This window comes from Hydra vulgaris, chromosome 02 (assembly GCF_038396675.1).
Source record: "Hydra vulgaris chromosome 02, alternate assembly HydraT2T_AEP".
In the NCBI taxonomy this organism is placed as follows: Eukaryota; Metazoa; Cnidaria; class Hydrozoa; order Anthoathecata; family Hydridae; genus Hydra; species Hydra vulgaris.
This window is the reverse complement of record NC_088921.1, coordinates 49,807,646-49,951,824: the sequence shown is the minus strand read 5'-3', so window position 1 is coordinate 49,951,824 and position 144,179 is coordinate 49,807,646. Positions and strand designations below refer to the sequence as shown.

General features: G+C 28.4%; 2 protein-coding genes and 1 long non-coding RNA gene across 6 annotated transcripts in view; 2 read left to right on the top strand and 1 right to left on the bottom strand.

The window, feature by feature from the left end:
* LOC100212983 (SUN domain-containing ossification factor) overlaps window positions 1-37,789 on the top strand; it is a 65,210-nt gene extending 27,421 nt beyond the window's left edge. The window contains exons 3-10 of one of the 3 annotated variants that reach the window (XR_010636771.1): window positions 8,497-8,786; window positions 8,877-9,780; window positions 18,073-19,487; window positions 27,702-27,789; window positions 27,897-27,998; window positions 29,373-29,474; window positions 30,181-30,366; window positions 37,129-37,789. Coding sequence is in view for 1 of the 3 variants with exons in the window: in XM_065791248.1 (XP_065647320.1) it covers window positions 8,497-8,786; window positions 8,877-9,780; window positions 18,073-19,487; window positions 27,702-27,789; window positions 27,897-27,998; window positions 29,309-29,474; window positions 30,181-30,366; window positions 37,129-37,319 (3,342 nt within the window). In the remaining 2 variants the exon portion in view is untranslated. Of the gene's footprint in view, window positions 1-8,496; window positions 8,787-8,876; window positions 9,781-18,072; window positions 19,488-27,701; window positions 27,790-27,896; window positions 27,999-28,070; window positions 29,475-30,180; window positions 30,367-37,128 lie in introns of all 3 variants that reach the window. The other 2 variants (XR_010636772.1, XM_065791248.1) reach the window with 2 other exon arrangements.
* Window positions 37,790-47,222: 9,433 nt separating this feature from the next.
* Window positions 47,223-116,988, bottom strand: LOC100209536 (solute carrier family 53 member 1). Of its 2 annotated transcripts, none has more exons than XM_065791246.1 (16): window positions 116,908-116,988; window positions 116,312-116,390; window positions 89,513-89,564; window positions 89,312-89,413; window positions 88,958-89,202; window positions 67,040-67,087; window positions 66,866-66,967; window positions 66,711-66,791; window positions 57,095-57,173; window positions 56,825-57,012; window positions 56,565-56,744; window positions 56,352-56,493; window positions 56,041-56,241; window positions 54,887-55,053; window positions 54,375-54,508; window positions 47,223-47,513 (listed from the first exon to the last, which is right to left on the bottom strand). In XM_065791246.1, the coding sequence occupies exons 1-16, from the start codon at window positions 116,913-116,915 to the stop codon at window positions 47,342-47,344; spliced, it is 1,980 nt and encodes a 659-aa protein (XP_065647318.1). In that variant the 5' UTR covers window positions 116,916-116,988; the 3' UTR covers window positions 47,223-47,341. The 2 variants fall into 2 exon arrangements, with proteins under 2 accessions (XP_065647318.1, XP_065647319.1); XM_065791247.1 differs by having other exon boundaries at window positions 89,003-89,202; window positions 116,908-116,931.
* Window positions 73,880-76,329, top strand: LOC136077014 (uncharacterized). The gene is made up of 2 exons (XR_010636770.1): window positions 73,880-74,326; window positions 74,862-76,329. It is a non-coding gene; the product is annotated as an uncharacterized LOC136077014 (long non-coding RNA).
* Window positions 116,989-144,179: the final 27,191 nt, after the last annotated feature.

Below are 144,179 nucleotides of genomic sequence, written 5' to 3'. Positions count from 1 at the left end.
GTTTTATAAGTAACAAATATAAGTAAATTTGACCATGTTTTTTTTCCTGTTTAAGTAAAGACCACTCTTCATTCTTTTGTAACAACTCTAACTAAACTAGGTTTAGTCAAAATTACAGGTGTTATTTATTTTTAAATATTTTAAGTTGTTTTATTGTCTCAAAATATGTAGTTGTACCTATTTTCAGTTTTCCATTGCACATAGAACTGAAACAAAGACCAAAACCATTTTTTAAAATTAGAGGTTTTTGTTGGTTCATGGCAAAGTTTGATTAGTTTTTTTCTTTGAAACTGTTTAAAATTAGATAATAACATTTTTGGGATGTTTATAACTTATTAAAATCTTTGAACATTGTAAAGATCATCAAATTCTAAGACTAAAGGTCTCATGCCCTGTATGTTTTCATATGGAAATGCCCATTACTAAGTTCATTTAAATTCCTCTATTTGAAAGTTTTGTAACTATTCTTCACAACTTGTTGGAGGTACTGCTTTTGTGTCTCATCAATAGTAGTTTAATTAAACTCTTGATTAAGTTTCACACCACACTCAGCAACATCATTGGCACACCAGCTTGTTGACTGGCCATAGCATCAATAAATGATCATGTTGCTGGCCAATCAGCCAGCAGATTATATAAAAATCATCTATTTGAGTGGTCTCAAAAAATGTTTGTGGTATGTGAAGATCTGAGATACTCGTTGGAAGTTCTGTTAGCAAATATGAGCCATGGCCGGAATAATATTTTTTACCAGTTGGATTTTCTCATCATTTGTCAGCCGTAATGAAAGCAGAGCAAGTGTAGCAACTTCAGGGCTGAGATATCATGACAGGGCAAGATAAATTGTTTTTTTATTATGAATTTTTACATTTGAATCTTTATTTATTGATGAACACCTAATTTAAGAGAAACATGTCAAATAAGAGTGTTTTATTTTTAAATAATTTTTATTCTAGTTAATAAGTTATTAGATACGTCAAAGATTCTGGTTGAATTTGATAGATTTATATTTTTTCAAAACAACTTTTCAGGCATTTGCAAAGTGTGCACAAATTAATGATAATATGCAATGACCTAATGGTTGTAAACTGTTTATCCATTGATACAAAATAGTAAATTTTTCTCAATTTAGTTCGTTAAATTTATTTACTAATAAAAAAAATGTATAAACTTGAAGAAATTAAAATAAAAAGAACTAAAGAAATATAAATTGCACAATGACGTCTCAATAATATTTATATATTAATTTCTATGTTTATATAAATGTATTTAAGATATGCCAGAACATTTTGATTTATGGCCTTCCAAATGTCTATTGCTGCATCAATTCTATTTTTAACATGTTTAGGGGGCAAAAAGTCTTTAATTAACTGACTATCAAGCTTAATACACATAATATCTTCCAATGTGTCGTCGTTTAATGTAGTTTGCAAAACATTTTTTTGTAAGTTCATACAAGAAAAACTGCAGTCACTACTTTCTGTTGAAGCGCTGAAAGCTAGCATAATCTCTAGCAAAACATTTATGCTTTTTTCATTTTCAGATTCATTTTCTGGTAGGATATGGTCAACGGTGAATTTGTCCTGGGCTTAGAAACTTTCTACCTGAATTAAGGCAATACACATAATTTAGAAGTTTCAGAAGCTTGTCATATTATTATTCTCATAAAAGTTGCAAACACTTTTTATTTCATTAAATCCCCATTTTTCTTATCTCTAGCGAACATGCAAACGATTTTGTATAGTATTGACCATCAAAGATTGTGGTTAAGGACTTGAATGGCTCTAGATCGAAATTGCAAAACAAATTATTGGTGTTTTCATCAAACTTCTTTAAATAAATATCAAACTTAATTGAGTCTAACACAGAAAGTTCTAATCTATGCATTCTACACAAAGTATATACTATACTGGGGTTTTTATTATGTATTTTAGTTTGAACACTGGCTTTATTGCCAGCCATTTCAGACGCACCATCAAAGTAAACATTTATTAGTTTTGCGTAGATATTTTTTAAATTTAAATCTTGATCCTTTTTTTCTGTTGTTAAATTTTTCAAAACAAGTTCTATTGCGTTTAATATACCATCAGCATCAACTGTCAGGGATGAGTTAATACCAGCAAATATAGTTATTGGATTATCATTTTTAACAAATCTTAAAAAAACCATTTCTTGTTCATTATTACTCTTATCAGTAGAACTGTTATATAAAATTGCACCAAAACGAGCATTTAATACATCTAAACTTAAGTTGGATGTTATGTTAGACAAAATTGACGAAAGCAGTGGAATTTTCTCCATTTTGATGTCAAAGTTTCACATTACAGAAAACAGCAGCAGAATCTGCTTTCTTTTTTTGAGAAGAAAAATAATCTTGTTTGCATTGATATTTTTGGATTAATGTATTGTCTTAATTTGAACTATGATCCAACTGAATGGAGATTATTCATAGACTCATCTAAGCTAAGCTTGAAAGCTGTATTACTGCACAATGGAAACTGTCTTCCTTCTATTCCTATTAGCTATGCAGTTCACATGAAAAAGACTTATATAATGAAAGTTCTCCTCAATTCAATTAATTACAATGAATACAAATGAAAAATATGTGGTGATCTTAAAGTCCTTGCTATACTTTTAGGAATGCAATTAGGGTATACTAAATAATGCTGCTTTTTGTGTATGTGGGACAGTAGAGACAGAAGTTCACATTATATAAAAAAAGACTGTCCCGCAAGAAATCTCAACACAAATAAAAAAAACTGTTATTGCTGAACCACTCATGGATCCAAAATATGTTCTTCTTCAACCATTACATATTAAGTTGGGTTTAATGAAAAATTTTGTCAAAGGTATGTACAAAGAAGGACAGGCTTTTAGGTATTTAAAAAAAATTTCCATATATAAGTGATGCAAAAGTTAAAGAGGGTATTTTTGTTGGGTCACAAATACATCAACTTATGAAGAATCCTACATTTGACAAAGTTTTGAAGGGAAACAAGAAGTGAAAACTTGGGAACAAATCACTCCTAAGGGAGTGATTTGTTTATTTTTAGGCATCAAAAGAGATAGTAACTACATTCAATTGGTAACAGTACTACTGTAAAAATAAAATCAACTTGGATGTAACATGTCCCTCAAGATTCATTTCCTCCTCTCACACCTAGATCCCCTCCTTCCCTAGTTGTGGAGCTGTTAGTGATGAACATGGGGAAAGGTTTCACCAAGTTATTTCTGTAATGGAACAAAGATATCAGGGTTGTTGGAATGAGTCTATGCTTGCAGATTACTGTTGGTTTGCGTGTATGGATGCTCCAGAACTAGTCTACAAAAGGAAAGCAAAAAGATCACAATCTTGTGACAATACCCAATAATCATCTTTATACCTATTAGCTTGATGATCATGATTTCTTTGTTTAAAACTGTTAGAATATATCTGTAATAAAAAAAACCAAATGTACTTTAAATATTATTAGAATATGTAAATTATATTTCATATTGCTCTGTTGCAAATTAACTGAAATAAAAATTTATTTCTATTGTATATCTCAGAAACTATAGCTATTAAAAAATTTTCGTTGTCATTTTCTTTTTTCTCAGCCCAAAATTAGTTTAATTTAAATTAAATTGCTAAAGATACAAAAAAAATATTTTTTTGTTGCCTTGTGTCATCAGTGGTTCTTAGAATTGATGTTGAAAAACAGTTTTCTCAAGACTTAGAGCTATATTGTAAAGGTACTCTCAATATTTAGAAATACAGGCTTTATGCCCATCATCTTCGTTGTGGCGTAACAAGTATGTTCTTTTCCAAAATTTACATCCCATTGTTACTGAATTGGTTGCATTGCTAATATTTGGATACTTTTAACAAACCCAACAAGAGAAACACTCATTTGATTTTTTAATATGTATCCAGCTTAGATGTTGTCCATGTTTTTTATTGCTTGGCAGCAATCCATTCATGGTGTTCCAAAACATAAACTCAATATCCTTCAGCCTATATCCAATTTTCCCAAAGTAATGGCACAACCCATGTCATTGCACTTTTTTTCGCCTGCTTAGTTTCTCTATCTCCTTTGTCCTTTGCGTTTAATGATACGCTCCACTGTACCGTATTTCTTTAACATCAAAAAGATGCTTAGTTGTTTTGACATTTATTTATTAAAAAAATTTAAAATAGTATTTAATAAGTATTTAATAATAAGTTAAAAATTTCATATTATTGGTGTTGTTAAATGCACAACAAAAATGAAAACTATAATAGACATAATAATTCTATATATTTTAAGATTGTAGCAAAACTTAAAAATTAATTTCAAAACTTTTTTAAGTATTTTTAATACGCAAATAAACATTACTTCACTTTAAGGAAAATAAGAAAATTTAAAAAAAAAAGCATGCTATTGAAAAAAGCAATCAATGTTTAAAGCATGGTTTCTTTTAAAATAATTGCAAATGCATTAATTTTAAGTAAAATTTTGCATACTTTTGTAAATGCATGCAAAAAATAAGCTAGTCCTGTTTTAGCATGGTTTCTTTAAAGTCTTTGAAAATTCATTTTAAATTTTAGTAACTAATTGTTTTTTATTATAAATGTGTTTTTTTTAATAAATAAAAAATAACATAATTATTTTGAAAAAAAGTTGCTTAAGTAATTTTTTTAACCAATGTTTGCATGATTGTTGATTTCTTGTGCCCTGCATGAGGGTCATATCATTTTTAGACCAGCCTTTTTAATTGCTCCATTGTAAAATGTCTGATGCCTGCTTATTAATTGCATATCATTCGCAGTTGCATCCATGGCACATGTGCTTGTAAACTATGGTTGACCATATACAAGCTCAACAAATTGATTAAATGTCCTTTCAGTTCATCAACAGTCAACTTAAAGTCTGTTTCATTGTCTCCAAGCTTCAGCTCCATCTTGAGGCTATTAATTGCCTTTATCTTTCATCAGGGTTGATATATTCTAGTGGTTTTTGAATATTGCATTCAATGTTCAAACCTATATGCTCCTTATAGTCCTCATCCTGGTGTGCTTCACTTAACTGATAGTGGATAAATGACTTCAATTCATCTGGTGCTGTTACCAATGGAGTTGCTTTGGCTTATGGGTTGGTTCATGGTGATTAAGTTGGCTTCATTTTTCTCTAAATCTTTTTGAATATATCTCCGCATCTGACGATGATCCAGACTGTAAATACATCGAAAAAGAATACCTTAAGTAAATGTCTACAAGCAAGCCACAGTAAATTTTGTCTAAATTATTCTTTCAGCAATCAAGTAGCAGCACTCTGTACATGTTTTACAGTAAAAAAGAACACTCCTCACATGTTTTACCTATTTTTTCAGTCAATGTAGCAACACTTCTCACATGTTTTAAAAATATTATAAACTAATAAAAAAACAAAAACACTATTAATCAAAAAAACTTTCTAGTCATTATTATTGCGGTTTTTAAAAAAATGAAAAAACCTAATGTACTTCAGTATTATTTTAATTGTTTTAACTTTTAAACAACATTAAAATGTCGCCTAATTGTTGATGTAGCTTAACCCCTTAAGGATGGATATTTTTTCAAATAAATGCACCAAAAAAATCAATTTTTTTTTTTATGCTTAGAACTTAGATATTGACATATTAAGAATAAAAAAAAAGTCTGTTATAAATCTAAATATTATTAATTTGATTGATTCTTAGTTGATTTAATATAATAATATTGTTATAAGATTATTTTCACGAGTTATTTCGGGCTAATACATAATGAAACGTATAATACATAATGAAACGCATAATACATAATGAAACGTAAAATATGTGACCGCCCGAGTTATCTCGGGTTCGGTCTTTTTGGATCATATAGCATGACCCGAGATTTCTCGGGCCTGGTCCTTAAGGGGTTAAATGTTAAAAAAAAGCGTTAAAAGAGACTTTTTTTTTTTACCATTAACTACTAAAATACTAAAAAATACTAAAAGAATACGAAGGAATACAAAGAATACTGAAAATACACTATATATTGAAAGAAAATACCATACAGGTAATTTTTTTTAATTATACTTTTTTATGGGAACTTTTTCTGCACCCTGTACTTGTAATGTTAATTGTTACAAGAGTATATACAGTATATACGTGAAAAACGTTTTTTGCAATAACCGTGTCTTTAAAGAATAATTGCAGTTAATTATGCAATTATTGGATTATTTCAAAAATGACTTTTTCATTTTTCATCTTAACTACAACAATAATGGTTTTCTTTGATAAACAAGTTTGCGAACTTGACCAGATTGTCAGATTGTTATATTGACTTTTACGCAAAAATAAAACAAACAAAAAAACAAACACATTTTTTAAGCAAAAAAGTCTTTTTTATTCGATGTAGTTTGCAGAAGAATTTTTTAATTTTTTCATTATCAAAAAATATTAATAACAAGAAAAAAAAAGTAAGGCTTCCCACTGAGGCCTATATATATGTATATATATATATATATATATATATATATATATATATATATATATATATATATATATATATATATATATATATATATATATATATATATATATATATATATATCAAATAATGGGTTCAGCTATCTCACATATTTCCTCCATATAAAATATAAAGCACAGCCCTACTGCTTACACTGCTTTCCTGGAAGCAGGCAGAGCGCCATCTTCTTCAACAAGCACAACTGCAAATTCATTATTTTCAGATTATGATGACATCTGTCTTGCCCTTCCAGTAAAGACATTTTTACAACTGAAACTGAGCAACTTTCTATAGCTTCTACTTCAGCCATGTTTCTAAATGCAAGAGCAAATGAGTTCTCTTCACTTTCTGTAGTTTGCAAATAATGAAAATTAAATCATGTAAGCAAAGATCATTGACACATTGTTGCATTATAAAATTCCGCTGCAAATGGGTCATATATATTCAGTTGACAGGAAGATATTCATGTTGGGGATTACCTTGATCTGGCCTACATGATAAAAATCTTGACCACATATTCTAAAACATGGCAGCCCATAATTCATTGTTGAACTAAATTATCTGTAAATGAAGCAAAAGAAAGACACACATAATTTCTATTTTTTTAAAAATTCATACTGGAATTATGATCTATATTTAACTTTCTGTAAATAAATCTTGTAATGCTTTTAGAAATGGTGAAAGCGAAGGCTGGAAACTACCTTCCCATTATGGCAACTTAAAAAATGTGTTAATCAGTAAATCTTTTAGCACCACAATGCTGACAGATCTGGTTCATATCCTTTAAAAATTATAATCTGGAATAGTATTACTTCTGTATACAATGCATTTTTACTTGTCTAGCAGCATATCGAACATTTTAAAGATGATTAATTTCATCTCGCCAAAGCCTATTTCTTTGATATCTATGACAATTTTTTTCTAACCTAACCACATTGTTCTCATTTAGGTTCAAACTCGCCTACCTCTATCACTTTTATTTTGATGACAATTATTTTCATGTTTCCTATTTTTTTAACCTATTTTTTTTAGCATTTACACTAATAACTTCTTTGAGCCTAATATCATCCATTTCAATTTCACTATTATCATTAAATATATCACTAGTAGTGTTACTATTGTAGTAACAAAGAAACATAAAAGAATCTCTAGGATGGAAATTTGACCTTTTAAAATAGGAATTGTGATCTTTTCTGTAAAGTGTACTTTTATAAATCACTGTTATTTTAAAGAAATTAAAAAAAAAGAAACCTAAGTAGGAAATGTCATGGAAAAAGTCATGGAATTCATGAATTTTAATTGAAAGTCATGGAAAATTTATGGAACTTTTTAAAATGATTTTTATTTTTTTCTACTTGTGATATTTTTAGGATGCAAAGAAAGTTACTAGTATGTCTAATCTAAGTCGTTTTTGAAAGTTATATTTTTGCAGTGTAAGTTATCAGAGAAGTAAAAGAAGCTTCAGAACTTTCTACCAATTAGTTTTACACTAGTGATTTATCATAAAATTTTATGAAGAGTAATGGAAAAGTCATCGAAATATCATGGAATTTTATTTTCAAATTTGAGTGGCCGCCCTGTCTTATTTTACTTAGTTTTTTATGTTAAATACATAACAAAAATTCACTCAAATCAGAATCAAATCAACTGTCAATAAATTTATTCTTATTAAAATAAATGTTTATTTATTGAAACTGCTAATTAAACAATTTAAATTAAACAAAGAACAGCATATTGATGACAGAGAAGTAAAAAGCTGATAAATCTTTAATAGCTTTCTCCTTGAAAGCTATTAAAGATTTATCAGCTCTAACTTGCTTGTTAACCTTTTTTCTGAAACTTTTTTTTCTGAATTGTTGACTAATAATTAAAAAAGTGAATTTTAAATATTTAAAGTTTACAAAATTAAAACCGTTTAATGATATTTGTAACTTGTTGACTCCTTCCTACCTTATTACACCCATTGTTAAATATTTTTTATAAAATTTAAATTGTTTTTTTTTTAGAATGAACACAAGACTTTAATTGAAGTGACAAGTATTGTTGATGATGATGATGACATCTTTTTTACTAACATCAAACCATCAGTTGCACCTGCTACGCCTTTGCCATCTTTTGTGTTTGTACCTTTATATTCAGTTGATTCTTCTCATGTATTAAAAGTACCTGTTGTTGCGAGCAATACTTTAGAAAATGGAGTAATTAAAGATGATACATCCCAAATGAAAATTAGCACTATGCTTGATGAAGCTGAGCAAAAAAAAATATTTGACAAAAAAAATCAGAATGAAGAAAGGTAATTAAAAATTTTTGTTTTTGATTATTATTATTTTAATTTCAATTAAAGAAAAAGAAAATGATAAGAAATTGGTTTTGTTATTCCTAGAAAAAATCTGATTGTTGACATCGATGATAAAAAAATTAATCTACCATCTCATTCAAATCCAAACAAAACTAACTTTAATGACAATATTTTATCTATTAATGAAATGCCGGAAGCAGGTCAAAAGTTGAGGTTTCGGGAAAAAATTTCTTTTAATGAACCTGATCCACAGATCCTTAAGGTAGATGGTACAATCAATCAAGTATTTCCAGAAGAAAAATCTAAAGCAGATTTTTATATTCAAAATGATAATGAAATTCTAAATGATTTAAATAAGCCTTTGCGTTTTGGTACAAGCATTGAGACGCATAATACAGATGATATTGTTCATAGCTCTGATGATATCATTCAGTTAGATCAAATTTTAATTGATCAAACGGATAAAGAACTGAAGATGGATATGGAAAAAAATGCAGATGTAGATATTTCAAAGAAAGAAATGCTATCTTTTGCTGAATGGAAAAAGAAGCTAGATACTGAGAAGGAAGAAGATGGAAACGACATTGTGAAAACTAATTACACAAAGAAGAAAAAGCCTCCAACGAATTCTAAAAGAACTATAAAAAAGAATTATGCTTCGATTGAGTGTGGTGCTAAAGTGATAGCAGCTAATGAAGAAGCAACAAATCAAATTGCAATTTTAAAAGAAGACAAAGATATTTACATGTTAAATCCTTGTAATGTAAAGGCTTGGTTTGTTGTAGAGCTTTGTGAACGCATTGAGCTGGATTCTATCGATTTAGCCAACTTTGAAATGTTTTCTTCAAGCCCTGAATCTTTTGATGTTTATATAAGCAGTCGATACCCATCACGTGAATGGGAGAGTGTAGGTACATTTCAAGGGACTCCCCTAAAAGAAGTTAAAACCTACACTTTTAATGAAAAGTATTATGCAAAATATTTAAAGGTATTATACCAATATTATGATGTTAAAAGTATTATTAATTTATTTAACATTTAAAGTCTTTTTAATTTATACAATAAATATTTTAGGAGTAGGTTTTTTTTTATTCTTTTCGTTGTTTCAATATTATACGTTAGGTTGCTTTTTGAACAACTCTTTGAATATTATGAGTTAGACTTTGAACATTTAACAAGTAAGATTTGATATTTTAACAAAAAATAAGACCCAATATGACATTTTTTCAATGTTAGGGACCTGTTAAATAATCAAGGGTCTTGAGCAACCCCTAAATAAATTTTCTAATCAAAACTTTTTAAATTGTTCTATTAAATAAAACACATGTTATGGTTATTTAGATTTAAAGTTTTTATTTTTATTTTGACTCTCTCAATATATAAACTTACATATAATAAACATAAAGTAAAATAATTATCACAGTTTTTATATATTTAATTGAAACTGCAATTTACAGTTGTTTTGTACAATTTAATTATTGCGAATGTTTAATTTCATTTCCCTTAGATTTTATTTACTTTTTTTTTTGAATTATTAAATGCTAATATAAATAATTAGTAAATAAAATAATTAAACAAAAAAAAATAAAAAAATAAGTCAAAATATTGAGAGGTGAAAAAAGTAACTAAATTTTGTGGTCAGGTAAAAGTTACTTGAGTTACTTGTTACTTGAATGAAATTTTACTCAAGTACAAGTAAACGTTACCGGTCGAAAAGTTTACTCAGATAAAAGTAAAAAGTAACTCATTAAAAATGTACTCTGAGATAAAGTTACTGCATTACTTTTTTAACAGCTTTTTAAAATTTTCTTATAAATTGTTTTTTAAAACTCAAATAAGAATGATTACAATTCTAAATGTCAGCAGTGCATGTGTTTGATTTTTTCATAAGGCGTCGTCCATAATTTACATGATGCAATTTTTGACTTTAAATACCATAAAAAAATTACTTTAAATTTTATTATCTGCTTTTAGTTAACTAATTAATACATTTCAATATATGTAAATTTTAATTGCTGTTAATTAATACTACTTTGAAAGTCATTATTTGTACAAATAATTAGCCTTCAGTAAAAATATTGTTTGTACTAAAAGAAATTGTAAGTTTTTAATATTTATGCATTGACGTAGAGCCATGGATGAATAAAGGTTCTAGTTAGGAGGAGTGAGCAGGTTTAACTCTCCTTTTTTTTTTCTTTTTTTTTCTTTTTTTTTTGATTTTGATATTTTATTTTAAAGTATCTTTTTGTGTTTTTCAATTAATATTGTTGTTTATTAACAGTTATATTTGTTTTTTGTTTATATTTTTCAAAGTGTTACAGAATAAGTGCTGAAATGCATACAAATAAGCAGTGACTTGACAGGCAAATAACCTTCAAAAATATTAAATTTTTGATAAAAACATAGCTTAAATGACTTCATTATTAATAAGTTAGTGTAGTGTCATGGATGTCACTATCTATTCTATCACAACTTTATAAAGCCGTTAATGCAGCTGAGTCATACATTAATCTACTAAAAGTCAATTTAAAAAGTCATTTCCAATTTAATTTAAATTGAAATAGCTGTAGTTGAGTGTACATACATCAACTGAAGGTTTATGTTTGACTAGGCACTCTATTAATCAAAAGAAAGGTCTTTCTAGATTTAAAACTTGAAAAAAAAATTTGCATCACGTAGTTTAATACCACTGCCCCTTGTTACAATTCGTTCCAAAAATGCTAACTCCTTCCCTCTCCCTTACTACCATGTGACGTAATTTGTGAACAGCCCCTAACTTCACTTAAAGCAGAGATTCTCAACCTTTACATTGCCGCGACCCTTTTGATACAACCCCTATGATATAGCGACCCCAACTGTAAAATTATTTACGGCCTAAGTAACTGTACTTTTGCTATTGTTATAATATAAAATTATATATCGCAATATAAATTTCCGCATATACAGGAATTATTTTCATTGTGAAAAACTGAAGATAGCTAAAGTTTTATGTTTAATCACAAAACAATATGTAATTACATTTTATTCAAAATAGATTTCTAATTATAATTAAATTACAAGTAAATGAATTTTATCTTTATGACTTGCATTTATATTTAATTTGTAAATAACATCATGTTTTACATATTAGAATAGAGACAAAAATCCCCATATTTTGATAGTCTTAGGCGACCCCTGGCAAATCGCCATACGACCCCTGGCGGGGTCGCGACCCACAGGATGAGAACCACTGATTTAAAGCATTAGCGAAAGAAATTAAAAAGAATTAAATCATATCTTTTGTGAAAATAAATAATACTAATACTTAATAAATTTTTTTTACTCAATAACGCATATGATTTAAAATAAAACAAAGTAAAATACTTTAAAAAATATACAATTAAGTAAAAATAAAAGTACACATTTAAAAAAATATTAAAAAGTTCAAAATTTACAAAAAAACTACTCAATTACTGTAACATGAGTAAATGTAATTCGTTACTTTCCACCTCTGTATATACCAAATAAACTACCAAATTATGTTTGAAAAACTGTTTTACAGTTGCATCAATTGTTTGTATGGACAAGTTTATCTACGTAATAAAAAATTAGATAAAATTAATTTTTTCATTTTATGTCAGGGTATAAAAACATTTTAAAATATGATTTTTTGTATGAATCTGACATAATTATTAGTTTTCTAATCTGAAAAGTATAAGAAAAAAAGCGAAAAATTTTAATAATTCAAATTTTAAAAATTAATTTTTTTTAATTTTAACCTCGTGATTGTCAATTGCCCTACTACTAGTCTATTATTTGGATGGTTTGCTTCTTTAAATACCAATTCAATGCCATCTTGATTATAGCCAAATTAAGCCAAAATATAGTTGGCATAATATGCTTTTTAACGAAATGCTAAAGGGATTTCTTTAAGTATTCTTCTATATACAAATTGAAAATCTTCTATATACAAGATCAAAGTCTTTTGAGTAATAAATGAGAAAATAGATAAATAATTTAGTTTCATTTGCTTTATTGTGTAAAAAAATCACAAAACTCTGTTAAGTAGTTTTGAGTAATTAAAGAATAAACAATGTTTAATTTCATCATGCATGGTGCACTTTTTAAGATTAAACCGTGTTTAATTTCCTCATATCACTCCAACAAATAAAAATTCCACTATTAGATCCAAAATCTTCATCTTCAATCTTCTTTTGTTATTTCAAGCTTAATCTTTTTTTTATTTTTTTAAATTTTTGTTCTTCATTTTGATTATTTGATCTAAAGCTTTGTCTAGATTTCTTTTTGCATCATCCATAACCATGAAATGAATTTCTAATCGATGATCATGAATTGAATTTTTAGCTAAAGTTCTAAAGACAATTTCTTTTATCTTTTTTTATTTTGTAGTTTAGTCAGCTCACTTGTTTTAAAAATCTTTATAATGACCTGATCTTTTTATAGCTAACATTGGAGAATTTATTTGAACTATATACTCATTTATCATATTCAAATCTGTAGACAGGTTTGTCTCTCTATGTTACATATAATGTATATTTATACATAATATTTTTTTTTTTTTTTAAACATCTTCGCTTCCAACAAGGCTGCAAGCAGCCACTAATTAAAGTTGGAAGTTACTGAGAGAGAAAAGATGAAGATTTTAGAGCAAGATAACGATTGACGGACGACTTAAAAGATTGCAAATTAAATGAATCAGGAAAGCAAGATGAAGGAAGCGAATTCCAAAGAGCTGATGTTCGAGAAAAAAAACTAGACGAATAAGTATTTTTGGAACACTTAGGAACAGTCACAGAAAAAGGATGACACTTAATTGAATGACGAGTAACACGAGAATGAATTTTAGTAGATGGCACAAGAGATGCTAGCTCTTTAGAGCAGTGCTCATTATGGTATTTGTAGAAAAGAGAAAGAGAAGCAACATTACAACGATGTGATAATGGTTGCGTTTTTGCACCTTGTCTAAAAGAGAAAGGGGATCATTAGAAGATCTGCCCCAGATATGGCAACAGTATTCCATACAAGGCCGGATTTGAGATTTATAGAGATAGAGAATAGAATGAGATGCAATCTTAGCAGATGCTAATTTTGCAACTGATTTGATATATGGTTTCCAAGAAAGATTGGAAGTAAGAGTTAATCCTAGAAGATGAAGAGTAGGTGGCTCATCGAGTACATCACCGTTCATAAATATAGGAAGATCTAAATTATTGCGATAACGATTGGCTGAAAAAAATTGAGTTTTATCTGTATTGAAGTTCACTAGCCACTGTGAGCCCCATGCTGTAGCAGAAGTGAGATCTTTTTCAAGCTCAAATGCCCCCTCCAAGCAATCAGAGAGTGTTGGTTTCTTATCACGACAAGAATAAATGGTAGTATCATCTGCAAACAATGCCACCTTAGATGTGAGAATATCTGGAAGATCGTTAATGTAAATTAAAAAGAGTATAGGGCCAAGGATAGAACCTTGAGGAACCCCTGAAGTTACAGAATAAGAAGAAGAGTGTTGTCCATCGAGGACAACTTTTATGCTACGATTGCTTATGGAGAAGACCAGCATGCCAAACTTTATCAAAAGCTTTTGAAATGTCAAGAGCAATGGCCTTAACCTCTCCACCTTCATCTAATGCACGATAAAACCTGTCAGTTATTACTGTTAGCAAATCAGCTGTAGAACGAGAAGATCGAAATCCATATTGATGGTCAGAAAGTAAGTTATTAGATTCAAGATGAGAAATTAGGTGTTTGTTAATTAAAGATTCAAAAACCTTGCTAATGATAGGAAGAAGACTTATGGGACGGTAGTTAGACAAATCAGATCGCTCTCCAGAATTTTTGAAAATAGGAATAACAGATGCCGCTTTCCAGCAGGCTGGAAAACAAGACTCTGATAAGCACTTGTTGAATAGTTTTGAGAGTATAGATGACAGCTCCGGAGAACACTTCTGCAAGACAATAACAGGTATGTTGTCCGGGCCACAAGCTGTAGAAGAGTCTAGGCAGGAAATCACTTTAGATACAGATGCTGGAGTGATATGAATGTCAAGCAATGGATCAACCTGTTTGTTGGCAATATCAGGTAGAACGCAACTAGTGGAATCAAGAGATGATATTGATGAAAAGTTTTTAGCAAACAATTCGGCTTTGTCTTTAGGTGAGGTGACAAAGTCTGAACCATACAAGAGAGGTGGAATTATAGATTTGCCCTTTTTATTGATATTATTAAAGATTCTCCAGAAGTCACGAGAGCCTAATTTTTGAGATGAGATACGAGATTTCATGACCTGAGAATAGCGGGTTTTGGCGTTAGACAAAACCTTTTTACAATTGTTTCTAGCAGTAATAAACAGACGTCTGTTTTCTGGAGAATTGTTTTGCTGATAATTATGGAAGTAACGGTTTTGATTGGCAATCGTAGCAGCACAGTGTGAGGAAAACCATGGAGGAGAGTGAGGCTTGACCTGGAATTGTCGAGAGGGAACAAAAGATTCCATGCCAGCCTGAATCCACAAAGTTATGTAAGAAGCACATCAGTCGAAGCACATCAGCCACCACGAAGAAAATCACAGAAAGAATCCCAGTCAGCTTTATTGTAGTTTAAGAGGTTCGATAATAGGGGGATTCAGGTGATGAAGAAGAATGAGGTATTAGTTTTAGAGAGATCAAACTGTGATCAGAAGAACCTAAAGGTGAATGTGGAGAAACTGAGCACTGACGTGGATCAGAAACAAGACATAAGTCGAGTAGAGAAGGTAGATGATTCGGGTTGTCAGGAAAGCGAGTTGTAAAGTTGACTATTTGAGTTAAGGATTGAGAAAGGCAAAAGTTGTGGGCTTGAATGCCTGCAGAGCCACTGACACTAGAGCCAAGCCATTCAGAGTGGTGAGCATTATAGTCACCGACAACAACTATATTAGCTGATGGATAAAGAGAGAGGGCTTGGTCAATATGATCAGAAATAATGTCAAAAAGAGTGCAGTCTTGAGATGAAGGAGAGCGATATAGAACAAAGAGAAAGGCAATAGAGTGAAGTGGTGCTAAACGAAAGCACATGAAAGAATAGTCTGTGGATTCAAACCTAGTTTCACGACAAATGGGTGAATTCTTACAAATGTAAATGCCCAGGCCAAGCATGTGACTATTGTCATATATGTAACATAAGTGTCAACCATCTTGCATCGCTCGCAGGTACAAGTTTTGTTATTGCATATTTGTTTTAAATACTCATATTTATACTCATAGCTTGATCATGTGTACTTTTCATTGATCTTACTTAAATCAGAAACAGCACTTTTATCTACAAATAAATTTTTATAATGAAACAGATGAGCAATCTACACTTTTATGATTTATTTTTTTGCCTTTTTCCATCGAGTAAATTTGGCATCTAAATTTAGTTTTCTATTTATAGCTTTTTTTATTTTGACAAATAGACCATTATCTGCACAAGTATTTAAACTTGTATTGTCAACAACCTAAGCTTTAAGTGTTTCCATGCTGATGAACTTCTTTGATTGACTGTTAAACTCTTTTAGAACTTCGTTGGTTACATTCGCTTTAGAAACCTAAGTTCAAACTTTGTTGGTTATATTTGCTGTAGAAACTTTAGTTTATTATTTAAATTATCTTTTACAAAACAATTTAAATAAATAAGTAAACTTTTAAAGTACTTTTAACAACAATTAATAGAAATAGATAAAAAAATTAGTGTAAAAATAAAAATGAACTAAGCATATCAATTTTTATACATATTATAATAGACATATTACATAGCCTCTAAATCTAATTATTCAAGACTTCCAAAACAAGATTTTCTTCATCATTTAAATGTTTCTTTTTTCTCTTTTTTTTTTTTTTTAATTTTATTATTTCTCTTTGAAATAACCTTTTTCCAACCTTTTTAACTCTTTGGTCTTTTACTATTCACTAATGTGTAATAAAATTAAATTTGTTTTATTTTTACTACTTTAGTAAACACCATAATTGTTTTTCCTTTTTTGTTGTTGTTGCAATAAAAGTCCTTCATATCTAGATATTTTCTGCCTAAACCCAATCCCTCAGTTGATGTATGTACTGGCAGATCTTAATTTAAAAGTTTGTTTTGGCAGATTTTTCAATTAGTAAACAAAAATATTTGTCTCTCTCTCTCTCTCTCTCTCTCTCTGTATATATATATATATATATATATATATATATATATATATATATATATATATATATATATATATATATATATATATATATATATATATATATATATATATATATATACATATATATCTATATATACATATATATGTATATATACATGCATATATATATATACATGCATATATATATATATATATACATGCTTATATATATATATATATGTATATATATATATATATATACATATATATGTATATATACATGCATATATATATATACATGCATATATATATATATATATATATATATATATATATATATATATATATATATATATATATATATATATATATATATATATATATTAGGGTGTCCCAAAAAACAACATTTTTGAAAAATATATAAAGACACCCCCTTAATGTGTTCTATATAATAAAAAATACTGGTTTTAAAAATTTTTTGAATATTCAATATTTTTAGGGGTCCCCCAAGACCCTTAACCATCAGATGGGTCCTTGATATTAATAGAAAAAAGTATGTCTTGTTAGGTCTCAAAAGAAGCGAAAATATATAAAAATTTTAAAAATAATCATCATTTTATAAAAAAATTATTATTTTAGATTTTAGTGAACAGAAAATGAAGTTTTTTAACTGAAAACAAAATATAAAGAATTTAACAAGATTTTTTTAATTATAATATTTTTTAACTATGTTTTTTAATAAAATAATGATTGATTTAAAAATTTAAAAAAAATTCTGCTTCTTTTGAGACCCAACATGATATACTTTTGAAGAACTAACTTTTTAATAATTGTAGGGACCCATCTGATGGTTAAGGGTCTTGGGGGACCCCTAAAAATATTGAATATTCAAAAAAATTTTAAAACCAGTGTTTTTTTATTATATAGAACACATTAAGGGGGTGTCTACATATATTTTTCAAAAATGTTGTTTTTTGGGACACCCTAATATATATATATATATATATAATGTAACTCTTATTTATTTAAAAGCAAATATGTATGCATTTATTTTATATTGGTTATATTAATAGCTGTAAGTTAACTGCAACATATTGCATAACATCAATAGTTTTTAAATAGTTAATTTGTTTTTGTTTTTCTAACAGATTGAAATCAAAAAGTATTATGGTTCTGAGCACTACTGTCCTTTAAGTTTGTTGCGCGTTTTTGGAATAACAGAAGTCGAACAGTTTGATAGTGAAGATGAGGATGACCATGATTCATCCGATGATGAGATTCCTAAGGAAAAAAATACCAATTATGAAACAATCAATATTTTTACTTCTGCAAAAAATGTTGTAACAAAGCTTGTAAACACTGTTGCTGAAAAGATTTCGGGTAAAAAGTTGGAAAATTCTACTGATATAAACAGCAAAGAAATTAAGATAAATGAAGCTATATACGAACCTGTCAACAGCAGAGAAATAAGGACAAGTGAAGTTAAACATGAGCCTGTACAAGAGCATTTTGATGAAGTAAAAAACGAATCTGAAAAACACTCTAACTATATTTATCTGCTTCCTGATGAAATTGATCATGATGCAAGTATTTTTGTGGATTCCTTTGAGTTTATGAGGTCTTCAAATTTTAATGTGTCTATTAATCCTAAAAGCATGATTTGGTTTGATCATGTCTTGCATTTTAAAACTTGTCCTGTAAAAAAGTTTTTAACTCATTTCAAGCATTACTTTAACTATTCCAAGCTTGTTCATTTTAAGATTCGGAAAAAGGCTGTAAAAAAGTTCAAATCAAACTTTTCAAATGTCTTGTTACCATCTTTTAAAACTCCGTTAAAATCTGACAATATAGAATTACAAAGTTCATATTCTTTTCAAAGCTTACCTAATACAGTTTCTATTTTTTCTAGTTTTCTGATAGAAAAATCATTAGCAATTGAACCTGACATAAAAGAAAATAATTTGTCTAATCTATATTTATCAGCTAATTATAATGTGGGTATTACTACAATGACTGACACATTAAATATTACAGAAAATAAGTCAAATGATTTAAATATTTCATTTTTAAAACCTTCAAGACTGAATATTCAAGAAACTTACTCGTCTCTTACATTGACAGATAGTTCAGCCATTGTGATTTTAACTGTTGATGGTAATAAATCCACTGATACAACAAAACCTGTGATATCTGAATACCATGAGAGTGAGCTGCCTTCTAACAGAACAGTTTTTCCTTTAGAAGATGTGAATTTAATTTCCAATCAGACTAGTATAAATGCAACTGTGAGTGTAACAGAAGTATCATTAAACCAATCAATATCTGAAGTTTCAGACAATGCTTCTGTTATTAACCCTGTATCCTTTTCAGATAATATTTCAGTCTCTATGACTTCAGAATTATTAGAACCAACAAATAGTAGCACTGTTCTGGAAACAACAAAAACTATATCAGGTCTATCAGGTAGTAAAGAATCAATTATCATGAAACTAAATGCAAAAGTTAAAGCACTACAAGCCAATTTAACACTAAGTATGATGTATCTTGATGAAATGAGTGAAAGGTATATAATTATGTTATTTATTTTTGTTGCAAAGGATAAAAAGTTTTTTTTTTCAAATAATAATTACCTATAATGTATTATGTTATATTATGTCTAATCTGATAAAAAATATGTTCGCTTTTTTTTTTCCGTTTTAATTAGATAATGAGTACCATGTTATGTATATATCAAACAAGTTTGTTATGTTTGACAAACTTGTATATAAATGTGTCTTCTTGTAAAAATTTAAAAGCTGTCTTAAAAGGTTTTATATATTTTCTGATTGCTAATAAAAAAAAGTTTTAGTATTGCTGCAAATTTGAAATACTTTAAATTTAAGATTAAATTTGCTTCAAAATAAATTACCTAAATGGATGATATTATTTTAGAACATTTCTTTACATATATATATATATATATATATATATATATATATATATATATATATATATATATATATATATATATATATATATATATATATATATATATATATATGTATATATATATATATATATATATATATATATATATATATATATATATATATATATATTTATATATATATATCATATTATAATATAGTAAGGAACTTAATAGTAATACTCATTCGACTGATTTGACACAGTACTCTTGGCAGCCATTGCAACTGAGGTAATAGCGAGAAAGAGTCGCAGCATATTTTTTTTTATAAGCAAAGTCAATGAAAGTGTGTGCAAATATCTAACTTATGTAAACTTCAAATTATGTAATATTAAAACATAGTAAAACATATATCAAGTTTTATAGTTTTACTTTCACTTGAAAATTGCATTGCGGCAACATTTCCTTAAGATTTGATCTGTAGCTCTTATTTCGATTTATAAAGTCTTTTATTTATTATATACTTTTAAAACTTTTATTGGATAATATGCCTATGTAACCGAGTGGTTAGCATGCCGGGTTTCTAATGAGGAAGCCCTGGTTCTACGCTTACCACTGGTATTTTTTTTTAAATTTATCGTGTTTTGATTTTTGAAAATACAAAATAAAACATTTTTGAAGAAAGAAGTTTGTATTGAAAGAAAGAAAATTGTTTTGTTTTGCATTTTAAATAACAAAAATTAAAAAAAAAAGCAAGTTGATGATTTAAACTTGCCACATGGCGACGCTAAAAAACAGTAAGGGGGTATAATAATTACATTTTTAGTAAAAATGTATTGAAATTTCTAATTTTATATTTAAGATAAATTATTTTATTAACTTTATAATTTTTTAAAAATTAAATTAAGGTAAAAATACCTAATATTAAGGTAATAAGAAAATTTAAAGTTTTACAGCTATTTTACCACGCCTCCGTTAAACATTCTAAACCAAGTGCGCGACAATGACAGAATTTCATAACCATTAAAATGGTATTATACTCCATATAATATATGAAGACTCAAATTGGACACTTTTAATTGATAATGCATGAGGCATTTTAGGTAAGTTTTTGGTATTTCCTATTTAACTTTTAGAAAACATCAGCAACATGTAAATTGATATATTTTGTTTTATATATCTTTTGTTTTGTTATTATGTATAAATAAATTGATTTCCAGTTAATAGATGCGGTCTATTTTAATTCTAATAATTATTTTTAGATTATTCAGATAATGTGTTTGTTCAATAGACATACAATCAAAACTATTCAAAACTGTTATGTTTTGTTAATTTGGTAATAAATGTGTAAATAAAAATGTCTTTTTTTTTTACAAAGCTAGAAACCACAATCCATAATAATTTGTATTTTATCTAAGTGGACGAAAGTTTATGCAAATATCTAACATGTAAACTTTAAGTTATCTAAATTATTAAAAATTATATCAAATTTTGCAGGTTTACTTTTACTTGAAAATTTCTATGCGGCAATATCTCCTTAATTTTAATTTATAGCATTTACTGGGTTTTTCATCCATTTAAAACAAACATTGCATCCATTTAAAATAACCATGACATTCATTTAAAACTACCATGACATTCATTTAAAACATCGTGACAATCAATTAAAACAATCGTGATTTTCAATTAAAATATTTAACGCATACGCAATATCAACGTTCTTTATTATTCGAAACAAAAGGTTTTGTTTATATATTTATATATTCAATAATATATACATTTATTTTGTTAATATTATATTAGTTTATTTTGATTTATTGGAATTTATTTTAATTTTAAATGGATATCATATTGGTTTTATATGGATGCAAAACCCGGTAAGTATGGTGTACACACATATATCGGGTTTTCCATCCATTTAAAATTAAAATAAATTCCATTAAATTAAAGTACATTAATATAATATTAAATAAATATATAAATAAAACCTTTTTTTTGAATAATATAGAATGTTTAGATAGCACATGCGTTAAATGTTTTAATAGAAAATCACGATTGTTTTAATTGATTGTCACGATGTTTTAAATGAATATCATGATTGTTTCAAATAAATGTCATGGTTGTTTTAAATGGATGCAAAACCCGGTATATGCTTCATGTTTTATAAAGTTTAATAAATCTTTTGTTTATTAAACTGTTAAAAGATGATATAGCATGCCAAAGTGGTTGAAGTGCTTCGTGTGGGTACAAATCCTTTTGCTTACACACTTAATTTTTATTTTTTTAATCTATTCCAATTTTCTAGAATACAAATTAAAACATTTTTAAAGGCCTATAGATGTTGTATGCATAACATTTATAAAGACATTATATACGACAACAAACGAAACGGAGAGAGTTTTTTAAAAAGCTTTTTAAAATCTCTAAAAACATAAAAAGTTTTTAAAAATTTCTAAAAACATGGAAGCACTATTGGAAATTTGTTGTGCATGTCATGATAGAGATACTTATATTATTAATGTGCTTAACAAATTAGTCTGTGCATTTAACACACATTAAAGAGACAATTTTCTTTCTTATAGATAATAGAATTTACATGCAAATTTTAATTTCCTTCAAAATTAATGGGGCAAGAGTCCTAATAAGCTGCGGATGGTCTAAAAAAAATTAATAGAAACTTATTAGATGAAAAAAATCATAAGGTCTGTCCCCGTTTTGTTTTTATAAATTTTAGTTTTTCATAGCAGTTTACAATAAGTTTACAATAAAGTATTGAACATTAATTGTTAACTCAAAACAAAGATTTTTATATTTTGCTCTTTTTTAAAACTTATTTAAATAAGGTGAAATTATTAAAGTGAAACAATAAGTATAATTTTCCTATATGTATATAGTTATTTTTCTACCGCTTACTAAAAACTATTGAAGTAAGGAATAAGTATAGAAAAGGTTGGCATGGAATAGATTCCTTAAGACCCGGGTCCAGACAGCTAGTGTGTGTATATATATATATATATATATATATATATATATATATATATATATATATATATATATATATATATATATATATATATATATATATATATATATATATATATATATATATATATATGTATATATGTATATATATATATATATATATATATATATATATATATATATATATATATATATATATATATATATATATATATATATATATATATATATATATATATATATATATATATATATATATATGTATACAGTATGTCCAGAGATGTAAGGTGGATTTAAACCTCAAATCTCTTGAGTGCCATCACAGTGTTCTACCACTAATCTACAATCACATTGAGATATCAGATTGATCGATAGAGTTATCAGATTGTTTCAGAGCGTAACCATTTGTATAATGTTGTTTAAAAATTTATGTCTGACTTCGCAGTTCATGACAATCTTGAGATAAAATCTAATTTGATGTTTAACTCTGCGTGCTATGCTGCAAGGTTTTATGTGCCAGTTATTCAAGTTTAAATTGTTGAGAAGCATATATAAGATTGAAAAGCTTACATAAGTTATATAAGATTCCCTCTTTTCTGTCTGTCTTTAAGAGTAGTTATGTTCATCATTTTGCATTGAGTTTTGTAGTTTTTATTTTTTAAAGCTAGAGGAGCTTTAGTGCATTTATTGTCCGATTTTTTTTTTTTTTTTTTACATCACCAACAAAGTAAGAGTTCTAAACTTGTAAGGCAAACTCCAGATGTGGCGTAATATATGCAGTATAAAGTTCTTTTCAAATGTCAGTGTCTCTTGATACAAACGTATGTTTAAGAATTCTAAGCACATTATTTGTTTTGTTTGTAATGTTGCACTGTTGAGCATATTTAATATTCTCAGAGATTAGGATTCCAAGAACTTTTTTGAAATTAGTGACTTTTAAAACTACTCTTTTGGTTGTATTGCTGTCTTCGGTTTTTTCCATAAAGTAATATAATTTTATTGTTTCAGAGTTAACATGCATGGCTTTACATTTTTTGCATTTAACTTGATTAGTCAGGTTTGTTTCCATTTAACAATCTCGTAATATGTATATATATATATAAATATATATATATATATATATATATATATATATATATATATATATATATATATATATATATATATATATATATATATATATATATATATTTATAAATATATATATATATATATATATATATATATATATATATATATATATATATATATATATATATATATATATATATATATATATAAACACACACACACACACACATATATATATATATATATTACGGTTATGGCTGAAAATATTTTTGAAAAGTTTCTCCTGTGGTCACAAAAGTGTTTTGTGACCACAGGTGACCGCCTGATAATTTATAAATTATTATTAGAGCTCTAAAAAAAAGTTCCAGCACCAATGATGCTCAACAACATGGTAGGTGTCTTATTTTACCAAAAATATTTTTATCCCAAAGTATATCATTTTGGGCCTCCAAAGAAGGGAAATTTTATAGAGATTTCATTGCTAACAGTCATTTTTTAATGTAACTTTTTAAAGAAAGATATTGGTAAAAAATGTCTTAAAAAGTGCCTTTTTTTAATTTTTGTTTAAAAATGTTATTTTTTCACAATAAATCGGAAAAATTGATTTTTTTATTTAAAAACTTTAAATTTTCTAAACTTATCTATGAAATGACGCTTCTTATGAGACCCAACTTGATATACTTTTGGAGAGAAATATTTTTAGTAAAATATGGCACCCGCCATATTGTCAGGTGTCTTGGTTCGGGAACTTTTTTATTAATTAAACAAAACAAATGTGATTTTCTTAATCAGTATTTTAATATTCATTTACTCCTACTATAGGCCAGAAAAAAGATTTTTTTTTGTCATAGCCCTAATATATATGTATAAATGTAAGTATATATATATATTTTTTTTACATCTTCACTTCCAACAAGGCTGCAAGCAACCACTATAAGAGTTGGACGTTACTGGAAGAGAAAAGATGAAGTTTTTATAGCAAGATAACGATTGACAGACGACTTGAAAGATTGCAAATTATATGAATCAGGAAAGCAAGATGAAGGAAGCAAAATCCAAAGAACTGATGTTCCAGGAAAAAAACCAGACAAATAAAAGTTTTTGGAGCACTTAGGTCATAGAAAAAAGATGAGACTTGGTTGAATGACAAGTAACATGAGAATGAATTTTAGTAGATGGCACAAGAGACGCTAGCTCTTTAGACCAGCGCCCATATAGTATTTGTAGAAAAAAGAAAGAGAAGCAACGTTGTGATGATGTGATAAGGGTTGGAAGTTGGCTCCAAGAGCAGATCCAACTATGTTCACAATGGATTTTTATACCTTGTCTAAAAGAGAAAGGACATCATTAGAAGATCCGCCCCAGTAATGGCAACAGTATTCCATACAAGGATGGATTTGAAATTTATAGAGATAAAGAATAGAATAAGAAAGTGAGTAAGAAAGTGTCGAGCTCAATAAAGAGATGCAACCTTAGCAGATGCTAATTTTGCAATGGATTTGATATACGGTTTCCAAAAAAGATCAGAAGTAAGAGTAAATCCTAGATGATCATTCATCGAGTAAATTACTGTTCATAAATATAGGAAGATCTAAGATATTGTACTGTGAGCAAGTAGGTCTGGTGAACTTTGCAAGAGGTAAGACTCATGACAAAGACCACGAATATTAGTGAATGATAGGTTTAGAGGACTTAGTGATGATGATGGTTTTTTGTGTTTTATAGTTTTTAGTACTTTAGTCATTTTAAATTTTTTAAAGAACTTGACTCAAAGCATAGATAGTATTCAGTACACTATTTAATAGTCCAAGCAATTGCCTCATTGCTATTAATAAACCCTAAGCCTTAACAAAGGGCTCCAAGTGTGGTCTCAACAATTCACACCATAAGTATGAACAGGGACACCATCCATGCGCCACATGGCACTGTTAGTACTCTGATATTTTTCAGCTGTTGATGGAATCAGCCTCTCTGAGAGCTACCACAGAGTTTGGGAAACCTGACTTCCAGCCGGCCTCAGATCCATAAAACTTAGTTTTAGAGCTGTACCCTCATTAGGAGATAATAGAATGAGTTGCCTAGTCATAAAAACAGAGACGCAAGCAAAACTGATGCATTGAGTCAAGAAGATCTAGCATTCAGTGTCCTAAACTGAAAACAATGTATTAAAAATACATCTGCGCTAGCCTAATAGATGAAGAAGGGGTGCGAGGCTGGTCAACAGATAGAATCTGTTTACCCTTTAAGTCTTTGCCTAGGAGGCTTTTTACAAGACAGTAGCCAGATGCGATTAACATCTGCCCAAGATGAGTATTTTTATCGAGACACCATCTCTAGCCTTTACTCAACCAAGCGCCTCAAATCAGGAGGTGTTTTAAGTAAGAGTTAACTCCTAGCCTTTGCCTAAAAAAGTGTATCCTACAAGGCATCGGGGCATGAAGCAGGTTGTCTTGATTATATGTGCTACCAGTAGCTGGATAACCTGACCTTACATTAGGATATATATATATATATGTATATATATATACATGTATATATATATATACATATATATATATATATACATATATATATATATATATATATATATATGTATATATTTATATATATATATATATATATATATATATATGTATATATATATATATATATATATATATATATATAAATAAATATATATATATATATACATATATATAATTTCAGTTTACATAAAGAAGAACATTAAGTACATTAAGCTTACAGTAGCAAAAGTTTAGAAATATTTAATTTTTGAAACTTTTTACAAATTTTTTCAAATTAGTTGGAGTTTTCTTTAAATCAGTTAAATTCATAATAGTAACCACAAAAATAAAAAAAGATCCTTAAAAGTATGTCTTAGGCAATTGCAATTAAATAAACAAATAAAAAAACAAAAAATTGCCTTTCAAGCAAAGAGAATTTAAATAAAAAAGTATAATTCAAATAAAACAAAATGAACTTTTCAAGAAAGTGTTTAAAAATAACAGTAAAAAAATATAAATTGCACGATAATGTTATCTTATTAGCATTAACTTTTTAAGCTACCACAATTTACTAAATTAGCATAAAGCAAGGTTAATTACAAATTAACTTAAAAATCAATATAGAAATATTATTATCCAAAAATGTTATGGACATTTGCTTTTCTATACTTTGCTTTATCATATATTCAGAATTCAATCATTTCTTTGAGGTTTTTTTTTAATTTAAAAAAGGCTTTATGTGCTAAAGTTTAGAAACAGTATCATACTCTGCAGTTAACTCAAGTTTTTGAAAATAAAACCTTATGTTAAACCAATTTAGTCCTGACAAACAAAGTTTTGGAATAAAAAATTAATTGAAAAAGGTGTTATTTTAACTTTAAAAAAAAAGTTTTCGAATTGCATAGCTCAGATCTTAATTCTGTTTATCATCTTTCAGAGTACATTGACTGGCAATAAATTAGAAAGTAGAAAATCAACTTAAAAAGATTGAATCTTTGTTTTGATTGAAAAATGCTGATATGACATTCTTTAGGGTGTTCTTATCAATTTGGTGGTTACTATTATAAATAGAATAAAATTATTGATCAAAAAACCATTCGGTAAAAATTTCAGCTAATTTTAGAAAAGTAAAAAAGTTGTGCTTTAAAGGCGTGTTTTATATATATATATAAATACAGGAGTTCTTAACCTTTTGCTACAATAAACAAATATTTAAGTAGAAGCTTTAAATTTTTTAAGAAGCATGAACTTTAAACCTACAAGTTTATTATTGCAAAAATAAATTTATTAAAAATTATTCTATTTTACTATATAGATATCGTACTGCAGTAGAAGAAGTCGATAAACGACACACAAGTAAAAATTTAGCACTCAATCTTTCAATTACTTCACAAAAAGAAATAGTAAGTGTAATTAATATTCAAGTGTATTTATTTTGTTCAAGTGATCATATGTTTAATGCAAGTAACCATACGTTGAATTTAATTTATCCATATGTTTAATTTTCCAGTCTATTGCTCAGTCACTGCTCTTGTATAATCTTTCCCAAGAAATTTTTGTCCTTACTGGCCAGATGAAAAACATGGTTCAATCCATTGAAGAACAAAAGAAAGTAAGAAAAGCTTTTCAGAATTAATTTTTGTTTTAAGTTTTTGTTTTAAGTTTGAAAGTTTTAAATTTTTAGTTTGAAATCGAGTCTTATATACAGTGAATCGAGTCTTATATACAGTGAATCGAGTCTTATATACAATCAAGAAAAAGAAAGTTATCATGTTTTTATATTCTTTACCAATTTTTTATTTTTTTTTTATTTTTTAAGAACATTTAAGTACAAGTTTAGTTGTTTTAAAACCTAATAATTTGATTCATTGTGTTAGCCAATAAGCTGTTCTTATCAATTGGCTGCACCTGGTAAATATCCTTTATGCCTGATAAAATATCTCTTATGCCTGATAAAGTATCCCTTATGGCTGATAAGATACCCCTTATTTTATCAGGCATAAGGGATTATAAATTACCCCTTATTTTACTTTTTTTATATTTTTTTTTTTATAATGAATGAATTTTTAATATTTGCTTTAATGAAATTTAAAAAAAATATGTTATCTATTGAATAGTAATATACCAGCGCACAAAATAACAGGCGGTCAATGGTCAACGAAAGCCTGAAATGATCAAAATTGCTGTTTTGGTTTCCCAAAATATGTTCTTGCCAGTTAAAAAAATTTTAGTTTTAAAAAGTTTTCAAAATATTAATATCTAAAATATTTTAAAAAATTGTTAAAAATATTTTTGTTTAGGATTTTTAATTCAATTTTATATGACATAAGCAATATCTTTATTTTTTACACATCTTTAAGTTTCATTTCACAGTAAAATCAATGGTTGCCTTTTATATTATTGATTAAAGTTCTTATTTTATTATTTTCTGCTGTTAATTAAAAAGATTCTCCTTCGAATTGTTTTTTTGTTTTTTTTTCGTTATTCAATTTTTTTGCCAAACTTTTTTTTATTAAATCTTTTTAAAAAGTCTCTTAAAATTTTGTCATCATTTGTGAAGTCATTGCAATGAAGGAAAATTTATGAAGTCATTGCAATGAAGGAACGTTATTAACCGGTTTAGCAATTTAAATAAACTATAGTTATCATTAGCACATTTTTTCTATTTTTTTTATCAAAAAAATGGTTTTTTTTTTTTAAAACATTTTGTCAGCCGAGAACCAAGAGGCTGTATTATCTTTTTTTTGTGTTTCCAAGAAAGTTTAAGTTTTGAATTTTAGCATGTAAAAGCTTTGTGCTAGAAAGTCCCCTACCTTTGATTTTTTATTTTGTACGCTGGCAATATACATACATAAGCAACTTAACCAAGCAAAATAATAATAGATATATATTATGAAACAAATGAAATGTTTCTTGTTTTAGGTTATTGATGTTCAATTTTCTTTAATATTGGTTGAATTTTTTTTGGTTATTGTTCTGATTCTAGTTGTGTGGTGTAAAAAAACACCAGTATTTATTGATCAAACTTCTCAAAAAAATCTCATAATCCAAAAGAACATTAAAGATGAACCTCTTGATTTAGTAGCAGGTAAAACTTTATAATAATTATATTTGCTTTTTTTTGTTTTGTTTTTACTTTTGTATATTATAATTTTTTAAAAAGAAGGGTTTTGCTATGGAAACAGTATGGTAATACTATCTCTATATGTGACATGAATAACTTGAATTAGAAAAATGACTAATGTTTGTTACGATGGGGTAAAAGATTTTGATATTAATTCAAAGGTGTTCTTACAACAACTTTCACTCATAATTAACTTTATTTTATACATAATTTAATTCAATCTTATTGTACATATGTGCTGGCATTTTTTAATAAAGTATTTGCTAATGTTCTAACTGATTAAAGATCTGAAACATCTGCCAGATTTTAATAACAACCTTTTAATAATAACCATCATTTGTTTATTTGCATTCATTTAAAATTCATGATGCAATTATTAAACCTCTTGTAATGTTCATTAATGATTTATTTATGCGTCAGCATAAAAGTTTCATATTAAACTACTTAAATGTTAAAATTAAAAAAGTAGAACAAATTAGTAGAACAGCAATAAAATTTTATTTCTTTAATATAAAGTTGAAAACTTATAGATTTTATTTTTTATTTATTTTATTTCGTCATTAAAAAAAGAATACAATGTCGTTTTAAATAAATAAAAATTACTTTATCACTATGCCCCTATATATATATTATAATTAAGATATAACTGAAAACTATTTAAATTTTTCAGAAAATAGAAAAAGAAGCTTCAATCAACAGTATGGAGAGATTTCACGTTGCTCCAGTGTAGAGGCTGTGAAGAAAAAAAGAAAAAAGAAAAACAGACCTTTAGATGATATTGATATAGACGCAAAGTTTTCTAAGACTGCTGGCTTATTGTTTTCAGCTGGAAAAGGATTAATTAATGGCATAACAGGTTAATGTAGTAAATATTTAAAATTATTAAACTTGTCCAGAGCACAAAGGCAGACTCTGTGGCATAACAAGTTTATGTACATCAAATTGTTTAACTATTATCTTAATATAACTTGGTAATATTAGTCTTGGTAAAAAGTTGTGATGGTAAATCCTACGACATACATAAACTTTTTTTAATAATTGCTACACATACACATATGGTGTATGTGTATGTATACACACACATACATACACATTTATATATATATATATATATATATATATATATATATATATATATATATATATATATATATATATATATGAATGCATACTATGATAAACAATCAGATATCATACTAAAATATGAAGCTACTGGTGGCTTTTTGGTAAATCGTTAAAGCGCAAATTTTTTTGCATAATTGACTTAGTGGCAAAAAACTAGAAAAACAAAGTAGGGAAATAATTTTATTTAAATTTTTCAGGAATATTCTTTGTATTAAAAATATACAGAATGTATTTTTATGGAATATATTAAGACTAAATAAATAACTACTATGCCAATTCTTTAAAACTATTTATTACTATTGTAATAACTTTTTTTCAAAATACTGTTCTGCCATGTAATACCAACAACTTTTTGTTACATGAGTGTTCTGCCATGTAATACCAACAACTTTTTGTTACATGAGTGTTCTGCCATGTAATACCAACAACTTTTTGTTAGAATTATTTTATTGCTATAAGTACCATTGTCATTTTGTAGCAATTAGAATTAAATACCTAAGTATTGATTTGCTATTTAATATGTAGTTTGACTTATGCTTATGCATTGTGTGAGAATATCAGCATTTTCTTAAGGTATAGACTACTGTCAAAATGCATGAAAATGTTTTAAAATGGTTGAAAAGCTTTTATAAAGATACCTACATTACAAAAGTATAAAAATTTAGACAAGATAACTAAAATAATTAACAAATAAAAAATTTGAAAATCAGAAGAAAATCTTATGAACGGGAGAGTAGTCCTCTGAAGAGCAGTAAAAATCTTTTGTAAGAATAAAATCAAATAAAATCATATTTCCTTGAACTTTAAGTAATTATTTCCTTAATTTTAATCGTTTGTAATTAATAATATTTGTAGGTATGTTAACGGATTGTTATTCATTATAAATTCAGGTAAAATTTTTGTAAAAGGGATCGTTTGATAAAGTAAAATTGGATTTAGTGAATTGCTACAATACCAAATTAAGCAAAGGTTCACATTGAAAATCAAAAATTTGTCTATGTCTATAAACTATGTCTTAAAAAATGTTTAAGACAGCTTACTGCTTTCCAAGCAGATCGAATATGCCAACTGTACAATACAAAAATCAATATCAGTGATTCTCGCCCACAACAAGGACTCTGCAAATTGTGTAGAACAATTTTACGCACGAAACAAGAGGGGAAAGAAGTTATACTCTCTCTTTGTTTAATTTCAACACAAGTGAGACCTGAAACAAGAGACACGATGTGTGTGCCTTATCTGCCAAATTGGTATTCAAAGCTGCAATAAAAACATCCTTTTGAAGAGCAAACCACCATCAAGAAAGACCTTGCAGCACATGCCTTTGCCCTTTAGGAAAAGGTTTGCCTCACCAATAATCTCAAATAAAGTTTAGGGAAAACCTTTAATCTTCAAGCAGCTAAAGATGTCAGAGCAGCCGAACAAATTGCATCTCAAGTTATTTCCAATAAAGAATTATACTAATTATTATAATTAAACTATTTGATTTGCTTAAGCATTTGGCAGGCCTCCACTTACAATTACCCCAGGTAAATATATTTATACTTGAATAATTTTGTCATATATATTAAAAAAATATTTTAAAAAAAAGACAAGTTTGGTTTTAGGAAGTATATTTTTAACAAGTTTCTAATCACTTTAAAAACAAATAATTTGAAAGTTTTAAACTTTCTGAACAAAGTTTATTATAAAGATAAAATATGTATGTTTTGGTTTCAGGTCAAAGTAGTGCCCAGCCACTATCAAGCGCTCCAAACTTGACTACTCTAGCTCTTGTAAATGTACAATTAAGTACTGGACTATCAAACAACAGAATAAAGAAACTGGTCAGAACTGTTAACCGAACATCAAGCCCCAAGATGGTAGAGCCAAATTTTTATAAGAATTTTTTAAGAGCAGGTCAACACTTAAGTGATTTCTTCGCCTGCAGTGACATAAAAATTACAGACGAAAAATAAGGTCCAGTACAGTTCGGGTTGTTGTTCACTGCAAAGATTTATCAAGTCTTGTGAATCATGTTATTCAATCTCGCAAAATTTCTGGTGGATATTTTGTTAAGCTCAGAATTAATGGTGTTAAAGTTTTTCTTAAGTTTTATCTAAATATTGTTGATACTGCATTAAGGATTGATATCAGCTTATCACCTCAAAAACAACCTCTCACTCAAAGGACTGGCAAAGATACTGGAGTTAAGAGACAAATTCTTGTTGCAGTATCAGAAGATTTGCCAGAAACTCATTCCAACATTGAACATATCTGGTCACTGATTAATGCAAATGAAATTAAACTAATTTTGACTTGTGATATTAAAGTTGAAAATATAACTTGTGGTCTTTAAACCCATTCAAGTATGCACCAAAATTTTAGTTTGAAAGCAGCGTTCATTTTTTTATTTATTCTTTGTTTTTTTCTTCTTTTTCCAAAAAAACCATGTGGAATTTGAAAATTTTTTCTATTTTTAATCTTGAAAAAACTTCAATGTCATATAAGGTTTTTTTACCGCTGCAATATTGCATTTCTACATTACAGTTAGATTTTCATTAATCTGTTGTACCTCATCAGATAATTAGTTTTATTGTTTATTTTATGATTCAGCAATATGAATCAAAAACTTTGTTTTGCTAAATTGTCAAATATCTTATTTGAAATATTGGTCAAATATCTTATTTGACCAAATTCTAAATCTCTAGTTTTATAAAACTTTAGTTAAGCAATTTTTCATTAATTAAATAACTTATATGCTTCTTAAAATGTAGACACCAATGTCTGCCAACTCCGGATAAATGTTCATAATTTTAGCTGCAAAGGATTCTGTGATGTCTTGTGGGACCAAATGATCATAACAGTACACAACTCTTAATATAAAAACTTTTGCTTTATTCTTACCAGAGGGCTTCCCACAAAAAAAAATTTTCTTCTATTAATTAAAATAATTTTAAAACTATTTCATAACATTGCTTATATAACATTTATATATCATCTAACATTAATATGTTGACGCAGTTAAAATGTGATATAAATTTTACAGGTTTTCCATATAAGTCTTTTTAATCATGTTATCACTGTATTCGTTTCATATCAGTTTAAATATATACCCCTTAATTAGATGCTAAATATTTAGTTAATAATACCAAGAGAAAAAACAACAATTATAAATAAGAAATATCTTGTTTCAAAAATTATCTTTGAAATAAAATCAAGCATGGATAATGCGAGGTAACTTTTTTTTACATGTCTTTTTTTGTGGTGCCAGATCTCGATTATAAAACTTTATGAAGTAGGATATTCTCATATAAACAATGTGTCTGATTAAACTTTCTTTTATATGAAAAGCATGATCAACATGTTCATCATAAACAAATGTAAAATTACAATCGTTTTTTATTACTTTAATAATTTGTTGTATAATATTTTTTTAGTTAATAAAAGTTTCATTTGCATTTGCAAAAACAGTTTTCATTTTGTGAAGTAGATTTTGTAAAAAAGAATCAGTGTTAAATAAGTTACTTTCCCAGGGTGTCACACTTGAAAGAACTTGTACACATTTTTGACAGACTTGAACTTTATTAAATCAGCTGCAATTGATTTCAAAATTTATTTAATTGACTGTGAAACTGAATCAGTTGAAACATTTTGTAATGCATAAGGTTCTAGTTACTTTTTAAATAATGAAGTTGGCTGTTTAAAAATCAATTTTACATTTGTAGAGATTTGATTCTCAAATACTAAGTTGGTAATTGAGCCAATTGTAACTGCAGCAGAGAAATCTGATTCAGGGGGACAATTACTGTTAGAATCATATTTTTCTATTGAAAAGAGTACTAATACATTTTTATATGCTAGTTTAAATTGCATTGCTGTTGGTGTGTCATTCCAGCTTCCTTTGCTTTGCATTAATGTAAAAAAATTTTCTAAACAGTCCTGATATACAAATATTAGAAATAGTGACATCTAAAGCTCAATGACTGGAGTTACTTGTTTGGCTTTGACCACCAGAAAAATACCAACCCTAAATCCAAACTCTTAAATCTGTTGTATAAAACTATTATTTAGAGTTAAAGCAGAGCGTGTTAGTTTATATGCTTTTAGATTACGAGAGTTCAAATAAAATATCCATATTTTTAATGAAAATGGCTGTTGACAAAACATTTTCAGACAATAGTTTTGCAACAGCATGTTCAGTCAAAGCAATAGCAACTTAACTACTAAAAATTTGTGTTGTCAATTTTACTCGCATGGCTAATAGTGATCCTGGATCCTAAATGACAATCCGTCAATTTTGGCACAAAAATTTATTTAATTGTCTCTAACATTTTTTATAAGATGTGGTGTATCAAAAAACAAGAACGCTTACTGGTTTGCCATTAGATTGATTTCCAATGATTTTTCAAGAAACATTAAAATAGTGCTTCTAGCAGGTAATGAAAAAGTCTTCTAAACATTTTGAAAACTTGTAGACTGCGATACATGATTCTTAAAGCTAAAATTTTATCTTTAACAGTCTAATATTTTCCTTGTTTAACACGATTATTTATACGTAATTGACTTTCAAAAAATTAAAGTTGGGTGTTTTTTAGATAAATTAATATTTTATTAATAAAAATTTTTTTTAGATAAATTAATATGTTTTATTGAACCATCGCATTTTTTTAACATCTCGTGCTTTTCCTTTAGTTTCTTGAGTTTTTTTTTAAGTTCTAATTTGCATCCTAATAATAGATTAAACCTAATTAATTTAGTGGAATTATTTACATCGTGTTATGTATAATAAATAAATTTATATTTTATTTCATAAAATTTAAAGTAAAACAGTGTTGTGAAAGCCTCTTTAAATTCTTAATATACTAGTTATTCAATAAATTTGATTTGACTAATAATTACTTACCTATCTTTATCCTTTGAAAATCTAAAAAAAAGATATATTATTTCCAACATTCTTTCAACGCTTGTTTTCAGAACTGATGGCTACACAAAAGGCTGGTATATTTAATATTATGAGTATTTAACAAGAAAAGCAAACTTGGTTCTTGAAAAGCACAGTTCAATAATATTATCGGTTGAACACGATGAAATTCAGCACCGTTTAATCGTTAATTACTCAAAAACAACTTGACAAATTTTTTTAGTTTTTTTGCACACTGAAGCTAATGTGTTGTTGTTTGATTGTAATAGTAATAAATATTGGTTATCATTGCTATCGGATTAAAACAAGTAAACAAATATTAAATCGAAAAAAAGTTTCTTCAAACTTCAAAGAAAATTTTCTTCAAAATCCTTCATTATCACAAGTTGACATTACAAAATTGACCGGTATTTCTCGATCATCAGTTGGATTTATTTTGTGGCGATATAAACAGACTCAATCTATTAAAAGAGAAGCTTGAAGTGGAAAAAAGAAAGGATTTAAAGATAAATATAAAGCAAAATCAGTCATTCGCTCCATAAAGGCAAATTTATGTCAGTCGCAGAGCGATCTTGCGAAAAAATTTAAATGCAGCCCAGCTTTGATAGGAAAAGTACTTAGATCTCAAGAATATTAAGCATATCATAAAAAGAAAGCTCCAAAGCGATCCATTGTTGGAGAAATTAAAGTAATTTGTCGTTCAAAAAAGCTATACAAACTTTTAAACCGAGAAAACTTGTGCATAATTGAAGACGATGAAACCTATTGCAAAAAGGACTTTTCACAATTGTCAGTGCAGCAATATTTTTATCATGCCCACAATATTTTGGCCTGATTTGGCTACAATTCACTACTCCAAGAAGTCTCTAGAATGGTATGAACAAAATGGCGTCGAATTTGTTTCTAAGGAAGCAAATCCTCCAAATTGTCCTGAGCAGCGAGTTATTGAAAGTTATTGGTCAATTATATAAGGAATCTTATTGAAAAGCAAGAAATTAGCTACAAATAAAAAAGGTTTTAAGAAAAAATGGATAGCCGTCTCAAAGAAAGTAATTCAAAGCAAGATCCAGCAGATGATGTCAAGTACTCGCAAAGATATTTGGTTTATATCTAAGGTTAATATATAATTCAATTAGCTTCATTGCGTTAAAAATAAATAATTCAATTAGTTTCATTGTTACAAAAATCTGTTAAGTAGTTTTCGCGTAATTAACAATTAAAGGGTGCTGAATTTCATCGTGTTTTTTTGTACTATTTTGAGAAACGAATTAATCGTTTCTCAAAATAGTAAAAAAAAATCTCATGTTATAAGAATGATTGTAAAAGTATATAACAAATCAGAAATAAAAATGTTAAACATTTTCAATAATAAATTAAAAATATAAGTTATACTTACATTTTTAAATTAAAAATATAAGTTATACTTACATTTTTAATTTATTTCTTTTTTTATATTTAAAATTGTTAAAAAGCAAATTACATTTAATGGCCAAATATAAACGAAAAACGTTTTTAAAGTGAAAAATAATAATTTTTATTTTGTTCAATCTTTTTGTTGCATAATTTTTATTTTGTTCAATCTTCTTGTAGGAGCATTTTGTTGGAAAGCGTTTGCTTACGAGAAACGTTCTAGAAATACTGATGCTTTACTACTCGACGATAATCAAAAAACTGATGTTAAAATTAAAAAAATACAACTGAATCGTGCAAAAAGTTTAGATTTTAAAGCAATCCATGAGAAGGTAATTACAAATCGTCCTCGTAGCGTAGGGGCACTATAAATGAAATGAAACGATAGAGTGCTCTTGTTTCTGTTGCATCGATTAACCAGGTATATTAGATTAGCAGTGGTATGGGTATGAAATTGGTTTCCATCAAATTGAGAATAGTTATTATGGAAACGCTAGCTCATTGTAGGCACAAAACGTTTTTAAAACGTCTAAAACATATCTTGTGCCCACTGGGTTGTGTAAAATCAAATTCCTACGTTTATCAGTGGTTTTGATTGTAGCTTTTGATATTTTAAGTTCTTTTATTGAGTTAAATTTTTTTTTAATTACACATAGCAATTCAAAAAAGATATTTAATGTTGATACTTGGATATTTATAGTAGAAATCTTTTTGTTATTAAATTTTATTATATAGCGCCATTTTATAGTTTTACAAAAACGTTGTTTTTATTATCTTCAGTTTCTAAATTTTAAATGTTTGTACGTAATAAAATTTTTAGAAGAATACATTTCAATTTTAATTTGTTTTCATTTTTTTTCTATTTATTATTAATTTGAAGAATTTAAAACATAATATATGCACAACCTATTAAATTAACTCAATTCGTAAATTCTGAAGCCAAAAAATTTTGCGCACGTGCACAGTAGACCAGATTTCACTTTTACTGGACAAAACTAATAACTCGTCTTATAAATTTTAAGATTTACTTTTGCACTGTTTACTCATTTGAGGATTGCGGTTACAATTTTGGGTTGCTATGGATACCTAAATTGTTTAGCAACCACATTTTATTACCCATAATTTTATCAAATTACTCTCATAATTACCGCATTTTTATACTACAATTACAATTATACTACCGTATTTTTATACTACAAATTTAGTAGTACTATGGATTTTTTTTCGGTTGATAGTGACACCTGAATTGCCTGGAAGCGGTTTATTTTGCATAGTACTAGCTTAAGTTTCATAAAACATCAAAGTTATAAAATAGACTAATACGTGGCAGTCTAATTGAAAATTATTTTATGCATTTAAAAGATAAAAACGCATACCCAATTAATCATTTTAGATGTTTTATGGAGTTCCAAGACTCTATTTTATATTTCGTGAAACTACTACATAATCCATATAAAAAAAAGAACCTAATGCCTATTCTTTTTTGTGTATATAATTATGTAAAAGTTTTGGTTTAAATTATTTTTTAAACCAAAACTCATATATTCTGATAATTATAAAACAGCCTTAGCTTCTTTTTCTTAACCATTTTGGTACAAACTACAACATAATGCAAACAGTAGTTCTGAAGATTAAAAAGATGCAACTAATGGCACCAATCTTTTTTTTTTATTTTTTACTACTTCAAGTATTAAAATTAACCTGCGGTCTGCCAAATACTACAGTTGGATAAGAGCAGAGTTATCTTTATCAATGGAAGCAGTTGGTAAAATATTTTTTATTATCGATTACAAAATGAACCCATATCGGTTCATTTTGTAGCCATGGTTTGTTATTCTCTTCGAAACAAAATTTAGATCTTTTTCATATATACCATTTTTGTCAAAGATGCTTTATGAAGTTATTAATTACAGTTAAGTTCATGCCATTTACAACTGCATCCAAAATATTAGGACTAACTAATTTCAAGTCTTGTATTACATATGAATAAATATCAATATTTTTCATGTTTTTCCTATATAAAAATATGAATTGCATTTACAAAAACTTATAACTAGGTATTTTAAGATTTATTGATATTAAAACAATTTGTAACAGTAATCTAGTCTCACTGAGACCCAATAAAATCATTCAGAATAAAATACATATAATGTTTTTGCCACATATAATCGGAGACAACATTTATCTTGTAAAAGTCATAATTAGAGACCGCAGATTATTTCAAGTCCTAAATTACCAGATCACCTTGGACCCTAAAAGTAATCGACTCATTAAATGAAATTTTAACTGAAAAAAGTACTTAAATAGCTTACGTGCAAAATAGTGTTGCAATAGCTCATTTGAAAGATAATACTTGATTTTATCAAATTATGCAATAAAAAAAAAGAGACAATGTATCTTAAAATTTAAAACTCTTTTATGCTTATTAGTAACACAAAAATATTATCAAATTAAAAAAAAAAAAAAAATAAAAACCTTTTTAATCTGCAGCTTAGAAGCATAAATCATGGTAATTATACAAAAAGATATACATTTTATAAAAGCTAAATTACTTAAGTTTAGATATAATTTTGCTATTTTATAATGCCATAAAACTATTTAACTAAAATTCCGGTCTTTAAATTACCATAGATTAATATATATATTTTGTTTGAATATATATATATTTCTAATTTTTTTTGTAGAAAATATGTATATATATTTTCTTACTCCATCGCAAAAGATATGTTGACTTTTAAACAATATATATAGATATTGTTTAAAACTTAACATATCTTTCAAAACTTAACATATATTGTTTATAAACAAATGTTGCAGACCGGAAAAAAAATATGTTTGTTATCACCGAGAACAAACAAAAAAGACAAAAAAGTTTGAGAACTTGCATTAACGGCGTTGAGTGTGCCAGAAAAAATCTGCGCGTGTTCTGAAAAAAAAAAGTTTTGCATTTTCTCGTTAAAAATCCTGGTATATCAAACAAAACAATTTCTAAAGAGTTGCAGATTGCTTTGAGAACAGTGGAAAGCGTTGTGAAACGATTTAAGGATACTGGTACCCAGTGAAAAGTAAAACCGCGTCCCACATGGGTTCCGCGTGGGTTCCGTGTGGGATTGATGGGATTTACGTGGGACGGATTTTCCCATGTGGTATCCGTATGGAATTTTGTCACCTTAAACTCATGTGGGTAATTCCACATGGTTTACATGTGGGAACCATATGGTATTTACACACATGGGAAATCCCACGTGGGTTTCCTGTGGGATTTGCATGGGAATTAATTTGAATAATATATAACATTAAAACAATAAAATTGATACAAAATTTCACTTTAAAACGAATACCATTAACATTGTGATGATAATAGCATTAGGAAACTAGTATTTATGTATTATTATTATACTATAAATAAATAGTTTTTAATTTATTTTCTAAAATAGAGACTGACAACTGATAATTAATGGAAATAAATACAAATTATAAAAATCATGTAAACTTTATTTATTTTTTCTAAATACTATATTAATGTTAGTCTACAAAATTAAAATCAATTTAGAGCATTGCTATTAGTTCTTTTGCGATTCGCACTTCCACTTCTGTCTCTCCAATTTATAAAATAGGTGGTCAAAGCTTGCTCAATATGTAGGTTCTCAGCATAACAATGCTTTTTTCTTACACTTTCTAAAGAGAAATATGGCAAACTGATTACTTATTTTACCTAAATCATAGGGTCATCTATGCATAATGATGTCAGATGATGACCCGGTTTATTGAACACCTTCACCCTTTATCAAACTCAGTCAATTTTTTGCCATCTCAAATTGAAAATGATGTCAGTTTTTGTTATCATATTATGATGGTATATCTGAATTGTTAATATAATATAAAAAAGACATATACCATCAATTTGTTTCTGGTTCAATTATACATTTATTCTCAACAGTACTAAAAGTAAAAAAAATAAACATAAAATGTTCTTTCAGATAAGCAAGCTAATTTTTGAATTTAAATTGTTTTTCCTATGATCCTCTACAGTTTTAAGCAACAAAAGCAAGACGTTTTTAGACCACATTGTTGGCGTAAATACCTCTAAAACCTGCTCATAGCTAGCATAAATTGTTTTACTTTTTTTTAAATAAAATGTTTTACTTTTTTTTTAATTCAATTTTTTAATTGACATTATTTTGGTCTCAACATCCCTTCTCCTTTGTGCTTTATTCTCAATAACACTGTGGTACTCCAGATTAAAAATTGAAAAGTTTCTGTAAATATCCTGTTTTTGTTCCTCAATGTAGTTCGTAAGTCCCTTAAATCTTAAGGACCTTAATATATCTAAAGTTAAAAGTTTTGGAGTATAAAAAAAGTTACAGAAACCCATCTCCATTCTATTTTTTTCTTTTTTTAATAAAGAAAATTGGGAATTCTTTGACTTTCAAACCTGCATTTCTTTGTGGGACACTGCAGTGTCCCATGCATGCGAGATTAGTTTTTGACAACATTTCAACTTGCATCAGTTAATGGTTTGCAAATAATTTACTCAAGATCTATATTCAAATAACTATTATATTATCCTAATAATACGTCTATTTGCACAAATCTTAATCTTATTTCTATAAAGAAAGATAAACATTATTCGTGGTACTTACATACTTGCTTGTCATTCTCTATATTAATGTAAAATATTTTCACACAATACAAATGTAACGCAATGCAATGTCGATTTAAAAATTTTTTTTTTTAGTTTTCTTTAAAAAGTTTTTTTTTTAGTTTCCAGCTTTCAAATTAATTCCCATGCAAATCCTACAGGAAACCCACGTGGGATTTCCCATGTGTGTAAATACCATATGGTTCCCACATGGGTTTAAGGTGACAAATTTCCATACGGATACCACATGGGAAAATCCGTCCCACGTAAATCCCATCAATCCCACACGGAACCCAAGTGGGACGCGGTTTTATTTTTCACTGGGTCTCTCTATCTCTCTCTCTGTGTCTGTCTGTCTCTCTCTCTCTCTCTCTCTCTCTCTCTCTCTCTCTCTCTCTCTCTCTCTCTCTCTATATATATATATATATATATATATATATATATATATATATATTTATATTTATATATATTTGTATTTATATTTTTTTTAGAAAATGTTTGAAGAAAGTTAGAAGATACTAAAAACCTTGGTATTATGCAAGCCGAAGCGATTTAAGTAATTCAATCGACAAAAAACGGCGTGTAAATCGCAAAAGAAAAAATAATATTTTTAATATTCATTTTGGATGTATTGATTAATAGCATTTATTTTCAAATAAATTCATTTTGCAACACGTTTTTTAATTTTATAAAATTTCGTCATAATAGTTTAAGGTAAATCCCACATAGGTTATAGGTGGAAAACATCACATGTAAAAGATCAAAAATGCTACACATTTTGAATACCAAATGAGATAAAGTATTAAATACCAGATTAAGTTAAGCCTCTCTTAAAGCTTCGATGATTAATTTTAAATTACTATTTAAGTAATTTTTAAATTAAAAGAATTTTAAAAATTATCATAGAAGCATTCGAACTTTCATTTGTCTAGTATTGATCACTTTTATACCATTTGGATTAAAATATGTGGCATTTAAGATCTATAACATGTAGTATTTTCCACCTATATCCCATGTAGGGTTTACCACATAAAACCCATGTGGGATTTACCATATGAAACCCACACGGGACAAAATAATAATCCCCATATGGGTTACATATGGTAAAAACCCACGCGTATCCCATATGGGATTTACCATATGGAATCCATGTGGGATTTACCATACGAAACCCACATGGGACAAAATAATAATCCCCGCATGGGTTACATATGGAAAAAATCCACGCGTATCCCATGTGCGCTTTTTCACTGGGTACATTCAAAAGGAAATCAGGAATTGGAAGAAAAAAATGTTTTGTTAGACAAGATCTTGGTGAAAAAATGAAAGATGCCTTCGACAGAAAACCGGAGATTTCTGTTCGAACTTTAGCGAATAACTTTAAGACATGTGCTTCCACCATACAAAGAGTAAATTATGGCTATAAATCATATAAAAAGAAAAAAGATCCTCGTCGTGAAGAAAAGCAAAAAAATGTTGCAATTCAGTGTTCAAAGCTGCTCTATAAAAAATTGTGCCAAAAAATCCTATTTGATTATTGACGATGAAACTTATTTTGCTCCGATCTCTTCCAGGACACCAATATTATTTAGCAATTAGTCGCAAAAAACTGATTTTCAACTATAAATGCATTGGAATGCAAAAGTTTGCTAAAATTTTTTTAATTTGGCTAACAATTTGTGAATGTAGTGAAAAAAGCTCTTGTTTTGTGGCTACGGGAACAATTAACACCAAAGTATACATAAAAGAATGTCTCAAGAAATCTTTTGCCGTTTTTAAGAACACACACGGGTAGCCCGTTATTTTAGCCCAAGTTAACAACATGTCACTTCTCTGGGACAACTTTAAACTTGCTTCGAGAACATAAAGTAGATTTCGTTGAAAAACACTGCAATCCACCAAATTGTCCCAAACTATGTCCTATCAAAAGATATTGGGCTCTAGTCAAAAGAAAACTAAGGTTCAATGTAAAAGAAGCCAAAAATATAAAAGACTTCAAAAATAAATGGATTGGGGCTACCAAGAAAGTCCAGCCAAAGACTGTGCAAAAGCTGATGTCGAGTGTCAAACGCAAAGTGCGTGCGTTCTCACGTACAAAACTTCACAAACTTTCTTAAGTGAAGTTTAAGAATATTAATTTATGTACTTTTAAAAATATATAAAATATTCAATATCGAAATACAATATTTAAATAAATATCCTTTAAAATGTCCGCGCAGATTTTTTCTGGTACATGTCTTATAGTTGGGCAAGACGGTTTTTATAATCAATACTGATGATGCAGATGCTACATTTTCCGGTAAACTATTCCATAAGTTGACAACACAATTGGAAAAGTAAAATTTTGTACTGTTATAACGGTGTTTGTAAAGTTTAAAGGCATGACCCCGAATACCTGAATAAGGGGTGAATTTAAAAACATTTGATAAATCCGTGACCATTAAGAATTATAGCTGTGGTCTGACAAAGAGCCCCGTAAATAATAAGTGGAATATGTTTTATATCATCAGCAAAAGGTTTAAGTTTAACGTTAAGCTCTATATATGTGACTGATATCATTGATAAAAGTAGGTCCTAGAACACTACCTTGTGGAGCACCACTTGTTACAGATATTGTGTAAGAAGAAAGATTGTTTAACTTTACTTCTTGAGATCTCATATGTAAAAAATTGGTTATCCTATTTAAAAGATTGCCAGTTATGCCACAAGCGGTAGTTTTATTAGTAATTTAGGATGAGAAACTGAATCAAAAGCTTTCTTAAAATCAAAATAAACAATATCAGTAGGAACGTTGCGCTCAAGATTTAGAGCCCAGTCATGAATACTTTTTAAAATGTTAGTATAAGTACTGCGTTTACGAATAAAACCAATCTGCTCTTTTGTGATAATCTTATTGAGTGAAAGTAATTTATTAGCTCATTATTAATAATTCTTTCCATTACACGGCAACAAGTAGATGTCAATGAGATAGGTCTATAACTACTTGGATCAACTGTTGGTCCCTTTTTATGGATTGGAACAACATTTGCTATATATTCTAATAAAGATTAAATACATCAGTGACTACGTTGTTTCTTTAACACTATTTGTTTATTACTATTGTAATTAATACTAACTCTAACCCATGAAATGATATAGGTTTACAGTTTTTTATCTTTCGGTCTATTTTTCTTTTGGTTGATCTGCTTGCTAATCATACTAATCTTTTGCATACCAACAAATAAGTCCTCCTTTGTCACTCGATATCTTATAATTCTGAGTTTTATAAGATGGTAGGCTTAGGGATGGGTTTTGTCACTCGCCAAGGAGCCCCCTCCTTGGCGAGTGACAAAACCCATCCCTTAGCCTACCATCTTATAAAACTCAGAATTATGGTAAGAATTGTGTTGCCTATAAGTGCGTAACAATAGCCTTGTAAACGTTTTAAATGAGTTCAAAAAACTAAAACCAAAAGTACCTTTTCTTCATCTTAAACAAAATCAATTTTTAAAAAATCTAAAAAAGATTTTATTTTAACTTCTTGACATTATCTCTTTTTATTGAAACATACTCTTAATTTCCTTGTTAATACTACAATTAATATTAGTACTTTTTTGTTTATGTAATTTTTCCTTTTTTATTAATATAATCTACAAATTAATTTGCAGGTTATAATAATAAGGGGGAGGCGAAACTAATTTTTTTTCTATACTAACTAAAAATAATTTACAGTCGATTACTTATAGCTTTGTTATTTACTCATTTGCGTTTCGCGTAAATAAATAAAAATAAAAGTATCAAATTGAATTGAATTAAATATTTATAAATATTTAATTCAATTCAATTTGATATTTAAATATATTTAACATTATATATATATATACATATATATATATATATATATATATATATATATATATATATATATATATATATATATATATATATATATATACAAAGTATATATCAACATATGATTGATAGTCAAATACTTAAATAAAAAAGTCTATATTTCTCTTTATAATTTTAAAAAATTTGTCGATTATATCATAAATGGTATAATAACATGCCTGTGAACATGCAGCAAAGCCAAACCCATTAATAAATTTTAGCCCATTCTCGACCTTAACCATGTTTTCAATCTACAAAAATATGTTCCAGGCCAATTTATATTTCATAGTATCAGTAATTTTATTTAAATTTGATACAGTTTCTTTTTTTAGTACAAAGTAACCAACACTAGTAGTAAATTCATTATACACATTCATTGATGTACTTACAATAGGTAGTTGGCTATTCTGATTTTTAATTGCTTGCAGACACTGAGTTAGATCTATAGAGTTTGATAGTTTTTCGATATCGGCATTTGATTTACTCGAATTCGGAGAAGTATCATTAGTAATTTCATTTTTCGGGCGTTTGTCCAGCCATTTTGATAATAAACTTTGTGTAGCATTGCGTTTACTCATATTAATATTAATAGTTAAGCTTTTATTAAACTTAAATACATATAATACTACAATTTACATTTAGTCATTATCACTACCTACTTTATATCACGACCAAATACTTAGTACTAGTTAATTGGTAATATCACAGATTGTAATACATTTTACATATATATAATACAATAATATAATTTTACATATGTAAATAATACAATTATTTACATGTAAAATTATATTATTATTTTATTATTATATTATGAAATTACTAATAATACTAATGATTATATGGTACTAGCTCTGTTCACTCGGGATGTAAACAAAAACCACATTAATACGGTTCTGTAGTAATACTACCGTATTACTACCGTATTATACGGTATAGAAGATTATCTTCTATACCGTACAAAAACTATGAATATTATCACCACGACAAAATCAGTGTAACCAAAGTGCAGGCATAAAATTCTTATTAAGTATGATATCATTACGATTAACGATCTTTATCAAACGTACAATTTTTTAAATAAATTATTAATTAATGTATTATTTAGAAATGTATTATTGTATTATATATATGTAAAATGTATTATTTAGAAAAAAAATACGTTATAAGGGGGGGGGGGGGGGGGAATACCCCTTTCCCCTCTTCCATCAAATACGCCCTTATGTCTATGTGGTTGTTATTACTTATAATATATTTAAAAATTACAAAGTCACTCCTTTGATCAGACTTCTGTATAATTGACATCATCCTAAAGAATCATTAGCTTTATAACTTTTATAACCGAAGTCACACCGAACGCTGGGGTGACTTCGGACATTTATAAGGGAAGTTTTGGACGTGAAGTAAATAACCATACATTTTTAATCATAATGGTTTATTTACAAGAACCAACATTACTAAAAGTCTTTAGCTCAAACCACAACTATATATTGACTACCAATAAATTTATAATTATGTTTCAGCGAGCAACTAAACTACGATATGTAGTTACCAACATATTGCTTCAAAATCGCTTATTAAAAACTCGCGATAGGTATATTCATATCGTTATAGTACAAGGTAGTAGTAGTCATATAGCAGCTATATAATTGCCGTTATTTAGTAGCTTGTGATTAACCTACAATATGTGGGTATCGAAATATCGCATCAACATCGATTGTTTTCCACCGGGTACCTCCTTTAAAGTCTTAAGTAAACTATATTTGTAAAATGAAATATATTTATCAAATAAGCTCATTGCCGTAAAAAATATTTTAAACATAAATATGTAAAAAGTTATAAAAATTATATAGGTAATAAAAATTGTATATGCTTTAAATTTTAAACTCCTTTTGAAAAACTATTTTCAAGGTCTATTATTTCTTCGAGTGTTAAAGAAGATGCGTTCTTCTGCTTGTGAATAGGTTTAATATTGATATCGCGAACTGCTCTAAACTCTCCAACGTTATTCAAATGCTCGTTTTCCAATCGAAAAAAGTTCCAAACAAAACGCCTAATGAGAAAAAAAAAAAGTCAACTTTTATACTTTTTTAATTTTAATTCTTTAAGGTAAATGGGTAAATGGGTAAATGGGTTAGGCAAAAATGTTTTAAGTGGAACACCTAAAGCATTTTTGAATACTCTCTACCGGCGCAGAATAGTTAAAACGCTCTTTGATTTTTGAAAGAAAGGCATACGCGCCCTTTGTGAAAGATTTATAATGTAATAAAAAGATTAAGATAAAACAAAAATGTCGAAAAGCGTATTAAATAATAAAAATGCAACGGACTAATATATCATAATAATAAATCTAAAAACTTAAGAATAAATAATTTAACTACACATTTTTTCTGATTAATATTAGTTTAGTTTTCATTAAAGTGCATTTTTTAAAACTTCACACAATTGAGTAAAATGGTGGTTCTCGTAATAAAAAAATATAGTTTTAAAAGTACAAATATAAAAAAGAAAGATCCAATGTACTGCCAGAATTTAATAATGAAGACAAAGTCTTCGATAAAATAGAAGAAAGTGCTGTTACTCGACAGAATAAAAAAATTAAGATATTAGAACACCCAAAGTTTCTTTAATGGCTAATAAGTTGAATGTATCCAATAAAGAAATTTCAAGGACCATTTCAGCTGTAGCTTAAGCATTAGGTCATAATTTTGATGAAACAAAAACTATTTATCTAATCAGGTAATAAAATTCGACAACTAGTTTCAACGGACATTAAAAAAATATTCACTTCACCAACGTACTCTCCCATTCACAGGGGCTCAATGCTGGTATCTGAGGTAGTTGGTAAAATAAAACGCTTGGTTATTGTAGTTATTTTAGTGTGCCAGCAGAAACCATATATTAGAAAGAATTTCGTCTTCTGTTTATTTGACAATTTTTGGATAATGTCGATTGTTCCAAAGTTCATTTAGAACAACATTCTCTATAACCACTTCTTATTATTTTTTGAGATTTTCGGTTAAATAAACCAGATAAAAAGAATTGCTATTTCTGCTTGTTTGGTCTTTTATAATGGTTCCTCAATTTTAATTCTTCTAAAGGTGGTATCTGAACTTAATGAAAATTTAGATTGTACTTCGTTTTTATGGTGTTATTATTAATGTTTAAGAATGTTGCTGAATGTAAAACAAATAAATGTACAATGGCGCAAACCTGGGGCCTTACATCACGCTAGATGCATGTGTATAATTTTTTATAAATCAAAAATGTTTGCTTTTGCTGAATTGGCAGAGTATGAAGAAACTTTTATAGAGAAGCTATCACGAATTTGTAAACTTACAATACTATTTTATGTGAAAATATGGCTCACATGTACAAGCACAATTGATGCACTATTTAATGACTTGGAATTCTAAAAATAAATGTTTATTTATAAAAAAATTAACAATGATTTTGTTATTATTGCTCTTGACAAATTTAATTAGCATCTTTGGTATGTAACTGAAGAAACATCGTGATAAAGTTGATAAAATAATTCTTAAAAATATATGAAAAAACTGACAACTTGATATAGGCTATCCACAATTTTATCTTCTAAATCCGAGTACTCTGTGACTGATTTAGTTGGACCAAAATCAAGCAACATTCTAAATTATTTGGATTTTCAAACAACGATGGTGGTTGGTTTGCCAATCCCCAAAGTTTTGGAAAGCTAACACAAATTTTCAACGCATGTTTGAGCATATTAAACTGTTGAAACCTGTAAATGATACAGCAGAACAAGCTATCAAACTAATTCAACGCTTTGCAAAATCTATTACAAAAAAATGAAGAGCAGAAAGGATTCTTTTTATGTGCAGTAAAACATCACCGAAAAGTTTTTCCACAGCTAAATATACAAGCATTTCAAAAACTCAATTGTAAAAAATTTAAACAATGCCTTTTTTTATAGCTAATACTTTTCAAATAGTTTTATTTTGTGGTCATAATTGAAAAAAAAAAAGACTTTATTTTTGAATTTTTTGGTTCTTAATACCAGTTTGCGTTTAAATATTTAATTTGTGCGAATCATCTATTTGCTTGTTTGTTAAAAATAAATAAAGTCTTTTTTGAATTAATTAAAAATTATAACTCTTAAAATTCAATGTTGTAGGCAAGAAAATATCACGAGAAAGTAGGGATAGGGGTTGAGGTGAAGGAAGGGGGTTGGGGTGGAGTGGGGGTCTTGGAAACAGAAAAAAAAATTTCAAATTTTTTTTTTCTTTTTGGTTTTATTTGACAAACTGCTTATGAAATACTATTATACATTAAAGTGTGAGATCAAAAAAAAAAAAATTAAAAAAATTACGTAAATATCCTTTGCCAATATCCCAATATTTTTTCGATTGACTGGAATTGTGGACAACTTAGTGGGTTGAGCATTTTTGATACAAAATCAACCTTTCTTATTTACACTACTCCAAAGTTTTCTTAGCGTAGTGGCACAAAGTTAAGCTAAACCAAAACAAGCAAGGTTTAGCATTTAATTGAATGAGTGACCAAAGTTGCTTTAGAAGACACTCTTGAAGTCAAAATTTTTGATGTCAAAGTTGATGACATCATAAAAGTTTTACTCTTTTTTCCACAAAGGTCATCCATAAAGTACGTCAAAAAATCCTCCTCCTCTCTTTAAAAGTACGCACGCTGTTGAAATACTTCTCCCCCTTTCTTCTCTTTATCAATTAAAAAAAGTTTTAATTTAGAAAAAAATGTATAAGTTAGGAAATATATTAAAATTAGAGCGTGCGTACTTTAAAAATTGATCACTTCATTACTTTATTGAACGCTTTTTTGAGATCCTCCCCCAAATCTCCATTAAATATTTTATACGACCCCACAACACTTGGTTTTGGCACAGGATCCCAATTTTGAAGACATATATATATATATATATATATATATATATATATCTTCAAAAATATATATATTTACTTTATATTTTTTAAAACATTTATTTTAATAGGTGCACACATCTGCAATATTTTTTTAATGACGAATCAAATAGGTTAAATATACTAAGAACGGACATTTTTTTCAGACATTTCTCTTTAGTTAGTCCGTAAAACACGAGTTTTAAGGGGGAAATGATTAATATTGAAAATAAAACCTAAAACATGTTTTTTGCAGACTCAAAAAAAGAGTTGACTGAAATACACGTTCGTCTTACTCGAGGCCAGTGTAAAAGGGGTGATATGTCAGTGCAAAGGAACACTATACCCCCTATCCTATGCATACACTCTTTTATGTTGGAAAAATAGGATCTTTAGTGAGAAAATTTACTTTTTTTATTGGTCAGCTGGCAAATTATGAACAACGATTGGACGGTACGTTTTTACTTTTATTTTTTTTTTCAAAAACATTTAGCTATTAACAAGTATTTGTTAATTGCGATAAATTAGAAAGACAAAAAATATTTCTTTAAAGTTAAACCACTGAGCTATCGTATATGTTGTATATGTGTGTGTGTGTGTGTGTGTGTGTGTGTGTGTGTGTGTGTGTGTGTGTGTGTGTGTGTGTGTGTCTATGTGTGTGAGGGTCAAGAAAAACAAACAATTTGATAAATCTTTTATACCGATTACAATTAATCAACACTTTTCAAGCGGGTTCTCTAAATAAGCAAAGCTTCATTGCATAGCAATAAAGTTTTGCTTATATTAGAAACAATATATTTAAAACAAATCGTCACGGTTATTTCACAATCGCGTAAGTTATTTTTTTATGTTATGAGAAATAAATAAAAATCTTTAAAAAAAATTGCTATCACAATAAAACAAACAAAAATAACTTGATTTAAGATAATACCTTAAATCAATTAGAAAATAGTTTTTTTATACTTTTTTATTGAGATGTCAGAGAAAAAACAGCAATTTTTTTTTAAGTTTTGTACTTATTTCTCATATCATAAAAAAATGACTGGCGATTGTGAAATGATCGTGACGAAATATGTGAATGTTTTTTACATCCACTTATATAACGTTTTATACATGATCGTGTGTTATATGAGAGAAACTTTTCTAATAACTACAAGTTTTTTTTTATTAAATTATTTTGTTTTGAATTTTTGTATTTATGTTATTGTATTTAAAAAAAAATTGAAAAAACTGAAAAAACACAAAGCATATTGTCTCATCCTAGTGGAAAATTTGAAACTTCGATTTTAGATTTGCCATGACTCTTCCCTCTCTTGATAATTTCTGTTTGGTAAAACTGCGTCACCTTTTTAATTCCTCCATTTGTATAGCGTTAGGTACAAACATCTGCAAGTGTAAACGTCTTTAGCACAGAGACGTATTTACGGGGGAGGGGGGAAGGGGGGCTTTTGCCCCAGGCATCAGGTTTTGATAGAGCGCCAGCTGTCAAAATGGTAAAATCTTAGAGAGTCAATAAATAGTTATTTTATATCATTATCACAAAAACTTTTATATTATAATCATGTCCAAATCATATATTGACTCACAGACTTACTAAATATCCAAATATTTGCTTTTCTGCTTACAAGTATACGGGCGAATATATTTTTTTTTAAACGAGAATATTACCATTAAAAATTCATCTTTATAAAAAGTATAAATGTGTATGATTGGCAGAAGAAAGTATCATTTAAAAGGCGCTCAAAGTCTACTTGCAAATTATACATATCTATGCGCGAATTATTTATGCGAAAACGCTGATTTAATATAAAAATTTCACGTTGCTCAGTTTGATCCTTTTTTAGGGGACACTATCTTTTTTAGAGGTACGTACCTCTAAAAATTTTTAATACATATGAGCAGTTCATAGGTATAACGTACAGATTTGTACAGCAAATGGTTGTATAAAATTTTCTGCCATTACAATACAAAAAAGCTAAATATTTTTCCACCAGTATAATTCTATTTCTGATATTAGCCATGTATACTAACCGTATTCATTTTTTGGTATGTTCAAAAGAATGGCTGTCAGGTAGAAAGATTTTTAGGGTTTTTACCCAACTCTGGTCATAAATCTGAAGAACTAGCAGGTGCTAAATTTTTAGTTTTAGAATTGCATCGATTAGATATAAACAATAGTCGTAGTTATGACAATGCGTCTAACATGTCTGGTAGGTATACAGGACTTCAAGCTTGCATTAAAAAAGTTAATCCTTTAGCTGCATTTGTATCATGCTGGGCACACTCTTTAAATTTTTTTTGTGAATGCGCTATGGACTGTTGTAGAAATGCTTCCAATTTTTTTTTGTTTGCTTCAAAGTACTTATAAATATTTCAGTGCTTCTACATATAAATGAAAAATACTTCAGAGCAATTTAATTAAAACAGAAAACTATCACTTAAAAGATACCAGGTGGTATCTGATAGTTGGTAGTCAAGATCTAATGCAAGTACTAGTTTAAGAAAAAATCGGAATGAAAAATTAATGCACTGTCTTTTATCAAAGATGATAAATCACAAAAGCCAATCACAAGATTAGAACCTAATGGACTGTCTTGAGACGGTCTTGAAATGGCAACAATATGGGGTGATATACTAGAAAGATTCAGCAAAACTAGTAAGCAATTTTAGTCAGTTAAGATTGATTTAGAAACAGTTGTAAGTTTATACAAATTGACAATTTGATATATATTAGATCTGAGTAGTATATTTGATATCTATAGATATCAAATATACTTATATTTCTCTCTTCATATATGAAGAGAGAAATCACCATCAGAAGTTTACAAAAAAGCATAAATGCTTCAAAGTATATATCAAAAAATAATCTTTCGACTTCATTTGCTAACGAGTCTATACTATTCAGAAGTTGTTTAATGAATTTAACTGAAAAGATAAGAACAAAAACAATAACAGATATTTGTAAAATGATCAGAACTGATAAACTTCAAGAACTATATAACTATCTTTAATGCTGTATCTACTGTGAGTAGATATAGCACTAAGGATATATCTATGTTGCCCAACGTACAATTGTTCAGCCAAGAGATCATTTTCAGCATTAAAGAGGGTTAAGTTTTTATTTGAGGCTGGAAATGACTGGGGATTGTCTTAATAGGTTAGCAATTCTATATGTTAAATCTGCACTTACCATAGATATGAACTTTAACGACATTATAAATACATTTTCAAAACAAAACTTACATAGTAAATTATAGATATTTTTTTAATGTTAAGTGAGTTTAACTTAATATATATGTTTGTCTTAAAAATGTTTTTGTTTTTTTAATAATCACCGCATATCAAGGTATACAGTTATTTATAAAAGGAGGACACTTAAAGGAATAATGCCCCAGGGCGCCAAAAATATAAATACGTCTCTGTTTTAGCATAAATTGAGTTTGTGGGCGGTAAGATCGTGTATAATATATGTATAATATGAAAAAACTTTAAAACTTTACTATAACAATTAGAAGTCTTTTTTTGCTAAATATAAATTTTTGCTATAAATAAATACAGCAAGATTAAAAAAATCTACAAACCTATTACGCTTAGAGGAGGATACGAACCCTACTTAACGACATTAGTGACAGCGCGCTAAATCACTGAACTATCAAAGATAAGCATTTAGGAGAAAAACAAACCATTTTAAAAATCTTTTTTTGGCTTTACGTTTGCGGAAAAGGTGCGCGCGTCAATTATTTTGCTTAAAAAGCAATTATTTAGAATGAATTATTTTACTAAAAATATTGAAGTAAGAAACAAAAACGATCGGTGTGGAAGAGGTAAGTCTAGAAACGGTCGGTTTGGTAAAGACTTGTATTTTATGGGTCCGGACAGCTAGGATATAAGGAAAAAGTATAAAAAAGGTTGGTGTGGAATAGACTTGCACAGTCCCGTATTTTTACTGGTCCGGTCAGCTAGTATGGATATAATTATAAAAAAAAAAGATTTAATGAACAAACCTGAAAACTTCTACCAGGGCGATAAACAAAGTAAAAAATTCGCTAAACAGAAAACCGGAATTGCCTACGGATACAGTTAACGTCCACATAAAGCGAAGCAAAACGTCACCAAACATTGCAATGTAATAAAATATCTACATCAAAAATTGTTTAACTTTTATTATTGAAGAATAAATAAAATTAAGTTTTAAGGGTAAAGCTAAATTTATTTAGATTTGAAGTTTAATAATAAAGTTTACAAACTTGTCAGTTATTTAAGTTTAAAAAGTATTTTTATTTTGCATTAATAACAATATGACGTGTATATAAAACGGTCTTCATATTAAGGCCTATTATGTCACACGACCAAATTTGCTACTTTAAAACAAGACTTCGTATAAAATTTCTATATTACTAAATGATTAAAAATAAAATTTTTACTGTATTATTATATACTAATGAAATTAATAACTTGAACTAAAAAATTTAACAATATCTACATTAAAAACAGTCGATTAAAAGTCTGTACTAACCTTATAATCATAAACAATGTGTCCTCTTAAGAATCGATTTTCACCAGCATCTTTTGCAAATAAACCCCAATCCATTTTCAGGTCCCAGAATAATGTATATATTGTGCTAACAAGCAATGAAGTGACCCAAACATAAAACAACCAACTGCGATGACCCATTAACGCCTCTAATAAGAAAAACAAAAATAATGTTAGGTTTTAAAAGTTGAATAAAAATAATCTGCCTTTTACGAGTAATAATTTTATCAATAAGATAAACAACTCAGTAAATTCGTAAAATAAAAAAAATCAACAAATTGAAATTTCAGGAGTATTTAAACTTTTAAATTTTTTAGAAAAGATTGTTTTCCTATGAAAGAGGTTGTCTATACAGTCGTATACCACTTCTTCATGACTTCTTATGAAGTTGGCTGAAATGAACAAAGCAGTGGAAAGAGTGCAAAGACGTTTTAACAGGAGAACTGCAAATCTAAATAACTTTTCATATTTTAACTTAGAATTCTTGATTTGGATTTACTAGCAAGACATAATTAAATGCTACAAAAATCTGAACAATTACCTAAGTGAATCAAATTTCTTTTCAATAAACAACTATATTTACACCCGAGGTCACTAATGTAAAAGCATTAATACAACCGAACCCAATAACTCCGCGACAAAAAAAAACTTTTGAGAGTTGCTAAAAGAACAACAACATAAATTTTTCAAATTAAAAAAAAACAACAAAAAAACACTAAACTTAACACTAAAAATGAAAACTGGAGTATGAGCAGTTTAAAAAGAACACAAAGAACACACTCTTTGAAAAAACAAAGAAATAAAAAAAATATCGAGTCTAATTAATTTTTCTGCTTTTTATGTTTTGTACTTTATTATTTTATACTTTTATATTTATCATTTTATACTTCGCTAATACGAATGTATTAGCAAAGTAAAATAAACTTTGTTTGATTATAAAAGCCCAATTTTTATAGTAACGAAAAGCTTTAAAGTGAAAAATTACCAGCAAGCTATCAATAATTTCTTAGTTTTAGAGTTAAACTGAGGTTAGAATGCTTTACTTCTGTATAAAATAAAGGGGGTTTTTAATATTTGATGAGTCGTAACTTTTAAGTATTTACTCTTATAAAATATTGTTTTAAAAAAAGGAGTACCGTTTTTTACTGATGTTACAGTTGAAAGTATTGTTACAAACATGGAAGTAGAATACTTTCCAGCGTTGACCAAATGAGGAAACACCTTTTTGACTTTGGAGTCTCTGTAACGACGTAAGCACTGCGCAAGTCGAAACCAGGCCGGTAATAGTGCAACAATAGGCCGGATACCGTATTTTGTTGATGTACATTGACCAGAATCTTTTGATATAACAATAATATTATAAATAAAAATTTCAGGTAAATATTTATTAGACTCATTTGTGTATATAAATTTAATTACAATAATTATAATAAAAATAAAAAATAACCTGGAAGTATGTACCAATCGTATATATAAAAACAAATCAAATACTCTATATCCAGCAAAGGTATAACTAAACTGTTTAACTGATCTGCGAGCCAAAAGTCAGCAAAACAAACGCTCTTAAAAGGTGCAACAGCAATTCTAAACTATAGTAAAAAATATATTATAACTCAATTTTCAAAAACAACGTTTCACGGTCTAATTATTATTCAATTACCAGAACTTTTAGCAGCCACCGACGAGATTTGTATTGAAAGGTCTTTGTTGGATTTAAAAGGTATAGCAAGGTGAAAGCAGCCAATATTAAAGGATGTACATAAATAGAAATTTTGAAATTGTTACTGAAGAGAAAAGCTAAACAGCTGAGGCACCACAAAGTTCCGAAAACTGATGCTATCTATAAACAAAACAATAGTTTAATGGCATGAGTAGTAAAAACTTTGAGGTTTGCTCCTAAAAACTTAAAAACTGATATACCAACAGATATTCCGTATACGATAAATGATGACGAGGATCCAGTTCAAAAATTAGGACATGATTTACACCGGCACGACCCCATCCACGCACATTTATACCAAGTAAACCAATCATGATGTATAAAATCAAAATACCGCGATACATTCGTAACGCAGGTAGCCAAACTAAATGTGGACCTTTGTAATATGCTTAAACAAAAATAGTATTTAGTCTTGTTGTTGTTTAAAATGTTTAGCAAAGCATGCAACAGTTTTATCATATAACTATTACCTGTAACTCCCACAACTACAAGTAAAATCAGGAACAATCCAGTAAAAAAACCCCAAAAGAATGATATTGTCTCGCTTTGCTGATAAAAATAATTTGTACAATAAAAATTTAAGGTTTTGAAGTGCAACTTTAATGTAAAGCAAGAAATTTTCATAAAAGTTTTAATTTTAATTTGTATGAATTTAAATAGTAAAAAATAATATTTTAAATATTCACAGTTTCTATAACTTTTTCTATAGAGTTTAAAAATACATAGCTAAAGCTAAAAAATAATAATAAATATAATTTAATTAATTATTTTATTAACGGCGTCTTTCAAAGATTAAGAATTTTTATTTTTTTGGTTGTGGGATAATGGAGGGGGATGGGGGAAGGGGTTGGGGAATAGAAATTAATATTTATTAGGGGTCATCCACAAATTACGCTACACAACTTTTGATTGTTTTAGATCCCCAAACCCCTTCCTTGTCACAACATTGTAATTCTTTAATAAAAAGTTTCGTATGAGTTGTCACAAAACTACTAAATCTTGCCCCTCCCCTCCTCCTAAAGCGTAACGTAATTTATGGACGACCACATAAGGTTTCCGTCAAATATTTGGAATTTTGTACAAAAAAATACGCTTTTGGTAAGGTACATTTAACCAACAATTGCGAGATGTTAATTTTAAATGTTTGGCAATTGACAAAATGAAAACACAAAATTTTAAAAGCAAATAAAAGAACAAAAGATTGAAGCAAGAGGAATAAAAAACTTTCGAGAATAGTTAACTGAAGCAGAACAGTTGATTGAAATAGCTCTCGATAACTTTTTTATTAGTTAAGTATACAAAAGTATATTGGGTTGCGCACAGGGCAGATAAACGTGTTAAAAACAAAAATATGTAACTAATAACATGTTTACATCAGAAGAGTGAAAAAAATTATTTTTTTTTTTTTTTCTTTTGTCAATTACCACATTTTTTTATAAATGAAATTAGAATATACTAGAAAAAAAAACTTTGTTTAACTTTAACTTTGAAGTACTTTTTATTTGTTTTGATTAGGCACTTCAGTCACGTGACAAATTCCGTAGACAAAATTTGCGAAGTTTTTTATATATAAAGACTTTTTCAGATTGGGTAAAAAAAGAAAACTGAACCAACAAACCTGGAAAAACTGTTTTAAAAAATTGAAACTTGCTTCATCTGGTTGTATAAATAAGTTCAAATCTGCTAATGTTCGTATTAGTAATATGAAAAAAAAAATTTACATCTAACGACCCTAGAAGGACATATAAACTATTACATGCAAGCAGTGCTTTTTTTCTAAAAAAAAAGGTGCCGGAACTCACCTGTATTTTTCTTTATATTTCAAAAATGAGGCAGAAATTAGTAATTTAATTTATAAATAATTTTTATATGTATAGCTGTTGGTAGGCTCCCCCGTACATCATACCCTTAAAGGTATTACCCGTACATTACCCGTTCGCATTCATTCGTTCGCATTCACTCGTTCGCATTCACTTGAGGAAATGGGAATAGTATGTAGAGTGTGTACCAAATGAACTAAATTTTCAGGATGTTTTTTCTGCCAGGTATTCACAGAATCCACGAATCATTTCTCTTTCATTTAACTGTAGCCTTAACGACAGATTTCTGATTTCAGTTTCTCCAAATGTCATTTGGTTGTTTATGTTATCAGGCCAATGATTTTGATCTAAGATGCGAGCCCACTGAGCTAATTCAACATCTTTATCAGCAAGCAACCTTTTTTCAATTGACTCTTTTAGTTTTATATAAAAGGCGTTAGGATTAATAGCTGAATTGTTTTTGGAATTTTTATTGTGAAGTAAAACTCCATGAAAACGGAGATTCTGTGCTGAAACTAAAGCAAATTTGTAATAGGGACCACCATTATTTCTTCTTTCTTCGAATACTTGAACAAGAGCTTATATTTTTTGATTTGCTTTGTATAGATTAATATTGCGCTCTTGTAGGTCCAAACTCAATTCCGATAATTCTTGGAGAGCATCACACATTAATCCTAGATCCATTAAAAACTCTGTTGATGTAATTTTTTTTTTTAAACCTGCATAAGTGGATTTTTCGTTTTTGTCCCTTGTAGGATCAACCATCGCTTCCTCAAAATGTTTCACAAGCGCTTTGTAATTTTCCCATACTGCAAAAACTGAACGGAAACTAGATGACACCCAACGTGTATTTAAAATTCGACCAATTTTCAGCAGCTGAATATTAAGTAATTCTGCGCATGAACGTAACTCTCTGCTATTTTTTGGGGAAGCATGATACACGACGTAAAGCTTATCAAGAAATTATTTGAATCTGTTAATACTTGAGATCTCCCTAATAGTATCGCCTACTGATAGTTCCAGTCTATAATAAGCACAATGCCAAACTATAACAAAAGGAAACTTTTCAGTGATTGATTTAAAAACGCCACTTTTGCATCCTAACATCACAGCTTTTTTTTTTTTTTTTTAGGTGCCCCAAGAAGTCCTAACGCTCTTGTCACAGAGCACCGCCGAAGTGCATTTAACCAGGAAGTTCACGCCTCCTTCCTTACCGTGCATTTAAAGCACGCCTCCTTCCTTATCTCCTGCATTTAAAGCAAGCGTTCTAACTGCTGCGCCATCACATGCTACAGAAACTAAATAATTTTTCAAATATTCATCTTTCATCCCATAAGAATGAAGACATTCAAGTAAAGCAACAAATAGTCCTTTAGCCGTAACACTTTCAAACTCCACTAAATCCAAAAATAAATTGATTGGTGAATTCATTCCGCTGCCTTTCACACAGCACCGAATGTACACTATCAGTGTTGATTTTTGGCTTATAGTGGTTGATTCATCAATAATTATCGAAATCTTACTTTTTGACTTTATGACTTCTGCAATAATTTTTTTCCTCATTTCGTTACCTATATGATTGACAATATTAATGCATGCGTTTGTAGAATGAAGAATACGACCCATTTCAACTCCATTAATTTCTTGAAGATCAATTTCCATTTCAAAAATATTAAAAGACTGATTTCCTTTAGCAACTTTATATGCAGTTCGAAAATGTTTGCTGTTACAATTTTCTCACGCGTTAAAGATTTTAAAATATTGTTTGACAGAATCTCTTTTTTTAGCTTCTTCTACCATCTTTAATGCAGCTTGATGTCCTACAGATTCTTTGTGACCAAATATTTTCTTACGAAACGAACTCAACTGTTGCTTTCTATTTTCACCACAATAAGAAACTTCATTATTAAACCATTCTTTAGATATTTTCATTCTCATCTTAGCTTCTACGCCAAGTGTTTTCACTTTTTGGCAGGTAGTGCAACCGAGCTTTTTTTGTCGAAAACAAAGCCACTCGTTTTTGGAACAAAACTCTGCTTTTTGCTCTAAAGTCCAGCAACTTGGCCAGCTATAATTGGTGTCATTGTCTGCAGAAGGTAAATCTGACGTTGTAATTTTGATTTCTTCTGTTTCTTTTGCATTTAATTTGATTTTTTTCTGAACAGGGGAATCCACCGAGAAGAAACTGGTAATTTTTTTCATAATTAGTTTTGCGTTATTTTGTTTAATTGATATTTTTATATCAGTATTTAAATATATAAATTAGGTTATAACTTTGAATTTAAAACGCTATTAACAGGAAATTCATTAACGAATCGTTAATAAGGATACAATAAAAGTTACTGTTGCAAATACTGTTGTAAAGTTTTTGTTTTAAAAATAGATCTTTTTTAAGTTGCGTGAGGTGTTGTGAGATTAATATTCGGACAAACACTGCGCAGAAACAATAGAATTTCTTAAAAGATTTCTTAAAAACGCGAATGGTTGTGAGATTAATAATTGTTAATCTCACAACCATACGCGTTTTCAAGAAATTGTATGTTTTTCCGATTATAATCGGAAAAACAAAGAACTTGGTGTCATAAAACGAACGCTATTAAGAAAAGATGAAAATAAAATAAATTCTTCTCGAGCAAATTTTGAAACGCAGCGCTGTAATGTTTTCAAATCTGCAAAGAATGTTTAATATTTAAAAATGAACTATTTTCATTATATAATAATACGAGGAAAAAAATGTTTATATAAAGCAAAAAAATTATATATATCAAAAAAAAGGTGCCGGAACGCCGTTCCGGTGCGTTCCAGGAGAAAAAAAGCACTGCATGCAAGTAATAAAGCAAAGATTCATCAATTAAAAAAGAAACAACATAAGGAAGTAAAAGAATTAAAAGATTTTTTATAACAAAGTCATTAACAAATCTTAATAAAAGAGTTAAACTTTTGTTGGTTAAGCTTGAAAAAAGTGACAATAAAGTTGCACTCCTTATAAATATGAGATAAAACACGAACATCAAAGAAAAATTCAGATTAAAATCAAAAATAAATATGATCAAAAATAAAGTAAATAACAAGTAAATAAAACGATTGATTACTCCTATTTAAAAGTGTCAGAAGAAGTCTTGTTCATTGTCAATTATCAAAAGTTTATTTTTTATTTTATTTTTAAATTGATCAAGGGAAGGAATTTTTTTAAACTCATTATCCAATAATGTGTTTCATAATTTAGGTCATCTGATTGCAATCGAGAACTTAGTAGCAGAATAATATGCTTTTGGTTGAATATAATTGTTATTTGAAAATCTTGTTGGGTATAAATGATTTATTTTTTCAAAAAATGAGTTAAATAAATGGGTGCCGTTTTATTGTCTACTTTGAACATAAATATAAGAATATGATATAAATTAAGTTGAAATACGTTGAGTATTTTGAATTTATTAAAAAGAAATTTAGTGTGCGAGAAGCGATCCACATTTTCTTGGGCCAGTTAATCCACTATCCAGATCTTGGACCAGATCTTGGGCCAGCTAATCCACTATTTAATTTAAAGCTTAAAGATATGAGGAAAAAGTTACTGCCTAAAGTTATAAAGAACTGGGAAGGTTTAAAAAAAGGCAAACAAGCAGATTTCATTGAAATATTTAATTTTTTTTGTAAATTGCATTTATTATCTAACTTTGCAACAGAAACTGATAAGACAATTAACTCATTCGAAAAGTTAGTTTTAAGTAGTAGTTATGAAAATATTTTTGCATTCAATACTGCTGAATCAGGTGCCACTAGATTAACAAGAACTGCATGTAAAGCTTTTCATGTAAGGAGATGTGATAAAGCTGGAGTTGCTGGGTATTTTAATGCATTTCTTGCTGGTAAAGGACAAAGTAAGTGTATGCTTGCACCCTTTGTTGGTAACAGATTTAATATATTATATTATAATGCTGCAGCTTTGTATTTTCATTCAAAAGATATTTTAGAGTTTCTTCAAAATTGGCCAAATCAAAATAATCTTTTACTTGCAGTTAAAGAAGATATTAGCAACAAATTATATTTAGCAGAAGTGCGGACTCTTGGAATAGTTGATAAAATAACTACAGGTCCACTTTGGCTGATAATTGAATCACAGAGTATTCTTGATATGAATCCATTTTTGTCAACCCTAAAAATGAAACTTTCAGATTTGTGTAAAAAAGTTCTTCGAGTAAACAAGTCAACTCCTGACTTAAAAAAAACTTTGTTTGATGAGACTGAGGAAAATCAAGTATGGACTTTTCCATTGCTTGTTGACCTTGAAAAAGGAAAGGTTATAGTTTTGTAAAAAGCCTATTTTACAATTTATTTGAAATAATTATAAGTTATATATATCATTAGTAATATTTTATTAGAAGTATATTACATATATTATAAATTATATAATATTATTATAAATTAGTCGTATATATTAATCTATAATTTTGTATCTATATTGTTTATAGTTATTATAACGTAACATATATAGTTATTATATATATTATTAATGTTATTATAGTAGAAATATATTATAAATTATAACATATTATTATAAATTAGTCGTATATATTATTCTATAATATTTATATCTATATCGTTTATAGTTATTATAACGTATCGTATATAGTTATTATATATCATTAGTAATATTATAAATATATTTTAAATTATATAATATTATTATAAATTAGTCGTATATATTAATCTATATTATTTATATTGTTTAAATATATATCTATATATATATATATATATATATATATATATATATATATATATATATATATATATATATATATATATATATATATTTAGATATACATATTATATATATATATATATATATATATATATATATATATATATATATATATATATATATATATATATATATATATATATATATATATATATATATATATATATATATATATATAGATATATAGATATATATATAGATATACATATTATATATATATATATATATATATATATATATATATATATATATATATATATATATATATATATATATTTATATATCATATATGTATAGATATATATCGTTTATATTGATCTATAATATTTATAATATCGTATCTATAATATTTAAGAAAATTTAAAATTGGGTAAAAAAAAGTGGTAAAAAAAAACTAAAATAAAAAAACGCATTTTTTTATCTAAAAAAATGTCAAATCAGGTAGTATAAAAATGCAAATTTCTTGACAACCAGAAGTGCTAAAAAATTGGTTAAACCCATTTTAAAACAAGATTAACATTTTGAATGCAATAAAATTAAAATTAACATCTTAGCTTAATTATATTACGAGATCATAAAATGGACTAAATTGCCTATTTTGATATAAAAAAGTTAAACTTTAAAAATAAAGGAGTTTAAATATAAAACTTCAATTAAAATATAAAAATTCAAACATAAAAATTCAAATAAAAAAAAAAGGTTAACTATTAAATAAAATTATTATTTGCAGTATTAAAATAAGATTAAATAAATAACAAACCTAGGTAATATTTATTTTAATTTATTGCATTAATTATAATGTATATTATAATTTATTGTAAAAGTTAACATAAATATTATATAGGTTTGTTATTTATATTTTCCTAAACGTTTTTTTATAAACATATTTAATTCATTGAAAAATTTTGCTGTTTCTTCATTTATTTATCTTGTTTAAGGTTAAAATATTTATTTTCAAGAAGTTTCTCAAAAAAACATATTTTTTTAAATAACTATATATTTAATAGGGTTTTTCGCTTCCGGGTACCCGGATTCGGACTCGGCGAGTCTATGCGTAAATACCCAAATTCGATACCCGGTTTAAGACTCGGCGAGTCTCATAACTTGACTGTTCGGCCTTCTTGAGTACGCATCGGCGCGCCGTCGCACTGTATCCCTTTCTTTTCAAGAAAACCCTACAGTAGTAGGGTTTGTGAATTCCCGACCTATCTTGCTTAAAACTTAAACTTGAACTTGACCACGCTTTTTAGATGTTTTGAGAACATTCAAGTTTGTGTTTGTATCCGAATACACACTAATCTCATAAGTTAAATTTTTTTCTAAACTAATGTCTTTATATTAACGATTGTTTTAAAAGCATTCGCTAATATAAAAACTTTTGAATAGAAAGTTTGAAGTTAATAAGTTAATTCTTTTAGCGCGTTTTTAAAAAATTAAAAAACAAAAAAACATTTCATTTATTAATTAAATTGTTGATTAATTTCTCAATTTTAGGAAAAATATGAAATACCATAGTTTTAATGTGACATTTTATATAGCCCCATTATGCTGAAGAATTCAAAAGTGTGGGACTATTTACCCAATGTACCGATTTGAAAAGTGCAATGTACCGATTTGAAAATGCAATAATTGTTTAACGATAATATCAAACAAAGATGGAAATACTTCATCAACGATTAAACATTTAAAAGTTAAACATGGAATTTCTTTACCAACAAAAGAAGAAATAGGAGAAAATTCCACCACCGAACATTTTAAAACTATTGACACTTTCGATTCCGTTGCATGAAAGCCTTTAGAAGAAATTGTCGCTAAAATGGCCACTCTCGATGGTATATTAGTTAGGGTGATTATAAAGTCTAGCTTTATTCGTGAAAGTTTGGTAAAATCAAGTCATAATCTTTCTAAAGCCGAAAGAGATGTTATGAGTTTAATTCATAAATTTTATAAAAAAAAAAAGAATTGGAAATATTAGAATTGTTACAAAAAAAATTAACGACGGTTTAGCATTATACTTGCTGAATGGACGAGTATGAAAATTCGGAAATATCTGAATATCAATTTCCATGGAATTGACTCTAAAGTGTGTAATCTAGGTTTAGTGAGAATTTTTAACTCGTGTACAGCTGTACAGTTAGTTGAAAAAGTAGAACAACATTTAAATACATATAATATTATTTTAAAAAACATATAGTTGGTTCAAACGGCGACGGTGCAAGTGTAATGATAAAATTTGGACGAGAATCTCCTAGTCTCTATAATTTGTGTTTGAATCACACTATACACTTAAATGTTTTTGATGTAATATATAAAAAGAAAAATACTACCGCCTTGCAAAATGAAAATGATATTGATGGTGATGACCATGGTCAAGATGGTATTGATGATGATCGAGATGAAAATTATTATTCTGACGAGAGCGGGGATGACATCGAAGAGTACAGACAAATTGAGTTAACAAATTTAGAAAATGTAGAAGAAAATATAAAAATGTTCGTATAATTGTTAAATTTGTTAAAAGTTCTTTTGTGCGAAATAATATTTTGCAAGAAAAGGTCAAAATAGTTTTAGGAAATGAACTTCAGCTAGTAATGTAAGAACTCTGTAGAACTTATTGCTTGAAATGGTATCTAGATTTTTAAAATTATTTTATATCATTAAAGAAGCTCTTCAAGATATTGGAAGTGTACATTTAATAGAAAATATCAATATTGAATTATTAAATGAATTGGAAAATACTCTAAAGCCTATTAAATTAACTGTTGAAGCTCTTAGCAGAGAGGATGCTAATCTTGCAACAACCCGGTTAGCAATTGATTTTATGTAAAGAAAATTAAAAGAATCCAATGTTAATTTAGTTAGAGAGCAATTAATGACAATGAAAACTTGAATAAATAGCCGTAAATACCAAGAATTAGAAGAGCTATTAGATTCTCTTATAAATGGTACTATGCCTTCAAAGAAAATACAAACATTTACTGAAAAGATTATTTAATGGGGATGAAGAGCAGCAAAACACACATTATGAACAGGAATATTCAACTGAAAATAACGAAAATACTACAGGAAACGTAGAAGCATTAACACTGGAAGAAGAACTACATGAAATATTAGAAAGTGCGAAATGTTCAATTTTGCCAAGTTGCGGAGATAAATTTGCTGATATTAAAAAAGAATTTTTATTGTTTTCAAAAACTAAAAAAAGAACTGCATATTTAGAAAAATTGTATCAAACGTTAATGACAATGAAACCAACATCAACAAATTCCCAGCGAACATTTTCTGAAGCATATAACTTCTGTACAAAAATTCGTTCTAGATTATCGGACAAAATATTACCCTGACTCAAAAAGCAACATCTTCTTATTTGTATTTCTTACTTTTTTGTTATCATTCTATCTGCTGCCACTATTTAATTAATAAGCCAATAGTGGTTTGAACTTATTTAGTATATATTTAAAAGAAGTTTATTCGTGCAATACATGAACAATTATATGAACATACCTTCACAGAAATAGGTAAAACTCGAAGTCTGTTCATCGCTTTTGTACGATTTCCGCCTTCTAAACCTTCAATTGCAATTGACTATAAAATAACGTCTCTTAATGAAATGTTTAAATCTTATAGAAGTTTAATGGATTTTCACGTTTTATATGTACCTCTGTATCCAGAATAAGAGCATTTATTTGTGTGTTGGTGTAAAACAAAGAAGATTCGACATTTGCTATTCGGTAATCTGCTCCAGAACTAGTTTTAAAGACCTTAAAAAATATTCAAAAAAGTAAAAATTTAAACAATATCGAAAGGTTATATAACAAAAATATTTGTAATACCTTATCATGTTTCTTTAAAATTTTTCGGAAAGCAGTGAAGTTAAGTTGCTAAACACACACACACAAAAAAAGAAGATTAAAACAAGCAAAAAAAACAACCTAATAATGTGTCCATTTTAGAAAAATAAAAAGCTCCATAAAAAAACTTACCTGCGCTCCTAAAACTCTTTAAATGATTAGTAACTTTAAGCATTTTAATAAAAAAGTACAGAACTTAAAGAATTCCATGATAGATCGATATAAAGAGTTCTTATGTAATAATGCAAAAAATAATTTTTAAATTTATCTCAAATTTTTTTTTTTAACATCTTCGCTTCTAACAAGGCTGCAAGAAACCACTAAAAGAGTTGGAAGTTACTGGAAGAGTAAAGATAAAGTATATAAAGTAAGATAACGATTAACAGACGACTTAAGAGTGAAAATTATTTGAATCAGGAACAAAAGATGAAGGCAGCGAATTTCAAAGAACTAATGTTTAAGATAAAAAACTAGATGAAAAAGAGTTTTTAGAGCACTTATGAATAGTCATAGTAAAAGGAAATGATTTAATTTAAAAGAGGAAGAGGAGCAACATTACAACCATGTGACAGTGGTTAAAGGTTGGCTGCAAGAGCAGGTCCAATTATGTTTACAATCTGTTTTAGCAACTTGTTTTAAAGATAAAGAGCATCATTTGAAGATCCAATCCAGATATGGAAACAGTATTCCATACAAGGACGGATTTGAGATTTATGAAGATAAAGAATAGAATCCGGAGTAAGAATGCGGTGGGCACGATTAAGAGATGCAACCTTAGCAGATGCTAATTTTACAATGGATTTGATATACGGTTTCCAAGAAAGATTGGAAGTTTGAGTTAATCCTAGAAAATGAAGGGTAGATGACTCATCGAGTACATTACCGTTCAAGATCTAAATTATTGCGATAACAATTGGCTAAAATAAATTGAGTTAATCTGAATTAAAGTTCACCAGTCACTGTGAGCCCCATGCTGTAGCACAAGTGAGATCCTTGAGAATGATAGCCTTTAGCTCTCCATACCTAGCTAATGCATGATAAAACCTATCAGTTAATACCGTTAACAAATCAACAGTAGAACGAGAAGATTGAAATCCATATTGATGATCAGAAAGTAAGATATTAGATTCAAGATAAGAGATTAAGTGTTTGTTAGTTAAAGGCTCAAAAACGTAACATCAGATAGAAAGAAAACTAATGGAATGGTAATTAGACGAGTCAGATTGCTCCAGAGAACACTGGAGCAATCTGACTCGTCTAACTACCATTCATATTATTTCAGCTTCTCTACCAATTTGTAATATATATCCATCTTCGCTACCAATTATTCCAACTTCTCTACCAATTTGTATTATATATCCAGCTTCTCTACCAATTCGTATTATTACAGCTTTCCTGGAGAATACTCCGGAAAAGCTGGAATAATACGAATGTCAAGCAATAGATCAACTTGTTTGACGGCTATATTAGGTAAAACGCAACTAGTGAAATCAAGAGATGATATTGATAAAAAGTTCTTTGCAAACAATTCGGTTTTGTTTTTAGGTAAGGTTATAAAGTCTGAACCATAAAAAAGAGTTGGAATAACAGATTTTCCCTTATTATTGATACTGTTAAAGATTCTCCTAATTTTTGTGATGAAATACGAGGTTTCATGACCTGAGAATAGCGGGTTTTAGCGTTAGACAAAATCTTTTTACAATGGTTTCTAGCAGTAATAAACAGATGTCTGTTTTCTGGAGAAATTTTTTGCTGATAGATATGAAAGTAACGGTTTCGATTGGAAATTGCAGCAGCACAATGTGATGAAAACCATGGAGAAGAGTGAGATTTGACTTGTAGTTGTCGAGAGGGAATAAAAGATTCCATACCAGCCTGAATCCACGAAGTTATGTAGGATACATATTTGTCAGTAGGAAGACCAAAGATTTATACCCAAGGGCCATCATGAAGAAAATGACGAAAAGAGTTCCAGTCAGCTTTAAGGAAGTTGTCAGAGGTATGATGATTAGGGGAATCTGATGATGAAGAAGAATAAGATATTAGTTTTAGAGAGATTAAACTGTGATCAGAAGCACATATGGGTGAATGTAGAGAAACTGAGCACTGACTTTGATCAGAAACAAGACATAAGTCAAGTAGAGAAGGTAAATGATTCAGGTTCTGTAAAGCGAGTTTGAAAGATGACTATTTGAGTAAGAGATTGAGAAAAGCTGTGGGCTTTAAAGCTTGCAGAATCACTGACACTAGAACCAAGCCATTCAGTGAGATGAGCATTAAAGTCAGGAACAACAACATTATTGGCTGATAGATAAAGAGAGAGGGCTTGGTCAATTCGATCAGAAATAACATCAAAAAGAGTACAGTCTTGAGATGAAAAAGAACGATATAGAACGAAGAGAAAGGTAATAGAGTAAATTGGTGCTAAGCAAAAGCACATAAAAGAATAGTCTGTAGGTTCAAACCTAGTTTCCCGACAAATAGGTGAAATTTTACGAATGTAAATGCCCAAGCCAAGCATTTGACAGTTAAAGTCTTTAAGAATTAAAGAAAGATAGCCATTACACTAAAACCACAAGATGAGACAGCCGAACTCAAACTAGTTTCACAAAGAGCAAGTAGGTCTGGTGAACTTTGCAAGAAATAAGACTCAACAGAAGAAAAGATACCACGAGCATTAGTGACTGAGTTTTTGTGTTTTATAGTTTTTGGTACTTTATTCATTTTTAAATTTGTTAAAGAACTTGACTCAAGGTAAAGACGGTACTCAGTACACTATTTAATAACCCACGCAATTGCCTCATTACTATTAATAAACACTAAGCTGTAACAAAGGGCTCCAAATGAGGCCTCAACAATGCACACCAAAAGTACGAATAAAAAAATCATCTATGCGCAACATGGCACTGTTAATACTTTGATATTTTTCAGCTGTTGATGGAGTCAGTCTCTTTGAGAGCTATAACAGAGTTTGGGAAATCTGACTACCAGCTGAACCATAAAACTGAGTTTTAAAGTTGTACACTCGTTAGGAAATAATAGAATGAGTTGCCTAGTCATAAAAACTGAGACACAAGCAAAACTCATGCATTAAATCAAGAAGATCCAGCATTCAACATCCTAAGCTGGAAACTATGTATTAAAAATACATCTGCGCCAGCCTAATAGATGAAGAAGGGCTGCGAGGCTGATCAACAAATAGAGTCTGATCAACAAATAGAGTCTAAATTTACCTGTTAAGTCTTCGCCAAGGTGGCCTACAAGACAGTGGCCGGATGCATTTAACATCTGCCCAAGATAAGTATTTATATCGAGACACCATCTCTAGCCTTTACTCAACCAAGAGCCTCAAGGCAAGGAGTGTTTTAAGTCGGAGTTGGCTACTCCTAGTCTTTGCCTAAAAAAGCGTATCCTACAAGGCAGCAGGACATCTCTACTGGGTTACATGTTACCAGTAGCAGGATAACCTAACCTGAACACTCTTTATATTTTAAGAGCAAATATACCAAAAGAATTTTAACTAAACAAATATAAATAGAGCGTAAAAACCAAAACCATATTCTATTATAAATGCACAAATTTTTAAAATTGTAGAACAGATTAGTAAATAACAACAATATAAAGAAATGTTACTAAATGTCTTGGCATGATTATATGGAAATTAAACCTTTTACCTATAAGTTATTTTAAACAAACAACATTCTGCGCATATTTGCGCAATACTTACAGTTCTTCTTTTTTACTAAATGACTACTTTGTTTTACCGGGTTGCTATTTTTATTTTATGGCCAGAAACCCAAAAAAATTTTAAGTTTGATGCTATGATGAGTCACGTTTGAAAAATAGGAGATGTTAGAATGTTTGATGCAATGATGAGCTGTCGAAGAAATAAGACATATTAGAATGTTTGATGCAATGATGAGCTGTCGAAGAAATAAGACATCTAAACATAACACTTATATCAACAATGATACTTTGCGTGATTGACATAAAATTTTACAATGCGCTGTCAATATATTTTTCCGCACATTGATGCGGCTTATGTGAGAAGATACCGATTTATGTGAGAAGATACCGACTTATGTGAGAAGATACCGACTTATGTGAGAAGATACCAACTAAAACAAGTAATATAAATATTAAGAAAAGAAGTAAACAAATTTTTATTTTGGATTACCACCACTTCATTCCTAGATTGTTTTTAATATTATGACTTAATATTATAAATAAGTTTAACTAGATGCTTCATTTATACTTGATATCATGTGGCTTTGATTTTAATTGCCTTTATGATAATACAGTTTATGATTAAATTTATGATAATATAATTGGGTAACCCACGTAACAGGAATTACTACCACGTATCTATGATTATGGATATCTATAAATAAATATGTATAAATAGTATGTACAAATATTATGAATCTATTTATAGGATTCCTTAAATTGGCGTATTTAAACGCAACTTCACATGGTTTGTAAATTTTCTTAGCATTTGAATTAAACGAGCATGTAGGCAATGTATTCATAAAGACATTCCTTAATTACACGTGCATTTATTTACTTTCTAGTTGCATTTGCAAATATTTTAATTGACGTTGATTCACAGATTTACAATCATTCAACTTACAGTTGGAAGCGCAAGTCTCATCGCAGTTCAGTTTCTTATTTTGTCGTGTTAATTTGTTTTCTTTTTTAATTTTGATGGAAGCAGTGAAACTATGGGCCTTGACTTCTGCAGAAAAAATTAAAAAGTTTACAATGAAAAAGAAAAAGGAAGATCCACAATATCAAGTTCGCGAAAATAAAAGAATTGCACAAGTTTATGCTGCGAAATTTGCTAAAATGACAAAGAAATAGTTAACTGAACATAGACGTAAAGTAGCTGCAACGGTGGCGAAATGTAAAGCTAAGAAAAAAGAAACCATGAAATCTACGGTAACGTCAACTAGAGGGCAAGTCAAACACGTCAACGGTAACGTCAACTTTTGGGCAAGTCAAACACGACAATTACGTTATCTTCATTTTGTTGTCCGCAAACGCTTGGGAAAGTTGTAAAACGTTGTTTCAAAGCTTTACCGCTGTCTCCCAATAAAAGATTTGCAGTACTTAACAAGGTTGCTGAAAATGTCGGCTTTAAAATTGATTCAGCATGTTTGTTTAAAAAACGCAATGTGGAAGGTTTGGAAGACGACATTGAAAAACTTGTAAAAGACTTTTACTTTCAACCAGACATTATTTACACTATGGCAGGCATGTCAGATACAATGGCTGTTTGGAAAAATGGAAGAAAGGAAACTTTGAGGAAGTATTATTTGACTATGTTCCTCCGTGAGCCATATACATTATTTCTTGAGAATAATGAAACAATTAAAATTTGTTTTTCCAAATTTTGTGCTCTCCGTCCACCTAATGTACTGCTTTTAAAAAATACACCAGCTGATCAGTGTAAATGTGTGATGCATGAAAATTTAATACTACGTTTGAGCAGATTGGGCATTGTGTATAAAAATAATTGGTGGAATAATATTTTGTGTTCTTCTAGTGCATTAGATATGTCCAAGTCCTGTTAGAAAAACGAGTGTAAATTATGTAAAAACGGCTTTAATATTAAATCTAACAAGAACGTAGAAGACATAACAATTTGGTACGAATGGATTAATGAGTACGTCAAACGTGACGGCATTGGTGAATCCAAGATGCGACTGTGCAAGATTCAGCAACAGGGTACTGTTGGAGAACTTATTGGTGTCATTCAGGAGGGTTTTGAAAAGATTGTATTGCATGTGCGGATGAAAAGAATCCAAGCTAAAGAATTTTCTGGAGACAAAACAAAATGTACCTCCAGAATCCTGCAAATAGATTTTGAAATGTCATATTCATGCGAATATCAATCTGAAATCCAGTCAGCTATGTGGAGCAGATCTAGCGTTACTCTTTTTACAGCAGCTACGTTTGCAAGGGTACACAACAAGGTTTTATTATTTGCTCCTATACTCTGAAGAAAAACAAGGATACAATTTTGCATTTCTTTTCAAAGTATACGATTATATTATGAAATCGCCTAATTCAAATTATTACGATGAAGAAATCATTTTGTCGGATGGACCATCGTCTGTATTTAAAAATAAATACATGTTGCATTTGTTGCAACTTCTGGTCTGTCGATATCACAAAAATTTTCAGTGGAAGTATTTCGCCACTTCCCATGGAAAGGGGGTAATTGACGCAATTGGTGGGAAAGCAAAAGAATTTCCTGGACAAGTAAAAGAAGTTATGTCAAATCAAGTTTTGGTATCCACAGTTATAAAAATTTGTTTGGTAACTCATGGGTTTGGCCAACTAAACCTGATGTGATGCTTTACGATAAAAGTCAAGTTCTTAGAAAAATTGATCCCCCGTCACTTGCTGGTTCAAAAACCCGAACATATATGGTGTTTCACTCCAAAAAAATTTTATTACCATGAACGTCTAAACTCTTTAACTATTCATATTTCGCATGCTTGCATTTGTAATTACTACGCTTTTGCTATTATAGTTGAAGAGTCCAGGGGAAAAAACGTCATAGTCACATTTTTGGTTTTTCTTAGTTATTGCCCCTGCCCTATGCATAGACTTGTATAGTTTGTACTTAACTACATTTCAAGCGAAAAAAGTGGAAATGTCCATATGATAATTAAAAAAGAAAAAACCCTATACAATGGGAAAAGCGGCATGGTCCAATGTTTACTGGGGGAAAAACGGCAGTGTCACTAATGTCATGTGATAATTTTAGTCACATGATCACACCGTCCAATGAGGGGTCGATCTTGTGTAAACAGCATTTTAAAGATGGCGGATTGCGAAGAGCACTGTGAATTAACAAATAGGCCCAAGAAAAGGAAAATACAGGGAGAATAAGCGAAATGCTAAAAAAAAAAGTTTCATCTCATACAACAGGATCTGACTGCAAATGTACACGATATAAGTGTTTTGAAGTTGTAACAGTAGATGAAAGAGCTCGTTTATTGGACTTTTTCAATGCATTATCGAGCAAAGAATACCAAGACTCTTTTCTGGCTGGCCTTATTACAGTCGGTAATGTCACAAGAAGGAGATCACGGAAAAATGAAACTATCTTAAAAGACTTGAATGATAACAGCTACAAATACAAAGTATTTAAGAAAATCGATGATGAGTTTACCCAGGTGTGCTTCAAAGCTTTTCTTTCCATCTTCGGCATCAAGTAAGGCAGGGTCGAGACAATAAAACGGAGTTTATCAACTACAGGTAGGCCTAGCATAGAGACTATACTATATAGAATAAGATCTAGTGTTTTTACATATAATTTAATAAAAGCTATCCTTACATTTTGTTTCATATTGTGCGAACATTATTAAGCCTCTACTTTCGATTAGACTAGTCTCGTGCTCTACTATAGGCCTCGTGCTCTACTATAGGCTATAGGCCTACTAGACTAAAAGACTATAGGCCTATCTAATGCCTAAAATCTTGATTGATTTTAAAATTATAAAAATAATTAGAAAGGCCTTGGCTTTGATTTTAGTCTAAATAAAAGGAACTAGTCTCTATTATAATCATATTAACAATAATATTATTATTAACATAATATTTCCCTAAGCCTAAGCTTTTAGTGTAGATTTAAATAAAAGGGACTAATCTATATGAAATGATAAATAAGTTGAAACAGTTTCTCAATTATTTATCAAGCATGTTATTTTAAGATTATAATCTTTAATTTAGTTTTTGATGAACAGAAATTATTTAACATATTTTTTTATTGTTTTTCATCTTTTCATCATAGGTGAGCCACCAAAGGACAGAAGAGGTCAACATACAAGTAGACCTCATAAGCTGACAGATGAAATGGTTCAGAAGATAAGAGATCACATTTCATCTTTAGGGGTAGGCAGTCTCACTACTCGCAAGATAAAACAAGACGCCTATATTTATCTGAGGATTTAAACATTAAAGAAATGTTTAACATGTTTCAAATTATCTATCCTGATAGCAAGATTTCTTACGAGACATACAGGACAATATTTAACAAAGATTTTAACATTGCTTTTGGATATCCTCGTACAGACACTTGTTCAAAGTGTGATGAGCTTAAAATGAGAATAGATTTCATTGCTAAAGATAGTTTAATGAACCCTGATTTGCAAGCAAAGCTTAAAGAGTTGGAAACTGATAGGGACTTGCATCAAAGAAAAGCAGAAACATTTTATGGAAGAAAAAGAGAATCTAGGATAAAAGCAATTAATGATTCAACATTTGAAGTAATAGCATTCGACTATCAAAGAAATTTAAATGTCCCTAATAACTCAACCAATGATTTTTATTACAGAAGAAAACTTTCATTTCTTTCTTTTAACATCCGTGTGCTATCGAGCAAAAATGTGTTTATCTATGGCTATGATGAAACTGTAGCCAAAAAGGGGGCAGATGAGGTGACATCTATGTTATATGATTATTTTATTCATCACCTAAGTCAAGATGTCAGGGAACTAGAGTTATTTTGTGATTCTTGTGCAGGCCAAAATAAGAATTCTTTTTTATTAAAATAGTCTTTTGGTTTCTGGATTATCTAGTTCAGCATAAAAAAAGATTTGACTCAAAAAAGATTTTCTTTCCTGAAAGGGGGCATTCTTACAAATCACAGGTCAATATACCTTCTGATTGGATCAATATTTCAAAAGCTTTTTGCAAGAATCCAGCTCCTTTCAATGTTTTGGAGCTCAGGCAGGATATGGTGAAAAATATGACACGATTTTTAAAACCTTTCTATAAGGCTGGATGTCCTGTTTCAACTAGATATCTTAGAGAAGTGTTTTTTTCCAAAAATGATCCAGGAACAATGAATCACAGAGACTCTTGGAATGGTGCCTTTTTAAAAAGCACCATTACTTCAAATATGAGAGGCAAATGCAAAAATGCTCCATGTGAACCTTTAAACTTATACTCTGAGAAACTGTGCATATCAATGGCTAAGTTTAAAGATCTGCAGGTTCTTAAAAAGTTCACTAATAGACCTGACTACTTTGACTCCTTACCACATGATAACAATAAAAACGAAGTTAATGGACAAGAGGAGTTTAACTAAATAAAAATTAATGTTATTAAACAGTGCTGTTAAATTAAAATAACGTTCTTTTATCTTCCTTATAAATCATTGTTATTTTGTATAGTCCTTGTTTACAGAATGTTAATTTGTGTGTATGAATGAATGTGAGTTTCTTAGTTTAAATTGAGTAATATAATATTTTTTTAAATTGACCTTTTAATTTTTATGACCTAAAAGTGAAAGTCTATTTGGTAAGAAGGCTTCAGTTTTATGTGGCCAACTTATATAATAAAATACAATGACCATTTATCTCTTTACTTTTCTTCATCTGATGTCAGGTAGACATTAACTTAGAGTAAACACAGAATTTCTTGGATTTTTATCCATGAGCAATACATCTCTTTCATCCTGTCCCTGATGTTCAAAATATTTAAAACAATTCAATAATTATTGGATTCAGCTACCAAAAAAAAGATTGTATTATTCCAAAAAACTGCAAAGATGATTTTAGTATTGTGCATTGCATTTAAACAGTCAGAACCGTTATTGTATAGACATTTCGAAGAATAAATTTGAAATAAAATTATATGTTAAATTAATGTTAATGATAAGTTTTTAGATATTTGGTGCTTAAAATTTAAATAAAAAACAAGGATGAAACTTGCATAGTAAATTACAGTGGAAAAAACGGCAATGTCCATTAGGACCCAACTCCAGGTATGAAGCGACAAAAAATTTTAAATATTTAAGCCAGAACCATTTTAACTTCATAATTGCTTAAAGAAATTGGCATTTTTGAGAATTGGTGAAAAAAAATTAAGTGTTTGATTAAAAGTAATGTTGTGAATGGTTTTAAACTTTAAAAATCGAATATCTCAAAACTGCAAAAATGTAACTATGCCATTTTTTCCCCTGGACTCTTCAGTTGTGAAATGGTTGCTTTTATCAATTGTTTTGCATGCGGTAACGCACGTAACGAGACTGGTAACACACGTAACGATGATAAATTGTTAATTTAATTTTCCCCAAATCCACTTTATGGTTTTGTTAAGGGGCAGCTTTAATACCAAGTTGCAACCAATTCACAGATAAGTCAAAATTTACTTGTCAAAATTTACTTGTCAAAATATTAGATGTGTGCAAATAACACACGTAACGATTTTTGATTTATAATTTGAGATAAGAAATGTTCAACTTTTTAGAACAAGTTTTTGAATATTTTTTGTTGTACGGTTTAAATAATATTTTGCGATAAATTGCAATTTCACAAAGCATTATGCTGAAGTATGAACCACCGGTTTATGAGTTTAACCATTGTTCAAAAGTATAATCAAATACAAAGGTTTATTTTATTTTCATGTGAATTTCTTAATGCCAGGAAAAGTAAATGGAGAGCGGGTGAAAGTATTTTAAGTACAGTGTTTGGTATCATGAACAATCAATTTGATACGATTCCGAAGTCAAATTAGTCTAAATTGTAAACATGAAAAATATAAAAGAGCTAAAAATAAAATAAAAGTTGTTTCGATTTTATTGTTTATTTCTTTTTTAAAAATTTAATAAGTTAATAAAAGTATTTAATAAGGTAGTAATAGTATTTAATAAGTTAATAAAAATATCATATTATTATATTTTAGTACTCTTCAGAGCATTTAAACGTTATCAAAATCTGTTTAAACAAGAAAACTTTCACTCCTAAAATCCATATATATATATATACATCTAGCGGGATAGCCTAATATCCATTTTGTCGTTGTGGTGTATGTTGGAAGAAGTCGGGGCTCACCAGCCACAAAGATAAATAATAATCTAAATAAGAGTTTAGGATCTTAGTAGGAAGCTATTTTTAATTTTTTTTTTTTTTTTTCTTATTTCAAGGAATGTAATTAATAAAAAGTTAACACCATAATATTGACCAAATTTTAATGTTAAAATCTAAATTTTTTTTTACTTGCTTATTTGTTTTTACTTTGCTTCTTTCAGATGCCAAATTTTGTTTCTGAATGTTGGTCAGTGAAAAACCATTTAATTTCTTCTATTTTAAGTTTCTTTGACTGAATATACTATAAATATATAAAATAGTTAAGCTACGCAAATCTTTTGGTGTAATTAATAATAATTACAATAACTTTAGTTGAATTAAAAAAAGTTGAACAACAAAAAGTAGAAAAGCAAAAATAAAGCAAAATAAAATACTTGACACTCTTTATTTAATATTTATAAATAATAATATAAAAAATAATAATTAATAAAATATATATATACAATATTTTATTTTGTTATTTTTACTTTTGTTTCTTTTGTAAATAAAAGACATAATCTTTTGAAGCATTCAACTATTGTGAATGACATTTTGTCAGATAAAGGTCATGATATTTTAAAACCTATTAAATACTTCCTTAATCAAGAAAATCTTATTAAAATTTTGATTATTTGAAACATTTAAATATTTTAAAACAAAAATAACAAGAGTAAAAGTAATAGTACTTAGTATGACAAAATTATAATAATAATAACAATAATAGTGATGAAAGGATACTAATGAAAATATTTCAGTACAAAATTGCTTTTTGAAAAAACTCTAATGTTCGACACTTCATAATCAAGAATAAAGTTCTTCAACGGTAATCTGGTAAAAACTGCAAATCTCTGGTAAAACTGCATATAAACTTTGTATTTGATTATGCTTTAAAATATATATATACAATATTTTATTTTAAAGCATAATCAAATACATAGTTAAACTACTTAAAATACTTTCACCCGCTCTCCATTAACTTTTCCTGGCATTAAGAATAAAACTAATCATTCAAATCTGTGAAGCTAAAGGCTTTGCTTTGTTATAATTAATTTCTTCTATTTTAAGTTTCTTTGACTGAATATACTATAAATATATAAAATAGTTAAGCTACGCAAATCTACGTATAAAAACTTATTAACGTAACGTTATTATTAACGTAGATAAAAAGACCTACTAGTATTATACTACTAACTATTCCTATAGACTCTAAAAATTCCAATTTAAAAATTTCATAATATTTAAAATCATTTGAGTTTGGATAATGAATCAGGATGATTTAAACTAATAAAAATTCCATAATATTTAAAATCATTTGAGTTTGGATAATGAATCAGGATGATTTAAACTAATAAAAAAAGCAAACTTTTAGTCAATTCAATTACAAGTAAAAACTTCTTATTTTTTAAAAACTCATTGATTGACTTATTCTCCTTGATAGAATTTTTTTGATAAGTATTTACTGTGGGTTCTCATTGCTCAGTTTAGTTCAAACAACACAGATTTACCGCAAAACTATTAATTGATATAACTTATATTATTTTTTTATTTATTTTTTTGTTTTTGCGGAATGATTGCAGTTAAATAAGTTTAGATTGTTATATTTATTAAAATCATACTTACAAATATTCTAGAAAAGAAGCTAAAGACGAAAAATAAAATTAGGAAGAAAAAACGTGTCTGTGTTAATAAAAACTTTTACCTGAGAATAGCTAAAATAAACCCAGGAATAAAATAATCCTTTGTATTTGATTATACTTTTGTAGCTTAACCACCACTTCGATATCTTTGCCTTAATTTTATTGATAAAGTTTATTAAATTAATGAACTGGTTTTTTATAAATATTTTATTGGTTTTGTATTATATTATAAAAAACTAGTAAATCAAAAAAAAATTCTTTTTTCAAATCAATGCTTTATGCAAGCAGAATTCTATTGGGCCTAGAAATTCTTTTTTTGTTATCTTTTGTAGAAGGAAAAATTACTGTTACGTTTTTAAATTTTTTTTTTATTAATTCAGTGTTCTTATGGGGAAATACAAATTAAATTTTTGTTAACTTAATTAACTTTTTTTGGTCAAATTTTTCCATTTCCTTGTATTGTCATCGAAAATGATTAAGTGTGCAAAATTTGAGCAAAATTGGTTGAGAAAAAAGCTTTCAAAAATTGATTTCAAATTTTGTGGCACACAAACATATATATATAGAAAGCAACCTTATATAAAGCATGGAAGAAAAAGTAGCGCGTTTTAAATTTTTGTTTTTTAACTTAATAACTTAAGACTTAAAAAACAATAGGTTTTGAATCGCTGCGCTTTAATGTCTTCGAAACTGCAAATAATTTGCAAATCATTGATTTTTGTACGCAATTCATATCAAATAAATAAAATGTATGGGGAAATACAAATTAAATTTTTGTTAACTTAATTAACTTTTTTTGGTCAAATTTTTCCATTTCCTTGTATTGTCATCGAAAATGATTAAGTGTGCAAAATTTGAGCAAAATTTGTTGAGAAAAAAGCTTTCAAAAATTGATTTCAAATTTTGTGGCACACAAACATATATATATATATAGAAAGTAACCTTATATAAAGCATGGAAAAACGGTAAAAGTTGTACGGTATTTTTTTTTTTTTATTAAATGGTATTGTTATATTTTGTGCAGCATTTTTTATATTATCCGTTGTTTTTTTAATAATGCCTAAGCAATATTTTTGTTTTAAACGCATACATAATTCTTTTTTATTTTGTTTATTCACATTCTGGTGTACAATAGTATTACATAAAAATTTTTTTTTCTTTTATTCAAAAAGTAAAATATTTGTTTCATTATTTCACTAATTATATTTTAGATAGGATGTTTAACAAAAGTCTTACTTGACTTCTTTTATAAATTTATAAAAAGTTTTAACAAACAACATGAATGTTTCAAAAAAGATCATAAAGTTTCTAATTTTGTTTGTTTATGCGACACAATGGTCGCAAAAAGTGACCAACGGAGCCGTCCAGTTACGTAGACCTGGGAGATTTGAATATGCAACCAATTCACAGATAAGTCAAAATTTACTTGTCAAAATTTACGTGTCAAAATTTACTTGTCAAAATTTACTTGTCAAAATTTACTTGTCAAAATTTACTTGTTAAAATATTAGATGTGTGCAAATAACACACGTAACGATTTTTGATTTATAATTTGAGATAAGAAATGTTCAACTTTTTAGAACAAGTTTTTCAATATTTTTTGTTGTACGGTTTAAATAATATTTTGCGATAAATTGCAATTTCACAAAGCATTATGCTGAAGTATGAACCACCGGTTTATGAGTTTAACCATTGTTCAAAAGTAACTCCATAACGATGGAATCGGTCAGCTACAGAAAACACGAGTTGGGGGCTAAAGGCTGTCATGAAAGAATTTTGTCAACTTTATAAAGATTCTCCTGCTGCGCATGAAGTTTCTGTTACAGGTTCTACAATCTTTCTCTTGCAGTTTTGTCCAACAAGCGTTGTGAATGATATTTAACCTTCTAACTTTTATTTTGTATTCATACTGTTTATATTATTTTAGATAGGTTATCAGGACTAGGTTAGAGGAGAATACGGAAAAATATAATAAAGATAGTTGATTTTTGCAGAAACTACCAGATTTTAAAAGTCAAACATTGAAGCGTTACTTGGCTGTAAAAAAAGCAGTTCTAGAACTACTCATAGTTAAGCTTTTATTTTTCTGTTATATTGCGAACCTTTTGGAGCCATATCTTATAAAAAATAAAAACCAATGGTTCGATGTTACCTTTTCTGGGCAAGGAAGTAACTTTTTATTTTGCAGTTTTTAAAATGGATTTAAACAGTGCAACTGAAGAAGGACTTCAGAATTTATTACTTAAAGATAAAACTAAAATAAAACATACTTATAGTAAAATCTGCAAATTTAAAATAGTTTTAAAAAGAAGCTGATAATATGGTAACTATTATATCGAAGAAAATCACACAAAAAGTACATTGTTGCTTGGTAAGAATTGCAAATGTGTTTGATCCAAGTTCAATATCCTCTGTACCGCTTATAGAGAATATTGAACTTAGAAACTCTATGAAAAAAAGATTTATAATATCCAAAAAGATGATAGTAGACCATATGCAAAAAAACAACCTCATAAAAAATAAGATTATTGAAACTTTGAATCTTTGTTTAATAGTGGGTTTGTTGTGCAAGCTATTGTGTGCAGGGCCGTGCCTGGGCATATAGCCGGCTGCGTGCTAGTATGTATGACCGCCTTTCGAATTAACAAATATCAAAGAAAAAAAAGTAAAAATTTAATTTTTAATTTACATTTACAAAGTTACATGTAGCATTAACATTTACATATTAAAATAAAATTAAAAATTAACCCGACGCGATTTTATGGAAGCAAATTGTTCAATCGCTTCTTGAATATTTAACGAATCAGCAATGTCACTTTCTATTGCAATAATTGAAACATTATTGAGACATTCTTGTGGCATGGATGTCCTCAGGTGATTTTTAAATATTTTCAGTTTTGTGAAACTTCGCTCTCTTGAAGTAACGGAAACTGGAATTGTTAGAAAAGTTTTAAACTCGTGGCGACATTTGGAAAAGACTTATCCAAGTTGTATTTATATAAAAAACTTAGGACTTCTTCGAGCTGCTTTTTGTGTTTTACGATTATTTTCAAATAAATTATTTCTTCATACAATTCCGCGCCATTCATATCACAGGATTCACCATCTTTAAATTTATTATGAAGATCCAAACAACTTTTTTTTTTTCTTCATCTTCCATTTCAATAAATTTGTAGAGAAATCCACAACATTGTTCAAAATTTAACAAAGTTTCAAAACGGGTGGTAAAAGAAAAATAGATTTATCTCGTATAACATAATAAAAGTTAACTTGAATATTTTCTTTTGAAGTAAATTGAATATCTTCTTCTCCTTCATGGCTAAATTGTTTTCGGTGACGTCGGCAACGTACACTAATTTCAGCAGGAAAATCCGGTTCTGTTTCAACTGCCTTACAAATTTCATTAGAAATATTCAAATACTTCCATAATTGATTCAGCACATGAACTGATATTCCAAGAGACTTTCTGCATCATTTTACTAATGACATCTACCTCTTCCGAGATTGCGTACCATATTATTATTATGAGACTTAATTTTCATTGCCAAACATTCAGCCTCATGTCGAACTGTTGGCGTAGAACATTCTTCAGCTATTTCTATAAGGCTATTGTAAATTTCACCTAATTAATCGCTTTAATTCTTTCTTCCCACCGAGTTTCACTAACCTGTTTCAATGTTAAAGATTTTACATTTTTCTTTAAAACTTACCATCTAAATGGTGAACCACTGAAGAAATTATATATTGCTGATACAGCACTAAAAAAATCCACCGTTGGAAACGAAACTTTAGCTGCATCCTTAATCGCCAAATTTAATGCATGCGCGTTGCATGGCATAAACAAAGCTCGTAGAACCATTGTCGTATCCCTGGCCCCTCATGAAGTTAATATTTAGTTCAAGATAGTTTAATTTTTGAATTAAGAAATCATAAAAAGATTCTCCAGTACCTTTTTCAGCTTGATAAAAACCAATGAAATTATCTCTTACTTTAATTTTATTATTTTTAGCATGTACATATCTGAAAATCATTTTAACTTTCTCAACATGTCCAGCATATTTTGAAAATAAAAATATTTTGCTTCTTTTATTGATGTTAATATATATTTTTGAATTTGATTTGCAAGGATAGTGATAATTTTATTTTGAAAATGATTTCCCAGGTAATGTGGCATGTGGTTCTTTAAAGCGATTGATTTTTGTACGTGTTTTATGTGGTCTGCCATTATATCATCAAATTTTTTTATCATTTTAATTGCCTTTTAAAAAACATCCATTATTTTTTTTGTATAATTTGCTGGAAGAACCTCTAAAAGCTAAACACTGTCCTGCTAGAAATTGTACCATTTTATTGGTAAGCGTTACAGGCCAGCCAGCTGGATCATTTAGTTCCAGACACACAGCAGAATATGCTTCATCAGTTTTAGTGATATCGTCGGTATTTGCAAGTGCAATATTGTCACTAGAATTCGTATTTTCGGAAAAAAACTACTCGGATTTGCTTGGCTAATGCAAGCATTTCCCGTGATATCGTCAATATTTGTATCAGTATTATCTCCTATTTTATCGTTACTAATAATATTGTCATTTGTATTTTCTGCTAATAATTCATTTTCACTTTAGCTTCATTTTGTTTTTCTTCTCGCTTTCTTTTATACTGTGTTCATGACAATCTTTTCCTGAAGACATTCTATGGATTTTTACTAAAATGTTAAAAATAATAATACAGTACAAACTCTCTAATTCGAACCTCCTTATTTCGAAAACCTCTATTACTCGATTAAATGCAAAGTCACCGTGAAATGCGCCTAAGAAACTCTTACGTTTAACTTTTTATAATACGAATCTCCATAATTCAAAAACCTCTACAATTCGAATGGATTTTTTAGACTCGTCAGTAAGATTCTCTCCGTAAATTGAACTTTTTTAACTTCTGACGTGTAAGAAGAGGTTTCGAAAATTTTTGATATTCCATCAAACACTCTTTCAACCTGGAAAAAGAATAAAGATAAAATCTTCGACGCTTTTTGTCAAGGAAATTTGACAAAACGGGCGAAAGTTTATTTGTAATACCTAGTAAACAAAGCTGTACTTAAATGGTTCAAACGAATGAGAGCTGATAATGTATTAATTAGTGGCTTTCTGGTAAAATAAAAAACTTTATATTTTGCGGTGCTTCAAAAATTTTCAAGCTTCGGAAGGATAGCTAGACTAATTTAAGAAAAAGCAAACTAATTCGGAGATAATTTGACAAAAAGATATAAATCGTGTCTTTGACATGAATTTACTAGCTCATAAAAGACAATCTACAATTACTGACTTTTTTTTTCAAATATAAAAGTTTAAAACACGTAATATATATTGCTTTTAGGCCTAAGAATTACTATCTGTTTGTTTGTTTGATTTCTATTCGTTACTTTGAAAAGAATATTTGAATAAAAGGCAACTTTCTATAATTCGAAAATCTCTCTAATTCGAACTTTTATTTTTGCCCATAAAATTTGAATTAGAGAGATTGTACTGTATAAATATGTAAATATAAAAAATATAAAAATATTTTTTCAAAAAATTAGTACTTGGTAAGTAATTCACTTGTTTTAATTATTTTTTGGTTTACATCTGATTAAATATTGATAAAATGTATATCAAAACTATTGTTATTACTAAAACATAAAGAATTTAATAAATATTGTTTTAATTATTAGTACCTACTTTTTAACAATGCACACTACACACAAATACACACACAAAATATGCAGAAATGAGCATGTGAAGTAAAATTAAAGAAATAGTATAGTATTAGCATTGAATTTACACATATAAATTCAATGGCATTAGTGTGTGTAACACATTCGCTGCAACTAGCTCCCATAGATAGGCGCCGGCAGCATTCTTAATGGCATGTGCGCAAAAACAAAATAAACAGTTTAATTAACGTAAAGAAAAAAATTAATATCATCAGTAGTGCGGTGATACTAATATTGTGGTGATACTAATATTGTAGTGATACTAATACTGTAGTGAGTGGTGATACTAATATTGTATGTAATGCATAAAAAAACATTTCTGTATATAAAGAAAAATATAACAAAATTTAAAATAATATTAATTTTTTATTTCGCAGTTTTATACTAAATTTTTATATTTTACGGCACTGAATGTGGAGTATATGTGATGGATTCTTATAGTTTTTTGGCCGCCTTTTAATTCGGCTAGCTGCAATGAACGTCGGTAAGGCACGGCCCTGATTGTGTGTAATAGCCATGCAAGTAATATTTCTGCTTTAAATAAATTGTTATCAGAATATGAAAATGGCTTTGAATGCTTTTTAATTTTATTTAACTGCAGAAAAGTTTATTTATTCTATGATGATGCACATTTAATTAAGAATGTAAGAAGCAACTTGCTAAATCGAAAAGGTTTTTGTTACCCCTATTTGAGTTTATTGGGTTCAAAGATGATGTTACAGTTAAAGGTGGAGAAGTATCTTGGAAACTGTTTCACAATGTCCATGAAACAGTTTCCAAGATCTTGCTTTAGATGCAGGTTTACGTAAAGCTCCAAAATTAACAAATAAAGTGCTACACCCAGGAAAATTTAAACAAAATGTTCAAGTTGCTCTTGACTTGTTTAATGAACGTAGAACGGAGCTGGTTTGAAATCTTTTCTTTACGTAAGGATGCTATTGGTTTTTTAGACTTATTTAATAAATAGTGGATTATCGATAATAGTAAAAACCAGTTTTGTTCAAATAATTATTTAGGAAATGCTGCTATCTTGAATGATAAAAAACCTGAAATTTTACGAGCAATGGCATTATGGATTGATAATTGGGAAAAACAAAAAATTTTGTGCCGTGAGAAACTTGTTTTGTCTGCTCAAACTTGTGCAGCATTTAAACAAACACTTATTTTTGCCATTATTATGTCTCTTTCATTGAAGATCTTTTAAATGATGGTTATAAATTTGTCATGACTGCAAGATTTCAAAGTGATCCAACAGAAAGAAGGTTTGGACAGTACTAACAGATGAGTGGTGGCAGGTTTTTGATGAGCTTAAAAGATGTTTTGTGCTCAGAGTGTATTAACAAGTTTAAAAGTTTAGTTAAAGAAGGCATTGATATCTGCAATAGTCATGTCAAAAAGACTAATGATCAAAAAAATATTTTAAACGAACTTTTGAACAAACTTCAGTGCACTTCTTTAAATAATGTATCTTTGTCAGATGATAACAGAGAAGTTGCCTTTTTATATTGCAGGTTATATAGCAAAAAATGTTTCAAAAAGATTTAGTAAATGCTGTCATAAACTAATGATTGGAGTAGATAAATATGATTCTTCAGATAAATAGTATAAATAATAAATTTTATTAAGGGGAGGATTGACTATACCATCTACCAATCTGGGTAATTATGCATGTGATGCTTTTGCAATTTTAGACTTTACATTTGATTAACAGCACTGATTTGCCATTTAGAACAACTGCTCAGTTTATCTTGAAAAAGATTTTTATTCAAAGAAAATGTCCTTTGTTCTGATCACCTAAAACTTGGGATTAATCTCATAAACAAAACAATAAGTAATATATTCTTCAATAATAAAAGAAAAATAGTTACTGATGGAAATTATATGCGCAATATAGTTGGTTTTAAAAAAAGGCAACGAAATAAGCAAGATAGAACATAAATATAAAAATTAACAAGAGAATGTCTTTAATAAATTTCATATAATCAACATTTTTTTTTATTTTCTCAGAAAAAGTAAGAAATTAAAGAAAAAATTAAACTTTTCTTACAACGAAATTTTTTTTATTGTTAAATAAAAAGTATTTTTAAGAATAAATGCATTTTGTTAGTTTGCTTTGCTTTTACAGCGCAGTAATTATTTTTTCGGCAAAAATACGGAATATTAGGCCGTGTACTTTAAGTAGGCCATGCAGCAACTAATATGGCTTTAGAAAAAAACACTTCTGCTGAACATGCAACTCTTTAATTTACTAGAAATATTTTTGAATTGTTTGAAAGTTCTCGGTTTTCGTTTGGGTGATTTGATTTGGCAGAAATCTTTGATAATCATTCTTTTTAAAAAGATAGAGCGATACGTAACTACTGGAACTATAATAATTTAGCTTCAAAATAAACTATATAATGGAAAGCAATTTGTTTATGTGGTTGAGAGCGTGTCATCTAATTTATTAAGTATGACATCTGGAGTTCTTCAAAGATCTATATAAGAACCTTTCCTATTTTTAATATGTATATATATATATATATATATATATATATATATATATATATATATATATATATATATATATATATATATATATATATATATATATATATATATATATATATATATATATATATATATATATATTAATGATCTACCCAAAGCTTCTAACCAAATGACTATTATGTTTGCTGATAATTCTAACTTATATCTCTCTCAATCTCTCTCACAATAACATTATGAATTTTCAACAACATTGAATAACTCAAAGTTTCTGAACTATTCAGATCATTATCATCAACTATAATGATAATTTGTTTGACGAGGGAAACTCGGAAATTCTCAGGGAATCTGCAAAGTTGGCTAAGATAGCAGGAGTGCTCTTGGAATTTAGTAAGCGCTTAGGAAATATTTAAGAATGATTAAACTCGTGTCATAAAATAAAAAGAAGAAGTTTGAAATTTACGCATAAGAATATCAGAATTTCTACATTTAACAATTTGAATGGTATCTTATGCCTGTTATCCTTCATAAAGTTTTATTTTCGAGGCTGAGAAGTTAGGGAAACTTTTATTATTTCAATTAGACGATATTCAGAAGAGGTCTAACAGACTAAAAATAAACACAACAGGCAGTGTAGAGAACAATTTACTTGGAAACATTACAAAAAGAAACAGATACGGACTTATTAAACAGACTTATAATTACATCATATTCGTCAATAGCACGTCAATAGCACGTCAACTGCACGTCAATAGCACGTCAAGAGCACGTTAATAGCACGTTAATTGCACGTTAATTGCACGTTTGCGAGCATAACTAAGAATATAAAAATGAAATTGTTCAACTTATTAGAAAAGTGAACTATGACAAGACTTGTATAAAATGTGACTTTAGTCAACTTCCTGGTAACAAATATTATACTTATTGATAGTGATAGCTGCGTTCATGGACACCATCACCAGTAATGTACGAACATTTATTAGAAATAAAGAAAACTTTTTAAACTAAAAGTATTTTTATACTCTTTAATTTGCTAACTTTAAATAAAAATCAAAGAAACGTAAAAAATAGTTATTTTAAATATTTTTAAAAAGTTTTTTTTTTTCGATCTCATACTTTATCCAAAGCATTGTTTTTTAATTAAAATGTATAGAATTTAGTTAACCTGAAAATTTTGAATAAGAACCAAGCTAAGATAGAATTCACTGACCACAAACTTCATTTCTTTAAGTTTCTTATTTGTAAGAACCTGAGCCTTTGGTTTAGCTGAGGAACCAAAATGTGCCTCTGAACCATCTCTTTTTCTCACAATAAGAGTGCTGTTCACAGCACAACGAACGCTTGGTACTCCTGCATTAACCATTTGTAATTGTAAATTTGTAAATTTACGAATTGCCTCCGATAATTTTTCTAAATAGATAATTTAAAAATAATGAAAAATAAACAAAAAAGTTTTTTATATGCATAATTAATTGTTATTAATTGCTTATTTTCACCAAAAAACAAAGTCTTTTTGTACCAGAAAAAAAAGTGTTCACTCTAGCAAGCTCAGTGTCACAAAATTCAAAAAAATTGAGATCATGTTTTTCAAAATGACTTTTCCAAGATTCGTCTGCGGGATCTAAAAAAAAATTGATTTAAAAAAATGTAAAACTCTTATATGAAAATGCAATCCATTTCCACTGATTTTAGATAAATACATAAATATGCATATATATACCAGTCATAGGTGGTGCTGATGAACTTGCTTCGTAAATAAACTTTTTCATTTCCTATGGGGAAAATAGAAGTTAGATAATCAAATATTATTAGGTTTTGTTGAATCACAATTTTTTTTTAATTTTTAATGAAGCAGTGTAGCTGCAATTCACTAGTTAGTATTCCGAAAATTGTGGCAGCCTTAAATCAAACACTCAACTTTAAAAAATCTTATTTTACCTCGGTATTTAGTGCTTTCCATGAAAAGCTGGTCCATTTTTCTTTGTTAAATTTGTTATTTAACAAAAACTTTCTTTTTATTCTTGTGCTCAAAATATAAAATAAATAACGCTATTAACTGCATAATATACTAAAAACTGCATAATCTTAATCTGATATCTCCAGAATCAATGAAGCCCAGCAGTTTATATCTATTTTATATGACGTCATCAGTAATCTTTTTTACCTGCACCTATCAACTTGACTACCATCTCTAATGGTTAAGTAAAGTTCAGATTTTTGAGTCGCTGCTTCTTAATGTAAAACAACTCTTTTTTTTTTTCTTTCTGCCTTTTATGATACTGAAATTTGATGTAGCGTTGTTGCTCTTTTTTAGCAAGAACTTTATTGACTTTAATTTTGTAATTAAAAAGTATTTTGTGGCACGTATTTAGAAAAAGTGTGAAACTAAATTAGTACAAATTTGCATAAGCTCGAGTTTAATTTAAAATATCTTTCAAAAACATATATAATTTTTAAGCAGATTTACGCTTAAAAATTGACTGACTAACAACTCATTCTCAGACACTTTTGTACATAAACACAAATGTGAATTTCCAAAACGCAAGCGTCTGGAAATTCACATTTGTGTTTATGGCTCACTTATGAATATTGCGTATGCGTGAGCTAGTGTAATTCTAAATGCATTAATGCGAATTTGCAACTAATTTATACTTATGAAGCAGCAGAAGCCAGATTTCTGGCTCAGAACCAAAAGCTTTAATGTTTGATGCCGACTCTGGCAAGGTAAACTAAAATTAAACATTTCCTTAATAAACCAAATAATAGTTAACTTAAACTGAAAATTTTAAATAGCAATCTTAATATTGCCATAGATATCTTTTGGGTCTTTAAAGTCCTACCAGTTTTGTTGTTCATAATAGTTATTTCATGAAAATTGTTATTTTCGTTTGCGGTATTTATGGTAAATTAAAATAAATATCAATAAAAGAAATTTGCAACTTAATTCGTATCGTCATAGAGGACGCTTTGCAGTAGTTTAAATATTAAGTATTACGATCTTTTAAAATCCTTTTTAATCTTTATTTAAATGCTTGGTATTTGCTGAATAGTGGAGTTATTTACTGCACTATTAATACTAAGAAACAATACATATCATATGACAAAGGAAAGCCACAAGTTGACAAAAACATCCTGTAAGGGTTATTATGAAATCAAGTTAATTCACACATATTAAAGAACTATTCAAAAATAATAACATATTCAATGTTTTTTAATTAAACATTTATTTAATTCCTATTTTTATGTACAAATTTAAGAGAAAAAAAGCCCAATAATATTTTATACACTTTTCAATCAAATTGATCATATATACCCTACAAAATTTTAAATTACAACTATAACCAATCTAAAATGCAATCAAAATTTTCTAATACCACTAGAGGTCCTAAATTATGGATTACTTTATTAAACAACGACCTAAAAAACACTGTTTTTCCCTTTTTCTAAACTAAAGTTAAAAAAACTTCTTAGTGATGTTTATGAATAAAACACATATTAAGGCCTCTTTTTTATTTTTAGTTTTTGTTAAGCTATCTTATTTTATCTTATAATTTTTAATCAAGTTTTTAAACGAATTAACCTAGCTATATATAACTATTAATATTATTTTCTTTAAAATATTACTTGCTACATTGATACGCAAAAATGATAAATATTGTCTTTTTTTTTGCCCTGGTCATGTAATTATTATTTATATTAAACGAAGTTGAATTTAATTTTTAATGACAAAACATAATCAATAAAATAAAAATTTTAAAATCTACGGAGAAAAGTCAATCTGTTAAATCTATCAAATTGACCAGGTAGAAATGGAAAGATAGGTTATTGCAAGAAAAGGAATATAACAAATACTGTATCCTTTGCATGAAAAAAAAATCCAGTAAAATAAGCTCACATTAATATAGAAATTTAAAAAGAAAACGTTTAAGTTTTAAAATCATACTAATTCATAATGTTTATGAATTAGTGGAACATTATTTTGAAAAAAAAATTTAATAAGCTCAACCCAAAAATTTTTAAATTGCAAATGAAAAAACCTAAGAAGATACCTTATGTAAATAATTTAAATGATGCATCAGCAAAACATAACTCGATAATGTTCGCTGAAAATACAAATCTCTTTCTTTCAAACAGTGACATTAGGCAACTTTATTCTGACATAAGTTTTGAATTAATGAATGTCAATGAATGGTTTAATGCTAATAAACTCTCACTTCATGTGAAAAAAATAAAATATACTTTATCGCATAAAAAATCACAAGATATAAACCTTTCCTTAAAGTTACCTAATTTGATTTTAAATGATAAACTAATTGGAAAAATGAGTCAATAAAACTCTTAGAAATTCTTATTGATGAAAATTGATCATAGCTTTCCCACATAAGTTATATATAAAAAATTCTTAAAACAATTGGTTTGACTATAGTCATAAAAAATAAATAGTTTGGCCACTTGTGGTATTCCTTTGATCAATTCTTTGTTTACACTTTTTTAGTGTCTAGACTAAAAATTTGTTAGCGTTAAATGTTTACCTACAAACTGCTTTATAAAATTGTATATTCTTCATCCAATACTTTGAATTTCTGCTCTAACTGTTTTATTTATAGCTGCTGTACTTCTGGTACAGAAAGTTTTTTCTTTAGGGAGTTTCTATATTTAAAGCTTCTGCTTCTAACAATAGATTTATTAGTTTTTGAAAGGAAAATTAGTTTTTTTCTAGATATTGTATATAAGATTGTATATGTGGCTGGATAGTTCAGTTGGTTAGAGCGTCAAACGAAAAGTTAAAACCCGGACTGTTAAACTAAACGAGTTCAAACCCTGTCACCGCCAACTCAGCGAACGAGTAGTACTTCGGTACGCAAAATGTTGGTCAATTACGGACGCTACTTTGGATTAGTCTTAATGACTATTTGTGGCTGTTCCTATGCTAAGCCAACGATATCTTCGGATATAAGAACATTGTATAGAAAAGTATAGCATGAAAATTCAAATAAATAAAATAAGATAAACTCAAATAGAAATAATCTTCTGTGTACCTGTGACCTTTTATTCCCATTACCTTACAAAATCGATACTTCAAAATAGTTTTAAAATAGTACTATAATCTAAATCATATATTTTATTTAATTATCATTTTAGGTGCCCCAAGAAGTCCTTACGGACTTATCACAGAGCATCGCGGAAGAGCATTTGAAAGGTAGTTTAGGCCTCCTTCCTTACCGATGTTGTTAAACTTTTTTGTGGTGTTGAACGGATTTCTAGTTCCTGAGGCAAGTTTTTAAACGAAAGCCGTAGCGCGAAGTTTTTAAACGAAAGCCGTAGCGCGAAGTTTTTAAACGAAAGCCGTAGCGCGAAGTTTTTAAACGAAATAAATTAAAGCCGTAGCGCGGTGGTTAGCGCGCTAACCACCGCGCTAAGGCTGCTCTAAATATTAATGAATAATAATAATATTGATTTTGTGCTTACTGAAAAAAGTGTTCTATAGTTGTTACTTAAACCAAGAGAATCTGCATCTGCCATAATTGCTAAAAAGAATGCTTTAATAGTATCCGAAAAATTTTTTTAAGCATTTATATATCACATTTAAAAGTTTTGTAAATTGCATCTAGAAGTTAAAGAAGTCTTACTGGACCATTTGTGTGAGTCTTGGTATGATAGGTTTTAAAATATATAACTCAAATCAAACTTCTTTGATATAAAATGTGTGCTGATATCAGTTTTGATTTTACCTTATTTTGTATATATTAGTAGCTTCTACCATTAAATATATACAACATTTATACAGAAAAACATAAGGTCTATGTGACATATCTCAGCCTCTTTATTAATTATACCTGTTTATATAGTAATAGGCGTATACCTGTTAAACTTATACCTGTCAAACTTATACCTCTTTCAACCTAATATTCTGGTTCAACTAATGCTGTTCCATTAAAATCAAACTCTTATCAGGGGCGGATCTAGGGTACGGCATATTACCCAGTGGGCACGGTACGTTTTTAAAACGTTTTTAAAACGTTTTTAAAACGTTTTTTAGACGTTTTTATAAGGTTTAAACCTAATAAAAACGTCCAAAGAATGTTTTAAAAACGTACTGTGCCCACTGGGTAGACAGCCGCCTAGGGAAAAATATTATATTACTATTAAGATGTGTCTTACTTAACATTTCTGCAATCTCAAAATTCGGGTTTTTTTTATTTTTTTACTGCGACGGAGTTGCTGACGAGCTAACTTAATTAAATTAACATAGTTTAACATAGTTTAGCATAAATTCGCCTTAACATAGTTTGTAACACTCTCGCAAGCGCATGAGTGTTACAAACTATGGTAAGGCGAAATAGCTTTTGCATTAGGCAAAATAAATTTAGCCTGATCTTGGAACTAAGTGTGGATTTAAATACGCTTTAACTAAGGAAACTTAAATAGTACCTAAAGTAGCATGGAATTAAGTGGTTAATCCGCCTAATCTGATCTGGATCTAGATATAAAAAGTTTGGCAATTAATTGCGGAACTGATGATCAAGCCAATAAATTAATAAAGAATTTTGCTCTTTGCATTGTATCGTTCTTCAAGTGTCTTATGTATTGGGTTGCCTGATGTCCGGCTTTTACGAAAAAGAACCCAGTAAAAAAAGTTTATTTTTACAAGTTTGACGCTGTATTCTCCTCCATAGAAACCGGACGTCTGGTGTGATATAATCAAGTTTTTGCAACATTTAAGTGTTAAAACTGGGGATAAAATTTTTCAAGATCAATTTAGATTTTATAAAATAATGCTTCTTACATATCTAAGGCATCACATCTTCAGGTAATAAAGTGTTTTGAAGGAGTTATTACTGACACAATAGTAAACAAATTTAAAATAAATATAAAATATGAAAAAAAAAAAAAAACATTTATATTTGATATATAAAAAATAAAAACATAGGACATAAAAAGTCAGCTTTTTTGTCACTAGTAAAAAAAACCGGCTATTTTTGTAGCCATGTATACTTTAAAACATTAATTAGCATAGCATTGGAATATAGTAAAGCAAGTATAATATTGGAATACATTGTAATTTTAAGCTGGATAGCATTTTAAGATGGTAGTCTCTCTTTTCAAACCCCTATTCCAACCTTGAGCATCTTTGACGTCCAAAAACCGGGATTTTTAGGGGGTAGGCAAATTGAGAAGTATAGGGATAGGTGTATCGCAGTGTAAATACATCGACTGATTCATACAGTCATAGGCATAGTGAGTGTGCATACATTGACTGAGGGTTTGGGCTGGTTGTCTTGAACTGAAAGATTAATTTTCTTCATGTTTGTTTGTGGACTTAGAGCAGACCGTTGGAATAGAGGTTTGATAAGAGAGCTTACCATTTAAGATAGCATTTTAACACTTTGTATTAAAATGATATCCTTTAATACTTGTGCCCAAGGAATTTTAATAAACGGCTGCCATATTAGTTAACGCATAACATTTCACGGAACTTAAAATTTTATAGAAATCTGCACCTGCACACTGCACCAAATTATTGAATTATTTGTCAGTTTATGTTTGGAAGCTTTTACTATCTTTTAAAGAATTATTTGCTAACTGATTATCTTCTTCAGTTTATTCTAATAACTTTCCGAAAACTGAAATAGACATTCAGATAGTTGTATTTCAATATGATAATAAAAGGTATTGTATTTTAGATAGCAGGAAAGATTCTTGAGACAATAAAACCAAATGTTTGTGAGATATTACCTATATTTAAACAAATAAAAAGCGTGTATATATATATATTTACATGTAAGTGTGTGTTATATATATATATATATATATATATATATATATATATATATATATATATATATATATATATATATATATATATATATATCGAATAATAGAGACCTTATAATAAAAAATACAATAAAAATGCAATTAAATAATGTAACAAATGTTTTAAAAAGATAAAAGAACCGGTAATGTTAAAAAAACTTGATTGAAATTGTCATTTTTACATGGTTCATTTGTTTATTAATAGTGGGTTCATTTAAAATTTCAAAATTTTTTTCCGTAAAAGATCCCTTTCCTACAGACTTTAATTCATTCGTTGTTTATAAATTTGAATGCGCAGGCTGTAAATCCTGTTATATTGGCAAAACTACTCGCCATTTAAAGACACGAATAATCGAGTACCAAAAAAGGGATAAAAACTCAAACATTTATAAACATATTCATTCAAATAAAAGCTGTTTAAATAGTTTTAAACATGCTAATTTTTTAATTTTGGATTCGGCCTCCAACAAATTAATATTAAAACTCAAAGAAAGCATGTACATAGAGTGGGAAAAACCCACTATTAATAAACAAATGAACCATGTAAAAATGGCAATTTCAATCTAGTTCCTTTAAACGTTACCGGTTCTTTTATCTTTTTAAAATACTTGTTATATTATTTAATTGCATTTTTATTGTATATATATATATATATATATATATATATATATATATATATATATATATATATATATATATATATATATATATATATATATAAGTAAATATAAAATTTTATAAACATAAAGTGTGTTGTTTTTAGCTTTATCTAACTTATACTGAGCATAGGCGTGTTCAGACCTTATTCGCAGGTCGTGCATAAAAGTAACATATTCAGGGGGAGTAGGTTCCTGCAACCCCATCACCCCCTAAAAAAAATTAGGTTTCGGTTTAGGGATATGACTCCCAAATTTCTTAATAATCTTTATCATTATTATCCAATGATGATTAAATCAGTTTTACTTTTTTTATTTGTAAATTGTTTCTTTAATTAAATATTTTTATAATTACAAATGGTCTTAATATATATCATAAATCTAAACATCGTTTTGTTGGTATCATCACTTTAAATTCCTCGATAACTTCGTCATAAATAATATTTGTTGTCATCTGTTGTTCTATGAATAGAAACATCAAAGCTTCAAGTCTTTCCTGAGTCATAGTGCGGCGGAGTTTTGTTTTGACAATCGTCAGTATAGAAAATGCACGTTCGCATAAACAAGTTGTTACCGGAATAGTGGTAAAAAGTATTATGACTTTATAGAAGTGAAGAAAAATACAAGTTCTAATATTTGAATTTAGAAAATCAATCCATTGATGAAGTGTTTTAGAAGTGGTTCCAGATGGTAAATTAGATATACTTTTAAGTAACATAATTGAATTTGAATTGAATTTGCTCACTATTAATTCCAAATACATTATTCAAAAACAATAAAATTCTTGAGATGGCTCAAGTTATAATATATTCGTAACAGAAAGTTTTGATGTTTCCTGATTGAAACGATCATTCAAACCTTTTAAAAAGTCATCTAAAACAACATTAAAAGTCAGAACTTTCATTTCTTCTTCTTTTGTACATGAAAAATAATGATTTTCCGATGCTTGATCAATTTTTGACGAAATTTTTCTTTTTTTTACTTTAGTAATGATCACTCCAGTTTCTGTACAACACTCAACTATCTGATTATAAATTTTTTTAAATATTTTATCATCTGATCTTAACTGTGATATGCTCAGTTTAAGTGATTTGATCATATTAATATAATTTCGCAGGTCATGCCTGCGCTTGACAGACAATACCCGTAGACACGCCTATAAAACTTAGTAAAGGCCATGAAGCTAATAAACAGATATAAATTGACGTGCTATCTTTTTCTGTCTATGGATGTACTGCAAGGTATTGTGCTTATGGTATTACTTTTCATAGGTACGCAGAGCTGCATCAAACAAAAAAACTCCACAAAGGAATGATATATGCTATTGCCCAGGTGATTTTTTTGTTTTATTAATCAATTAACATTTTTATAGGTTTCCATCAAAAACCAAATATCCTGAATTAAGACAAAATATATTAAGAAAAAATACTAGGCTTTGGGTTTTTTAGCTACCTTTGAGAATCTTTTAATTCTGTAACATTGGATAAATGTTAAACCTCAGATTGGTATGAAATTGATGTGTTTTTTTAAATTTAGCCAAAATCATATAGAGCTGTTTTTAAAAAAAATAAGAAGTTTACTGGGTTATAATTAAAACCCTTCAGCAAAACAGTTCAATGGAGCATATAGAAAATGCTCGTGCATAGTGGTGTTCAAGATGTTGCTCGTGGAAATTTTTTGCCATTGCCAGTTGGACCTATTTTGATTGCTTCTAGTGAATACATAGGAAACGAAAATATTGATGTTCCCAGTAAGGATCCGCACTAGAATCTGAAAGTCCTAAAATATCTTAGATATGAGATTCCTAGATCCTAAACTGGGTGTTCCTTCTGTTAGTGTTTTGAATAACTCTACTAGCAGAAATAGGTTTATTGAACCACTAGAAAACTCTGTCACAGATCACGATTATTACTTAGTTCCTGATGTTAGTCATTTGTCTACATGTTCTCAGAGTACTGTGACTTATATTGCAGGATTTGTTGCGTTTAAGCTGGGAAATTCGCTGCACTGTGAAACATGCATTTTAGCACTAAATACAAGTACCAAGTATGAGCAACATGCATTATTTAATTTAAAAACAAAAGCGACTTTAATGTTTTCCTTAAAGGATGTACTTGATATTTGCATTTTATGTGTAAAGTTGTTCAAAGCTAATGTTATAGTTATTTATTTTATTATTATACGTTAATTATTATATATATAAATTAATGTAAATAAAGAACACAATAACAATGATTCATTATTTTTTTTCGTATGTAAGGAGCCATGCAATTATGCAGTCAATATGGAAAACTATTTGCATGTAAATATATTTTGGAGTGCAGTCCAATGGAAAATTATCTGTTTTTATTGCTGAAAAGTACTTACAAGTCAGATTTTGGTATGCAGGAAAACGTTATACCACTTGAATGAATAATACAAAAAAAAAAATACTGAGTCGATAGCAGCACAAAAAACTTGTTATTTTTCCTCGTAAGTAAGATCACCTGATATATATATATAACAAATACATGATGAATAACTTTAATGTCATTAAAGAAGACACTCCACTGTTTTTTAATGTATTTTTTTTTGTCGTTGTTTATTTGAGATTTGTAACATCTGATGATCGCTATTTGCGTGAAACTCTGAGTAATGTTTTAAATAAATCGAGTGTTTTAATTATTTAGTTTTTTACTATATATTGCTCTACTTTGGTATTGAGCACTCTTTAACAAGAAATATTTACACAACTACTACAATATATATATATATATATATATATATATATATATATATATATATATATATATATATATATATATATATATATATAGAGAGAGAGAGAGAGAGAGAGAGAGAGAGAGAGAGAGAGAGAGAGAGAGAGAGAGAGAGAAAGAGAAAGAGAGATTGAAAGTTTGAGGGATATATTTAATATATTTATTTTTACATTTTATTTTAAAAAACTTGGATTTTTCTTTTAAAGTACGTTGACCACTTTTGGTATCAACATCCACCACCACCACCACTACTACAACCACCAAAAAAACCTGGGTCCGTCACTGATGACGACATATCCAGTAATGTAGGTATCTATGTTACGGACAATATAAGTAAACAACTATTTTATTTAATAGCATTTTCATTTAAGAATAGTATAATTCCTGATAAATTAAAATCAGCCAAAGTTCACACAGTCTTTAAAAAAGGAAATTGTTCTTTTGTTTGCAACTACCGTCCCATATCAACAACCCCTGTCTTTTCAAAAACATTTGAAAGGGTAATTTTTTATAAAATTTATGATTACATGGTACTAAATATGCTTTTATACAAAAATCTATTTGCATTTCAAAAATACTGCTCTACTGAACTTGCTGTTATTGAACTTGCCAATAAAATATCTATGTTATATAAATGCTGTTGATCACGGAATTTTACTTTCAAAGTAAAGTATTATGGCATTAAAAGCCTAATATATAAGTGGGTTAAAAGTAATTTTTTTAATAAAAAAAAGTATGTTGTCCTGGAGGAGTCAGGAGCTCTTGATAAAGTATGCGGAATCCCACAGGGACCAATCTTAGGACTTTTATTATTTTTAATATATGTTTATGATATGAATAAAGCTTCTCGTAAAATATCGTCAATTATGTATGCAGACGATAGAATTTTATTTTACAACCACTCCGATGTGAAGATATTGTTCGGAATAATGAACACTGAACTAGAAAGCTTTAACTAATAGTTTGTAGGTGATAAATAATCATTAAATTGTGAAAAAACAAATTTACTCTCTTCAAAAAATTAAGACAATCGATTAATCTTTTGTTAAAGTTGCCAAAACTATCAATCAATAAAAACAAAATAAATAGAGTAAACTATACAAAGTTTTTAGGAGTAATATTTGATGAGAAGCTATCATGGAGAGACCATATAAGCCTCATTGAAATAAAAATATTTTCTGTTATTAGAGTATTATATAATTCTAGGACCTTTGTTGATTATAAATCGCTCAAAATGCTTTACTTCAATCTTGGTCATTTTCATCTTTTCTTACGCTAATATTATTTGGGCTAACACACACGAAACTACACAAATAAAATTAAAAAGCTTACAAATCACAAAAACCCTTTCCCTGTGATAAGATCATTACAACCTTCTTGAAGTCCTGCCATAATATTATAAATCTTATTGTAGATAATATTTTTACGGAAAATAAAACAAAAATAAATAATAATTAAATGCTCATACCTATTTTTGTTTGAAGTCATTGTTTAAAGTCGTTGTTTAAAGTCATTGTTTAAAGTCGTTGTTTAAAGTCATTGTTTAAAGTCGTTGTTTAAAGTCGTTGTTTATTTCAAATTAATCGTAGGAATAGTTTAAAAAAAAATTAAAAGAAATTTTCATAAGTTTTAAAAAACTCAAGTAAAATTGATTCTAATTGTGTGATTAAAAATAAAAATAAAAATGCCTGATAAAATATTTTAAAGAAAGTAAAAAATCAAGCGACCCTTTTTGGCTGGTGCCCGTAGGCAGTTGCCTAGATTTGCTTTATGGCAAATGCTGAAAGCATCATATCTGAGATATCATAAAGTGCTGTCTGTGCTACAAATGGAAAGGTTATGCTTCTTTTCCATTATAAAAGCAACTTACCAAGGAGAAGGAAAACTCAATATACAACTCAAAACTTTCCTGGTGCAGCTATCAGAAAAATATTCAGTCCTGCTCTACAAAACAGGTTAATGATAAAAGAGGCCATTGGGATATAATTGCAATTAACTTTGCTTTTACTTATAATTAATCCTTCATTGATATTATTTATAAATAAAAGAAATGGCGTTTTATAAAACCTTTTGCAAGTGTAAACTATGCAAGTATGAATGTTAAATATCTTGAATCTTTTTTCAAGTTTAAAGTAATAACTTGGGTTTGCGGAACTCCATAAAGAAAGATTTCCTAAATCTTTCATATACAAAAGGCTTCTGAAAATGTGTTCCTACGCCACTGGCTATATAATTTTATATACTTAATAATAATTTTAAATACAATTACTGATTTAACATATTCAAAAGTTTTGTTATTTTTAACTATTATCAATTTTTATCACATAATTAGAATCAATTTTGTTTGAGTTTTTTTACAATTTGTACAAACTTTTTTGAACTTTTTGAAATTATTCCTATGATTACATGAAAATAAACAACAAAGTTTTTTTTTAAACTTCGAACAACAAAGACTTTAAAAAAAAATAGGTATGAGTACAGTGTCCTTAATAAATGCAATTAAGTCTTAATTTTAATCCTTTGATTACTAACTATTCGCATAAAAATAAAAACATTAAGAATTAATTGTTTTATGACAAATAATTAAAAAGGCTAGCAGTAAAAGTAGCGAAAACAGTCAAACTGATTAATCTCGAAAAGCGACTTTCTGGAATTACATCGAAATTGAGAATAACATCGAAATTGTAAATAAAGGAATTGTATCGAAAATCCGAAAAACAGAATAATCTCGAAATGGTGAAAAAAGGAATAATATCAAAAAGGGACTTTTCGGAATAATATCGAAAAAGTGAATACATCGAAATTGTTAAAAAAGAAATAGTATCGAAAATCCGAAAAGCAAAATAATCTCGAAATAGCTCAAAAGACCATAACATCGAAAAGGGACTTACCGAATAATATCGAAATTGTGAAAAAAGGAATAGTATCGAAAATTTATAAAACGGAATTAGATCGAAATTGTGAAAAAAGGAACAATATCGAAAAGGGACTTTCCGGAATAATATTGAAAATGTGAAAAAAGGAATAGATTGAGTAATACTCTTTATACTAAAATGAAACCAAAATCTGTTGAAATATAAAAAAATTTGAATTTTAAACTTTTCCAGTAAAAAAAATGTACAGTAGATACACGGTATTATCCAATGCTAGTTACGCGGTTTTGCACTATCCCCGACGATATGTATGTTTGAACATACATATCGTCGGGGATAGTGCAAAAAAAAACTTTCCTACTCAATTACAAAATCATGCAGAATCTTTTTGGTTTGGTTTTTGAAGAACTTAAAAAAGAATAAAGTAGAAATCACAAAATACTAATATGTATGCATTATTTTAGTGTGTACTTCCATGCATTTAAAGCATTAAAATTACCAGCAAGTAATTTTAAAAGATTTAATAGATTGCTATCAGAAGATAAAAATAACTTTAAAAAAGTTTATTTTATGGATTTGTTGATTTACTTTAAACTTTAAACGATAAGCGATAAACTGTCCAGACTTCCCCCATTTGAAGGGCGACTGAATAAGTGCGAATTTCATAACTGCGAATCTGCATAAGTGCGACTGGCGTAAGTGCGAACTGGCATAAGTGCGAACTGGCACAAGCGCGAACTGGCATAAGTGCGAATCACTTGCAAAAACTGGCATAAGTGCGAGCTAGCACAAGCGCGAACTGGCATAAGTGCGCCAAAAGAATTTGCAAACATTGGCATAAGTGCGAACTGGCATAAGTGCGAACTGGCATAAGTGCGACTTATGCCAGTTCGCGCTTGTGCCAGTTCGCACTTATGCCAGTTTTTGCAATTGATTCGCACATATGCTAGTTCGCACTTATGCCAGTTCGCACTTATGCCAATGTTTGCAAATTCTTTCGGCGCACTTATGCCAGTTTGCGCTTGTGCCAGTTCGCACTTATGCCAGTTTTTGCAACTGCTTCGCACTTATGCAGATTTGCAGTTATGAAATTCGCACTTATTCAGCCTCCTCCCATTTGAGTATACTATGTTCAAAGATGATGTAACAGTTAGCCAGGCAAGTATTTTAACAGCAGATTTATATAAAATCTCAAAACTTGCAAATAAAGTGTTAAATCCAGGAAAATTTAAATAAAATGATAAAAACCTAAATTTTAAACAGCTATATTGTGCATTGAGGATAATCTGTGTGCCCTTTGCAGTTGTGAAATAGTACTTTTTATTTAAAGGTCTTTTGAGTTACGATTATAACTGTGTCGATAATTTAGGTCAGTATCAATAGATGAGTGGCATTAACTTTTGGTTGCTTAAAAGATGTTTCGTTGTGGGTTACCAAATTTTTATTTAAAGAATGACGGTTTTAAATTAATTAACAATTTAATATATAAATTCAACAAATTTTTGACTCCAGTTATCCTCTTTAAAAATTTACCTATAAGAAGTAGTAGAGAAGTCATCTTCCACATCACAGGTTAAAAGGAAAAAGTTCACAAACGGTTAGTAAATGTTAACAGATAAACAATATATTTGTGTTATGTTTGTAAATCTTTTTTCTTATGTTTGTAAATCATTTTCAATTGTAGACTTTACTTTTAATATTATTATCAATACTGATTTGTCATTCTGAACAACTGCTTAGTTTGTTTTGAATTTATTTTGCGTAATAAAAACTTACTTTGTCCTGAGCATGTGATACATAGATGAGAGTTAAGAACTGAAAAGAAAAGAGAAGGGGCAGTGACCACATACTCATTTCAAAAATGAAAGATAAACACCACGGGGATTCAATCCCGAAGCCATTCGCCTAGAACTAGAGGCATTAGATAATCGAGCTTCAACAAGTGTTTCGGAATAATAGTGCTAATAACACAAAAATATTCAGTAATAATACTAGGAGAGAATATTTTATAAAAATAGAAAAGAATTGGATTAACATATTGCGCTCTAAGCATTATACTTTCGCTGAAAAAAAAAATAAAACATGTAAGGTTACAAATAATAGTGAGGGTCACTGTGTACTTTGTGTGCACACGCGTGTTAGGACAAATTTTTGCTTTTAATTATTTTTTAGGTTAAAACTAAGAAGAAAAATTTTTCACATTTGGGGCTATGACCCATGACGTCAAACTTAGTAGAGCCAGCAATGGCTCTACTAAGTTTGACGTCAAATAAAAACCAAGCTTTCACTCCAAGTTGTTCTTAGAGCATTCTGTAGTCCTCGTTCAAAATCCGACATAATGGTGGCTGGAGAGAAATCTAAAAAATTCTTTTATTTTGGAAAAAACAAGCTTATATAGAGCCTCGGATTTGGATGTCATTAAAGCACATACAGCTGAAACAGATGTGCCCCAAAAGTGAGGGTTATCAGGATCAAAATTTATCTGATCCTCATCTGGAATTGGATCTTCAAGCACTGCTTAATACTCAACAGAAAATATCAAGAGCTGATACCATGCGTGGTGTCATGCTGGAAGTACAATAAATGTAATTATAACTTACAACTGTAAATAAAAGTGTTCTACCTAACGTTTTTAGTATATCAATTTTTTCGTCTTGGGGCTGTCAATTAATTACATCAACAAATAGAGGGGTTTCTGAACTTTTTTGACAATTGTTGACAAAGGTGAGGGGAGGAGGTCAAATAAAGTTGACGTCAACTATTTTACTTTACTTTATTTAATTTCATTACTCAAAAAAAGAGGGGTCTGGGTGGTGGGTGTCTCTGGAAATTTGACAAATTGTTTATAAGGGGGAGGAGGGAAGGTAAAAATTGCCAAAAGTTTGTTGACGCAATTAATGGACAGCCCCCTAGATAATTTTTTCTTTGAAAAAGTAAAATGCTTTCATATAAATACCTGAATGTTCCATCAACAAAACACACTTTGGCTGATTTCGCCTTGTTAATGACTAACATATGCCCAAACTGCAATGCTACGTTGTCCTGTTCTGCAACTGATCCCAAGAAAATGTCTCCATAGCGATGACATTCTTTGTCATTCAGAACTTCAGCAGCTTCTTTTGGTGATTTTGGGTTCGAGGGCTCATTTAGCCTTCTTCTTTTCTGAAGACTTGGGATAATTTGAAGAAAACTAACACATTGAGAAACAACTGCAGTAAACTCACTCACAGTGTTTTGAAAAATTGAGCGCAGGTCTTCAGATGTTGCTTCTGCTTTTTTCTTCATGGTACTTTTAGCAAGCAGCACTTAAAAATCTGTTTCTCTTGAGCTGCAACTGTGAACAGTTGTAACCTGAAGCTTATCTTTATGAATAAAAGCTCTGCCTTTGCATTTCATTCTTGTAAAAAAGCGGCACTTAAGATGCAGTTTATCTTTATAAAATTTATCTTTAGTGTATCCAAAATCACCAGACCAAAAAACTTTTGAGTTTTTTCTTTCTCCTTCAGTTTCACTATAATTTTTTAAAAGTTCTCTAACGACATTTTGTAATATTGAGTTTCTTAAAATTTTTTTAAATTTCAACTTTAAAATTGAATTGAATTTCATTGCACGTACAAATTAAACTTTAATACACTCTTTTTCATTGACTTGACGCAAAAAAAATTTTCGTTGAAAACTTCCCAATCTATGTATTAATAATTCTAATATAAAAAGAGAGCACTCGTGCGCCTTCTTAATAGTATTTCTCGATGAAAATATTTCGTGGCGAGAACAGATAAGTATAATAGAAAATAAAATATCAAAAAATATTGGCCTTTTATATAGAGCTAAAGGTTATTAAACCAAAACTGGTTAAAAAACATATACTTTTATTAAAAGCTACTTTAATTATGGTGACATTGCTTGGTGCAGCACCAACGCAACCAAGATAAAAAAAACTTTTCAGTAGACAAAATCACTTTAATTATTCATCACGTATAATTAAACACTTATGTGTAAATAAACACATAAAATTTTTATTATGTACCTTATCATTTTTTTATAAATGAATATAAACTGACAATTACACAATTTAAACGGGGATTGGTGGTAAGACTTCTTCTTGCTCCAGCTATCTTATATATTCATACGAGCTATTTTGTTGTAAATATTAATATGTTGCTAAAAAATAAAATAAAATAAAATAAAAACATACCTTGACAGGTAATATTTTAAAAAGGGTAAAAGTTCTTTCTCAGTTTGTGGCCTAAGTATACTTTCATAAGAAGTTTTGAACCAAAGTTTTATTTACATTCTATTGTTGATGGAGTTCATTATCTAATAAAACTTCTATACCTATTAATAGGTCAAAGAGTTGAAGTTAAAAATAAAGTTACAAAATCAATTCAAAATAGCCGTTTCACGCTTATTTTGAGTCACTTTTCATTTCTCTACTTGCAAGCTCATTAAATGAAAATAGAACCTTTGCAGTAAACGTGATTATGACTGTTATAGAGAATTCAGAGTTAGGTGATGCATTTGTAAGATACCGAAAAAAACATTCATTCAACTTTGGTGCTGTGTCTTTCTTTGAGCTCATTGACAAAACTAATGAGCACAATCTTAGAGTTAAATTTCACAGTTAACTTGACAAAAAAAATTATTATTTGAAATTAATAGTTCATTTTATGACCAAGACTAATCTCCAGCAGTGGTAAGTTGACGAACTGTGTTTAACTTTAGTGTCATCAGAAAATGCTGGAAATCGCCGTCTTTATTGATTGCTTTATCTTTTACTGAAGTACAGTAGGAATTCGCGCATGGGTGTAGTAGTTATTGCGGTTTTTGGACAATAACATTGAATATCGCTTCTTTTTTTTTACTTTACAAAAAAAAAATTAATGCTTATGAAAAAAAAAATTATATAAATTTTTTAACCTACCCCAACCCGGGTTTTATTGACGCAAACTTTTTTTATTGTTATTTTTTTTTTTTTTTGAGAGCCCCGGTTTGGCAAAGTAAAAACGTTTTTCTATGATGAATGTCGCTTGAAAATGTACCTGAGTTCTTCAAGACTACACTTTAATATTTATAGAAAAATGTGCCATAAGGGGTATAACTTTTTTTTATATAACACGAGTTTTACAGTTTTTAAAAGTTAGATAGCAACAAAAATATTTAAAAATTTCAAATCAAACAATTGTCAAACAAAATAAGTTTTTAAACATAAATAAAGCTCAGTCCTGAGCAGAACACTTCGTCGGGGGTCATTGGAACACTTCTATTACACAAAAAAAATAACCAAAAGTTTTTCTGAAATTTATTTAACAATTGAATTTAGTAAAACAATTCAGGGAGGTGAATACAGTAAAAAAAAATGTAACAGTAACATCCTTCTTAAAGTAAGAACGTTGTCATCAAAAAAGAAAACTTTATTTTAAATTTAATTGACTTAAGCTTTCCGTTGCACCACCAGCTCCACAAAATTTTAAATAGAAATACAATCAAAATAATTTTAAGATGTAAGCCAAATACTAAATTGATTATTAACTCACACAATCAACAAATTTTGCGCAGCAAAAATAAAGCTAATCTATAAACTGCAACTGTATAAATAAAACTAAATGTTCATTAGGAAACCAATGTCTAAAAATGCTGTTTATAAAAATGTCCAACTTAAAATGTTGTTTATAAAGACTCATACATCCTTTAAGGTCAATCATAAAAATCAAGCATTCATTCAAGCTCAAGTATGCACAACAACTAAACTATTTTAATTTAATCAAGAAAAAAACATCACTGAACTAGTTTCCAGACTTGAAAAGTACTGAAAAGTCACTTTTCAGACTTGAAACGTACTTAAAGAAGCAGGCGTTAAACCGATAATCAAGTAGTGCATAATGAAAACTTGATAATCTTATGATCCATTCTCAAAAGGGTAAAATCTTTGCCTAAATGAAAAATATATTTATTTCAACATTTATTCAAGAATCCTCATTAAAAAAAACATAAAAAAATTAAATGGTATCCTAATTTAGACAGAGAAACTTTTACTTTTGCATTTCGATACAGGCAAAACCAGTTTTTTTACAGGTAAGACCAGTTTTCATGAAAACTAACGCTTGATCTCGTTGCAACGCTAAACCTTCATAAAAGCTATTTTTTTTTTTTTTTTAATCTTACATATAAGTGGATGATTGCCAAATGAAATCAAACATAAAATGCCATAAAAAACTTATTGTTTTTATTTAAATAATTTTTATATATGTGTGTATGTGTGTGTGCTAAATGTTATATGCGTATCCTATAGAATGCTATAATAGATTTAATGAAATTTTTTTTATGAGATAAATAATGAATTTGTATTTTGACTACGTACTCCCCAGCCAGCGTTGTGATGCGGGTGCCGTGTGGGACCCGTACGGGATGTTTTACGGGAACCGTGCGGAATTCGGCCGCGGGATCTATATGGGGTACCATACGGGCCAAGTAAAAAAAACAAAAAATTTATTGGCTGCTTTTTACTTTTTCCCGTATTGACCCCAGAATTTTCACGGATATATTTTTTTATTTTTTACTATGTATAGCTTAGCTTTTTTATACCTTAAATTAACAACAATTTGTTTAAAGCAACTTTTTTTCATTTGAAACAAATGAAATGAATAATTTAATTATGTTTTTTATAAAAGTTTTAAAAGTTAAATGTTTTATATGCAAATTGAAAACACAAAAACATATACATGTATGTTTTATTAAATAAAATAAACTGTTATTTCATGTGTAATCAATATATATACAAGAGTTCACTGCTGTATTCTTTACGTTACTTGTTTGCTGCATTATGTACATTCTATATGTTCTTTTATGTGTTTGTTGCTGGATTTGAACTTCGTTATTTTTGGCCGTCTTTGCCTTTATCTTGAGCAATACCAAACCAAGCAGAAAGTGCTTTTTCAAGTAATTTTTTTGATAAATTTTGTTTTATAATTTTTTATGCAGCACCTAAACATACGTTAGTTGAAATAAATTGCAAAAGAAATGTTACTATAGTAAATTTATTTTGCAATATCTTTTATCCAAAAGTATGGCACTAGGTAGTCTCAACATATCACTATAAAATATTATGATTTGATTTAGTAAGTATACCTTCTTAATTTAGTAGGTATATATTGATTACATATGTATTAACAGTTTGTTTTATTTAATATAACATTCACGTATATGTCCTCGTGTTTTCAATTTGCATATAAAATTATCATGATTAAAGTAATCATTTAATTTGTTTAAAATAAAAAAAATTACTTTAAACAAATTGTTGTTAATTTAAAGTATAAAAAATCTAAGTTATGTATTGTAAAAAATAAAAAAATATATCCGCAAAAATTCTGGGATCAATACGGGAAAAAAGAAAAAACAGCCGATAAATTTTTCGTTTTTTTTTATTTGGCCCGTATGGTACCTATATAGATCCCGCAGCCAAATCCTGTACGGTTCCCGTTTGACATCCCGTACGGGTCCCACACGGCACCTGCATCACAATGCTGGCTGGGTTAACAGCAAGATTATTATAACTGCAATAATAAATAATAATTAGATATAAATTTCAAGTTCAACTTTTCTTCTTCAATTTTGAAGAAGTTTCAAGCTTACTAGGTCGCACATATAATCCACTTTGTCCCTGGGTTTACCACGTTCCGTTTGTTTTACTGCGCTGCGGCCTTATTTATTAGGGTTCATATTTTTGAGTTAAAACGTTGAAAAAGAGTTGGAACAAAATTTTGAAAAGCAAAAAAAATGACTAATCCCTGCGTAAAGATTGCCTTGAAATGAATAAAATAAGTGGGGAGGAAAATACAGTAAATAAAAAAAAGTTTTTATTTTATTGCCGTTACCTCCCCAAGATAAGATCCTTAGAAGATTACATTTTAAAATTCTTATGGATAGACAAGATTTTTCTATTGATAATTTAACAATACGGTTTAATATGTCATCAAATAGAATATTAATTACTTGAAACGATTTTTTTGAAATAACATTCAGGTCAATATAAAATTGCCAGCAAAAAAATAAATTAATGAAACAATTCCTTATTATTTTAAAGATTTACCTATTCCATATGTGATTGGAAACATGTGGTTGTGAACATGTGATTATAAACATGTGATAATAAACATTGTGATTATAAACATATGATTTTATAAAAAATTTTTACAGTGATAAAAACTAGCTATCGCAGTCAATCACCAATGTTTTCAAACTATGAACATTATCACACACAAGTAGTTCCATAACGTTGTATTTTTTAGATATGCAGACAAATCAAGCGATAAACAGGTATCAAGATACCGTGGTTTAAATACTAAAATATTAAAATAATAATATTAAAATTATTAGAAAAAAGTGTTAATTTGATGACTAGTTGAGGTTTTGAAAAAGCAAACAAGTTATCTAACTTGGTGTGTTAAGAGTTGGTGCGGTGTTAAGAGTTATTCTTATATTCTTACCACCATATCTTGAAGGTGAAATTAAACTTACATAAGAAAAAGAATTTAAAAAATTGCACCTGTCCAAATTCATGCAGAGCATGCTATTGTAGGGTGCATTAAAAAACAGAATTTTTTTAAAATTGCCTTGTAATAGCTCTAAATATATGCTATTTAATAAAATATCACTGAATTAATAAAAAATTTCGAAATTAAAATATTTTTAGAGTTGCCTCTAGTCCCTTGAACATTTTAGGGCCCCTAATATTCCGGGGAAAAAAATTCTTCAAAAGTAGATCAACCTGGTACTCAAAAGAAGTGAAATTTTATAAAAAGTTCGAAAATAATAATTGTTTTATAAAAAAACTTTTAAAAAAATATTATTGAAAAACCTGTGAAAATGCACTTTTTTTATTTTTAGTTAAAAAATAATAGTTATTATGCAATGAAGTTCAAAATAATAATTTCTACATAAAACAAATATTATTTTCAAACATTTTATAAAATTTTGCTTATTTTGAGTACCAGGTTGATCTACTTTTGAAGAATAAATCAAAGTATTGACCGCAGTAAAACATGCTGCATAAACTGGCTAATGTATAAATGTATAATGTATAATGTATAAATGTATAATAATGTATAATTTATAAATGATAATTTTGATTAAGAAAAATAAGATCACTAACTGACGCAATCAAAAAAATTAAAAAATTAGGAAGTTATTTTTTAACGCCATTTTTAAATTTAATTAAGTATATAGTCTAGATTAAAGAGTTTTTAATCATTATTATTAAGCGTTCATTTTAATTATTTTAACTGATGGCTGTTTTAACAATAGGGTCATCCCGAATGATCTAATGATCTAAACGGCTACCAGAAATAGAGGCTACCTGAAATAGAGACATGACAAAATTTAAATCTCAAAAGGAAACATTTTAACTTTTCATTTTTTTTGCTGCAACAAAACAAAAAAGTTTGAATATAATGCTTATTATAATAAACAAATTCCATAAAAACGAAACGAACTTTGGTTTATATGGAATATTCATCTTCCCTAAAAGCAACGCTTAATTGTTAAAAAGCAGATTAATGTATTTAATAAAATTCGATAACAAGGAGACGTAAACAACTTTAATGTGGAAAAAAAGTATACCTAAATTTCATTTTAATATAAGTGATATTATCTCAAAGTAGCTTAACGTATTTAATAACATTTGATGACAAGATTAATTTAACAACTTTAACGTTGAAAAAAACTATAACTTAATTTTATTTTAGTTTAAGTGATTTTGTCTTCGGACCAATTATCTTGCAAAAAAATAATTCGTGAAGATGCTATTCCTTCTATCTTTGTATTTAAAAAAAACATTACTACAAAAATAAAGAAAACTTTCAAAAGAAAGAATAACTTAGGGCCGACAATAGATAAACCGGGGAGAGGGTCAAAATCAGTAAAACGGTTCTTTCAATTTTTTCATCGCGCTAAAAGACCATTAGCCAAACCTTTTAAATTACCCTGATATTCGTTTGATCAAGAACAATTTAATAGATGGACGTTTAACTCCTTGTTTAAAAACCAAGATGAGCGCGTTTGCAATTGTTATAAATAACAATAGCGAAACAATAGGAAACATTTGCGTCACATGGAAATACTTTTATATGATTATACATCAAAATGAAAACAGTCTCATCTATCCAATCAAATAAAAAAAACTTTACTATGCAAAGTATTGTGATTAATATATATTACTATTTTGTTAAAAATTATTCTATCTATTCAACTATCCTTGTATAACTCCTGCATAACAATATAACAAAAAGTTTTTAAATCATATGGTTATTCTAGAACTCTACTTGTAAAAAAATTCAAATACTAAAAAATATCAAAACAAAGTTGAGGTAAAAAACAATTTGATTTCCGTCAAAAATGAGAAGTTTAAATCTGTAAGAAAATAGTAAATGTAAAGTGTAGGGAGGAAGTGGCGTAATGGTTGCCAACAATCTCTAGTTCAATCTTTAAATGATCAATGATATGACCTACAACACGTAGAAAATTCTTTTTACTTTACAATGTTTATATTAGTATATCATATATTGCATTTTTACAAAAACATTGTTTTTGACGTCAAAGTTTTTTTTACAAGCTATTATTATTATTATTAAACAAAGCTTGCATATTAATTAAAATGTTTTCAAATAAATGAGACATTCTTAACTACATAAAATGCATTTATTTTTTACAAAAATTAGTCTTTTAAGAGTAATAAAACATTTACTGAAAGAAGTTAGCAAACCAAAAATGTCGGTTAATATAAATGTCGGTTTGTTTTGTAAAGTTATTTCAAAAAATGACCCCTACGAATTCCAACCCGCAGAAAATTTCAGTAATTGGCGGCGCCTTTGATCTATAACAATGCATTAAACATCTATTAAAACGTCCTTGGTCTGATTGAGACTATTGTAAATTGAATGCGCAATACGTTACCATGAATGGTAACATATTGATTTAAAATGTTACCATTGATGCATACCATAGACCTTTAATTCTCCACGCGCGAAAATCTTTATTATTTACTAACGACCAAGTTTGGATGTTAAAATCGAGTGTTTTGTTTGATGTTACTATGAATATGGTGAAGCAGAGGTGTGCGAGTTAGTCGGCATTTCTATTCTTTTCCAGATTTCGAGATTTTATAGCAATTGTGATTTTGGATTATATAGAGATGATGGCTTAGCTGTGTTTAAAAACGCAAGCAGTCAAAAAATGAAAAAAATCAAAAGCATTTTACTCAAATATTCAAACAAAACAACCTCAGTGTTTCAATCTAATATTGTTGAAAGTATGAAAGTTGTTAATTACTTTAATGTTACATTTAATCTTAACAACTGCAGTTTTCAACCTTACTATCAACATGATAGTACGATAAATTATATCCATGCTAGTTCCAATCATACACCGGGCATTTTAAAATAACTACCAATTGAACATAAATTTTTTTCAAAAGACTGCTTCTATTTATAAAGACGCATTAGAAAAGTCTGGATTTTAAACTAGATTTTACACAACCTCCAATATCATTCAAATCTAAACCCTACTAATACTAATAAACAAAAAAGAAATATTGTATGGTCTTCTTTTCAGTAAAAATGTTGTAACCCAAATTGGACACCTTTTCTTAAACCTATATAACTTATATTTTCTATTACATCAAAAGCTCCACAAAATTTCTCTTTCAACCGAAATACAATAAAAGTTAGCATGCAAATCAATTATTAATTTACAAAACCAACAAATTTTATGCAACAAACTCACCTCTAATGAAACAAATTTTATCTATGCAACCGTGCAGTAGTGCAGTAGTTCAGCCGTGGTTAGAGTTCTCGCTCATAACCAAAAAGTCCGAGATTTGACACCGGCTCTAGACTAATAAGCGACATTGGTAAAGAAGGAAGCGTGAATTTCCTAGTAACACTATTTCGCTGATAAGTCCATAAGTACTTCTGGTAACATTTTAACAACCAGAGGAAAAAAAAAAATGCATTAAGTAAGCTGCATGCCCGTTGAATAACCAGTGTCTATCAAAAAATATTCTATACGAAGCCACTCTAACATCGCCCAATCCCAATCTTATGGTAACATCTTACATTAGTATAAGAGAAAACGTACTCAAGCTTAGTTTTGCTAACCACCTTAAATCTTTTAATGCACCCAGGTACAGAAAAGGTACAAAACTTTCTAAAGAAATCTGGAAAGATGCAGGTATCATGTCCATTATCAAGTGGAATATAATTAAAAGATGTCGATCTTACAACCCTTCCATAAAAAGGTTAAATCTTTGTCTTTATGAAAAGTCTTTTATTATAACTTTTGAACAAAAAATCTGATCTGAATAGATCTGAACAAAAAAAGTGAGAAAAAAAAGTGAATTTGTTTCTACATGTAGACATTTGCTTCTGTATGTAGACATGATTATTTGATATCAGATGCTGTTGTAACGCAATACTTCTATTTTTTATAACGGTTTTTATTTAATACTTTTGAATAATATGGTTGATGATTGCCGAAATGCATGAAGATAAAAGTTCCATAATAAAGTTGTATTTTTTTTTTGTATTGCCGAGTTGTCGAAATTGGAGCACTTTAAGGAATAAATATTTATTAAGCGAAGATGGCTTAACTACGAAAACATTTATGATTTGAATAATTCAAACAGACAACCCTACTATAATTTTAATCATTACTTGACTTAATTGATTGCACCGTTATCGAAAAAAAGTTCAGTTTTGCTAAGACACCAATTTGTTCCAATGAAGGCAATCGGTTTCCTAATTTGGAAAACTTAAATTTCTTAATGAAAACAGGTTGTTGTTTTTAATAAAAACACACAGTTTAAATCAACAAAAATCGATTAAAATTATTTTTATCTTTACGGTGACAATTTAAACAGTTTGTTTAAAACTTATAATAAGATTAATATTACTCGAGAAAAACAAAACTCCACAAACAAATAAATGGACAACTATTCTGAAGTTCTTTTATTTTCTTAAAATTTTAATCATAAGTAATACTTTATTTTTAAAAATCACTAAATAAATTATTATTTTTGAGATTTATGTTTGTAACCATTTATTCTTAAATTTATTCTTATTTATTCTTATTATTTCTCCATTTATTCTTAACTTAAAACTATTTCTTAAACTCTTTGATTTTATCTCTGATTAAGTAAGGAAAACTTTAAAGTTTCAATCAGGTTAGCTTTGGACTATCTTGTTATATAATTGCAATATCATGCTTGCAGCTATTTGTGTGATAAGTTTATGATGTTTTGTTTTTTCAAATCCCATTGGATTCAACACAAAACACCCTATAACCTATAGAAGTATAGTTTACCCGATGCAATCAATACAGTGTGAACGCGAAATTAGATTATCAAATAAAAGTGACGCAAAAGAGCTTTAAATCAATGCGTTAATTTAAAGAGATTTTGAAATTTTAAGAGATTTTGAAAGTAATCAATCAGAAAAATGAACGTGCACCGTTGAAACTGTGCAAGTTCATTTTTCTGAGTGTTTACTTTTAAAATCTCTTAAAATTTAGAAAAGAAAAAGTTTTACTGGAAAAATGCTAAATATAGCCATAAAACATTTTATTTCCGAAATAAATAAAAGTGTTCCAATTAATACGCTTTTCCAATTTTGGCAACTCTCCACTATATTCTATGTTCATACTATGTTTACAGTATGTTACAGTATGTTCTGTTTCTGCATCTCTTCACTGTATGTTAAATTCACTTTGACTTATTTATTATGTAACGGAGTGGAACTATAATAAAGTATTTAAAACTTGTAAAAAAAAACAAAAAAAAAACAAATGAAAGTATGAGGTTTTTTCTTTAAAAAAGTATTTAAAAGTAGTGAAATAAAACTTGCGCTGTTTCTTATAATTCTATTCCCGCTTTTAAAATACCTCCTGAAAAATGCTTCATGTTTCAATGAAGTGGTGTCTAAAACTTAATAAATCAGCAATTATTAATCATCTATAACAAACTAAATAAAAGTTTCTTTTGATTTTTCTGAAAAAATGTCAAAATTGATATATTAAAGATTGTCTGATGTCATTTCAAAGTTATTATATAACTGTTATATAACTAACTATATATTATTATATAATTACACATTATTATATTAGTATTTAAATAAATATATATAAAAATATAAATATATAAACTATAATAATAAATATTATGTAAATAACAAAGCTATTTCAAAAGATAAGAAGAAAACAAGTAGTTTGGTTTTATATATACTGTCCGTAATGGACAAACTTGTTTATCTGTTTAAATATTTGAAACAAATATATTTACTTTAACAAATATAGGAAAATTAAACGTTTTCGTGCTTAAATTAAATATAAAGTTTTTGAAATTAAAAATTAAAAAAGTATATGGACATACTTCATACTGAACATATTGACTTCTCCACTCGGGTGTGAGATGAGCCCCAAGATATTCAGCAAATTTCATGTTAACCAATCTTAAAAGTCAATAAGATTTGTTAGAAATAAACCTTGGACACGAATATTACTACCTACAAGAGTTAAATAATAACAAATAACCAATTTTAAAAAACTACATTTTTTGGAATGGTAACTTCTAAGACTGATTGGCTGCAAAAAATAACATAATTACCCGTAAAAGTATAGACTCGCAAAGTATTTTATATATATATATATATATATATATATATATATATATATATATATATATATATATATATATATATATATATATATAAACTAGTAAAAATACTTATCTAATTTTTACTTGTCTTCAACAACTTGTTTTGCCATCTGCCTGCTGATGGCGAAACAAGTTGTTGAAGACAATTAAAAATTAGATAAGTGTTTTTACTAATTTATTATTGCTCTGTTCCTTAAGAACATTGAGCACTCTATTTGTAGAATACACTAACATAATTTATATATATATATATATATATATATATATATATATATATATATATATATATATATATATATATATATATTTACATATTCATATATTTCAAATCTTCATTATAAATCTTGAATCTTGAGTCTTAAGGTCAAGTTTTATGGATAGTTGATCTCACTAACTTTTTTTTTGAATTATAAAAATTAGTAGCAAATCCTTTTTACAAATTTAGAATATAGGATTAAAAAATAACAAATAGAAACAAAAAATGTATATATATTTCATACAAAATATATTAGTATTATAAGTAAAACTAAAAAACTTGCTATATATAAAGTATGTATTATTATTTTTTTCACATCAATTCAAAAAAATGATTTTCCCTTGTGCATCTATTATAACGTGTGCATATTTAACACTGATAACGTTATCAATGTTAAACACTATCATTGTATTTGTTCAACAGAGTTAACACTGGAATAAAGACATAATGCAAAGGATTTTGAGCTGTCTGCTGCATTTCCCTAAATAGTAAGCTGTGTTTTCCTTTTAATTAAACAAGATTTAAAATAATAAATAGGGAAAGAGGTTATAAATAGAAGTCTAACCCTTACCCTAACCCTTTTTATGATAACACAATTGTAATTCGAAATTAGCTTTTAAACAAAATTATTTATTTGAAGTTATTTCTATAATGATATAATTTATTTATTTGGTTTATCTTTTTTGTTTTACCTTTTTAAATGAGATTTCTAAATATTTTGTAAAGGACATTAGTAGTACGTATTTATATCTGTAATATATCTCATATATTATTGCAATACGTTTTTCAATTTTTATTTTAAAACGAGTCCCAAAAAACAAACTTTATTTAAACAATTGATTATTTAAATAAGAACTTTTTATCTTCACCTTATTTTGATCCTAAAAAACTTAGTCCAAATACATCAAGATCTACATGCACTTGAAGTTATAAGTTTTATCAATAATTTTAGTTAAATAATTTTTTATTATTCAATTGTTCAAGTTTTTAAAAATTAATAATACGCGCTTCTTGGTTATTAGTTTATATAAATGATTTTTTATTACTTTTGAATTTATTGAGTTTTATGATATATTATTTCTTTACAAAGTTCTTATCAAAAAGTATTTATACTTTATAATTCTGAAAGTTATATGTTTTCAGTCGAAAATGTTTTTATTTTTATTTAGCAAATAATAATAATTCAATACTCATAAAAATAAATTAATAATAATTATGATTTTCGGATTTCGTTGAAAATGTCTATTACTTTTTAAAATGTTTATATTTTTAACAAACAAAACTAAACAATAAAATATTTTAAAAGTTTATTATTTAATTTTGATAGTTTTATTTCTATAAATTTAAAAAGAATTTCATTGTTTCCTTTATTGTACAATTAGCATTGTGGTATCACCCTGTGGCATCTCGTTAATCCTTATATCTCCTTATATCTCCTTAAAATCCTAATATCTCCCATTGTGGTATCTCCTTAATCCTTAACAAAAAAACTATTTTTTATTGAAGGTTATTATTATTGTTGTATATTAAAAGTTACATTAACTTTTATTATATTACTAGGCGCAATGAGTGTACATACATCGACTGATTTAGGGATAGGCACAGCGGAGCGCGCATACATTGATTAAGGGTTTTGGTTTGGGCATGCGTTCTTTTAATAAAAAAAAAATCAACCAATCAGAAATCACTACCGAGACTTAAAGAAAAAAATTAAAGCGACGGTACTGTTGCGCTAGACACTATTAATTAAAATTAATTATTGATTTTAGTTGTCTGATTCATGACTTTTACATGAGTGGCACCTCACTTATTAATTCTTAACTTGTTATGATGACAATTATAATTCAATGCTTCATTTACGTATTTTTGTAAATAAAGCATTGATTTTTATTTAATAAAAAAAATCTTTTCTTTTTTTACTCCATAAACTTTATAAATTTTTATCTTCTCTCCAAACTAAACTTTTCTCATATCAAATCTTAATTTTAACATTAATTCAAAGAAATGGTTAAGCAGCCAAAAAAAATTCACACAACCCACATCCGTAAGACTATTTGAAAGTTAGACAATCAATTATGCGGAGAACGTGAAAGTTTATAATTTATTTTTTTGATCTTTTTTTGACGTAACTAAATATTCTAGTTGTTACTCCTTTGATTGATACAGTTTACAGAACATTTCTCATGCTTAACTAAAAATTTAACATCAATTTTACAAAAATTTCAATTGCTAAAAATTGTCAAATATTAACATGCAATATTTTTAATTTAAACTCGAGTTACTAATAGGTGTAAAACCATGATTTTTGCCCAGTTGGCACAAAGTGTCTATTAGACGTCGATTTCGCTGCGTGCGTGTCTACAGACGTTTTAGAAATTATTGAGACGTCAAAAAAACGTTTTGAATAAAGAGGTTTGAAACAAACGGTTTGATAGATGTCTGATAGAAGTATAAATTCTTTCGTTTTTATAGGACTAAATTTTTATATGTATTTGTCGTTTTAAAATTTAGATGTCTAAACCATCTAAATTTCAGTTATATTTCATTTAAATTAAAAGAGCATGTAAAAAACGGCGGCCATGTTTTTTAAAGGAAAAAATATTTAAAATGAGTTTGTAATTTTAGGGGTCGTCCATAAAGTACGTACTCTCATAGGGGGGAAGGGGGAGGTCTTCAAAAAGCGTACGAAAGCGTATGGGGAGGGGGGGAGGGTTCAACTTAAAAGTACGTACTTCGATTTTCTAATTTATCACAATTAACCAGCTAATCAGTAGAAAAGTTAAATTCTGACTAAAGGTTCTAGTTTGCCAACATAAAAAGATGTTTGGTATATGGAATAGAGGGTATAGTTTCCTTCTATGCCCACACATGTATGGGCGCCCTCAGAATTTTTTGATGTTCCAGATAGGACACTTTCACACATCGTGCAAACTCCTCACTAAAATTTGTTTATACCTATGCCAAATGAGAAGGCCTTGCAAAATATCAAGATGGTGAAGGCCTGTGAACAAAAAGCCCTAAAACGCTTGCCCTCTTCTGCCCATACGTGAGGGCACTAAAAAAGGTCATAACTTTTGTAATTTACAATATTTTTCAACAAAAATTAAAATCTGTCAATAAATTTAAATTAAGTTTTAGATCCTAAAGTTGAAAATTTTGCTACATATTTCCCTCACGTTTGGGCAGGGAAGGGGGAGGCAAACGTTTTAGGGCTTTTTGTTCCTAGGCCTCCACCATTCTAAATTTTTGCAAGGCCACCTCATTTGGCATATAAACAAACTTAAATTTGGAGTTTGCACGATGTGTGAAGGTGTTCTATCTGGAACATCAAAAAATCCTGCGGAGGCCCATGGACACATGCCACCCCTTATATACTGGCCCAGAGTAAGGCCTATTTTTTGAGTCGACAAAAAACAGATTTTAGCAGGGCCGAGGTTGATGGGTCGAAATCCCCCCCAAAAAAACGTGTCATTAGCGTCTCAAAATCTTCCAAATTTGACCGCAAGGTTTAGCTAAATTAAAAAGCTTCTTAAATTAGCAAAAGAGCACAAAATTTGCTGTTTCCATCTCCCCCTCCAATTAAGGGGTATAGGTAGCCTACCCTCGGCACTTGGGTTTAAGTCATTGTTTTCAAAATTACTGATCTCGCGTAAGACTCGTTTTTTACTTACTAAAGAGGGGTGGCTGAAAAAAACGTCCGCCTTAAGTATAGTTTATTTTTATTTGATTCGTTTTTAAAACAAAAAAAATTTCGGTAAAATTTCTGCAGGAATCGAACTTGGGTTTCCGACAACCGTTCCCTTCGCGATATCCTCTCGACTAAACACACGCATCATCTCAAGGTAATTTTAATTTATTTAAATTTAAATTTGCATATATATTTAAAGAAGTTTTATGAATGTGCAAACAAAGGGCTTTGGGGTCGTATAAAGTATCTTAGGTACCCTCCACCATTTTTTTTTTTAAATAAACTTTTTTATTGAGAAAAAAAAATAAAGGAGGGATGGGGGGAGTGGGGCATTTGAGGGGGGGAGGTATTTGAGAAACGTACGTACTTTTAAGAGGGGGTGGGGACATAAAAGTACGCATGGCAACTAGGGGGAGGGGGGGTAAAATTTCAAAATTTTTGGCGTACGTACTTTATGGACGACCCCTTACGGGAACAGTAATGAGTTTAGAAAAAACAATCTTTAATAAGGAAAGGATTTGTCTTTTTGCTAAAAAGTTAATTTTATATTTAATGTATAATTTAATTATGTAATTTAATGTATAATTTAATGATATAATAATTAAAATAATATAAATAATATAATAATTTAAATAATATAAATAATATAATGTATAATATTTATTTAATATTAATAAATAAATTAATATTTAATAAGTATTATATGATTTTTTTTTTTATATTCTGATATCAAAAAGTTTTATTTGCAAGAAATTAAACAATATCATTTAGCCGCAAATTTCATTTTAAAAAAGATCAATTGATTTTTTTAAAAGTAATTTTGCTGCAATTCTTATAAAAGTAATTAAAATAAAATAGAATTATGCATAAATTTATTCAAACATTCTTTAGATGCAATTGTTAACCAGGCAACGCCTGGTTTATTTTCATTAACCTAATAGTGTTTTCATTAACAAAATAGCAATTCGTTAAGATTTGATACGAAGTTTAACGTATATTTGTCTTCGGTCTAAAACTGCACTCAAACTAATACTAAAAACTTCGTTCAATGATTAGTAATATTCAAAATTAAATTTGGTAAACGAAATTTAATGTAAACACATTGTCAAATATGTGAACACATTAAATATGTATACATATTCATTTATTTGTTTAATGATAACAATGATAAATAATACTGATAACAGTGATAAATAATGATGATGATAAATGATAAACAGCGGTAATGTTAATAATAGTTAAGTAATAAAAAAATAAGTATAAATGACGATGTCATCAAACTGACCTATGCAGTGACACCAAACTTTAAAAGTTGTAATGATAACACTAAAAGTAGGTATGCAAGGTAGGTGTGCAATGATAACACTAAAAGTAGGTATGCAAGGTAGGTGTGCAAAAAAACACTAAAAGTATGTTTGCAACAATTTCAAATTATTTCAATATTACATTGTTATACATCATTTGAATGATCTTAAAATTTATTATACGATGGCGAAATTTTCATATACAATTTTACAAGAATTTTTGATTAAATTAAAGTGTATTAAATTAAAGTTGGGCTATGAAACTTTATTGTTTATTTGAAATTGGGTAAGTACATAGAAAATGGGCGTAGAAAATTAAATGAATATCTTAGATGATTCAACATATCTTCGATACTAATGGACTTCCAGAACAGGAACAAAGCTTTTTATACTAATAAAGTAAATAAAAGCGTTAGTAAATACAAAAAGAAATTGAACATAATAAACTTCAACTGTTCTTCTTTTAAAATAGAATCTTAGCTGATATAAGTTTATAGACAAATATACAAAAAAATTCATCCTGAAATCACAGACGCCATTTTGAAAAAAGAGTCACAGATTTTTACTTTAAAATCGGTTTCGTTAAACGTAGTTACGCTCATATCTACTTAAAATAAATACAAATAATAATAATATATAACAAACTAATTCCAGTTTGTACGACGCAACACTCTAAAGCAACTTCAATTTTCCAACATAAACAACCCGTTGTTAGGGCCGCTGCTTAAGATAAATTAAAATTTCATTACAAAACATGCAATTTTAGAGAATTTGCAAAATTATTTGCTATACTGATCTATATATAATTGGAATGTGCAATGCTTGGGTTTTAAGAATATATAACTTTGTGCGTCTTAAATAACTGTGTTTTTACCTTATCCGAGCATCTCTTAATCCACCTGATTTGTATGAATATAGACATTTAACCTCACAATTTATATCAGCATTATCAGTTAAATTTTTTTTCAACTATGTGACCTAGATACTTAAACTTGTCAACGAAAATTAATTCATTGATTGATTCAGAAGTAGCTAAATAGAGGAAAGTTGTTTGAAAACTTTACAAGGTCCAGAAGGAATTATACGAACAAAAAATACAAAAAAAAAAATGCTTTACATAGTAGAGGGACCTTAATTGGAAGACTTAAGGAATAAATATTTATTAACCAAAGATGGCTTAACTATGAAATAATTTATGACTTGATAAATACAAACCGACAACCCTACTATACTTGTAACCATAATTTAACGTAATTTATTAATTTTTATTGGAAATAAATTTGTTTTTGCGGAGATACCAATTTGTTCAAATCAAGGCAACTGGTTCCCTAAATTGGAACACTTTGATTCCTTAATCAGAACAGGTTGTTTCTTTTAAAAACCAGTAAAATCAACAAAAATTGTTTAAAAATGATTTTTATCTTTACATTGAAAATTAAAGCAGTTCATTCAAAACTTATAATATGATTAATATTACCCAGGCAAACTGAAATTCTGAAACCAAAAATTTAATAAAAGCTTCAACAGTTATGACGTTCTCTTAATTTATTGATTAAAAATCACTAAATAAAGTACTATTTTTAAGGTTTATGGTTGTCAACAAGTATTTTTAAATTGCGCCTGAACAATTTCTATAACCTTTTAATTTTATTACTGATTAAGTAAGGAAAACTTTATAGTTCCAATCAATAAAACTTCGGACTATTTTGTTATATTACTGCAATATAATGCTTGCAGCAACTTGTATAATAAGTTTATGATGTTATTTGCTTTTTTAAATCCTTTTTTTTTGCTGATCTAGTTTAAAACACAAAACTAGATCAGCGAAAAAAAGTGACGCAAAAAAGCTTTAAATCAATGGTGCACATGCATTTTTTGAGGGATAAGTTTTAAAAACTGTCAAAACGTAGAAAATAAAACGTTTTACTAGATAAATACAAAATATAGCCATAATTCATTTTTTTTTCAAAAATAAACGCAATTAAGGCAACTCTCCTCTATTTATTGACTGAAGTTTTATGAGGACCAAATATTCGTTAAACTTCTTAACCGCAACCAAACAAATACCGAATATTTGTTGAACTTCGAACACCAGCTATTCTTGAAAAAGCATTGTTGTTGTCGAGCCAAAACGGGGTGAAACGGCGTTCAGGTTCTTTTTTTTTGGGGGGGGGAGAGGGGTGAGTGAAACGCATTCCGGGAATTTTAAAATAACTTAAAATAAGGGACCAAAAGAAGTAATAATAAAGAAGTACATGTAGAATAAGGTATCAAAAAAGATAATGAAAACAATAGTTATTTAAAAAATGATGATTACGATTCTTGAATTTATAATAATATAAGGCATGCTATCGGAAAAATCTGCCCACCTTTTGCGGTGTGGTAAAGCTAGTTAACGGTCGTTTTTCGAAATTATTTTTGTGTGTGTGGTAGTGTTTGTATAATAGAACATTTTGGCAGAAAAAAATAATTAAAGTATTATTTAGTTTCAAAATGTCAACCGAGCAAACTAAACAAAGATTTTTGATTGTGGACAAACACTTAAAAAATCTAACTTTATCGAATAGAAAGTTGGCGAAATCATTAAAAATATCAAGATGAACTGTAGATACTGTTCTTAAACGGTTTACAGAACAGAAAACTATTCAGAGAAAACAAGGAAGAGGTCGAAAAAAACGCACAACAAATCCTAGAGCTCTCGAACGGTTGGAGACTTCATTGGAAGAACATCCTGATTGGTCTGATAGATATCGAGCAAAAAACCTGAAGGTTTCCAATTTTTTTGTACACAAATGGCAACAGAGACTTGGATATCAAAGTTTTAAAGTAGTTAAAATGCCAAATCGAAACGATAAACAAAATTCAACCGCAAAGAGTCGAGCTCGAAAGTTGTATGACAACTTGTTAACAAAACATAATGGATGCATTTTGATGGATGACAATACTTATTATTATTATGTTAAAATGGATTTTAAACAAATTCCTGGGCAGTGCTACTATGCTTCTAAAATAAGAGGAAATGTGAGTGATAAATTCAAGTATGTAATGACTGATAAATTTTTGAAAAAATTGATGATTGGGCAGGCACTTTGCTCTCGCGGCAAAAAATCGCCAATTCATGTTTGTTTGGGCACAATGAAATCTTCGGAATACGTGAAATATTGTCTTTCTCGTTTAAAACGACTAATTAAAGCTCGTAGAAGTACTTCAGTGTTGTTTTGGCCTGATTTAGCCACAATACATTACTCAAAAGATGCTCAAAAGTTTTACGATGATAATGGAGTGATGTTGGTTCCGAAAAAGATGAATCCTCCAAACTGCCCCGAATTACGTTCCATTGAAAAATATTGGGCCATCATAAAAAAGAAATTGAAATTAAGTGGAAAAACAGTAAAATCAGCGACAGATTTGAAGAAAAAATGGGATTACGCTGCTGAAACTTACAAAAATCACTCTGTCCAGAAACTTATGGGAGGCATTAAAAAGAAAGTCAGAATTTTCTGTAAAACTTAATTTTTTTTTGTTTTTTCCCTATTAATATTTAATCTTTACAGTCTTAATTTTTCAGAAATATATTAATTTAAATACATTTAAGCTTTCTTACATCCTTTTTTGATCAAGAAAGGTGGACAGATTTTTCCGATAGCATGCCTTATATTGTTTATTTTAAACACTACTTTTTATTATTTATGTTTATATTAAAATACGTTAGTGCCATGTTGTTTAGCTCTGTTGATAAATTATAATTGGAGGCAAGTTTTTACTATATTACTGTTTATTTTATTCAGCACTGCTGCCTAGTTATTTATGTATTTATTTTGCAGTTTTATTTTTGCAAAGATAACTCATGGTTTGTTGAACTCAATTGATTAATATCATCATTTTATTTACTTTTAAAAAATCATAACCTTGAACTCAAAAAGATTATTAAATGAAAATTTAAATCTGTTGCGGGATGTAAAAAAGATGTCTTTTAAACGTCTTTTGAACGTTTTGAACATCTTTTTAACGTTTTGAACGTTTTTTGAATGTTCAAAAAACGTCTTTTTGACGTCCCATGCCCACTGGGAAGAAAGGCGATTAAAATATTTTTTAAACAAATTACTCCCTCTCAACTGCACACCGGGGGCTCGCCATGAAAATTTGAAAAAAATTGCTGAAGCTGATGGAAAGGGCGCAGAGCTAGTAGCTTCAGCAGTTATTGCTTCAAAAGACTCATCTCCTAATGGAACAATTCGTCTAACTCAACAAGCTGGAGGCAAAGCCGTTCCACTACGAAGAGGGGCATCAGTAGCACAACAACTGTTCAAACCCCCGCTTTCTACTCAGTATATGGTTCACATTCAGCAAAACACTGGACTCTCCAATAATGGTATGCGAAAGCTTGGCTCCACTTTGAATTAAATCAGTCTCTTACGGTTAGTAGAACCCAACTTTCAACTGATATTTGCTCAAGCAGGACAAAAAGTAGCAGACCACTTTACAATTAGCAGCATGAACCTGTCAGAAGACAACCAGACCAGGGAGGTTGTGCACTGCCATAGTCTCATTGACCTCAGTGTCAACGTACAAGTTTCAAGAAACTTGGGAGATTCAGTCATTTTGAAGCTGGGAATAGATGGAGGTGGATCATTTTTGAAGGTCAGTTTCACTCACACTGAACTGGAAAAGAATGAGTTGGAGCCACAAAGTCCTGTTCAAAAAAACATGAAACTAACTTCTCTACTTTCAGCCAAAGCAACAAGTGTCACGCAGCAAATGCTTGTTGCTCTCTCTCAAGATAAACCTGAAACTTACCAGAATGTCAAGCAGATTTTTGGTCTCATCAAAATCCATGAGAAGTCTTTGCTAGACTCTTTGGTTATTTCCTGTGATTTGAAGCTTGCTAACATTCTCTGTGGAATTCAATCACATAGAGAACACAAACTTCATCAGATGTGGCCATCCAAGAACCTTCGGTCAAATTCGGAAGCAATTCGCAGAGTTCATGAAATCAGGCGGTGACATTCGCAAGTCGAGAGATTTCAAAAATGTTGTTTATCTGCCCTTGATTGATTTTCATGATGACATGCTTGTGCTGGAAGCCATCCCACCTATGGAGCTTCATCTACTTCTTGGTGTGGTCAATCATCTCTTCAAAAACTTCTGCAATCTTTGGCCAGATGCAAAGCAATGGCCAACCACACTGCACCTTTCTATTCAACCATTCCATGGGGGCCATTTTAATGGAAATGATTGCCTTAAGCTGCTGAGAGGATTAGATTGCCTGAAGAAAATTGCAGAGCAAAAGCACTTCAAACAGGCCGATGGATTTATTCAAACTTTGTCTCTGTTCAAAGATGTTGTTACATCTTGTTTTGGAACCACTTTGGATCCTGATTTTGAAGCAAAAATTGAAAGCTTTAAACAGAACTACATTAATCTTCCAGTCTCTATTACTCCCAAAGTACATGCTGTCTTTCATCATGTTCCTCAGTTCATCAAGAGAAAAAATATGGGACTAGGACTTTTCAGCGAACAAGCAACTGAGGCTCTTCACTCAAATTTCAAGCCCTTCTGGGACAGATACAAAAGAAATCCAAAGAATCCTGATTATTCCAAGCATTTCCTCTCTTGTGTCATTGAATACAATAGCAAAAAAATCTAGTCTCAGCAAGTCAATGGTATTTACAATCAATTTGAAAACCACTTAAACTATTTGCTACCAAAGCTTATTTAAAAAAATGTTTACTTATTAGGTGGTTTTAATTTGAATTTATTGAATAATAAAGCTAATAACCAAGTCGTGAATTTTACAAATACACTTTTGCAACACAACGTTTTTCCCATGATTAATAAGCCAACACGTGTGACTAAAACAATTGCAACTTTTATCGATAATATTATTACTAATAATTACACAAGGACTAAAATCCAAAGTGGTATTATTAAAACAGATTTAACTGATCACTTTCCAGTTTTTCTGATAATAAATTCTGAAACCCTTGAGAATAAAATAAAAACAAAAACGGTATACGTAAGGAAAATAAATAATGAATCAATCACCACGTTTCGTGATCTCTTACATGAAGTAAACTGGGAACTATTAACTGATTGCAATGACGTTAATGATGGCTACAATTTTTTTATTCGCATGTTTACAAGACAATACGAAAAGGCCTTTCCAAAAATAAAAAAAATTGTTAATTCTAAAAATTTGTTACGTCCGTGGATGACAAGAGGACTCATTAAGTCGTCAAAAAGGAAACAAAAACTTTATCAAAAATTTTAAAAAAAAAAGAACCACAAAAATGAAATAAAATACAAAAAATATAAAAATTCTTTTAAAAAATTAAAAAAGTAATCCAAAAAAAATTACTACTCTTCGTTACTTAATAAAACATTTGGAAATGCAAGGAAAACATGGAATGTAATTAAAGAAATAACAGGAGTGGGAATTGTGAAAACTGATAATCTTCCAAAAAGATTGCAAAGAGATGATAATAGAGGAGATGCTTTTGTTAATAAAGAAATTGCTGAAACATTTAATAGCTTTTTTATAAATATAGGAAAAAAGCTTGCCGGTGCAATTCCTGAGGAAAAAAAGTCATTTAAAGTTTTTTTGAAAAAATCTGACTCCTTCATGGAGGAGTCGGAGCTTTTAATTGATGAACTTCGACTAGCAATTAGTATGCTGAAAACAAATAAAAGTGCGGGTCTGGATGAAGTTAACCCTGATGTTGTAAAAGCGGTCTCAGATATTATAGAGAAACCTCTTTTTAAAATTTTTAATCTTTCCCTAAAAAACGGCATTTTTCCAGACCAACTAAAATTAGCAAAAACAATTCCGATATACAAAGGCGGTGATGACTCAATAAAATCTAACTACAGACCAATTTCCATATTTTCTTGTTTTTCCAAAATACTAGAGCGTATTATGCACAACAGACTGTACAATTATCTTGAAAAAAACAACATTCTTTATCATAAACAGTTTGGATTTCGCAACAACCATTCCACGGAACATGCAGTAATTGATCTTGCCAACCAAATTTTAAATGGTTTTGATAACGACAGTTACACACTCGGAATTTTTCTAGATCTATCAAAAGCATTTGATACTGTCAACCACAAGATTCTAATTTATAAACTACACAATTATGGAGTAGTTCACTCCAATTTAAAGTGGCTGCAATGTTATTTACAAAATCGTAAACAAGGAGTACCATATGACTTAACATGTTTCCCATTTGAATCAATAAATTGCGGAGTTCCCCAAGGATCAATACTTGGACCCCTGCTGTTTTTAATTTATTTTAATGATATTTATTTGTCTTCAAAAATACTTAATTATATTATTTTTGCTGATGACACAAATGTTTTCTTTTCTGACTCAAATTTAAAAAATATTTTTTATATTGTAAACACAGAATTAATATATCTTAATGAGTGGTTTGAAGCAAATAAACTTTCATTAAATATTGAAAAAACGAAATATATTTTTTTTGCCAAGTCATCTAAATCCGAGAACCTTCCACTCAAATTACCTGAACTAACAATTAACAATATTAAAATAAAAAGAGTTTTTTCAATGAAAATACTAGGAATAATTTTCGATGAGCATTTAAATTGGAAAAGCCAAATAAAGCTAGTTGAGAACAAAGTTTCAAAGACCTTGGGGATTATGTACAAAATATCTTTTAAATAATTTATGTTTAAAAAATTTATACTTTTCATTTATACATAGTCATATTAACTATTGTAATATTGCCTGGGCAAACAATCATTTATCTTTCCTAAAAATTATTTATACAAAACAAAAGCAAGCAAGTAGATTAGTTTTGGGCGCGAGTAGATACGAAAGTGCCGAGCCGTTACTCAAGGAAATAAATGCTCTAAATGTATACAAACTAAATATATACCATAACTTGTTATTTATGTTTAAACTTTCCATAATTCCAAAATATTTTTTTAAAAGTTTTACTCGAATTAATCATAAATATGAAACAAGACATCCAATGAGTAATTACTACATCCCACTAACATCACTCAAAAAATCTGACTTCTCGACTATATGCCGGGGACCACGCTTGTGGAATTCGGTTCTTGACGAAAATATGAAAAAAATAAAATCTATTGCAACATTTAAAAGAACTATAAAAAAACACTTACTAAATTTAAACATTACGCACATTCTCTCATTTTTTTAAAAAAAAATCGAAATAATTTTGTATTTTTAATTTTTTATGTACTTTATTTAATTTTAATATTGTATTGAATATGTATATGCATATGAAGCGAATTAAATTTTTTTTTTTTTTTTGTTTATTGTATTTAATATGTATACGAATATGTACAGATTTGTAATTTTTTATTTGTTATTTTATATTTTCACTTACTAAATTTAAACATTACGTACATTCTCTCATTTTTTTTAAAAAAAATCGAAATAATTTTGTATTTTTAATTTTTTATGTACTTTATTTAATTTTAATATTGTATTGAATATGTATATGCATATGAAGCGAATTAAATTTTTTTTTTTTTGTTTATTGTCTTTAATATGTATACGAGTATGTACAGATTTGTAATTTTTTATTTGTTATTTTAATTTGCAATTTTATATTTTAACTTTATCTTAAATTTCTTCTTTTTTTAACTTTAAGTTCTTTTTTTAACTTTAAGTTCTTTTTTTAACTTTAAGTTCTTTTTTAACCTTCTAAAATTTCTAAGCAAATTTTTTTTTTTTTTCTTAAACTTATTAATTTCACTCTTTTATGTAATATTGGAAGATGTAAAATTTAAATGTATTTTTTTTTTATTTCACAAAGGGGCTTGATGATAAGTCATTTTGACTTCTACTTGCCCCAGTCAGCTTGTAATTATATATATTTGTTTAAATTTATAGATAACATTGTAAAATGTGTAAAATGACGAAATAAATATAAATTATAAAAAAAAAAAAAAAAAAATGGTAAGTTATAGCTACAGACTGCTAAGTTGCATCTTAAAAAAAACGTAAATTTGGGGGAAAACCCAGATCAAAAATGATTTCAAAGAATAATCTAAAGCTTTTTTTTCAGTTTCCTCTAGAACTAAAAGAAAGGTAATAAGAAAGAACAAAAATGTCAAAGAATCAAGTGAGAACGAGCCAAACCCAATAAAGTTGAAGAAGAATATTCAAACTTATAGAAAAATGTTTTTTCAAAGAAAACTAATCAAATTTTGGAAAATATGAATAAGATAAGAGTTGTTTAGAATTTTATGTAGAACATTTTTTGTTTTATAAAGTTTTTTGTAAAACTAATTATTGAATTCGGAAAATAAAGAAAACTAACTTTCACTCTAATTTAGAACTTTAAACGCAAAAAAGTCCCACGGACGGTAATCCCTGGTTTTAAGATTTATTGCTATGAACTCCTATTGGTATGTATTATCATCCCTCAAAAGGATTTTTCCGGGTGTTTTCGTTGAGGTTAGTTCAAAAATCTACAAACTGTGATCTACATAAATTTGGAGTTTTTACAATGCATTAAAGTATCATTTCTAAAGCTTCAACTTAAAAGCTTTATATTGTTTTATGAAATTAGATAAAACTTCTCAAGCTGTGTCTTGTCTCAAACCAAATTGTAAAATGTATGAGTAATTTTATCAATAGCTTATCTTTACCAACAACATCAACTCAGTAAACTTCATTATCTTTATTTGACAATGAGTTCATCAAATCGAAAGATTTCTTGTTTAAACTAAATATGAAAGTAGAGTTTAAAAAAATACTAAATATGAAAGATTAATTTGCTATGTCGATATTATTATTTGTGTTTAATAATGGTGTTTCATTGTATCAAATGGTATAGTTAAAAAAAGGTTAAAAAAAAGGTTAAAAAAAAGAACATCCTCAATTCATCCGATTCTCATTGATAGTTACAACATTGAGCACGCACCAAAGGAATCCTCTTGTGATGGTACATTATTGTATTTACAAAAAAAACTGATATATAAATGAAGAGATAATTTAACGATTTACACATATAGATATCAATGTTTTTAATAATATCATGTCTGTCCAACTTCAAAAAATATCTGCTGAAAATAAATCTGTTTTCTTACTAGGTGATTATAATATTGATCTGATACAATCAAACAATTACATTGCGACGTCTGATTTTTCTATTTTTATAATATTCCCCGTTTTATCACTTTGCCAACTAAAGTTACTGATCATTCGGGTACAATTACTGATAATATTTTCTCTAATTTGATAACTTATGAAACTATTTCAGAAAAATTGACAACTTCTGTTTCTGATCACTTATCTCAATTTTGTATTTGTTCTAATTTTAATAAATTATTTGTACCACGCAGGCATAATTTATATAGCAGTAATTTTAAAAACTTCAATAAAGAAAACTTCAGGGGTGTGGAGTCGTAAAAAAAAGTAATTTTTTGAAGTAACACGTGCAATACCGAGAAGTTCTACTATTGGAGTCGGAGTCGCGATTTTATTTAGCGACTCTGCTAAAAATGTCGCGACTCCGACTCCGCTAAAAATGTCGCGATTCCGCGACTCCGACTCCACAGCCTTAGAAACAACAATGGTTTTAGATCGCTATGCTTCACTTAAAATATCAAAAACTTCAAACGTCGATTTAAACCATGGGTTACAAAAAGCGATATTTTCCAACAAAAAATGTTAAGATCTAAAGATCTTGTTAATATAAACGATTTTGAAAGTGTTGGTACGAGATGTAAATATATGAAAATTACATTAATTAAACTTAGTAAAAATATCCCTTTTTAAAAATTTTCTCAGAAAATGTAAAAATTTCTTCGCAAACTTTGGAAAGGCATTAACATTCTAATAAATGTCAAAAAATTTTAAAATCATCAAAAAATTTAATAAATCTGTTTGCAAGAAAATGAAACTTATATAAGTGACCCGACTCTCTAAAATCTCTAAATGACTCTAATCTCTAAATCATTTAACCTTTTTTTTTTACAAAAAATCATAAAATAAAATCCAATATTCATTCGTCTTATGTTAACTATCACAAGTATCTTAAATATACAGATTTAAATAGTTTATTATTATCTTTTTTTTTTTTTTTGTTATTTAGGTGCCCTAAGAAGACCTAATGGTCTTGGGGCACCTAATGAAGTTTACGCCTCCTTCCTTACCGTGACGTGAAAATATGTCCAAAGCTCGTTTTAAGCCTCGATCACCTGCTTATAAAGCAAGCGCTCTAACCCCTGCATCACGGCCGCAGTCTCCAACAAATACTCCTAAAATTTCATCCCTTACATCTAAATTGAATCCAAAAAATTATTAGGTCCAAACTGCATTCCCCCAAACATTCTTATAGATTTTAACTATGAATTTTTAAATATTTTTTCTAAACTATTTAATACCTTACTTATAAACGGAACATTTCCTGATATTTTGAAATTATCTTACGTTATTCGCATACTTAAGAATGGCTCTAAACTTTCATGCACGAAATATAGACCAATTTCTCTTTTATCTAACATTAGCCCAGTGGACATGTGTTATCCTGGGGACGTCCGTCGAACGTTTTACTGACGTCTGTACGTCCGTGAGACGTCTGACGGATATCCCCCGGACGACGTGTGCCCGCTGGGAGTAAGCTTCTTGAAAAACTTATGTATTGTAGAGTGTACTATTTTCTAAACTCATTTAATTGTGTAAATGATTTTCAATTTGGTTTTCAATCAAAACATTCTACTTGCCATGCATTAATAAGTATAACAAAAAAAAATCAGGAAAGCTTTCGATACTGGTCATTCAAAAAAAACTTAAGATTCTAACATTTCTCGTGCTAGTAAAGTTTGCTGATCTTCTTTTTGTTTATGACTTCGTAAATAAAATTTACAACCTTCCATTACAAACTTTTCCACAGAAAGTAGACTAGTACATTCCTACTATCTTTTAAAACCCAGAAGTATGGTCTTATCACATAGCACTGCGGGTGAGCATTTAATTGGAAAGTTCACGCCTTCTTCCTAACCGATGTAGCAAAACTTGTACAGAGGTCGGGTTTGAACCACGAATCTTTTAATTCTGCGGCAAGTGCGCTGCCACTGCACCACGGCTGCTAGTTACTGACAGTTAAATTTTGTAAAGATATTTCTTAAACTTGCTAACTACCACCATTTTATGAAAAAATTTAACTTATCAATTGCTTAAAGTTAAAGAAAAGCATAATTTTTTTAGAAATTTTAAAAGAATATAACATAACTTTGTTTTTATTTCATGACCAAAGATTTCCTAATAAGAAACTACAAGAGAAAAACTAATCAAGCTAACTGGAACAAAGATGACACGAAAAATGCTATTACAGCAGTAAAGTTGAAGCAGATGTCTTCATTGTCACTCAGAAAGCCAGAAGCAGTTTTTTTAAACAGGGTATTTAGTTTGAATGAATATAATATTTAAATCTGTTTTAGTAATTTCTAGAATTTTTTAGATAAATATCACTTTGAACCACATCAAATTTTTAATTGTGATGAGTCTGGTTTTTCATGCGTTCATAAACCATTAAAAGTTACCACCCGTGATGATATTTAAGCGCAAAAAAAGAAATTATTACTCACAGTTAATGCTCCAGCTGGAACTATTCAAGGATGCTCAGAAAATGACTGGGTTAATACTGATTTATTTTTTGAATGTATACAGCATTTTGTTAAACACATACGATGTTCCTTGATCGATAAAGTTTTACTCACATTTGACGGACATTGTCCTTATACCAAATACTTAACACTGACAATGCTCGTCACAATGGTTTATTTTTACTTTTGGTACCACCGCACACAACTCATAAATTTCAACCATAGGACCGTGGAATATATTAATTCCTTTAAAAACTTTTTTAATCAAGCATATATGAAATTGATGCAAAACATTCAGAAAGACGAATACAAACAGAGAACTTTTTAACGAATTATATTTAAAAGCTGCTAAAATATAGAAAAATAGAAATATATAGAAAAATAGAAATATATAGAAAATGCTGCTTATTAAAAAATGGACATCCAAAGAGTTTTTTTTTATTGTTATTATCACTTCAATCCAAAGACATCTTTGAGTGATAATAACAATAATATCAGGTTATCAATACCTCATGAAGTTCACTTTAAACTTGATAACAAAAGAGAAAGTGAAATTTTACAGCAGCCAGAGTTAACTACATCGGAATTAAAGAGTCGCGATAAATTGATATCTTTTCAGAGACCACTGTTACTGCATCAAGTTCTTTTGAAGATATACTTCAAATTTCAAAAATTTATCCTTATAATATAAATTTCCATAATATAATATAATATCCTTATTATATAAATTTATCCTCCAAAAAGAAAATGAGCTAAAAAATCTTAGATCATAACTAGTTCTCCGCATAAGAATTTTACTTAAAAGAACAATGAGAAAAAAATAATAAAAAGAAAAAGAAAAGAAGAAGAAAAAAAATTTTACTTAAAAAGAACAATGACAATAGATTAAACAAAAAAATATATTAAAAAGAAAAAAAAATTGAATAAAAGCTTGAAAAAGATGTAAACAATGAAGAAGGAATAGTTTTGTTCAGTTTGTCAAGGGAAAAAGTGCATTACCCAGATTGATTAGATAACTTGTTGTATATATACTGTTTGGGTATTCGAAAACTGCACAATAAATGAAATTAACTTTTTTTTGATTAACATGACTTTGCATATGAATTTTTTTTATTGATATTATTTTTTTAATTCCTGTCATGTTTTTTGATTTAAAATGAAACTTGCTTTTTAGTAGATATCCCAAGAGACGCTAACTCTTAAGAGTAATGCCCATATGACAACAGCAATCAATACAAGACGGATTTAAAATTTATAGAGATAAAGAATAGAATCCGAAGTAAGAAATTGTCGAGCTCGATAGATGCAACCTTACCAGATGCTAACTTTGCAATGAACTTGATATATGGTTTCAAAGAAAGATCAGAAGTAAGAGTTAATTCTTGAAGACGAAATGTAGATGACTCATCAAGTTATCTACCTACATCTACATTACTGTTCATTAATATAGGAAGATCTAGATTATTGCGACAACGATTAGTTAAAAAAATTGAGTTTTATCTGAGTTAAAGGTCACCAGCCACTAAGAGCCCTATGCTGTAGCAGAAATGATATCTTTTTCAAGATCAAATGTTCCCTCCAAGCAATCAGAAAGTGTTAGCTTCTTATCAAGACAAGAAAAAATAGTAGTATTATCAGGAATGCCCTCTTAGTTGTGAGAGTTTCATGGAGATCGTTAATGTATATTAAAAAAAGTATGGGGTCAAAGTTAGAACCTTGAAGAATTCCTTAAGTTACAAGAAACGAGGAAAAGTGTTGTCCATTGAAGACAATTTTTATACTACGATTTGTAAGAAAGGATTCAATAGCCTTAAAAAGGTTACCTGATACATCGTAAGAAGAGAACTTTTTGGAGAAGGCCAACATGTTAAACTTTATCAAAGGTTTTAGAAATTTCAAGAGCAATAGTCTTAACCTCTTCATATCATCTAGTGCACGATAAAATCGGTTACTACCGTTACGATAAAAATACACGATAAAATCGGCTATTACCGTTAACAAATCAGCAGTTGAACAAGAAGATCAAAATTCATATAGATGATCAGAAAGGTAGATATTAGATTTAAGATGAGAGATTAAATGTTTGTTAATTAAAGACTTAAAAATCTTGCTTATGATAGGAAGACGATTATTAGTCTGCTTTCTATCATAAGCATGGTTTTTTTTTACTTCCTAGACGGTGGTTTAACAAGTTAGACAGCTTTCCAAAAGTTTCGAAAATAGGGATAACAGATGCCGCTTTTCAGAAGGCTGTAAAACAAGACTCTATTAAGAACTTGTTAAACAGTTTTGATAGTATAGATGACATCTCCGAAGAATACTTCCGCAAGACTATAACAGGTATTTTGTCCAGACCACAAGCTGTATAAGAGTCTAGGCAAGGAATCACTTTAGATACAGAAGTTGGAGTGATAAGAATATCAAACAAAAATGGTATTTGTTTTTATACAAGCAGGTTTGAAAATATATATATATTTTGAGTTGCGTTAGAGAAAATACATTATCAAATGATAACTTGGTGTTTTTTTCTTATACTTAATCAGATCGAATTCATCAAAAATCTTCATTTTTATTGAAAATTTTATTTTTACTCAGTTTTTCTTCGAATAAAATCTGTCTCACTTTGCTCTAGATTTGTCTCACTTTGCTCTAGATTTGTCTCACTTTGCTCTAGATTTTGGAAAAAAGTTAAGCAGGGTATTACCGCAAATCTTTAAGAGATCAATAAACGTAATGTGCTAGTGACTTGCAAAATTTCTAGTTGTAAAACGTGATTTATTTCAAATTATGAACATTCTCTAAGAAAATGTTCTTACTTTGCCCCAGGTTACCCTAAAGTCACACGATGCTCATATGATCTATTTCTAATTCATTTCTGCAAGCAATATGAAACAGCGTTTTCTGAAAAAAACGATTGTAAACACAAAAACAGTTTTAATGGATGTCTAATGGGGTATTAAAATCCTCAGAAAGAAAACAAAAGTTATATGATAAATACTTTAAAAAATTTTAAAAACGAATTGACATAAAAACTATACAAATATATATATTTTTTAAAAACAGAAAAGAACTCAAAAAAGCTTGAATATGCAAATCTGTTAGATAAAACCAAAGATTATTTTATAATCTTAAAGGTTTTAATAAATTTAACGTTAATGTTGCAGAAAAGAAAGATTTAAGATGTAACTAAGGCGAACTTTTTTTTATAAAAAAAAGAAACTTAATCTGATTGCGTAAACTAAATCAATTAAAAAAAGTGAAGCGCATACATTTATTTATTTTACATACATTTATTGTTCAAACTTGATCAAAAGTTAACTAAATCAAAAACTGAAACTAAATTAAAAAATTATCTGTATGGTTTTTTCCATTATAAAGATATCTATTTTGATGTGAAACAGACCGCCTTTGTTTCATATCTTTAATCTTTATTTTGAAAAAAGAACTTGTCCCGGAAAAACTAAAAATTGTACGATTCGCACCATAAATGACTAAAATATCTTTAATTTAAATCTATCTTGCCTTGTTTTTCAAAATTGTTTGAAAGAATAATGTATAACAGGCTCTTTAATCATTTATTAGAAAAACAATATGTTGTATTAAAAAACTTTTTTTTATAAAAAAAAAAAAATTCAAATGAACATGAAGTGGTTAAAATAATCAACTAAATAACAAACACATTAAGTCCTAACTACTTCATATTAAGAGTTCCATGAATCTACCCAAAACTTTTGATACTATATACTGGTAAAAAAACTTGAATACTACGGTGTAAAAATAATAACTTACTTTGGTTCAAAAGTTTTTGACCAATAGAAAGCAATTTTACAAACAAACATTTTCGTATTTCGTTAGTTATAGGGTTCTATTTTAGGACCGTTATTATTGCTACTGTACTTAAATGATTTAAACTTAGCAACAGACATTTAACTGTATTCTTTTGCAAATGACTCAAATCTTTTTTATTCTCACAGAAATATTCTCTGAGAAAATAAAAAAGATTCGAGTCTTTTTTGAAACAGCAAACAAACAGTTGGGTAAAGTTAATGATTGATTTATGAGTAACAAATTTTCTTTAAATCGCGACGTTAAAATTATCTTAATCTCCACATTTTTGAGTTTCGAGATAAAACGATTTGAAAAATAAAAAATCATATAAAAACATTTTTATAATTAAATTTTCTTCACAACTTTTTACTTACTTTTTTCAATACAATAGAAAATCATTACTCTGATGTACATAGCATTACTCTGATGTACATAGCATTACTCTGATGTACATAGCATTACTCTGATGTACATAGCATTACTCTGATGTACATAGCATTACTCTGATGTACATAGCATTACTCTGATGTACATAGCATTACTCTGATGTACATAGCATTACTCTGATGTACATAGCATTACTCTGATGTACATAGCATTACTCTGATGTACATAGCATTACTCTGATGTACATAGCATTACTCTGATGTACATAGCATTACTCTGATGTACATAGCATTACTCTGATGTACACAGCATTACTCTGATGTACATAGCATTATCAATAAATTTATTTTTGTAAAAGTGGAGATAGAACAAGTTAATTCTAACGTTGCGAATTGTAGATAAAACCAAATTTATTTTATTTCATAAAGTATATAAATCAGAAAATATTCCTATTTAATTGCCGTATTTAATAATCAATAACGCTAACATTAAAAGAGAAACTTCAGTAAATTTTTTAGGTGTAATCTTAGATGATTATTTACGCTGAAGTGTAGATATAAACAACATGTTGAACTGTACGTATAAACAATACGTTGGAGTGAACATATAAACGTTATTGAGAAAAAAAAACTTTAAGTTATTGCCATGGTATATACGACTAAACCATTTCTAAACAATAAATCTTTAAAAAAAGTTTATTTCTCTTTTATTCATTGTTAAATAACAATGAATAAAAGAGAAATAAACTTTTTTTAAAGATTTATTGTTTAATTTATTGTAAAATTGCATGGTCACGTACTACTATCTAAAAAATTTACAGTAAATTTTATGCTGTAGTTGCATCGCTATGTCAAAATAAAATCAGTCACGGTTGTGACAGCTACAAAAACAGAAACAGAACTTGTTTAAGTAATTTTGTGTTTTTGTAGAAAAATTTTAACAAATTAATAATTTAACCTTTTTAATTATTTTTTATTGGATGTTATATTAATTATAATACAATTTTTTTGTTGTGTTTGTTCATGATTTACATAAAATGGTAGCTAACAAAAAGTTGTGGTCGTCACAACGTGGTCGTGACAAAATACTCTACTATCAGATAACATTACATTTTAGGTATTTTTAAGGTATATTTTAGCATTGCCAAAGTTTTTAAAAATATATAAACAATTTAAACAATGTTTAAAGTTAGAAAAACAAAAGAAACATCAACAAGTTTTTAATTAAAAAAAGTAACAAATCACTTTATTAAATTGCAATATTAAAGGCATATTTAAATAAACTAAACAAATCAGTATACTAAATAACGATTTTTTGTTTGCTGTGTTGTTCGCCTGATAATGGTGATATTTTCTTCATCCTAAAAATTTTCATTCTTAACTTTCCAGTAATGGGAAAGTTGTAAATCTTCAACCTTTTCTGCTAGCAGTATCGCTTAGCTGACTATAATGTTAATCGATTTCATCTTCAGTCAAATATATTATATTTACCGTCGAGTCTTTGCAATTAACTTCATAAAATTGCCACGCATTTTGAATAATAACTTGTATTGCTTTAACTTTTTGCCATGCTTTTCTTTTTAAAATTTCTCCAACCCCATCAATGGCTCCTTATCCGTAGGCTGTAGCAAAAAAATTCCACTTGAAAGTTGGAATATCAAATGTCACTTGACAATACTTCAGGAATTTTACCATGAAGCGGTTTCTAAATTGAGAAGAGGACCATCACTCCACAACGTTACTTTGTGTACAATTGAATTGGTTGTGTTAGCCTTTAAAAAATATATTATAAATGTTATGCATCCTTCAAAGATAAAAATAAAAGATATAAAAATTGATCTGTTTAAGAAAAATACCTTTAAAGTTAATTCAAGGAAAACACTGACGCATGAGTAGGAACCCCTAAAAAATTTTTATTCGCAAAAATTTTGGATTCAGCATAATTATTTTTGAAAATATTCCAATTTTCGCTCATATTACCCTTATCACCTATATCAATTGTTTAAATTACTCTTTATAACACGTGTTTTAATTAAGATTTTTCTAATTAAATCTTCTTCCTTGACGCATTTGAACATCTATACAATGCATTAAATGCATTGTATAGATGTTAAACATCGAAACGATGCCTTGAAACATTGAAACATACGTTACGTCGCGGTTGTGACAAAAGAGAAATTGCATTTTACTTTTTTCCAGACAAGGATATTATAAATTTTTTTTACATACATATTCATTTCAACTAAAATGAATGTAAAAATATTTTCTAATTAAAAAAAATTAAATTTCGGTTGTATAAAAAAAACTAAATTTGTTATAATAGTCGGTAATAGACGGTGAAAAACGTCTTTTTTCTTTTTAGTAACATACCAACTAACAATTGAGATGATAATAATATCACTAATTAACAAACTTTTATAATCACTAATGGTTATTATGAGAATTAAAAAAAAAAAAAAAATTGTTTAATACGTGTTAAGAAATCCGTGTTAAGAAATCCGTGTTTTTTATATCATAAAATATTAAAAATGGCTACTAAATTTTAAATATCTCCTACACATGCATAAAAACAAATGACGAAATGAAGATATTTTTTTTAGACTGTTAATTTAATTTTAAAAAATCTACTCCTAATATTCAGTTTGAATATTTTTGAACTATGCCAATTTTATATGGAATGACCCATAAACAAGAACTTTGGCGGGGCAAGAAGACATTACTTTGTTTTATTACCGAACCCCATTGGCACGTTTTTACAAAATCCGAAACATAAGTGTATACTTTACATAAGTGTATACTTTATTATTTATATCGAAAAATATAAAAGTAAAATAAATAACAAATAGTTTAAGAAAAACTTAAAGAACAATATTCATGTTAAGAGTAGTATTCAAATAAAGAAGAAAAAAATAAAAATTAAAAGAGCACTTATTTATAAGAACTGTAATAAATACGTATACTTTACAACCTATTTGTTCAAAAGTATAAGAGTAAAATATATAACAGCTCGCGATTGGTTAAAAAAAAAAGAAATTAAGAATAATATTCATGTAAAAGGTAATATTCAAGTAAAGAAGGTTAAAGTAAAAATGAAATAGTACTTTATTTACAACAACCGTAATAAATATGTATACTTAAAGGTCGAAAACACAAAGGGGCCAGGAGGCAATGCATCCCCCCCCCCCCAATATATTTATATTTATACTAGTAGGAATTTCTTGATTTTTTTTTTAAGTTGATGATTGTGTCCCTCCACTTCGAAATCCGTGTCGAAGGCCCTGTGCTTTAAAACCATATTTGCATACAAAAGTAAAATAAATAACAATTCATCAATAACTAGGGGTCGTCCATAAATTACAATTTTTTTTTTGGGGGGGGGGGTTAGTGGTTTTGTGACGACTCATATGGAACTTGTTACTAAACAGTTACAATGTTATGACAAGAGGGGGGAAGGGGTCTACAATAGTCAAAAATTGCGTGACGTAATTTGTGGACGACCCTTTAAAGAAAAATTTCAAGATTAACATTGAGGTTAGATTTTAACAATGAAGATTAGAGGTTAAACCATAACTAAATTAATGAAAAAAATGTTGATATATTCTGAGACATATATTTTATACATTTTGAATTTTAGTTTAAAAATTTTAGTAATACCTATTTCGATTCATTTTAAAACTGTTCAATACTAATTTTTTTTCTACTTGCAATGTTAGTAAACTTTTTTACACAAATAATCTCTAAAATCTAAATTTAGGCGTTTAAAAGGTGTTAACATTTTAGATTCTAAAAAGACGTGTTTGTGCTGGCTGGCAAAGTCAACGATTATATTGAATTGAATATGTAATTAATTTTGAACAATATATAGGGACAAAGTAGTTATTATCTGAAAATTTTGTCGGTTACTTATGAACTACTTAGTTAAAATAACATTGAAATGTTTTTAGAGATAGTCCCACCTTTGTTTTATTTCACAAACATTAAAGCTTGGCGTAAGCAATTTTTCAGACACTCAATGCAGCAAGTATACACAGAAGAGGCTCTTAGTGATAGTTCTATCAGCTCTAAATAATATTCTGCACGTGTGATTTTGTTTATAGTACAATTTTTTTAATTTTGCATGGTTTGGACTTGCCCAAATGTACACATAACTAAAAAAAAAAAAAGGTTTATTAAGTTTCTTGCTTTTAATTTCACCTTTTGCAGTAGAAATGTCACGACCGCGACTATATGGAGTGACCCTTATATACTTTTAAATTGCAAACATTATTAAAAGACAAACTAAACGAAAAAGGAAATGTTTTTCTTGGCAGATAAAAAAAGAGAGAAAACCATAAAAAACATACTACACTGGTTATTTTAAAAAAAAAAAAATTTATTTCAAAACCTAAATCATTTGTTTATTTATTTAGGAGTTCTCATTTTAAAAAAGATTAAATTTCAAAATGTTTTAAACTTAAACCTCAAATTATCGCTTTTCAAAATTGATTTTTCTACTTAATGAGAAAAGATTTAAAGATTTATTCACTTAAAGACTAAAAACTTCACTTGCTTCATGTAATGGTACCATTATGAATTTTTCTTTCAAAACATTGACTAACTTCTTTAACTGAAACCGCAAAAATGACCAAGCTTGAATTGGTAAATTTTAAAAGGGTATAAGTCAAACAATGTAAACTTTTGGGAAACTAAAAAAAACTGAATTACCCCCTTAGTAAATTTCAGTTCATGGTTGAATTTTTTTTTTTTTTTTTTTTGAAGGGATAATGTTTTTCACCTTAAGAGTAAACATATTTTTTTCATATTAATTTTTAAAGAATCTATAATTTAATTAACGCTGTGGTCCTCAGCTCTTTTAACCTATAATAAAATAATTACTGCTTATTTTATTATGATTTTAATTTTGGGCTATAGAAAATAATATCATAAACTGCAATAAATTTTCACAACGTGTATATTTATGAACTCTTTATAAATTTTAACAATAAAATATAAGAAAAAAAAGGCCTATTACAGAAATCTCAGGTATGCTTAATCATTTTCTCCAACATCTTCTGCTTTGCCGTCGTTGTTTTCCTGCTGTAGACCATTGCAGTAGTTCATTATAAAGGTCAATTTGATCATTTGGGATATACTTAATACACTTTCTTAAGTCATTTAGTTTAGTAGATTTAATTGGAACCTTTCTGTTTGGATCAATAAGCTATTCTGACAGGTTCACTCTTTCTTGAGTATTTTTTCTTATCTTTAAAGTTTATTTGATAAATACCATTGGTAAACCTGGCTTTACATTAATCTATGGTGTCACAATTGTATTAAAAATGGTGAAATTTGCTAATTTGATGCAAATTGAGTTTGTAGGTTTTTGGGTTTACTTATTATTTCGACTGGCCAGCAACTTTTAATACGGTAAACCAGATATAAACTCTCTACATCAACCACTAAAAATACGGTAAACCAGATATAAACTCTCTACATCAACCACTAAAAATACGGTAAACCAGATATAAACTCT

Coding starts and splice junctions, on each gene's coding strand:
- LOC100209536 (XM_065791246.1), bottom strand. Junction 89,565..116,311: donor GTCAATATGTTCAGTATGAA/GTATGTCCATAT, acceptor TTTTCCCCATAG/GAAATGAAAAAGTTTATTTA. Junction 47,514..54,374: donor GCCCTGGTAGAAGTTTTCAG/GTTTGTTCATTA, acceptor TTTTCTCATTAG/GCGTTTTGTTTGGAACTTTT.